Source organism: Danio rerio, chromosome 15 (assembly GCF_049306965.1).
Source record: "Danio rerio strain Tuebingen ecotype United States chromosome 15, GRCz12tu, whole genome shotgun sequence".
In the NCBI taxonomy this organism is placed as follows: Eukaryota; Metazoa; Chordata; class Actinopteri; order Cypriniformes; family Danionidae; genus Danio; species Danio rerio.
In genome coordinates this window covers 22,155,001-22,262,582 of record NC_133190.1, presented here as the reverse complement: position 1 = coordinate 22,262,582, position 107,582 = coordinate 22,155,001, and the positions used below count along the sequence as shown (strand labels likewise).

The 107,582-nt window shown below is 35.8% G+C and overlaps 4 protein-coding genes across 51 annotated transcripts in view; 2 read left to right on the top strand and 2 right to left on the bottom strand.

Moving 5' to 3' along the window:
- Positions 1-1,899: 1,899 nt before the first annotated feature.
- Positions 1,900-9,151, bottom strand: si:ch211-229d2.5. Of its 2 annotated transcripts, none has more exons than XM_687235.10 (10): positions 8,985-9,151; positions 8,683-8,903; positions 8,189-8,373; positions 6,518-6,590; positions 6,330-6,427; positions 6,155-6,235; positions 3,887-4,055; positions 3,696-3,804; positions 3,377-3,397; positions 1,900-3,294 (listed from the first exon to the last, which is right to left on the bottom strand). In XM_687235.10, exons 1-10 carry the CDS (start codon positions 9,097-9,099, stop codon positions 3,155-3,157), a joined length of 1,212 nt encoding a protein of 403 aa, XP_692327.6. In that variant the 5' UTR covers positions 9,100-9,151; the 3' UTR covers positions 1,900-3,154. The 2 variants fall into 2 exon arrangements, with proteins under 2 accessions (XP_692327.6, XP_017206655.1); XM_017351166.3 differs by having other exon boundaries at positions 1,900-3,291.
- Positions 9,152-13,364: 4,213 nt separating this feature from the next.
- On the bottom strand, positions 13,365-54,204 carry zpld1b (zona pellucida-like domain containing 1b). The gene is made up of 13 exons (XM_021466395.3): positions 54,050-54,204; positions 53,769-53,970; positions 23,798-24,315; positions 23,592-23,705; positions 21,845-22,065; positions 19,633-19,814; positions 19,462-19,534; positions 17,911-18,008; positions 17,054-17,134; positions 16,664-16,835; positions 16,483-16,588; positions 14,154-14,183; positions 13,365-13,878 (listed from the first exon to the last, which is right to left on the bottom strand). The coding sequence occupies exons 4-13, from the start codon at positions 23,695-23,697 to the stop codon at positions 13,715-13,717; spliced, it is 1,233 nt and encodes a 410-aa protein (XP_021322070.1). The 5' UTR covers positions 23,698-23,705; positions 23,798-24,315; positions 53,769-53,970; positions 54,050-54,204; the 3' UTR covers positions 13,365-13,714.
- picalmb (phosphatidylinositol binding clathrin assembly protein b) lies at positions 34,700-79,084 on the top strand. Of its 47 annotated transcripts, none has more exons than XM_009291635.5 (24): positions 34,700-35,225; positions 39,713-39,855; positions 39,950-40,025; positions 46,531-46,633; positions 46,962-47,055; positions 47,158-47,269; positions 52,421-52,527; positions 52,613-52,654; positions 53,678-53,689; positions 53,819-53,904; positions 54,087-54,210; positions 56,698-56,831; positions 59,342-59,433; positions 59,555-59,707; positions 60,966-61,049; positions 61,297-61,386; positions 64,064-64,174; positions 64,390-64,497; positions 66,361-66,391; positions 66,481-66,580; positions 69,182-69,241; positions 69,317-69,421; positions 74,825-74,936; positions 77,704-79,084. In XM_009291635.5, the coding sequence occupies exons 1-23, from the start codon at positions 35,096-35,098 to the stop codon at positions 74,915-74,917; spliced, it is 2,190 nt and encodes a 729-aa protein (XP_009289910.1). In that variant the 5' UTR covers positions 34,700-35,095; the 3' UTR covers positions 74,918-74,936; positions 77,704-79,084. The 47 variants fall into 47 exon arrangements, with proteins under 47 accessions (XP_009289910.1, XP_017214722.1, XP_009289911.1 ...); XM_017359233.4 differs by having other exon boundaries at positions 56,695-56,831; XM_009291636.5 differs by lacking the exon at positions 53,678-53,689.
- A 3,047-nt stretch (positions 79,085-82,131) lies between these two features.
- Positions 82,132-107,582, top strand: part of sytl2b (synaptotagmin-like 2b) — a 27,696-nt gene continuing 2,245 nt past the window's right edge. Inside the window, exons 1-18 of the mRNA XM_696185.11 lie at positions 82,132-82,192; positions 83,752-83,953; positions 89,241-89,392; positions 90,344-90,464; positions 90,848-90,914; positions 92,707-92,824; positions 92,908-93,732; positions 94,100-96,589; positions 97,070-97,162; positions 98,767-98,820; positions 98,958-99,052; positions 101,370-101,483; positions 102,209-102,378; positions 103,142-103,244; positions 104,875-105,036; positions 106,017-106,110; positions 106,238-106,337; positions 106,427-106,632. Coding sequence (XP_701277.6) covers positions 83,853-83,953; positions 89,241-89,392; positions 90,344-90,464; positions 90,848-90,914; positions 92,707-92,824; positions 92,908-93,732; positions 94,100-96,589; positions 97,070-97,162; positions 98,767-98,820; positions 98,958-99,052; positions 101,370-101,483; positions 102,209-102,378; positions 103,142-103,244; positions 104,875-105,036; positions 106,017-106,110; positions 106,238-106,337; positions 106,427-106,632 — 5,065 coding nt within the window. The 5' untranslated portion in view covers positions 82,132-82,192; positions 83,752-83,852. The remainder of the gene's footprint in view (positions 82,193-83,751; positions 83,954-89,240; positions 89,393-90,343; positions 90,465-90,847; positions 90,915-92,706; positions 92,825-92,907; positions 93,733-94,099; positions 96,590-97,069; positions 97,163-98,766; positions 98,821-98,957; positions 99,053-101,369; positions 101,484-102,208; positions 102,379-103,141; positions 103,245-104,874; positions 105,037-106,016; positions 106,111-106,237; positions 106,338-106,426; positions 106,633-107,582) is intronic.

Below are 107,582 nucleotides of genomic sequence, written 5' to 3'. Positions count from 1 at the left end.
TCAACAAGATCCTGGAAATATTCCACAGAGATTTTGGTCCATATTGACATGATAGCATCCCACAGTTGCTGCAGATTTGTTGGCTGCACATCCACCACATCCTAAAGGTGCTCTATTGGATTGAGTTCTGGTGACTGTGAAGGTCATTTGAGTAGTGAATTCATTGTCATGCTCAAGAAACCAGTCTGAGATGATTCGCGCTGTATGACATGGTGCGGTATCTTGCTGGATGTAGCCATCCGAAGATGGGTACACTGTGGTCATAAAGGGATGGACATGATTACCAACAATACTCAGGTAGGCTGTGACATTGACACAATACTTAATTGGTACTAATGGGCCCAAAGTGTTTCAAGAAAATACCCCATCACCATTACACCACCACTACCAGCCTGAACCGTTGATACAAGGCAGGATGGATCCATGCTTTCATGTTGCTGATGCTAAATTCTGACCCTACCATCTGAATGTTGTAGCAAAAATCAAGACTCATCAGACCAGGCAACACTTTTCCAATCTTCTATTGACCAATTTTAATGAGCCTGTGTGAATTGTAGCCTGTTTCCTGTTCTTAGCTGACAGAAGTGGCACCCAGTGTGATGTTCTGCTGCTGAGGCCATCCGCATCAAGGTTGGACATGTTGTGGGTTCAGAGATGCTCTTCTGCATACCTTCGTTGTAACGAGTGGTTATTTAAGTTACTGTTGCATTTCTATCAGCTGGAACCACTCTGTCCATTCTCCATTGACGTCTGGCATCAACAAGGCATTTGCACCCACAGAACTGCCGTTCTGGATATTTTCTATTTTTTAGACCATTCTCTGTAAACCCTAGAGATGATTGTGCGTGAAAATCCCAGTAGATCAGCAGTTTCTGAAATACTCAGACCAGCTCGTCTGGCACCAACAAACATGCCAAGTTCAAAGTCTCTTAAATCACCTTTCTTCCCCATTCTGATGCTCGATTTGAACTGCAGCAGATCTTCTTGACCATGTCTACATGCCTAAATGCATTGAGTTGCTGATTGGTTGATTAGAAATTTGCTTTAAGGAGCAGTTGGACAGGTGTACCCAATAAAGTGACCTAATAAAGTGAGTGTCCAACAAATGGCTTTCAGATGATGTATACATGACAAGTTGTCATAAATTTATTGAACAAAATTCATTCTTGTCTCAGGAATGCTTTATTTCCTTCCATTTTTTCATGTTTATTCATTTTAACCTGTTTGTAAGTTCTTATAGATGATGAATAAAAATAACACAAAAGCCATGATTAATAATTCATTCATTCATTTTCTTTTCAGCTTAGTCCCTTTATTAATCAGGGGTCGCCACAGCAGAATTAACTGCCAACTTATGATTAATATTAAAAAAACTAATTATTATTAATAATATATATTTTATACTAATTATAGTTGTTTTCGTAAAATTTAGATCCATAATAACTAACAAAATAAATACGACACTTAACTTGTACTCTACTGTTCTTTGACAGATGCCAATTGTAATTTCTCTACAAAAACATTGCATTTAAACCTAGAAAAACTTACAACAACATTTAAAATAAGCCAGAAAAATATATTTATTTGTTTTTTATATGTTTGTAATAAACGACATAAAAATGAACTGTGATTAACGCGATTTGAAGAGGAATTTTAACATAATAAAAGGCTATAATATAATTTTAATTTCTTTCTTTAGACGAGCAGGTATGACAGTATAAACTCAATGTGTAAAATCTGTTTAAAATGACCAGAAAGAAAGATGCAACATGACCGAAAATGTTTTCTCTTTGTTGAGTGTTTGCGTAGGAAACATGTTGTCTTTTGAGTTTTCTGTCTGAAATAATAGTGAGGCTCCCCCTAGTGGTTTTCTTTAACAGAAGAAGAAATCATTCAGGGTTTTCACATCACATCCCTACAAGCCTTTATTTATGACACTGCATGCAATAAGTGTACAAACTCATCCAGAAATAATGCGATTGCAGAAAACACAAGATCAGAAATTGTAACATAATCCATAAACCCAAGTATCTGAAATAAAACTAAGCATGCACAATCCCAATTTCCAAAACACACAATTTCCTTCCTCATTTCAAAAAAGCATGGCTCGTCATGCAGTAGTTGTCAGCCTATTAAAAAGCATATTGTCTTTAACTAGTTCAATTAAAACTGCCAATCCTAAAGCCCTGATCTGATAAATCACACTGCAATCTGAAACCTTTTAAATGGCTTGCTTGCACCCACTCTTACACCTATGACAGTTTTGGACATGTGCTTTAAAAAGTGTTGAAATATATTACTGTTAATAATGAATAAATTCTGCATTTATTTACTTAAATAATATCTATGATTGCACTATTTGCATTTCAAATGACAACAGTTTGTCTGTTATGGTGACAGTTTTCATTATTCAAAAAATGTGCTGTTAAACGATTTATCACATCCAAAATAAAAGTATATATATGGTCAGAATTATTAACCCCCTTTGATTATTTTTTTATCTTATTAAAAATATTTTCCAAATGATGTTTAACAGAATAGGAACATTTTTAAAGTATGTCTGATAAATTTTTTTTTGTTCAGAATACAGTCTTATTTGTTTTATTTTGGCTAGAATAAAAACTGTTTTTAATTTTTTTAACACCATTTTACAGACAAAATTATTCGCCCCTTTAAGCTATATACTTTCTTAATATTCTACAGAACAAACTATTATGTTTAGAAATATGTTGAAAAAATCTTCTCTCCGTTAAACAGAAATTGGGGAAATAATAAATAAGCGGTCTAAAAATTCAGGGGGGCTAATAATTCTGACTTCAACTGTATAAATGAATACACACACATACATAAATTACACAAATATAAAACTATTTGTATTATATATAAATATGAATATATCATATTACATACAATTTTCTTGAATATTTACATGCATGCTGTGTGCATTTATATATAAAAAATAAATGTATACAATACACACTAACATATTATGTAAACACAAACTTTTACTTAGGATGCGATTAATTGTGATTAATCACTTCACAGCATTATTTTTTAAAAAAAGAATCAGATATTGATAATATTCCGCATTCCCAGTTCGCACCTCCACCAGCGCTGCTGTATTTGTCCTACATGAAACAGGATTATGGGATACTTAACGCTGCATCTTGAGTTTGCGGTAAAACGGCACAGCCACAAGGCCAGCGACTGTTCCCACAGCGATGAGAACAGCCAGACTGACTCCCAAACCCACAGAGGCTGCATTACCACTGCTCTTCTGCGCACTGCTGGCTGCTGGACAACACACAAGGGTAAATGTTGACACCAAATCACTGAATTCATCTTAAAATGAGTCAGACTGATGGAGGAGACTTACCTTCATCTTTGGTGGTGAGAGCTGAAAGAAAGAACAGTTATGAGTTATTAGCCATCACTTTTATATAGTGAAATAAGAGAGGAAAGTAAAAAGTCTCTGCTATATAAATAGACAGAGAAAACAAAAACATTGGATCAACTTAATTACAACAAACGAATTCCATCTAAATTAATGCTTTTTTTTTTTTAAATCTGAAGCAATAGTTCAGCCAAATAAGACAATTCTGCTCGAACCAGCGAACTTTCTGCGCCACTGCGTCAGTTGGCAAACATAAATATGACAATAACTGTGATATGTGAAATTTAAAAGAGAATCATACGGGTGTCTGCTCGAGTTGTGATTGGTCCTGAGGTGATGAATGTGGCGTCTGAAACGCCATCTTTAATTGTTGTGGTCTGGACTTCTCTTCTCTTCCTCTTCCTGCATTGCTGATTGGTTAAGAGGTAATGGAGGTTTAATTAATCACAGATACCTGAACTCTTGTGGTCAGTTTTGGATAGCGTGTGCTACCTTGAACGTGGGGCAGGTGGTGGTTTCACAGAGTCTGGTGATGCAGTGCAGGTAGTAGGTGGAGACTGTCTGGTTCTGCTGCTCGATGAAGCGGAAAGCCGGAAAGCTGAATCGAGCTCTCTGACTCTCTCCATTCTCCAGCATGCTGGTCATTGGGTCCTGATTGCACCTGCAAATCGACAAGAACGTTACAGGGTTAAATATACACTATATATATATATATATATATATATATATATATATATATATATATATATATATATATATATATACACACTCTGAAAAGCAGTTTATTATTACATTTTTTAATTTATTCCAGTGAATTTTATGATGAATTATCAGCTTTATTATCACAGTCTTTGGATGCACATGATCCTTCAGATATCAGATATTATGGTAATAGTAATAAAAACAATAAGGTCTGAAGAAATAATTTAATTTAAAAATACCAACAATAAGAAAACTATATATAATTAAATAATTAAATAATTTAAATAACGCTGCCTTGATAAACAGAATAATTTTCTTAAAAAAAACATGAAAAAATACATATACATTGTAATAGATAAATTGTAATTTACTTATTTACATTATTTATTAAATTGACAGAATTCTAAGAATTGTATTTACATTGTCTTAATGTATGTAACATATATATAGAATTGGTAATATTTCACATGAAATCCCCAAATACAATAAATACATGTTTGGCATTTCACTTATTCTCTAATTATATTTATATAATAGAAATTTCTAGTAATACATATTTTTACTTCTTTGTTTTTATTATAATTAAACAAACTACATTACACTGTAAAAAGTATGATCAATTAGTCCTGAAAGCATATGGTTTTAGTTCATTGTAACATAGTAATCATTGTAAAAGTTGATCATGTTGTAACTTAATTTTGTAAGTTATGCAGGCTGTTTTAAGTAAGTTTAACATAATATAAGTTCAATGGACTCATAAGGTTAATTTGATTTGGTTTAAAATCTTAAAGGAAATCAGGATTTTCTTTAGTAACATTAAATGCTATTACATATTAAAAACTGAATTAATAACATACCAAATTAATTACATTTTTAAAATGAGGGCAAGACTCTGAAGGCCCTATCATACACCCGGCGCAATGTGGCGCAAGGTGCAACGCAGTTGTTGTTTGCTAGTTTAAGCTTGGCGCAAGAGTCGTTTTGACGTTTTGCACCATGCTGTTTAAATAGCAAATGCATTGTGCTCAAATGTGCGCCCATAGGCGTTCTGGTCTAAAAAGGAAGGCGTTCTGAGGCGCTTTGCTGGCATTGCGCATTGCTATTTTGAGAAACTATAACAGCGCAGAGTTGAGCAGAGTTTACACACTGCTTATTACACATAAGATGTAGATCACTGAGCAAATATATTTACAAATCAAAAAGAATTAAAATATTAAGGATATACATAGGATAAATTAAGGATATTTATATGATATACATATAAAGGATTAAAATATTACAAAAAATATTTATTTATTACACAAGCTTAGATTTGCCCACCTGCAGGTTTTAGACCAAATGAGGCATAGCATGTGTATTTGGATATAACTCAGGTTTTTGAACACACTTCGTTATTATTGTTCATTTATTCGTTTGCTGGAAACTAGAACTGACTTTAGAAATAGTTTTGAAACAAATCTTTGTGCTTAACAAGCGAAATTAATTATTTATAGGCTAATTGATGTCTTTGTGTACAAGGTTTCCACAAGAGCGAAAGTGAAAGTAGATTGTGAGATGCCTTGTCTCTCATTCTCGTGCTGCAGATGCTCTGTTTAACTGTTTTCTTGCTAGTGAAATGCTCAGTTTTTCCACTTACAAAGTCTGTCATGTACATAGCAAATGCGCTTGTGGTGCGACGCAACTGACTCTTAAAGGGAATGGGAGATGAGACTGTGATTGGTTTATTCTCAAAACACTAAGGGGCAAAGCAGATTTTTCCGTCCTTATACAAGCAAAAGTGGATTCTGACAAGCCCTGAAAGCATTTGCGCCCTGCGCTTTGCACTTTGCGCATAGACCGTCAAAATAGAGCCCTGAGAGTGGAATAATATATTTCCTCAAACATAGTTCTAGCAAGAAATGTCTTAATGTAAAGTGTTCATGTATTATAATATTTACTAATACATATTTTTTTGTCAGTGTATAACATGATATAAATCATAAAATAATCTACTTTTTACAAGATTGCCCGATATTTCAAGATTTTCCCATTGGAAATTAGAACATTTCTTGGTCTTACGGGACAAAGAGATTGAAATAGGTTGAATTGGAGGGTACAGGAGAGATGGAGGCGTAGCATCGATCCAGCAGAACATAATACCTGTGGAAGACAAACAGATCAGTCAGTTTCTCCTTAAACTAATGAAAGCACATCTAAGAAGAAACATCAGAATTGGATGGAGATGAAAACTCACTGTGAAGTCAAGTTTACTGCAATGACTTGCACAAAGATTCGGGTTCTGAGCTCAATACCCCCATTCGGAAAAACAAGGGGAGTGGTGTAGTTTATATCCTAAAAACACAGTTAAATTTTGAGGTTGCAGAAAGACACATATGACACAATACATAAAAAAGTTACAAATTTTGTAAATTGCAGACGAACTTTGTACAGCTGCATGCTTAAAGTGCTGATGAAGCTACCATTGTTGTCCCTCACTGCAATAGAGGAGGCTGACCTGCAGAGGGAGTGAGAGGTTACGTCTGACATTATCTCCCATTAGCATCAGTGTTAACATCCCATCAGAGAGTTAAATATTCAGTTAAACTGCATTTCAGATGTTTATACTCACTACTACACTACTGTACACTCTTGAAATAAAGTTATCTTAGCGTGAAGAACATTTTAAGGGTTATATAAGAGTGTTCTTTTTCAATCTTTGAGATTCACAGACATAATATGATGAATTTCCCATGAAGTGGACTCCTGTCCTATAATGCAAAATATGTGTGTGTGTGTGTGTGTGTGTGTGTGCGTGTGTGTGCGTGTGTGTGTGTGTGTGTGTGTGTAGAAGCCCTTAACATGTTATTTTATAAAAACCCAATTTAGATATTGTGTAAAAATGCATCAAATTTAATTAGGAAAATATTTAGTTTATGTTGTCTTTTTATTTATTATTTGTACGTGTTGTCAAATTGTTATGTCTGTATTTATTAATCTGCCTCAGTTAATAAATCATTTGATTGCTTAACTGAATTTTTAATCTTTTTTTTAAATTAAGTGTTGCTTAAAGGGGCAAGAAACATTTACACAGTATTTCTTATCATATATTTTCTTCCCTTACTTATTTCTTTTAGTTTTTCTTAATTATTTAAACAATGTTTATGGTCAATATTATATTTTTTCTAAATTGGCTAGAGAACAACAAACCACTGCTATCCAATAACCTGCCTAATTAACCTTAGTCTATACCTAATTAACCTAATTAAGCCTTTAAATGCCACTTTGAGCTGAAAACTAGTATCATGCAAAACATCTAGTAAATTATTATGTCCTGTCAACATGGCAAAGACAAAAGATTTTTTAGAATTTCTTTTTTTTTTTATTATTTATTAAAACTACTTAGAAATGTGTTAAACAGATACTGCTATTTTTGAAAGAATTAAAATTTTACAGGGCTAATAAATTTGACTCAAATTTGATATATATAGACCCCTTAGTCTTACATTCTTTCGAGCCAAAGCAGAATTTTGATCCTACAGAAATCATTCTTAAGACCTCCAGAAGCATTTCTTATAATTATCATCGATATCAAGGCTGATCAACATTGCTGCTTACTATTTTTGTGGAAACCAAGATCTTGTTATGTCATGATTAATTGAGTAAAAATTCTGAAAAGTATAGAAATTTGTTTGAAATTGGGAAATTAGGAATAATAAAAATGCCTTCACTGTCATTTTGAGATTATTTTAATGCTTTTCCTCTAAATAAAACTATCACTTTCTTAATAATTAACTATTAATTAATTTTTCAATAATTATGCTTCAGTAGGCTAATTATCAATTTCCCTGGTTGCAGCTGGAAGGGCATCCGCTGCTTAAAAACGTGCTGGATAAGTTGGCGGTTCATTCTGCTGCAGCGACCCCGGATTAATAAAGGGACTAAGCCAATAGAAAACGAATGAATAAATAATTATCAATACTTCATTAAAATATAAACTTTTATTAGCTTATTAGTAGGCTTAATAAAAAACACTTTCAAAAACTCTTGAATCAATTTGAAAGTTTATTTTTTTCCCAACAGGATTCAGTTATGAAGAAAGTTGAAAAAGCTTACACATCAACTTGTGTGTTGTTGATCAGGTACTCGAGTGGATAAGCACAGGAGTAAATATACTTCAGTTCGGCATTGTAGGTCACTGTTCCCATTGTGGGGTCGAAAGAGCGGACCACCCCACTGATGTACACCGTCTGGATGTTGGAGAAATCCGAGAAGGCCCCGGTGCCTGCAGCGCTGGTGGTCTACAATCACACACAACATAGTAAAATAGAGCTGCAGTTACAGAAAGATAAAACGAAATACGGAGAAACGGGGAACTGTTTATCTTTTCTAACCTTTACATATTGTAACAACACGATGCTCTGTGCGAGACTATAAAACACTGCCCCCTATTGCTAAAGAAAAACTGCGGAATAAAGGTAGGCTTCAGTTCACCTCAATTGCACCTACATTTCACCTGACTTCAAACTGAATTTAGCTTTAGACTTTTTATTATTAATGAATATTTATTAGTGCACATATGGATTATGACTTATATTTATAATACTCACGCGGAAGAAACTGCCACAGGAGTCTAGTTGTCTGATCGGGAAGACGAAGCGCACAACCGGAGGAGTCACGTTCGCATCCAGCGTCCCCTGACACAACGGGTCATTTGCGATTTGATTCAGGATCAGCAGGGTCTCGTTATATCCGCTGTAAACGACCGGGCAAGCCTGAATTGCCAAATTTATAGAATTTGTCCCGCAACTTACGCCAATGTCGGTGATTTCTGCAAGTAAAAGACAAGCTTCCTGAGGCCTTTGCTGTAAGCTAATTATTATAGTTGGTTAAAAAGAAAACAAACACATACCTGGACGCCTGTAATTATTCCCACAGCTAGCAGGAGTAAGACCCAGATAGCCAGGCTGAACCAGCGTACCCAAAATCAAGAGTCTGAGCAGAACCATGTCAACCATGCTCTTCATCAATGTCCAAAAATCTTGATAAGCTCCTGAATGTATCCTTTCCGTTTTAACTAACTCCCACAGGCTTCAGCCTTATATATACATAAATATGTAGGCAAAGTTAGTTAGGGCCCTTCTGCTGGATTGGACCAAAACAAGGTCATTTGCCATTTGGTATGGTTGCTTTTACTTGAGAACAATTAACTTTTGTGGATAAGGTACCAGTACCTTGAGGCAAACCTTGAAACCTTACACATAACCTTTAAAGTTAGTTCTTAAACAATGACCAGCGTCTTTGTCATCTTCTACATCCTGAAACATATAAAGATGTAATTTAATAAACTAAGTTCCAACTCCATTGAAGAGGCACGCAATATATGGGAGGTTTTGGCTTCTCTTTAGGACCTAAACATTTAGAAAGCCGTCTAGGAAGTGTGACCTCTGACCTCTTTGAATGCTTTTTGTGAGTTTCCTAAAGTAAATCTTAATGGTCACTGCATAAAATCATAATTATTTGATGGTTGGGACAATGGTTGTCAATTGGGATGTGCTGAAGGGATTTGTTTAGGATTTTTTACACAATGAAAGGCAGTGCAAAACTCCAAAACTGGATGTCACCTACTTTAATTATACACTAAGAAAGATTTTTGCTGCTTGTCCAATCTACCTATTTACAATGAGCTGAAACAACACAATTCTGATTCTTTTTTGGGTCACCTAACTGTTTTATGTTACATATACAGTTGAAGTCAGAATTATAAGCTCCCCTATGAATTTTTAATTCTTTTAAAAATATTCACCAAACAACATTTAACAGAGCAAGGACATTCTCACAGTATGTCTGATAATATTTTTTTTCCTCTGGAGAAATCCTTATTTGTTTTATTTTGGCTAGAATAAAAGCAGCTTTTAATTTTTAAACACCACTTTAAGGTCAGAATTATTAAATCCTTTCAGCTACAATTTGTTTTGATATTCTACAGAACAAACCATCATTATACATTAACTTGCCTATTAACCTTACCTGCCTAGTTAAGCCTTTAAATGTCACTTTAAGCTGTATAAAAGTGTCTTGAAAAATATCTAGTAATTGTTTTTACTATCATCATGGCAAAGATTAAAATAAATCAGTTATCAGAGATGAGTTATTAAAACCATCATATTTAGAAATGTGTTGAAAAAAAATATTTTTTCCGTTAAACAGAAATTGAGGAAAAATTGAGGGGGGCTAATACTTCTGACTTCAACAATATATATATATATATATATATATATATATATATATATATATATATATATATATATATATATATATATATATATATATAGTTCCAACTAATAAGCAGATCCAACTAATTTGAAGTTTTTCATGTAATACATCATTCATAATAGACTTTCCAAACAGTAAAATCTTGTGTTATAAATTATTACTGCAGCTCTCACCTATCAACGGGTGAGAATATGGAATCTGTGACTGGTAAATCAGTGGTAGATTCTAAATTCAGTGACGTTTATTAGAAAAATGAGGTAAAATTTGTGAAATGCCAACAGAATTGTAATGTGAACCTGTCAGCCGAGCTACCTGGGAAGGACAACACTTAATTGGGGTCAAATTAGAGAGCTGGGTGTTGGCTTTTTTCTATTGTCAAGGACACAAAACCACAGAAAATGTTACAAAGTACAGACCTCACCATAATGTATTGCTTGACATATATTCAGTTAAATTTGTTGATGTCTTTCCTCTTATGTCCTTTACGAAGTAGACGTGTAAATAAAAATGATATAAAGGAATATAATGAAACATCAATATGGATTAATTTTATTATCCTCACATATCAAAATGTTTAAGTGCAGAAGACAAAATCTGTTCAGCAAAAACTTAAGGTTGTACATATTTACAATTTAAAAAAAATCCAAAAAAAGAATGTGAAACAGGATATAATGGCACTTCATTGTAAAGGAATAAAAATGATATACAGTAGGTCTACATCTAACACATTTCAGACATATTTTACACAATATGATTGATTTTTGTTGTATATAAAAACTGTCCAGGTTAATTGTTAATTTAAAGGGGTTATATGTGTAAATTATGTAGTATTAAAACAAGACCTTAAAAATATTATAAAAACTATGTGGTCTAAACAAAGCCTCTGTTTTGCTATATTACAAAAACTAGCTATTTTACTGTTCAAGATAATGCTGCAAAAGCTACTATGATAATTTGTCAAATATAAATTAGACAATTATTAAACGTGTCATTCTAACAACCTCATTTGTCAAAATGATTACAGTGAATTGACATACATATAACTATGATCAGGGGCTTTTTCAACTGCTGTATTCTCACCACTGTATTTTTTTCTTGTGCATTTACTTTGTTATTAAGTGGGAAGAGAGCATATTTCTAAGGGTGCATATTTCTATTTAAAAACACTGTAGAAAGTTAGTGGGTCAATTAATTTGTACCTCCCTTAACACATAAGATTAACAGATTGATGACAAGATGACAGATCACAATAACAAGCCTTCGGCTAATTTGTTACTTCAAACAAGCTTGTGAATCAGATTTAAGTATATTAGATGAAATTTTGCGAGAATAATGTGTATGTTTGAGTTTATTGTAAAGTATTCATGCTCAAAATCTTGATCAACAATGCAGCGATTAACTGGAGGAGACACAACAGTATAATGGCATCATCTAATTGAAAGTCACAAACAACTTGATAAAAAAGGCTTATATCATAGGTCGCAAATTCAATTCCTGGACGGTCGCAACTCTGCACAGTATTGCTCCAACCCTAATCAAACATAGCTGATGCAGCTTATCAAGGTCGTAAAGACTCTTTTAAACACTTTCATTAAGCTGCAGTCTCACTGGACTTTTCTCCCCATAGACTTCTATTCATACGCATGCAAATGTTTCAAGTTTCGCAGTTCGCTGCTTTGCAAGCTTGGTGAACTCTAACCTGCGAAATCGCATTACTTGTCTGCGTGAGACCAATCGAGGATCAAAACATGACCACTCTGGAGAGAAATTTAAAATATAAACTAATTGCTCGCTTATTTAAATGTCTAATCATCTTGTTTAGTCCCACCCCTTTTCGCAGCGCGGTACTTCAAAATTTCGCAAGCTTAAACTCTAGTGTGACCGCAGCTTTATTTGGATTTTCTGTGTTTAATTAGGGTTGGAGCAAAACTGTGCAGAGCTGCGGCCTTCCAGGAATTGAATTTGAGACCTATGATGACTTATACTGTTATGTGTCTAGAGCAGCCCAAACTCAGTTCTGGAGGGTGGGTGTCCTGCAGATTTGAGCTCCAACTTGCCTTAAGACACCTGTAGGGATGTTTCTTGAAGAACTTGATTAGCTAGCCCAGGTGTGTTTGATTGGGGGTTGGAGCTAAACTCTCCAGGAGCGTGTTTGGGCACCCCTGGTCTAGTGTAATGCATTTAGCTATTTATTTAATTTTACCTGTAGAGTGGATTTGCTTTACATAATTGACAGAATTTAAGTTTTTTAATCTCATGGTATAAATCTCTCAATGTGGTACCAAAGCAGGGGAAATGGTGTTTCTTTTTAAAGGTTGCATTTGTACCTAAAGGTCTTTTGGTATATTGTATTAGTAACTGAAGTATACATTTAAATCATTAACATGTACAAATGTGCCCCATTTGTAACCCTTTGAAAAAGTATTGGCCCGTAAGTTTCTGTACCTTTGATTCTGAGGTTGTAGATTACATTTGTTTCAGTGATTTAACTTATTAAAATATTCCTCGGTTCACCTATTGAAAAAACATCAGCAGCTGGTAAAGTCTTTCATTATCAATTTTGCTTGAAATTACACAATCTAATCTAGTTTATGTGGATGGATGTTTGAAGAATGGAACTCTGATCGTGCTAAATTCTCAATAACAACCGAAAAGACAATCTGCATGAATATGTTTGGTCACTGAATTCTGTTCAGTTTTTGTGTGTTTTAAAGTTGGTTGACAGAATATGACAAAACAAATGTTTGATTCATCATCTCATTGACAGTAATTCTGCATCATCTTGCTTTTAATCAAAAATAAACTCATTCCTTTGGGGGAAAAATGAGAATTCTGTCACTTCACCTGTTTGAGTTTCTTTCATCTATTGAGCACAAATGAATAAGATATAAAACCAGTAGCCATTGACTTCCATAGTATTTAATTTTACTACAATGGAAATCAATGGCTATCCAACATTTCTAAAAATATCTTCTTTTTTTGTGTTCAACAGAGAGAAAAAGGGAATTCATAAAGGTTTGTAACTATCCTTTTATTGAAATATATTTTGATATTTTTATACATTTATTCTACTTATTTCACACATATATACATGTATGCACAGTTCAAAAGATCAACGATAATCTACATTCATCTTGTGCTCTGCACTTCAAGACATAAAGGATCACAGACCCTGAAAAGAACAGTATCAAACTGAGGTATTTTTCTTTAAAGACTGTGAAATTCATGTAAATTCAAACAGTGAAAAAGTGTCTGACAAAACAGAATGCCGATTTTGTGAACACAGAGGATCTAATAACAATGCAATGACAGTAATATGAACAAATGTTGTTGACAGACTTGGGTATCCCGGTCAGGGAATGGAGGTCATCTGGAGCTGGGGTTCCAGAGCCCGGTCAGATTAGACGGGCTGGGCTTCCTGAGCAGCCTGAGGGAGAGGATGAAGAGGCCCAGGCTCATCACACCCAGCACAACCACACCCGAAATCAGTGCACTGGTGACCGCATTCAGAGGCTGGGACGAGCTGCTCACTGCAGGGCCACAGACAGGGGTAAGAGGGAAGAACGGGGCAGTGGAGGGTTTTTTGGAGGGTCAATGGGGTTGAATGGGATGGGGATCAAGAAATAGACAAGATAGTTGTGTAAATGGGTACCGGTGTTGTCATGGATCTTATTTGCAGAACATGACACTGGTGTCCATTGTTGCATTGTGAAAACAGAGCTTAATTCTCACAGAAAGGATGCAGGGAGTGGGTGTACACTACTGAAAAACATTTACCAGAGGAGTCACGGTTTTTATACCTTACCGAGTTGTGAGTTGTTGGTTGGAGATTCGTCTGCAGAAAACACACAAGATAAGTTTATCCTTTTTTTGGGGGGAGATAAAGGCATAATTTACTATTCAAATTCTATTTACATTTCATAAAAAATTTTGTCTGAAAGATCAGTTTCTATATATGTCCCACAGATTAATAAATGAAGAAGAATGCATTTTTATTTTATGTGTAAACTATCCCTTTAAGTAAATGCAATCAAAAATAATCATAATTCCAGGAGAACGATCTTAAGGTTTAACTTTTCTAGATAAATAGACAGACAAATAGACAGACTGACAAACTGACTGACTGACAGATGGACTGACAGACAGACAGTTTCTCACGGACAGATTCTTAGAGAAATCAGTCAAGTTTGGTGAAGGAAAAATCATGCTTTGGGGTTATATTGAGTATGGGGCATGCGAGAGTTCTGCAGAGTGGATGGCAACATCAACAGCCTGAGGTATCAAGATATTTGTGCTCCCCATTACATTACAAACCACAGGGGAGGATAGCGGATAGCGCTCCTTCTCATACTTCAGCCTCCACATCTAAAATTCCTGAAAGCAAAGAAGGTCAAGGTGCTCCAGGATTGGCCAGCCCAGTCACCAGAAATGAACATTATTAAGCATGTCTGGGGTAAGATAAAGGAGGAGGCTTTGAAGATGAATCCAAAGAATCTTGATGAACTCTGGGAGTCCTGCAAGAACTCTTTCTTTGTCATTCCAGATGACTTTATTTAATAATAAGTTATCTGAATCATGGCAGAGATATATGGATGCAGTCATCCAAGCTCATGGGAGTCAAACACAATATTTATTCTTTTTTCCACTGCACCATGACTTATATATTCTATACTGTAAATTATTTCTGGTTAGTGACAAGACTTTTGCCTAAGCAAAGTCAGAGCTTACTGTCCTAATTAAATAAGCGTAATCTAGAGGCCTTTGCCTTTTATATAAGCCGCTTTTGATACCAAATAATCAACTAGAAGCCAAGTTATTATTTTCTGTTCCTAAAACTTGGCAACAAGACTTTTGTCAGATAGCGTATAGATAGACAGACAGACAGACAGACAGACAGACAGACAGACAGACAGACAGACAGACAGACAGACAGACAGACAGACAGACAGACAGACAGACAGACAGACAGACAGACAGACAGATTTTTTTAAAGAGCAATATCTAAAATGAATAATTAATCGGGTTGCACTATTTACTGCTTGCATTTTTTTGCTGGAATGTTTAGAAGAAATATTGTATTAATTGATTCCATTACTGTGCCTTGTCCACCAAATTTTTAATTTGACTGATTCACTTGAGGTGATATTATCTTAAAGAAATTAAAAAATACATTATATGACTGATTAAACTACACATAAACATTTTACATAATTAATAAAAAATACAATCAATTTTTTTTGTGGTCTGTAAGATTTACTGATTGAAAATAAATACTTCTCTTCAACAAAGTATTCAAAAATGAAATGTTACAAAATCTGGTTTTAAATAAAAAGAAATATTATTTTAAACGTTATAATGAATTTATTTTGTATATTTACAGTTGAGGTCAGAATTACTAAACCCCCTTTGAATTTTTTTATACCTTTTTTAAATATTTCCCTGTGATGTTTAACAGAGCGAGGAAAATTTCAAAGTATGTCTGATAATATTTTTCTTCTGGAGAAAGTCTTATTTGTTTTATTTCGGCTAGAATAAAAGCAGATTTTAATTTTTTAAAAACAATTTTAAGGCTAATATTATTAGCCCCTTTAAGCTATATATTTTTTTCGATAGTCTACAGAACAAACCATTGTTATACAATAACTTGCCTATTTACCCTAACCTGCCTAGTTAAACTAATTAACCTAGTTAACCCTTTAGCTAGCTAACCCTTAAATGTCACTTTAAGCTGTACAGAAGTGCTTTGAAAAATTTCTAGTAAAATATTATTTTCTGTCATCATGGCAAGGATAAAATAAATCAGCCATAACAAAAATTATTAAAACTATTATGTTTAGAAATGTGTTAAAAAATCTCTCCATTAAACAGAAATTGGGGAAAAATAAACGGGGGCTAAAAATTCAGGGAGTTTAATGATTCTGACTCCAACTGTATTATAATCAGACTAGAGTCTAAACAATAGTACTTTAAAGATAGCTTTATTAATTGTAATATAATGTTGTGGAGTTGGCCAAATTTTTGATACCCTTCATAATCCACTTAAAACAGCAACTTCTAAAATACCAAGCAAACCTCAATTGTCATTGTTTTCAGTGCACTTAACCGACTATAAAGCTGAATATGGAGGCTCTTACCACTCCTGGTGATTATGGGGCCGGCGGTTATGACGGCGTCCCCTGAGGAAGAACCTGACACTGTATGCTCAGCCTCACTGTCTCTCCTCCTGCGTTTTCCACAGATCTGCCATGGCAGATATCACCATCAGGACACTCAAAATACATTATCAACTATAAAAAACTTCAGCTTTACGTTTACCGGCATAAGTATTGCACAGTCATCTGCCCGACACAGCTTTGTGATACAATGCAGAAACACAGTGGACATCTTCTGGTTCTTATGTTTCACAAAACGAAAGACTTCAAACGCAAAACGACCCATCTGACTTTTCCCGTTCTCAAAAACAGTGGTCTGTGGATCCTTGTAGCACCTATTAAACCCCCGTCACAAAAAAAGGGCTTCAAAAAGGCTGATGAAGTGATTATGTTCAGTTATAGTGAAATAGACACACAGTCGCGCACACACATTCATGCACACAAATGATTTCCTCTAAAAGGCCTTTGTGCATTGTATGGTAGTCAGTTAGTTGAGCAGGTAATGAGGACACACCGAGTTAATGCCACATAATTTCAGAAAATACCAAATTACCCAAAGAAAAGGTCATAGCGAATCTCATCTTTTGGGTTCCCAGAGGGGGTGGCGTAACAGTGATCCATCAGGACGTTCCACCTGTGGGACAGAAAACACAGACGCTTCTGCTGTCAAAGGAAATCAAATCTTTAATCTCGAGTTAAAAACAGATTGTTAAAAGGTTCAAGCACTGAATATTTAGCATGCGATATATGTGAAAATGTTTAGAAAAATGTTTTAATGGCATACTTTATAGTTGACATCATATAAAAACAGTGTTATTTTAGAAATATTGTTGTGTTTTAATGAATAGTTTGAATTGGTTTTAATTTTTACATTGTTTTAATTTTTTAAGTAATTTTATTGGTTAAATCAACTGTATATACTTTATATACAATGCTCAGCATAATTGAGTTCACCCCATTTTGAAAGTAAATATTTTTATTTATTTATCAGTAAATACAGGCAATGTATTTTGGTGCATTTAAACAAAACAGATTTATTAAACAGATATATTTTTATTAGAAATAATATTTGAGTCACCAAACATATTTAGAAATTCAAAGATAATACTATTAAATTCAAGCTAAATATTGCAAAAAAAAAATGAAAAACCTACAAAATTACAACTACATTTTTTCCATTTTTTAAAAATTTGTATTTAATATTTTTTCTCTTATATATAAATGTGAATGTACTACATTTTGAACCATTATCATAAGTTATTTTGTTAGATAAGCTCCAGATTTGGCTTCAATACTGACTAATCTAATGTATATGCACAAATATAATATTGTACAGCTTTCTATAAAAATGTATTATATATGCTGAGCACTGTATTTCTATTAAAATGTGTATTTCTCTACATGATGTACCTCCTATCTAGATTCGTAGCTTTAACGGCAGCAAACACACGAGTCTTTAAGGACAGTCCAGACACTGGTATAGAGATCAGCTGATTAAAGGTTGAGTCCTGTAAAATATGACATAAAGAACATTAATAATAGAAATCTGTGTGAAAACATGCCATTTTGACATTGTAGTTTAACAGCTACATATGCATTTCTGTACACAACCACATTTTAAAAATAGTTTACAATCAAACCAAATGTAATTATTATTTTTAAATCAACACATTTTCAAAAATCAATGTAAATATCAATAATATATATTTTAAAGAACTTTCATTCAAATGAAAATGTAAAAAGTTGATCAAAAAGCTATTCTGTTATCACAAACTTTTATTACTACTTTATCTTAATGAAGTTTATTTATAAACAAATTTCGAGAGGATCACGTGCTTATGATTGTTCTCAGCTGTTCAGCATCATGACCAAATATCCAATCAGATGATTCCTAACTCACTATAAATAACCAAAGTTTTCTTAATGACACGGCGGCCAGTGATTAGCACTGTTGCCTCACAGCAAGAATGCCTCTGGTTTAAGTCTCTTCTAAACAAGACAACATTTATGTGCAGAGTTTTGCTTGTTCTCCCTGTGCTCGCCTGGGTTTCCCCGGGTTCTCTGGTTTCCTCCCACAGTCCAAATAACACGCACCCTAAGTAAATTGAACACACAAAATTTATACCATAGTCAAGATCTAAGTGAGTGCACCTCTTCTCAGCCATCTATATCCATCTATATTAGCTAATTATAAGCAGGGGACACATCGAGATCTACCTTAGCTCAAACTCCCCTCTCGCCCTGCAAATGGGAGAAAGCCCAGAGCTCGAGGATCTCATAAACTCAGGGCTCTCTCCTGGGACAGCATGCCAAACAAGCTTTATTATCAATCATCATCTAAGGGTGAACTCTTAAATATATATATACATACATACAGTTGAAGTCAGAATTATTAGCCCCCCTAAATTATTAGACCGCTTGTTTATTTTTTCCACCATTTCTGTTTAATGGAGAGAAGATTTTTTTCAACACATTTCTAAACATAATAATTTTAATAACTCATTTCTAATAACTGATTTATTTTATCTTTATCACGATGACTGTAAATAATATTTTACTAGATTTTTTTCAAGACACTTATATACAGCTTAAAGTGACATTTAAAGGCTTAACAAGGTTAATTAAGTTAACTAGGCAGATTAGGGGAATTAGGGAAGTATTTGTTTAACATTGGTTCGTTCTGTAGATTATCGAGAAAAATATAGCTTAAAGGGGCTAGTAATTTTGTCACTAAAATGGTTAATAAAAAAATTCAAAACTGCTTTTATCCTAGCCAAAATAAAACAAATAAAACTTTCTCCAGAAGATAAAATATTATCAGACATACTGTGAAAATGTCCTTGCTCTGTTAAACATTTGGAAAATATTTTAAAAAGAAGAAAAAAAATCGAAGGGGGCTAATAAATCTGACTTCAACTGTATATATACATAAATAAATAAAAAACTACAGAGATCACTCACATTGTAAAGCACCAAGCTGAGAGTGCTCAGGAACGTGCCATTATTGTCTTTAACTGTTATTGCAGCAGATGAGCTGGCAAAAAAGCAGAATACATTACATGCATAAATTCAGTACAGAACCGGACCAATAGTAGAGAGATGTAGGTTGTTGCTTCAGTGAGGCAGACTCACGATGCCAGCTGGCTGTTGTTGAGCAGGTACTCCAGAGGATAACTACAGCTGAACTTATACACCAGTCCTGGCAGGTAGCTGATAACAGTTGGTGGGTCTGGAGTGTCGATGTAGCCCGAAATATTTCCCATTTGGACCATAGAGATGTTCCCATACGCATTGATGCCTTGAGTTGTAGAAACCTGTACAAAGATACAAAAGAGTCTTTAAGAATTTGAATATTTGTATTTATGTTTATGTACCCTTTATGTAAATCTCAGGAGATTTAATCATTTAATCTTAAAGTCAGCATGAAATGTAAATCTGCGATGCTTTTTTATTACCTATTCTAAACTTGTGTTTCTATCAGGGTATACACATTGGCGCAGCAAGTCGGCGGCTGTCGAAGGCTGTCTGCGGCGCCCAGCCACGACTCAGGACACAATTCATATTTCTGCTGTGACACAGAGTGCCATCTGATTAGTTTTTTTAAAATAGTATGCGAATGTGCGCGTCTGGTGTGCGATACTTTCAACTGTCATGTGCATGCCGGGTCACGGTTCTGAGCGGCGCATCTGGTGTGTGACGCCCCTAAGTGTTTCGAAACACTGCACCAAAGCATGACGCGAAACACCCAGGTCATGTGACTAAAGTGATTTGAAACACACTGGTCATGTCACTAAAGCGATTCATGGCATCGATCATTTCAGAAGCGTTTTGAAACCTATTTTAATAATGTTACTGTTTTATGGTGTAGTCCAGATGGATACAGCTGCGGATACTCCATCAATATAGCATCATTTCTGTAACACTGTATAACAATAATTGATATTTTTACAATACTGTGATGGTTGGGCTTAGTGTTGGGGTAGACGTTAATAAAATACAATAAATATGCAATTTAATGAATAATATAAATAATAATCGTTAACTTCCAGTCGCAATCATATCTGATCTATCAACAATTATGTTTTATGACCAAAACAAGACATATTTATTCACAAAGTGTTCTTTCTGATGTCAGACCAATGTTAAAACAAAACACATTACAAGAACAAAGCATTTCAAGCCTACCATCTGTTATGTAGCTGCATCGCTGCATGCTAGTCAGGAACTCTCACCACTCCACTAAATCATTTGAAGCTTCAACTCTACAACACAGGGTTTAATACCTCTATTTCCTTAACATTCTTTGCAGAAGCTGTTCCGGAGTAATCCATAAAAAATGACGAATAGACGTCACAATAGAGATTGGTTTCGAAACGTTTCGAAGCTTCCACACATTTGCTTTGACTGTTTCATGAAGCCTACTATTGCCCACCACTACATAAAGGTAATCCAATATATACGTAATCAAAAACAGGTAAATGGTCAGGCTAGACGGCAAAGAATTAATACACGGTAAACAAGCAAAAGGTCAAAACACAGGAAGAATAAACAAGGGGAAACGCTTTGTAATGTCCATAGGAAAAACAAGACTCAGCCGTGTGTGTGTGTGTGTGTGTTAAATATAAAGTTCAAGTAATCAGTCCATGATGAGTTACTAGCTCAGTGTGAGGGAATCAGAAACTGGTGTGTGTGAGGTGCATAATGTTATTTGTAGTCCAGTTTAGTGACAGATGTGCAAGCATTAGATTGCTGGTGATCATGACAAAAACATTCTCATAGTGATATTTTGTTATTCAAATCTGAAAATTGATAGGTGTTGTTTTAAATCAACATTCCAAGGAAATATTAAAACAAAAAAAGAATTTCTGTCATGAGACAGGGCACTGATTTCATACAGTACATGCCACCAGCACTAAATGCATGTTTGTAAAGCATTGTAAGAGAGACATGTAAAATAGGAAAATAAATTCGATTTCATTACTCCTATTAACTATAAGTTACTATTATGAATTTTCTGACAATTATTACTCTCATTATTAGATTTCTTTTTTCAGATTTCATTTTGCCACAAGAGTGCATTAATATGCAAAATAGACACAGTGTATAAATGCATTGTATGCAATGAAAAAACGTTGTATAGCCATTTTACACAAAACTAAATGGTTTGTCAAATAATTTTGTTGTTTGTTTCATAACAAAGTTGAAAATAACCATTTTGGAATGAATTTTGGAATAAGAATAACTCTAAAACAATAATTGTACTTCAGTGGACAGTGTCCTAAGGAGATCATGAATATAAACATTTTAAAATGATCACAGTTTTCGTAAATGCCTGTGTCCTGACCTGCAGTGTGTTCCCACAGGCCTCCAGTGAGCTCAGGCTAATGCTGAAGAGCACCGCTGTGGGAAAGGTGTTGTTGTTTATGAAGCCTCTGCACTGCGGTTCTCCATGACGGCTGTTCAGTGCCAGGTCAACATCAGTGTATCCAGAGTACAACACAGGACAGAGGTTGATCTTCAGTGTTATCGTCTGAACACCACAGTAGATGCTGATGTCTCTCTCACCTTGAGGGAAACACAATATCACGAGTGCATGAAAAGGCATCACTTCATAAAACTAGCCTTTTTATATTCATTAGTGTGATGTTTTAAGAGCAAAATTAAACAGAAATGTTACTGTAAGTTAAAAAATGTCTAACTTTCAAATGACAGCAGCACTCAAGTTCCAAAAGATTCAAGTTATTTTTGAGATGCTATTAATATTATTTGGGCGACACGGTGGCGCAGTGGGCACTGTCGCTGGTTTGAGCCCTGGCTTGGTCAGTTGGCATTATTGTGTGGGGTTAGCAAGTTCTCTCCGTGTTGTGTGGGTTTCCTCCAGGTGCTCCGGTTTAAAAAATAGAACACCTTGTAAAAAATAGTTGTTACGAAACACCAACATGGTGCAGCAAAATATCAACTTCGATATAAAAGTAAGTAAGTAAGTATTAATATTATTTGTCTATGTTGCTTCTGCTTTATAGGGGAGTGTGATTTGAATATGTAATAACACACAGTAGTCTAGTAGTTACCTTTTTAACAGCTTAATACAAAAAACTAACACAAAAACAAACAGAAAACACTCTTCTAATAAAATGAAATAATTGTAATAATAAAAATAATAATAAAAATATTTTCTGCTTGTTCAGAAAACTCATTTGAAGTGAGTTGAAGCCACAATTCTTGGGTATTTTTGGGACAACTTAATTGTTTTTGTTCAATCCACTTAAAGTTGGTTAACCAGTTAAATTCACTTAATTTGTGTTGGGACAACATGTCAGAGTTATGTGGAACCCAACTTTTTTATAGTTTATGTTACTTGGTCAAAAACATTATCACTTAAATCCTGCATGACAACAAATGAAATGAAATCACTGTCGGACAACATGTAGGAATTGTGTGGAAGCCTGCATTTTATTTATTTATTTATTTATTTATTTTTTACAGTCAATTTAACTTGGTCAAAAACATCATCACTTCAATCTTGCATCAAAACTAATGAAATGTCTTTTTTATAGTATGTTAAATATTAAAAGTAGTTATTTAAAGAGTTATTTGAAGAGCAAAAACCTCTTAGTGTCATCTAAAATTTTATTCTAAAATTAGCATTTTTCTCAGGCCCCTATGTCTTGATTTAGTAATTTCACTTTTATGGCAAATAATAGGTTATTTTCGTTGATTTTAACATGAAATAACTGAACATAAACATGAGAAGCAGAGAATAATGCTCACTGTTGAAGAAAATTCTAGATGCCACTTTTTTGGCACTTTTTTTTATTTTTTTCAGGTTTTTGCATCTGAACTCTTCATTTATATAATTTAACAGCATTTATTTTTATTTTTGCAAATGATTTAACAATCCTTTTTCTTAATATTTAAAACAGTTCTAAGATTATAAACTTCTTTATTGTTAATTTCCATAATTTTAGTTTCACACAAACAAATTACACAAACAAATTACAAAAACAAAACACTTACTGACCCTTAATGTTTGAGCCTCACTTTATCACCGTTCACATTCTCCAGCATATACAGTAAATGTTGTCTCTTACCAGGAAATCTGCTGTGGTAGTTGGGATCACAGTTGAATCCATTGAATTGTGAAAAAGCTAAATGAATCCCCTTGAAAAGCACAAGAATAACACACATCCACTCCATCTCAACAGCTGGAAACAGAGAACACATCATTTCAACAACAACAAAAAACAATAAATTTGAATAATCTTAATGACAATATCTTAAATGATGTCTCTCTAACCTCAGTCCCCTGATGCAGGTCCGGCCTGCTGCTGATCAGTGAATGTGCAGCCTGGCATCTCAATCGGCCCATCCGCACCACAGGCCCTCCACTGCGGCCCGAAACAATAAGCCATTATCAGAAACCTCAAACAAAAAGAGCTGTCCCGGACAACCTGGGAAAATCCATCACAATCTCAAAGCGCTGAACAAATCTTTTCGGATGAAGCCAGAAACATGAGCAGCTTTTACGATTTCCCACTCGTCTCCTCATGGCTTGATCTGCCTCTGTCATCGCTCAATAATGTCTGAGCTCAGTGTGGGACTGAAGGCAGGAATTATGCTTTCATCGGTGTCTGAAGGGCCTCTTGTGTGTGTTGCTCCATCAGGGCTGATAGTGAGTGTGTGCTGCTATTGTCGCCATGGCCTCCTGCTTCCTCGCACTTAAACACTCACCGAGACACTAGCTGAAGATATGATCGCAAACATGACCAGTTTCTGACATTAAAAAGCACAGCTATTAGATGGGACCTGTCACCCCTGTTGAAAAAAAAGCAGGCTTGTAGGAGCTGGTCTCTCAACCAGTCATATAAGAGGGTTTTTTGACACATTTTTTGGCTGGTGTTTTAAACGACACTACCAGTCTAAAATCTTGTCGCCTATCCAAGTTTTAGGAACAGCAAATAATAACTTGACTTTTAGTTAATCATTTGGTATCAAAAGTGGCTTATTTGAAAGGCCAAGGATTACGCTTATTTTACCAAAATAAAATATGATCATGCCTTGATTTTTTATTATTCACATATAATGATAACAAATAATTATTTGATCAAGCTATATTATAAGGTATTGACCTTATTCTTCAATGTGGAATTGATTTGATTTGATTTGATTGTTTTAGAACTTCCGAATCAGGTGCTCTTGAGAGAAATGGCCAGAAATAAAAAAAAAAAAAAACGGCAGAAAATGGCCAAACCAAATACATAAAAAGTAGAATAATATAATGAGAAAAGATCAGTTTGTAACATGAAGCAGCATAACAAGCCATTTAACACCTAAAAATCAATGGAAGTGAATGAGACAGGAAGTCTCGAGCCAAAAAGAACATAAATATAACATAAAAACATAAATATATAATTTCTTGTTTAATTTTAGCTTATTAAGCCTAAATATCTTTAAAAAAAATAGCTACTTAATGCACATTACTAATTACAAATTGTGTTTCGATAGATTACAGTTGGTAATTTACTACATATCAACATGAAACATGATTTTTATCAACATAGTTTTTGGCATAAAAGAACAATCAATACTTACCAAAAAAATAAATGTGCAACCAAACCAAACAAAACAAAACAAAACACAAAATAGCAGAAAACAAGTCTAAAAAAAAAAGAAAAAACAGCAGAAAACAAGACTAAACAAAACAAAACAACAGAAAACAAGACTAAACAAAACAAAAGAAAAAACAAAACAGAATACAAAACAAAAAACTAAACTTAACAAAACAAAACTAAACACAAAACAAACAACACAACTAAAACACGAAACAAAACTAAACACAAAACAATACAACAGAAAACAAGACTAAACAAAAACAAAAAACACTAAAAGACTAAACAAAATAGAAAACTAAGCAAAAAACAAATGAGCAGAAAGCAAAACTAAACACAAAATAAAAAACTAAACTAAACTAAACTAAACAAAAAACTAAACAAAAAAAAAACACACACACAAACATCTAGACCATAATATTTACAATGCATTCATTAAGTTGGCTTTATTGGCAAAATACCATATAAACTACTCTATTTATGAACATCCATAACAATTCCCAGGGCACAGTTTCAATTGTTGGGATGCTCATGTGCTTCATGAGACCGACAGACTATTGAACTTTTACTTCTTAGGCTGAAATCAAATATGTTGACCTTGTGACAAGGTTACTATTGAGGCTAAATGGGATCAAATGGCTCTGTGCACCTGAAAAGAATCCATAATAAAGGTGAAAACACAACCATGTATATTTACAACACCCATGGAATGACCCAGATGTACAGTAATCAAACAGACATGTGCTCTGATTCATCCTCAAGACTACATGACAGACTGCATTCTCATACTGGAGAAGATTTACATTTAGGAACTTTATATGTAGTGGTTCTCATAGGTAAAATATGAGTTATATTTAGTTATATATAAATTATGAACGACACGGTGGCTCAGTGGTTAGCACTGTTGCCTCACAGCAAGAAGGTTGCTGGTTTGAGTCTCGAGTGTGTCAGTTGGCATTTCTGTGAGGAGTTTGCATGTTCTCCCCGTCTTCGCCTGTGTTTCCTCTGTGTGATTTGGTTTTCCCCACAGCCCAAACACATGCGCTTTAAGTGAATTGGGTGGACTAAATAGGCCGTAGTGTATGAGAATGTGTGTGAATGTGAAAGTGTAAGGGTGTTTTAGGACTTGGTTGTGGCTGGAGAGGCATCCACTGCGTAAAACATATGCTAGAACAGTTGGTGGTTCATTCTGCTGTGGCGACCCCTGAGAAATAAGGGACAAATTTTAATGATAATGAATGAATGAATATATTAATTATATTATACCAATGATCAACTGCAATTTTTACATTTAGGTAAGACTTATTGGGCAAAAACACTGATTTTCATGCCCATTGGTTTTGTTATTTTGGCCTTTTTTGGTGTAATGTAAGGAAAACATCCAAAACACTTATTAGTGTTTATTTTGTCACACTTTATCAGTGGTGTAAAGGAACAAATTATAAGTTCTCAAATGACTGTAATCAAGTAGTTTTTCTAAGGAATTGTAATTTACTAAGTAGTTTTATAAATGTGTACTTTTACTTTCCCTTGCATACCTTTTTACTGCTGTATCAATACTTTTACTCTACTACTTTCCTTCAACCTGCAGTCACTACTTTATTTTTTCTTGTCTATGGGGATTAGAAAAATCTGTCCTGTGATTTCTGTCCAATCAAATCACACATAGAAGGTAAATCACATCATACTGAACTACCTAAAGATATGGGTAATTAATAATTTCAGCAAACTGTTAGGAAGCATTAAAAGTGTACAAAAGAAGATGTCCAAAATCTTTACGCGCATTGACCCAGAGACCCAAGATGACAAATGTTTAATGGATGATGACCAACATGGCCTTAAACACCCAGCAGGCACAAGATGTCAATAAGACATCAGATTGACGTCGTATCCTAATGTTGTGGGAACATTGCATTTTGTTTGGAAATGAAAAACGGGGTTGACGTCAAAACTCAACATCAGATTGACATCAATGTCCAACCTAAAATCAACCAAATATCAACATCTAATGATGTAACAGCTTGACGTTGTGTGGACGTTACCACTATGACGTCTATCAGATGTTGGATTTTGGTTGTCATACCTGACGAATAATTGTCAGTATTTGACCTCAATATGACGTTGGTTTGAGATGTTGGCTCAATGTTAGATTTTGGTCACTTTCTAACAACCTAAAATCAACCAAATATCAAAGTAATTTTGAAATCGTTATGGGACATCAAAATAACAGTGTGCTTAGACGCTGGCTAGACATTGAATTTTGGTCATCTGACATCACAACCTAAATCTAACCTAATATTAATGTCTTATGACGTTTTGTGCCTGCTGGGCAATAACTAAATGCACTACAGAATGTTACGTTTACACACATCAACAAATTAAATGGAAATGCATCAGCTTTTTACAGTTTAATACTCACTACTCATTACTCTTGAGTACTTTTGAAAGGTATACTGTTTACCCATACTTTGAGTAATATTTACAACAGATACTTTTACTGTACTTGCACTACATTTTTATGCAAGTAATGGTACTTTTACTAAAATATAATTATTCAGTACTCTGTCCACCACTGCACTTTATCAATTTACATTCTAATATTTCAATTACAATCTTTTAAAAGCTGCTTCATCAAAATTATTATATTTTTTCTTGCATAAATCTCCACTTTAGCAGCACTTTTACTCAATTAATTAGTTAATTACGAGGTTTTTGTACTATAATATACAACAAATGTTAATAAAAGTCAGTTTTAAGATTTCAGGGTTAAGATTTGTTGGAAGAAAGATCAAGATCCCATAAAGTAATTCAAAACCAAAAGTAAACTGGGAAAAATAAAGACATGAATCACAAAATACGAAAAACTGCTAATTTCTAAATTATTTTTTTACACTGTAGTTCACATCCACTATGTTGTGCAGAGAAAAACAGACATATTATGTACCCTTTCATTTCTCATGAGTAGAACTAGCATAAATTACTGATGCTTATTACGACAGTCATATAAAAACGATTATTACTTATTTTTTGTTGTTTTAATATAACTTGTTTTTATAATGGACAAAGTGTTATATTGAATATAGGTTATACTATATGTGCCCGTTATGACCCACCCATCTAGAGGAAAACTATCCAGAATAACTGACAGCAAGGGACTTTTGGCATACAGGTTTTGTTATTATGAATAATAAACCTTTGAAATGTGACTACAGTTTTCAGAGGAGGACAAGACATGTGAGCTGAGCTAACATTTCACTTACACGATTTGTCAAGCTCAGTTGTATTGGACCCTCCCATTTATTTTCCCTCATGATTTGTGACCCTGGACCACAAAACCAGTTTTATGCTGTACAAGTATATTCCTGGCCATATAGCAAACATTTTACTCAAAAATGTCAAAAAATCTAGACTTTTTTAAAATCATTAGATATACAAAAGTCATGTTTCATGAAGATATCTAGTAAATTTCCTACTGTAAATATATCAAAACTAAATTTTTATTTTACTTCCCTCAGATTCCAGATTTTCCAAATAGTTGTATCTCAGTTAAATATTGTTAACAAATCATACATCAATGGAAAGATTATATATTCCGCTTTCAATTGATGTATAAACATCAATTTCCAAAAACAATGCAAATTTTTTAAAGCAAAATTTGTAATAAATCCATGAAGGCTTTCTTTTGTTAAGGTGCTCAGATGACCAAAACGCTGATTTCTCAACAAGAGTGTAAATAAATTTTAAAAGAGCCTGAATTTAATTTGACTTAAATTTAATTGTATCTAATTTATTCTTTCTCATTTGCTTTTCATATACAGACGGACAGAAAACATCTTGTTCTTTGGGTTTTATAATATAAAAAAAAAACATTGGTTTATATAAAAAAAAAACATTTAATTGGGTTAGTTAAAAAAACTAAACATTCATTAAACATAAGTATGTTTTTATCTCATATACTGTAAAAAGGATGTTAAACGGAGCGCCAGAAGTGCCATCGGCAAAAATGCAACAGCGCCCTCTCGTGTTCACCGTTGCACTCATGTAAGGAACATAGAGGAAGCCAGTGAAATAAAGCAATAGAGAAAGAAAGAAATTGAAATAAAAATAATGAATAACCGAAAAATATTAAAAAATATAAAATACAACAAGAAAAACATATAAAATAAAGCTTACAATAAAAATTAAATATTAGGAGCATAAGTAATTCGAAATGAAGTACTGATGTTAGAGGGGAATTTTAAATAGAGAATGAAAAAATAATGTTTTCCTAGCCTTAGTGTTTCTTTATCCAAAAAGTGTTTCAAAATATTGTTGCAATTCTTTTATGAAAACCTTAAAATACGGTTTATTACTGGAGAATTTCAATTATGGATGTGGTATTTAGCAAGTACAAGTAAAAGATTTATGAAGTACGCTTTCTTATAGTAATATTGTCTGCATCAATAAAATGAAATGACACATTTTCCCAAAACAAAGAAAAATTAGAATATATTAGCTCAATCCCAAATTTGCAAAACTTACCCCAAAATATTTTTGTGTAGATATAAATGTACAGTTGTTTCACTTTGTAAATTACAGAAAGCGCATATTGTGCACTGCACTCATGTCATTTCCAAGCACTTCCACAAAGACTACATCATAATATAATACACTATAAATGGACAAAGTTCTGGGACACCCCAAATCATTGAATTCGGGTGTTCCAATCACTTTCATAGCCACTCTCATTTAGACTGCTTCAACAGACCTTATGAAAGAACAGGTTGTTCTCGTGATCTCAGCACTGTAAGTTAAAGTTGTGCAGTGATTTAGTCCACCAACTGTTCAACAAGTGCTTTCATGAAATAATCCAAAAAATGAATATTCCAAATTTAGTGCTATTATAAAAAAGTGGAACAACAGCACAAAGTGGTATAGGTCATGTAAATTCTCAGAGCTGTGGAAGGCTTTCAGATTAGCTCAAGAAAGTGTTCATGAGCTTCATTGAATGGGTTTTGATGGCTGAGCAGATGCATCCAAGCCTTACAGCACCAAGAGCAATGCACAGTGTCTGATGCAGACACATGTTCTCTGGATTGACCCTCACACTTCTCTTTCTGGCAGTCTGATACACTGAAAAAAGTGTTGCATGCAGAGTTGTTGCAAACAATTTATTTGTGTTAAATTTAAACAAATAAATTTAGTTTAATAATGTTTAACTTAATTTATTTGTTTAAAGTCAACCCAAATAAATTGTTTACAACCACTTAACGTAAAAAAAAATTGAGTGAATCCAAGGAATCATCTTGGAATAAATTTTTTCAGTGTAGATGAGTTTGAGTTTGATGGTTTACAGGAGAATGGTACTGCCTAGCTGCATTGTGCCAAACATACAGTCATGTTTGGGGGGTATTATGCTGTGGGGTTGTTTTTTAGGTGCTTTGGTTAGCTTCTTACTTTCAGTAAAAGGAATTCTTAATGCTTCAGCATATTAATATTCATGCGTGTGTAAAAGGCAGATGTACTAATACTTTTGTATATCAATGAACTCAATGAAAAACAATGAAAGAAAACTGATAGCAACAAAGCAATTAAGTTCAAAACTAATCGTAATGAGTACTGTGAACTAAATCTATTTGAGTAAAAGAAGCAATTTGAGCACAGTAAAAACCAGTAAATGTAGAGAACTCAAACCAACTGAGTACTGTAAAACCCAATAAGTTAAGGCAACTCAAACCGTTTGAGGAAACTAATTGCTGCAAACCAAATGAGTTAAACTAATCTATATGAGTACTGTGAACTTACTCCATTTAAGTTGAAGTAATTCGGTATTTAATTTTTTCAAAACTCTTTTCAAATGAGTAGAATAAACTTTCAGTCGATTTTGAGTTGACTTCACTAATTTCATTTGATAAAGTTGACTGTTGGGTTTTACAGTGTAGTAATTATGAATAATGCAAAGAATTGTTTTAATGATTACATTATCCTTACACAGCATAACTAGACATTCATCATTGTATATTTGACCTGCTGCTGTATGAGATATCTAAAGAATTTAGTCTAACAGAGTTAAAATCAACTCTGAATGAGTGAACATTTTGTCCCAATATTTTCAGAAATAATTTTATGATTTTCTTATTTATTTGGCAACCTCACTGTAAACACAAATAGTTAACTTTACTAGAAAATTGCATTAACTTAATTAAATTTGTACACAAGTTGAAACTAAACAGCCCTAGTTGAATGAACATTCCATAAAGTTAAGTGTCCAAATTATGTCTGATGTCAAGGTGTCCAAATGATGATGAAAAATCTATTATAATCTTATTTGGACTTCAATAACAGCCATAGATTAAATCAACTGAAATAAAACATGCTGAATCTCTCCAAATTTCAGCAGAGGAACATTAAACAACTTTATAAACATCATCAGCAACTTCACGTATTACTACCCTGATTGACTTTATTGAGAATTAAAACTTTTAATTAAGTTTTTTTTTTTAATATATTTGCAGAAGTCACCATTCTGGTGAAGAGTGAATGCTTTACTTGGTTTCTTTGATTCTTCGTTTCTCGTGTTAATTTTGTCTTTGTTGAAGTTCTGTGTTATGACAAGAGACTAAAAGCAAAGTGATTGCCGCATTATATTGAGTAGTTTTGATTCACTGATTGTGTCAGTGGCTTAATTTTGTATTGTGATGATAATGTTATGATAATTTAAGTGAAATACTAATGGAAATCAATTGATTCTGCATGTTAAGCAGTGCATTGATCAGGTTTTATAAACATACTGAACATCTGAACCCTTCAAAACACACAGACATCAAGATTCAGCTTATGAGTCTCAATGATGGTGACACATTTCTTACTACAGTGAATGCTGGGGAAATCATAAAGCACTGATTTATGACTCCCAGCATGCACTGTGGCAAGTATGCTGTCAAACCGATGTTTGCTGTCAAACCGATGAGGAGCTTTTCTTAATTTGCTGGCGTTTTTTGTAATTTCATGTTAGGTCATGGTTTGTTTCTGTTTTTAAAAAAAAATATGTTGATGATGCACACCTGATGAAAACTGAACAAAGTTTCAACCATTAAATGTTAATTCATGTTAATTCAATGAATGTCTGCTATCTGAGTGTAGCTTTCACTAAATCCAAAGCCCTTTAAAATATATATATATGTTTTATTTAGACTCGGTCCCAGTCATTCCCCTCGCTGGCCAGCAGAGGTCACCATCATCGGACTTCTAAACATTACGTCATGCTCGTACACTGATTGCCACACACACCTGCAGCTCATCCCACTGATGATCCACACACACATATAAGCAGTTCACACACACACACTCCGTTGTGAAGACTTCACTTCAGTTCTGCCCTGCCTGACTTTACTGAGCGTTATCTCCTTGCCTGATCTTCCGTGTATTACCTGGACTGTTATAGACCTTGCCTTGCCTACCGCCTGCCTCCAACCTTGCTTGTTACTTGATCCACGCCGCCTGCCCTGAACCCAGCCTGATACCTAGTCTCTGAACCACGCCGCCTGCCTCTAACCCATGCCCAGTATTACACTCCTTGACAGTCAGCCGTCAGCCCTTAGACCCATCACAACTACGTTTGATGTGAGTTTGCACGTAAGTGCGTATTATGTGATTGAACTGTGTTTAATAAATATACTGCAAATGGATCCCTCCGTGTCAGACTCCTTGTTACAGGTATATTTGTAACTATCAGAAATTGGTTTGTTGGACTACTTTTAAATACTGTGTAGCGAGGCAGAGGGAAAACACAAACACCGTAGATAATGTTACAAACAATGCCCCGGAGGGTGCCTTTATTTACAAGTGATATTGGGGTGAATGAGTGCTCTTCTTAAGGGTGCGTGCTCAAGTGCTCCGGGGAGATGGTGAAGGCTGGTGAGAAGTAGAGTGTTGGATCGGTCACGAGCTGGATTCGGCTGTGGGAGAGACAGAGAGAGACAAGCGTTAGCGCAGGGAGTCATGTCAAATGAAGCTCACTTCCTCCTGTGTGGGGCTGGCTTATATCTCTCCCTGGCTGATGAGGTCCAGCTGTGAGCGATCCGAGGTTGATGAGAGATCCAGCTGGTGTGGATTTGTGCCCAGGGCGACGTGGTATTATATGACTCGCTACATTTGTCAAAACTCTAAACATGCAATTAACAGCAGGCCCATGACATTGTACATCAGTAGGCTGTATAGGACAAATAAAAACACAATTCAGGAGTTTAGAATGAAAATGCTTTTAGTTTGACCTGCAGAATCATCTGAAAACAACAATATTAAAGAAACTTATGGATAGAAAGAAAACAAAAAGCCATTATAATTTACGTGCTCATAAATAAATCGCTGTGGTCTTGACCGTGTTATTCTGAAGTGCGGTTGGCTTGACCGCAGTTAAAATAAGTATTATTTGCTCAATAACCCTGCTAAAAACTAAAGAAAACATGACATTCCAACAAACAGCCATACAGTTACCATGTTTTCTATTTTAAACTATAATAAGCTATAGCTTAAAACTATAGACTAAAGTGGGCTGTGCTGCTCCCACCCTCAATAACCCTGGCAACAGGACCCACTATATTGGCCTCCTGTGTTTCTCTGAGGGTCCTCAGAGCCCCGGGTAGCACCCTGTCAAAGCGTGCATGGGCCTCAGGAAGTGCACGAGCTAACCGTTTGCCAGTCCATGCCAGACACCTGGATGTTGCTCGATTTTACAAACATGTAAAATAAGTGCCCAAGCAAATGTCCAAAATCTTCATACTCATTCACCGAAAGACTGTTTAGACTGAATGTTACTGATGAGATGATGGATGTTTCTTGTATAAATGCACTACAGAATGTTACGTTTACACACATGCTTCAGTCATTCATCATACTCAATACTCACTACTTTTGAAAGGGTTCATTTGTTCTCATACTTTGAGTAATACTTACAACAGATACTTTAACTGTACTTGTACTACATTTTTGAGCAAATATTAGTAGGCTACTTTTACTTGGGTATAATTTTTCAGTACTCTTTCCACCCCTGATTAATAATAATTCAACATTTAGCCGTAATTCATTATTAAAATCAAAATTCATGCTAGTTAATGCACTGTGCGAAGAGATTATGAACAACTGTGTTCTCATTAACTAAAATTAACAAAGATGGAAAACATATTGCAAGATATATTGTTGATTGTTTTTTCATGTTATATGAAATACAGTAACTAACCCCAACCAATGCAACCTTAATGTAAAGTGTTATCCTGAAAAAAATAAAAATGAATAAATAAACAAAAAGCATGTGTGTAAATGACCATGCAGAAGACTATTCTCACGTGAGTAAAGAATCAGCAACGTGTTGCATTTTATTGCTATTTAGCTAACAAAGCATTTTATTATTGTAAAAGGTTAACAGTAAATAGGCGATCTAATGTGTTAAAAATATAAATCTTAAAGTAAACTACAAACGTATATTACTATAGTAATAGACTCCAGACTGTCCCTTTATTTCGAACGGCCTGTGCTAATGTTGGAGGCGTCAGCGTCTGATCCAGGATCAGCAGGAGCAGCAGTAGCAGCATCAGCGGCTAGTGTCCTGTCCTATATTCTCCAGCAGTAGCTCTCATGGAAGAGCGCAGGCCCGCCATTTCCCTGAATGCCGTCGCTGCTCCTCAATCCTGCGGGCTCACGCAAATAAGACAGACGGCGTCCGAACGGCGGGATTAGTGTCGGGACACGAGAGATGAGTCACGAGCATTTACAACCCCGTGAAAATGTAAGAATCCGGCAGGAGAAATCGGCTAACATCATTCGTGGATCCATCATCGTCTCGCGCAGCGGATAACCGTGTGTTCTGGGCTGCTCCTCTGCCTCCTGTCGCCCGCACGAGCTTTGTCTCGGTCTCGCTCGACCTGAAGCCGTGAACACTCTTTACTTGCAGCGTGAATTTCAACATTCGTCCATATTATTTGATTGTCGTTGGCTGGAAAGCGTTGAAGATGTCCGGGCAGAGCATTACGGACAGGATAACCGCTGCTCAGCACAGCGTTACCGGATCAGCCGTTTCCAAAACTGTGTGCAAGGCGACAACGCACGAAATCATGGGCCCGAAAAAGAAACACTTGGATTGTGAGTATTGTGCGGTTTGGTGTGGATTTGCGATGACGGACGGGTGTACAGTCGGTGCTGTGATTGTTATGGCTACCGTTTGAGGCTATTCTACAATAGGCAGGCCCGGGTTGTGCTAAGCTAACGTTAATGTGCTCTTAACAATAATATTGGGAATACAGAGCATTTATGACGAGCTGACATGCTGTACTCAATCTACTGTTAAACGATAGGTGTTTGTTTAGAAGCAGGACAAATAACAGTGGATTGTCATTCAGACTAATCTCATAATGCTTTTTTATTGCTCAGATATATTTTAATATAGATTATGACCTCACGTAGACCGTGGTTAAATGTTAATTCTCTGTTATTCTCAATAGGTACAATTCAATCACTGTTATGTTTTGGTCATGCTGTTGTTGAGCTTAAGCAGGCTGTTTTGGTTGCACACAAGTTGATTTGGATGTGATTCTCGTGTCCATTTGGCGAGCTTTGCAGGTGATGTCAGTTGAATGCTGTGCACCTTCTTTAAGAAGTGCTGGTTTGCTGCCAGTCTAGTAAGTCTGTGCTTGAGAATAGATCTCTATTTACGTCTGTCTCTCAGCCAGGCCCCATCATTCTTTCATTATGTTCTTAAAGTGTTATAAGGCGAGCTATGACACGTTGGAAATACTGTGGTAAGGATTTTTAATGAGGAAACATGAAACCTGAAAATTGTCAGCACTGCCTGAACGCCAGTTATTTGCAACATGAACAGATTTTGTGCTTTTAGTTTTTTCATTATTATACAGTAATAACCATACAGCTGGCCAGAATCTGCTGTTTATTAGAAATGTCTTAATTTTCTGCCTTGTTCTGGGAGACTGAATATATAAATATCTATACTTTTCATCAGCATTTGTAATAAAGTCTATGTAAGGCAAAACAACATTTTCAGTGGGATAGTTTACCCTAAAATGAAATGTCATCACTACTCACCCTCATGTTGGCCCACATATTATTTCTTTTGTGGTACACAAAGGGAAGATTGGAGTAACTGTAGTTCAGTGTTTCTCAACCACATTCCTATCTCCTTGACCAAAAGTACCTGATTCAGATCATTATCTTATTAGTAGAGACTGAAAGACCTGAAATGGGTGTGACAGACAAAGGTGACATCCAAAGCATGTAGTGCTGGTGGTCCTCAAAAGAATGTGGTTGAGAAACACTGGTGTATTTAACTAAAATCAAAATGTAATTTTCCATAACAGAAAGGGGTTTCTGTCTTGAAGCTTCGTTAAAAGGTATTTTTATTATTAATAAATCACTGTTTTCTAATTAAAGCTTAAAAAGATAAATTAAATTGGAAAGGCATTGGATTAAATTTTGCATCATGTACATTAAAAATAATATTTGTTTACTAATATCTAAAATAGATCTGCACAATATATTATTTCAGCATTAATATTGCAATGTGTGCATCTGTAATAGTCACATCGCTAGATGTGCAATGCTGAGTCTGAGTTATAGTTGACCTGGAGCTGCAGGACTGTATTTAACTACAGTGTTTATCTTTACTTACTTACTCCCAGGGCCGTTTATATCAAAGTTGATACTTAACTGCACCATGTTGGTGTTTCGTAACATCCAAATTTTATGAGGTGGGTCATTAGCCCAACACTCAACCCCCAACCTGTAGGACCAGGACATACACACATAAACTACGGCCATTTAGCTAACCCAATTCACCTATAGCACATGTCTTTGACTTGTGGGGGATTAACTATACAGCTGGCCAGGAACTGTTCAAAATCTGTTCATGTTGCAAAGGAAACAGGGTGGGAACATGCAGACTCCACACAGAAATGCCAGCACACCCAGCCGGGGCTCAAACCCGGGACCCGCTGCGCCATCGTACATCGATTTTATTTGATTTATGAAAAAAAATAAAACTTTTTTTCTTTATATGAATTTTTGTCTACAGTCCAAATATCTACATTTCAAAGTAAAAACTTATTTTACTTACCTTGCTGGCTGATAATTTAGTTTGTTTTAAGGCAAGATTTTAAATTTTGACATTTTTTTCTGAGGGTGAAAACAAAACATTTTTGTAACTTAATCCAAATTTTCTTTTTTTTAAATATTTTGAATAGAAATTAGAGAAAGAAAATTAAGAAAAGCTTTTTTTTGTGCTTATTTTGTAGTTATTTTGGGGTATTCACATTAAGGCTGCACGATTCTGGCTAATCTGACTCAAATTCTCCAAAACTACTTGCCAAGCTTATGATTACATTACATATTAGGAGTCACTAATAAAATTAAACAACAACTGTCTATTTAGTTTCATTTCTAAATGTTTGTATGACACAAAATCTGTAGAAACTTGTGTCTGGTCCGAGCCCCTCTCCTGGAGAATTGTCATTCTATAGCGATAACTGATTGGCTCCTGTACTAGAAGGTGGGCTATAATTGCCATATAGCGATCGCTAATTGGCAACTGTACTAGAAGGCGGGGCTTCACTCGCCATGTTGACTGTTACTTTCCTCATTCAAAAGTATACGAGTAACATGTCTTGTGTATTCTATAGTCTTTGATTCTGTTTATTAAAGTAGCCATGGCGGGCAACGCTGGTGCGTCCTCTTTGAGGTAAACAAACAGTGCTTCAGCTCACGTGTGATTTCGAGGCTGCGAATACATCATTACTTTAAGACAGAAATGACATTTTAAAGTCAATTCTACCTCATAAATACAGTAAGTGACACTTTAAACACCATTTGCAGGTGTCCATAGCCGTTTTTCCACTATCGCGCCTAAAGCAAGTGAGCCAGGGTGAGCCAAGGCCAGTCACGTTTCCACTGTCACTTCTGGGGCAATATCTGTGGTGTTATATTATGGATGGTGCGCTCCCTGCGCTGGTGAGACGACTCGATGTTCGATGCCGAACAGTCGGTTGGTGAGTAAATGAATATGATGAATGAGAACACACTGGCGTGTGCGTACAGACATTTAATGTACTGCTGTACAGTATCGTGTGATTTGTTTGTTTTGGTTGTCCTAATTTTAATTGTTTCGTGATAATGCGAAGGTTTGCTTTATCTGCCTGATTCCCACTGAAGTGGGCGGGTTGTGTGACGTTTGATTCGGGGGACGTTCTGGGGGCGGGGTTTGCTTGATGCACTGCAAGCTACTAGCCCGACAGTGGAAACGCGACATGATTTCGGGCTCACTGCTTAACCTCCCGGGCGATAAAAGCCCTGGCTCGCACTGGCCAGACAGTGGAAATGCAGCTCATGTTGCCTAGCAGTGTATGTAAAACAATGAAAAGACTTGTGCGTCCGCCTTTATGCTTGTCTCCTGGCCTTAAATATAAAATTGACTGAATCGTAGAAAAGCAGAATTAAGATTGTGTGTAGGTGATCTTTTTCTGATTAATCGTGCAGCCCTAATTCACATTGCAATATTTATTGCAGAAAAAAATGGCAATATCAGATTTTAACAATAGATTTTTACAGCAGATATTTTGCAGGTCTAATCTAAACATCTCTATATTTATTTAAAAAGAAAAGTAAAAATATGGAGACGTAACAAAATGTATTCTGTAAATATCTGTTAATGAAGAATAAAAAATCTCTAAGTAGATTTTTTAGGCTGTTGGTAGCTTTTTATTTTTAACACTCCATATGAATACATTTGATGTCTTATATCATTGTCCTATATCATTTTGCTTTGAATTTTAGACATTCATATGTACTATATGTAACAATAACAGTTATTACCATATTATAGCAGTTTAGAGCAGACACACTGAAGCCTTCATTACTTCTTTTTGTAAAATGAGTAGAATTTTAATCAAAATATCTATTGAAAGTTTAAATTTAGACATGGTATTGCTTACCATTCGTTCAAATTTTCCTTCTCAATAAGTATAAAAGTTCTAGCAGTAATGAAGTTGCAGTATGCCACCTGATTTACTCATGGTTTGTTTCTCACCAACCAAAGATGAACTGCTTTGGCCAAATAGTCTTAAAGTTGAACAACACATAAGATGATCTGTTTCTGAGCATTTGAGGTGACATGTTTTCTGCTGAGGGTTTTGCTTCTCAAGAGGAGGAGTGACATAATTGGACAAATCGTAGTTGGCAGTGTTCTGCAGGCAATCGTTGTACACCAAAACAACAAACCATGCAACTGAAGTCAACCTCGCTCATTCAGAATTCAAGAAACAGAAACTGCTGTGCGTCTTATAACCCCTAAAGCATATTTGCAGTGCATGATCAACATCATCAAGAAAGTCCACCAGCCCTGTGCAATTCCCACGTTACATAATCCAGAATACAGCACATTTTATTATATGTAGATAAGCTTACGTATATTTGGGCTCTCTCTGCAGATTATTTTTTGTTAGAAATGGATGACAATACTTTTATTTATTATATTTTAAGCCTTATTCAGTGCAGTCTGTTTCATTGACTCGATTCTTGAATTTTACCCAGTTAGTAATTCATGGAAGTCTCTGTTTCTGTTGTAGATCTGATACACTGTACCAATGAGATGAATGTGAACATTCCTCAGCTGGCAGACTCTTTGTTCGAGAGGACCACCAATACCAGTTGGGTGGTGGTCTTTAAATCCCTAATCACAACACATCACCTTATGGTATATGGGAACGAGGTACGTAAATGCAGGAGATTGAACCGACTTTATAATCATGTTTCGTCTGCGAATGGATGCATGCATTAATCATCTTCTTTCATTTTGGTTACAGAGGTTTATTCAGTACTTGGCCTCCAGGAACACATTATTCAACCTCAGTAATTTCCTGGACAAAAGTGGTCTGCAAGGTACAGTATAGAATACTACACATTATTTTAGACTCTAGAGATGGTTCGTTACTTTTTAATGCTCCTCTTTGTATGTGTTGTTTGAGTTGTGATGAGCATTCACTCATGGCAATTTATTTTAGGGCCAATTTATGTAACTACTATTTACCAATATGAAAAGGATTCATTGTTATTACGCTTATTTTGTAGGGTATTCAGGAAACTTTTACTTTTGTTAAGGTAAAAACCAATTAAGGTATGGGATGAGTTGGTAGTAGGGCTGGGTATCTAGTTCGATACTTTTTAAGCACTGACCGAATCGTCACGATACTATCGAGTGTCGAAAAAATAATTTTTATTCGGTACCAAATTTCGAAACTCAAGGGTATAATCTTGTCAATGTGCCCGGGTTAAATGCTGGTAATTGGCTGCAGCGAGGCTGTCTTGAAAATCAAAAGATTACGGCGGTTACGCCCACTCGCTCAGAGCTTGGCAAATGTGAGGTTGTAATGTGTACACTACACTTTAAAGCATTTTTGCATTGTTTGACTGCAAGAAGATCACGCCAGCGCAGTCATCATAACAACGTGCCCACCACAAGCGTCGTCCTCCGTGACTGATGTGGATTAAAGCGCGATGGCTGGGGCTCCGAAAGGTAAACAGACATAAGCGCAAGCTGACGGCCCTTTTCCACCTCCTCCGCTTCAAAATCACCTTAAAGTTAGGTGAACTTCGTGTTGTAACTTTTGCTTTTTGTCGCTAATAATACACACACTGCGGGCTACACAGAGCAACTTTATTCTCTCTAACACCAGTGCGCCACATCAGGATTCAGGGCCATACCATTACATAAACTGCATGGGGGTAAATCAGGACTGAACCATTCTCTGCTTAAACAACACTTCGCATATTTCGTAGTGGCTAGAGTGGCACAGATGGCAAAACTCTCCGAACAGATCCGCCACTTTTGACGCTCATAAACAATGATAAAGTCCTCGTGCTGCTGGAATTATGAGGTTGCTGAAAGTGCGCAGCTGTCGTGCAGTGAGGGGTTTGCATCTTTAATAAACTACGACAGTTTGCGTTCACTGAACAGTAAGAATAATTAATAAATCCATATAAAACAGCCCCTTAAAAGTCACGTCTCGCTTTCAGTTTCAGGGTAAGGCGCATTTTGCATTTGCAGTTCCAATTTGTTGCCTATATCAGATTTTTGTCTGTTTACACGTTACAACAAATCGGAATTGGGCATCAAGACCTGACAGTGTAAACAGGGTTTGTGCGGGGTAAATTTATTAATCCTTTTTTTGGACCTAACATAGGCTGTGTAACGTTATGTACTGTTTCGATGGCTTTAAATACCTAGCTGAGTTGATATTAAAATGCTTTAAGGTTAACAGTAAATGATGAAGTTTACATCACATTAAACTTATCTTATTTAAATGTCCTTATCCTTGGCTGCATTAACAGTTTAGCTTTCATGTATTCTTCACATTAATGTGATAGTCTCTGCTCCTGCTGAAAGGTGAATGCCACAGGGCCTTTACAAATTTTATTGTTAAAGGTTTGCTACCTTTTTCTACGGTGGAGAAAGATTAGATTTACTGGTTGTGCATTTTTCAATGCCCAAAAAACAGTCAAAATAAGTCCATGTGATATAAGTGGTTCAATCATAATTATATGAAGCTGCGAGAATACTCCTGTGTGCAAAGTAAACAAAAATATCTTTATTCATTGATTTATCTATGGGAGGATCAGAAAGCTCTTGGAATAAATCCAAAATATCTTCATTTGAAGATAATTAATGACAGAATTTACATTTTTGGGTGAACTAAACCTTCAAGCAGCAGTAAGCCTCACAAATACTTAAAATTGATTGACTTAAAACTGCTTGAACTTTATTAAAACTGTTTGTATTAATATATTGTGTTAACTACACTTTGTTCATTTTGTGCTTTTGTTCCTTTGTTTATTGGTCTTAGAGATAAGCCTGCTGTGAAAAGTGTCCCAAACATCCTGAAAAAAAATAAATAAATAAAAAAAAAAGTTTCTCAGAGTTTATGAGTTATTTAATCTTGTTAAAATATATTTCTTAAAATAAAAGTATCGAAAAAAGTATCGTTCAGAACCGGTATCGAATTCAGGGTATCGGTATCGAAAATTTTGGAACGATACCCAGCCCTAGTTGGTAGTTTTAAAGGTGGGGAAACTGTAGGCTGCACAATGGATGGAAGAAATGATCAATTATTGTGATAATATTTTGATAAAATTTATTTAGTATGACAAGGAGTAATGTGGTTGGCTTGTAGACATATGTTGATTTTTTAATAAAGCAATATGTAATAACGAACATGCAGAATGCTGATATTGTGGGCTACTTTAAAATGCCAACACAGGCTCATTGTGAAAACGTACCTCTTCATACATACACAAATTATGTAGCCAGAGCTAGGTATGGCTGCATTTCATCTTTAAAATGAACACTACAGGCCGGTATGACGCCGCAGACGGCCTTTGTTCTTTTTAGCGTTACCAGCTTACCACTTACCTCCGTGGCTTGCCTCGTACGTCGGTGGACTTGAGACACAGATTGGATATGGGTGTGTGGGGTGATCAGTGAGTCGGTCAGAGAGTCAGTCGACAGCAACCTCTAGGGCAGTGGTCACCAAACTTGTTCCTGGAGGGCCGGTGTCCTGCAGATTTTAGCTCCAACCCTAATCAAACACACCTGAACAAGCTAATCAAGGTCTTACTAGGTATACTTGAAACATCCAGGCAGGTGTGTTGAGGTAAGTTGGAGCTAAATCCTGCAGGGACACCGGCCCTCCAGGACCAGGATTGGTGACCCCTGCTCTAGGGGATTAATAAGTGCAAATGGCACACAGAAAAAACGTACCAGATATGTATGCAGGGGTACATCTGCATAATGAAAATGGGTTACAAAAAGTTTGGCAGTAATTTTGCTACATTTCTCAAATATCTTATTAGGATTATTAGGTTAATTACTGTAATACTAAGTGCTGCTTTGTTTACGCATAGTCTGTGTGGGTTGGAAGCTCATTTCCCTTTGTGGAAAGAGAAAACAGGCTACTGCCCCCTGTAGAGCAGAAAGACATGTTCTCTTGTGCCAATGCAAAACATGACTTTCGTTTAAGATAGCTTTCATCCATTTGGTGTATTCACGCACAGCTTTTTAATCCAGATACAATCCAATGACTTGCTTTGGTGTGCCCAAAGTTAATGCCTAAAAACGTGTTACAAATCGCTGTTGTAATCTGACTACAATTTGTAATCATTTTAATAGGCAAGTTAATAATTAATAAAATTCAGTTGATTATTAAAAAAACTAATCTGATTGTTTTTTTACTGTTAATTTAAATCTATAAACTAACGTCTACTGAGACTTTAAAATAAAGGGCCCTATCATACACCCGGCGCAGGGAGCAACGCAATTGTTGTTTGCTAGTTTCAGCTTGTCGCAAGAGTTGTTTTGACGTTTTGCGCCACACTGTTTAAATAGTGCATTTGGGCTCATATGTACACCCATTCTCTAGTCAAAAAAAGCATGCGTGTTGAGGCGCATTGCTGGCGCATTGCTATTTTGAGAAATGATGAGTGCATTAGTTATGCGCCTCGCTTACACATTGCATAATACAAACAGGATGTACAGCAATACGCAACTATCTTTACATATGAAAAAGAATTAAAATATGAAGGAAATATTGGATATAATACGGATATTGGATATAAATATAAATGATTAAAATATTACAAAACACATTATTTTCTAGCCTACATAAATATAAAAACCTTTTTGCTTTTTCAGTTTATTTATAATAATTTGCTTTTGTATGATGTTATTATTATTAGCAGAATTATTTATTAAATGCATATTTATATTTGTTTTATTAAAAACAAGCTAAGATTTTCCCATCTGTCAGGTTTTAGACCATATGTGGCATAGCATGTGTAATTTTAAATAACTCAGTTTTTTTTAACACACTTCATTATTATTGTTCATTTTTTCGTTTGTTGGAAATTAGAACTGAATTTAGAAATAGTTTTGAAACAAATCTTTGCACTTAACAAACAAAATGAATTATTTATAGGCTAATGGATGTCTGTGCGCACAAGAAGTTTTCTTACCCACGAGAGTGAAAGCAAAAGTAAACAATGAGGAGGCTCATCTCTCATTCTTGTGCTGTAAATGCTCTGTTTAACTGTTTTCTCTCTAGCGAAGGGTTCAGTTTTTCGACTTACAAAGTCAGTCATGTAAATAGCAAATTCGCTATGGCGCGACGCAACTGACTCCTAAAGGGGATGGGAGATGAGACTCTGATTGGTTTGTTCTCAAAACAAACCTACAACTCATTAAGAAAATAAGCTCAAAACGTTTAGACCATGACATGCCCTTAATGCGTTTGCACCCTACACTTTGCACTTTAAGCATGGATCGTCAAAATAGAGCCCAAAGTGTTACCCATTGTACTCTTTAATTCTTTTGCTATGTAATTTGGTTAAAGTATTTGTTTACTCTGAACATGTGTATACAATAAAGCCATACATAAAGTATTTTTTGTTAGTATACCTGTTAAAGTATAATCTTTTGCAGCTTAGGTCAATATTGTGATATACTGTGATAAAAGCTTCATCAATCAACCGCAACAAGAAAATTCAATTCCGTCAAAAGCCTATTTGCATGCTTGGGTTATTTATTCAAATTTGACCAACCAGATGGAGCCTTACTATCTACAGTTGAAACCAGAAGTTTACATACACTGTATAAAAGGCACATAACCATTTAAAGTCAGATTTTAATGTGACTAAACTTTTTCTCTTTTAGGTAAGTTAGGATTATCAAATTTGTTTCTGTTATGCTTATTTGCAGAATAATGAGAGAGATATTTTTGAGAAATTGTTAGAACTTTTCTTGAAAGTCAAGTTTACATACATCACGATTATTGTGCTTCTAAAAAAGCTCAGGTGGTGTCAAGGTTTTGGAAGTTTCTGATTGGCTAATTGACGACATTTGAGTTAATTGGAGGCACAACTGTAGAATAGTATTTATGGAAAACCTCAAACACACGGCTTCCTTGTGTGAAAATCAACAAGCCAGAATCAACAACAACAAAAAAATCCAGATTACAATTTGCTAAATTACACTGGGAAATAGAATAATTTTTCGAGACATGTCCTGTGGTCTGATGGAATCAAGAATGAATTGTCTGGCCATAATGACATGTTTTACATTAGGAGGACAAAGGGGAAAGCTTACAAGCCTAAAAACACCATCCTAACTGTGAAGTATGGGGGCTGCAGCATCATGTTGTGGGGCTTTTTTGCTGCAGGAGGGACTGGTCCACTTCACAGCTTAAATGGCATCATGATGAAAGAACATTATGTAGAAATACTGAAGCAACATCTCAAGACATCAGCCAGGAAATTAAAACTTGGCCACAAATGGGTCTTCCACTTCTATGACCCTAAGCATATGCCAAATTAGTTAAAATGTGCTTTAAGGACAACAGAGTGAAAGTTTTGGAGTAGCCATCACAAAGCCCTGACTCAATACTATAGAAAAGTTGTGAGCAGAGTTAAAAAAGCTTTTGAGAGCAAGAAAGTTCTGAGTTACATCAGTTCTGTCAGCGAAATGGGCCAAAATTCCTGCAAACTATTGTGAGAAACTTGTGAAAGGATATCCAAAACATTTGACCAAAGTTGTAGAGTTTAAAAGTAAAGCTGAAAAAATACAAAGAAAATGTATGTAAACTTTTGACAGTCTAGAAATGAATGAAAATGATCTAAAAATTAATATCTCATTCTGGCATTTAGCAAACGTAAATGATTTAGGTAATCCTAACAAACCTAAAATAGTAAACGTTTAGTATGGTTTACCATCAGACATTTTTTTTAAATGGTTATGTTTTTTTTTTTTTTTATGTTTATACCTGCCTCCCCCCAATAGGTGCATTTATGCTATTGGCTAGACCTAGGGCAAAGGTGAAACTAGTTTCTCAGGACAGAGAGTTTAATATAAATACTAATGGTGGGAGACTAGTGGGGAAAATGTCAACAGCAAATAACAATCAGAATATCTGCCAAGGGTTTCCTTCATTTATAGTGTTTCAAAGTCTACATGTTTACAATTTGACAGTTGTTTTACCCTGACGTTATTTTAAAAAAAGATTTTGTAACATTTTAGAGTACTGTGTGGCACATATCAATCGTAAAATGAAAATGAGGGTGATTTTCTGAAGTCTTTACACAAATAATAAAAAATGTCAATGATAATTTGTAAAGTTTAGCAGAAGTGAGGAGCTCTAGCCAAATCAAAGAATTTAATGAAACAACACGAGCCAATTTCCAAACTAACGACAAATTAAACAATGAAATAAACCAACTTTTGACTTATATGACTCCTGAACTAAACTAATTGTTAAAGAAACAATGTAAATAAATGTATAGAAACAACTAATAAAACAGCACTTCTATATATTTTACACTGTCTTTATTGCTGTCTTTCCAGGTTATGACATGTCGACATTTATTCGGAGGTATAGTCGATATCTGAATGAAAAAGCGGTTTCATATCGACAGGTGGCATTTGACTTCACCAAAGTAAAACGCGGGTAAGACATCATTTAGTCCATTTTATAAAACACCTTTAAATCTAAAGGTGGATTCTAGTTTCTGCTTGGTTTCCTATGCTCAATTTTGCACTAAGTGTATTATATAACTCAAAAAGTGATTCATTTGACCAGCCAATTGTTCACTCGATACAATGACTTTAGCTGTGGTTTTGTTATAATTCATTTGAAGGGGATTTGTGCAGCGCTAGTTTTGAAGTGCTTCCATTAAGTGCTTGAAGTCATTCTGCTGGACCATCCACTAAACCTCCATGCAATGATCCCCCCCTAATGTCATTTGACCTATATTTTAAAATCTTTTTTCCTTAAGGGTGGATGGAGTGATGAGAACCATGAACACAGAGAAGCTCCTTAAAACCATCCCTATTATACAGAACCAGATGGATGCCCTTCTTGACTTCAATGTAAGTTCAAATGAATGTCTTATGAATTCATGCAATGAATATATAAACTACACATATTTGTGTTGCGCATATTAATAAAGATGTATTTTTGGTTTTGTGCAGGTCAATGCCAATGAACTCACCAATGGAGTTATTAACGCAGCCTTCATGCTTCTTTTCAAAGACTCTATCCGACTTTTTGCTGCATACAACGAAGGAATAATAAACTTACTGGGTAGGTGGGAATGCTTTCATAATTTGGCAAATTCTGGATGGATAAATTAAAAAAGCAGTGTTGTATATTTAAGCAAAACACCATAAATATTGTCTGAAATCTGGCACAGAAACCCTAGCAACCAGTTACATCACATTAGCAACTTAGCAACATTGACTTAGCCATTGACATAACATTGGACCAAAATTTGTGAGCTCATAATTCTTTATCAAATAGTCACAGAGACTTTTCAATTGGATCATTTAACTCAGTCTAGAGAGCAGTCTATATATACTGACCGTTTAATTTCACACCCTAGCAACCAGTTACAGCACCCTAGCAACTGCCCTATAGACATCCATTGAAAAAACTGCCATTGACTTAAAATTGGACCAAAATTGTGAGCTCATAACTCTTCATCAAACTGTCACAGAGACTTATCACTTGAATCCTTTAACTCAGTCATTAATAACAATGCACTTAAATAGGAGACAAGTATTAAATAATAAATATCCTCTATTTAATGCCTACAAATACGTATACATGATTGTCATCACGGGAAAGTGTGGAGGAGAGGGAGAGAGAGAGAGAGAGGGAGGGGTGGCGAGTTGCGCACCAAGTGACCTGCAGTTTGGCAGTATTTCCGGTTTCGAAAACGAGAAGGAAGACGTAGTAAATATGAACTATAGGTCTGCATTTCAGCTGCTGTACAGCTGGAGTCGACCAGATTTCTTGCGGTGCTGGAATAAATTGTCAAATAAAGTGTGGGAGCGGTTGGTAATAATTTGAAAGGGAGCGGGCGCGCGGTCTAACAATATCGCTCCCGAGCTAGCGAGCATGCGAGCAATGCTTTCTCTATGTGTGTGTGTGTGTGTGTGTGTGTGTGTGTGAATGAGAGAGAGAGAGAGTGAGAGAGCGGTGCTGTGCATCACTTGGTTCTCTTTCTCTCTGTGTGCGTGTGTGTTTGTGCGTGTGAGAGAGAGCGTCCCGCAGAAGAATACAATAAGACAAACAGGTGACCGCGAAACTAAGGTTGCATATACGGTATTCAGTTTCTGAATGGTTAAAGCACATGCCAACAGTTTGGTGACGCTGTCTGAGCCTTATAATTTTTTTTTATTATGCACGGTAATACTGGATACCGGGGTAAAATGGGGAGGAGGTTTGACGGTATCAAAATTTGGACACCGCCCAAGCCTAATTGGACCATAATTCGTGTGCTCATAACTCTGCATCTGACTGTTGCAGAGACTTGAGGGGAGACTCATTTAACTCTATTTAAGTCTAGCAAGCTGCCAGTGCCAATAAGAGTGAGAGTGATTGTGGTTGAGGTCAAGGGCAGCAAATAAGAAGTCTCTTGAAGAGGGTGGTACATGTCAGATACTATAGTATAGAGCATTTGATTGGTCTGATGATTGATTTGATTGATCATTCATTTGATCCATTTAGGCAGAAATGACAAACTGCAAGCTTTGGATGTTTATATCCTCTAAGTGAATTTTGTCACTGTTTTGGAGCACACAAGCTTAAATAGATATTATAATATAATAATATACATTATTTTATTTTTGCAAACGTTTCTTTATTGTTTTATTATGGAATAATTTATTATATGAACTAGTTTTTACTCAATTATGTGGGCTGCATTGCTAAATTATAGAAGACTTAAATATGTTCCATTGTTGCAATCGACTTGGTATTTTTTTTAATAATAATGAATTTAAGAAAAAACTAAATTATTAGATACTTATAAGATTTTAAGGCAGTGTTTTTTAATTTAGTCAAATGAAAGCATGCAACACTACACAGTAGACTGGAATCCAATGAAAGGATTAAAAATCATTTATTAACTTAATTATGAAAAAAATGAAAAAAATCCAACACTACTTTTTTCCTGACATACACTGATATTGTTGTCATTTGGGACTGTGGTTTCGCTGAGAAATGTATAGGTTTTCACTGAGAAATTTTATAAAATGTGCTTTTTGCTGAGAAATGCTAGAAAGGTTTCGCTAAAATATGTATCAAACAAAGTAAAAACGTAAATATGGTTTGATCAGTTACATTTCAAATATATAACTGTTTGACCCACACTCATACGGACTGAGATGGCAAAAGTACACACATAGTTTACTCAAGTAGAAGCACAGATACTGTTGTTTAAAACGACTGTCGTTATGTAGTGGAGTAAAGTAGTATTTGTACTGCGTTACTTCCCATGTCTGCATACGGATGCCCCTGTAAAATCAGCACCATTGTAACTATCCACATTACTGTGTGTTCAAATGCTATAGAAGCCTTCAGAGCTGAGATTCATGTAGTACGTTTTTGACCAATCAACCTACAGGGCTGCTGGACCAATCAGAGCAGAGTAGGCTCTTTGAAAGGTGGAGTTGAGAAAGACCAGATTCTTGAATGAACCATTTAGGACACGGATAAAAAAAAAAGAGCTTACGCTAAAATGGATTTATATCAAGAAAGGTGTTTTTGACCATGTAAGAAACCATGCAGGGTTTCCTAGGGAATATCTAAAATATTAATGAATTTTAAAAGTTCTATTTCAGTCATTGAAATTGAAATTTTTTGTTCAAGTCATGGACTATCAGGGATTTTTGTTAGCCATTTTGTTTCACAATGTCATCACAATGTATTCCTTTCCCACATCGACTGGCAGTTGCTTAAGTCAATTGCTGTCATCAAGCTTTTCCTGGTTAAATGTGACATTGTTTTGTTTCTGCTAAGTGATTAACACAACAGCTGCTTGTTTTTCTGTTCATTATTCACCTTATTTTGCAATGTGGGAGTGAGTTCTTTTCTGTGCTTCTGTTAAGACTTCTAATTAATTTGTCTATTGGTAAATGACTTAGATTGACTAATGGCAGTAAACGTTCAAACATTTTGTGCTACAAGCCAGTGTGTTTATGACAAAAATATGTTAAAATAAAAATATGATCAAAAAATTATAGTTTTAATAATAAGTAGCATACAGTTGAAGTCAAAATTATGATATTATTATTTTAAAAAAAAATATTTCCCAAATATTGTTTAACAAAGCAAGAATTGTTTTCACATTATTCCCAACAATATTTTTTCTTCTGAAGAAAGTCTTGTTTCTTTTAGTTTGGCTACAAAAAAAAAAAGTAAAAAAAAAAAGTGATGTTTTGAAAAACAAAATCATTTAAAGGTGAAAATTATTAGCCCCCTTAAGCTATTTTTTTTCGATAGTCTACAGAACAAACGATTTTAATACAACGATTTGACTAATTACCGCAACTTCCCTAATTAACATAATTAACCTAGTAAACATTTAAATGGCCAAGAAACCCCCCTGTTTCAGCAGAGTGTTTTCACACCTCTAGTTTGGAAAAAGTCAGGAACGTTGGTGTGTCCATCTTTGTTTAGTTAGGAGTGTTGGAGGAGGGAAAGAGGGAAGGTGCAAAAAAGTAAGTTTTGGAGGAGTTTCAGTTTGGGCACGCTGATTTTCATAGAGGCAAAACAAACACACAGACGCAGGGCAGAGAGACAGTCACTGTGTTTACATGGACATCAGTAATCAAAATATTTGCCAAATTACTAAATGGTGGACTTTAACTGCAGTTTGGCACTTTCATTCAGAAACATTTCGTTCATGCCCCTCGTGACAAACAAGATATTTGATTTAAGGAATTGCTGGAAGCGCGTATTTTTAATGCAATGTTTGATACCGCACAGCGAATAAGAGAAAAAACCCAAACGCCGGCGTATTCTACGGCGCTGACGCATAGCCCTTCGCCGTGGCCTTCGCCACTGACGTGCACCTCTCAAAAAATGTAACTAAACGTCGCAACGACGCGTAGCGCAAGCTCTGTGATTGGTCGGCTTGGTAGCTCTGACGAGTCTGGGCGGGACCGAGAGCCGCGCGAATGGCGCGAGCGATTGTTTACAAGTGTTGAGTATCGTGAAGGAGCTCCGGATGGAAAGTTTTGTTTTGTGTTTACATCATAGTTAAAGTTGTTGCACGTCCGCGGGTTCCTGCCTCAAAATGAGCGAGTTTGAGTCACTTGTACAACCAGGAAGTGTTCAGGAAAAGCAAAACAGAAGTGAAGAAACTCGACACAGAGGAACATTTACACCTCTCTGCCAACTAGCGTTTCGGAAGTGTTAATGCAGACCAACAGAGACAGCGCGCAGAAGTATAAATGCACAGCTGCGTGCGTTGCCTGCGCCGGTCACTTGACGCAGAAGTATAAACCAGGCTTTGGATGCACTTGGTAGGTAGCGTCAGAAAGCCGTGTGTGTGTAGTATATCCTGTCACAAAATGCGGTGAAAATCTTACACGACATTAAGAGTTTGATTACGGTGTTTACATGTTTACACTCGTACAGCAGCATTTACAGTAACAATGTTAACATACTTTAAACTTTAGTAACTTAGAAATCATTTTGATCAAGGTCTGTCTTTAAACACTAAAAGAATACTGCTGACGATATGAACTAACTTTGCCATCTGAATAAACAAAGACCACTGATCGCTCACTTACCAAATCTGTAGAGACAGAACAATCAACACCAACTGAAGCCGCGTCTTTTTAAAAAGGAGACGAGTGGCAAATCTGGATTTTACCATTTTTAGATAAGAAAAGCTCTCGGGTAAAAAAATGTTTCTTAGACACGTGTTTTTGTCGTGCGTCCAGCTACGCTCTCATAGAGGGAAATAAAAACAAAACCTTCAATGCAGCAAATTATGAAAGCAACACTGACAACCTGTGTCTCCAAACAATTCTTCTTCTTCTCTTATTAAAACTATTATGTTAAGAAAGGTGTTGAAAAAATTCTTCTCTCCGTTAAACAGAACTTGGGAAAAATAAAAAAAATACAGTGGGGCTAATTATTCTGACATGAACTGTAAGTTTTTTGTATTGCTAAAAATGAATGGGAGTGAATGTGACCAGACGTCTTGACATACTTAAGTTAGAATAAAAAGATTAAATGCCTAGCTCATGGAAATTCTGCTTTGTAGTCAGTAAAAGTCAGGACATCTGGCTCAGAATGGGAACCCTGCATATTTTAGGAGGCATCAAAAAACAAATAGGAACTATTAAAATAGCATAACAGGGCACTTGAATTCTTACACATGCAGATAACGGTATGATGCTGACTGGTAACACACATTGCTTCATCATCCTCTCACAGAAAAGTACTTTGATATGAAAAAAGTTCAGTGCAAAGAAGGGTTGGACATTTACAAGAAATTCCTCACCCGAATGACCCGGATCTCGGAGTTCCTCAAAGTGGCAGAGGTGAGATTCTCATGTGTCATTTCTGGTTAGCAGGGGACTTCATTAAAAGAGTGCTGTGTAACACATTTGTCCTCTCGCCTCACAGCAGGTGGGAATAGACCGCGGGGACATACCTGACCTGTCTCAGGTAAAAGCGCACTTTTATTCCGACTTTCACAGCTGCTCTCTTTCTGCACTATTAACTATTCTGAGGATTTTCGGAGACTGTTCTGCTTTCTTTCTTACTTACTTGACCTTGCACAAGTGCATTTCTGACTTATAAGATGCATGCAGGTCATTAGAATGCGCATGTCACTAAAGATTTCTCACCTTTTCTGTCTTAACTGATCCCAATCTACAGCAAATAAAGGTGTTACAGGCTCAGTGGAGAAATGCCAGTAGTAATTTGAGAAAAAATGTAAAAATGACTCCCTTGGTTACAGCAAGAATATACAGTAGATGTTGCAACACGTTCTCACTCAAATACAGTCAAATCTTTGTCACGAGGGTCAAAAAGATTTATGGACAATGTGGACGATTTAAAATATTAACAGGCAATCTGCCAATGGAATAAGCAAAATTATCTTGTTTTTCGATTTGTGATAAGATTATTTTGCTTATCCCATTGGCAGATTATTTTGCTTGATTTAAGGAAAAACTCACTTCATTTTGGCAGATTATTTCTTAAAACAAGACAATATGTTTTGCTTGTCTAGAAAATACTTCTTGATTTAAGAATTTGTAGATATTTGGACTAGAAACAAGACAAAAAATCTAAGTAAGAAAAGCATTTTTTGCAGTGTAGCATTTATATATAACTAAAGGACCACATTTGTAATACATGTAGATTCCACCATCACTGCAAACAGTTGGCAAAGTCATGTCCACAAGATGATGAATATATTCTTGAGCGAACAGTTTCATAATTATAGTAATAATGTTGCCTGAGCTGCAGTATTTGATGAGAACGGGTTGTTACATACAATAACATGGCAGGACAAAGCCATAATTGCAAATGTTAAGCTTATATATTCAGCACAAATGATACTATCACACCCATACATCATAGCAAATAGCTGCTTTTTACTCGCTTTAAGCATTATATGTCTGACCAAAACCACCTTTATATTCTGTATTTCCCTTTATCTTTCCACCTTCTGTCCACCTTCAGTTTACAGTCTGTGTAAGTACTTTTCTCACTCTTTTCTGCACTCCTCTGCACTGTTTTAACTCTTATTTCAAATATAAGTTGACATGCTTACTGTTTTTTGGAATTGGTCGGGGTTAAGTAAATGTTTGTGGTTCCTCTCAGGCCCCCAGCAGTCTTTTGGATGCCCTGGAGCAACACTTGGCTTCATTAGAAGGAAAGAAGGTGAAGGACTCCACCGCCGCCAGCAGGTGGGCCATTCATGCGTCTCGCTCACAACTGAATACAATTGATTGACTTCTAAAGGATGCATTTTGCTGAAATGGAATGATAGATTAATGCTTAATGCTTAATGCTCAAGTATTTATGATGTGTAATTTTCTGCTTTATACTCACAGAAGCCCAATATATCTCTCCCTGAATTTTTTTGTAGGGCGAGCACACTCTCCAATGCTGTGTCATCTCTGGCCAACACTGGCATGTCGTTCACCAAAGTGGATGAAAGAGAAAAGCAGGCAGCGCTGGAGGAGGAGCAGGCCAGATTGAAAGCCCTAAAGGTACAGAACAGGACATATTAAAATAATTTCACTCCAGAGAGGGAAGGATTTCTAGCAATTTTCTCTACATTTCATCTCATTATTTGGTTAATTGTATTCCTTTTAAAGGGATATTTCACCCAAATAGGAAATTTGTTATCGTTTGCTCACTCTTGACTTGTTCTAAACTTGTTTGATGTGAACCAGTTTGTTCTGTTCAACACAAGAAAATATAGATAAAGAACCCAAAAATGTCAATAGAAAAAAGTCAAGTTTGAGCAAATGATTAAAGATTTTACATTTTTTGCTGAATTAACTATTTAATTACAGGACAAGCTAGTTATAGACTGATTTCACGGGGCTGCCATTTTAAAAACGAAATCGAGGCTGCGATGGGAAGAAACCTGAAAGTATCGCCTGAGTCACACAGGAACATTGTGTATCTGGCTGTATATCTTATTAGCGAAGAGAAAGCAACACAAATTTATCATTTCACCATCTTCTGAGTAACCCGAAGGTCCATTCTGAATGGATAGTGAAAATAAATAAAGGGATATCAGACCTCATTTCCAGTTAAGTTAAGGGAAATGGCACTAGTGAGCTAATATTTTCTTTCCCAAACAAATGGTTTAGATGCCATTCATCAAACTCAAGTTAAACTGATTCTTTCACTATATTACCCTTGATCACAATACTGAAGTTCGGAACTGAAATAAAAAAAAAAACAAAAACGTCCATTTCCCGCTAACATCTAAGCACTGTTGAGTGCATTCTTAAAACAGCGCTGATTTGCTGTTGTGTTCACCAGTGCTCAACAGAAATGACTGTGATTGGCCGTAAAGGTCATCAAACACAGTAATCGACTGATCTTTGCGGCTTTAAAACGCTCCAGTGTCCCTGTATTTGTGTTTGCACTCTGTAAAAAGTGGTGAACTTACGACCTTCACGGACAATCACTATCATTTCTGTTGAGCAAAAGTCATTTATGTACTATGGCAAATCAGCTGTGTGTTTGCGTAAAATTGACATTTTTTGTTTTTTCTAATTTCAATTTTTTTTATTTTAGTAGCACACTATTACAGACAACTCGAGGGTGTGCTACAAATGACTGCATTGTTATATTACGTACTGTGTTACATAGGCTGAAGCAGGAAAGCGTCCCAATGATGTTTACCTGGTGCTATGAACTGTAGCCTAGGAGGACACTTGAGCGTATTACTCTTAAAGAGATTAAGATTTGTTTGATGCCTAATATGCTTTTAATTGTTTAAATTAAACTTAACTGAATGCTATTAAAGTGATGTTTACACAACATCTGCACTTTGAAATTGCGACAACAGCTGGAGGTTTGTAGTTCACAGCATGTTGTTGCAATGTTTACAGTGCTGATCCTATACTTACGGGTTTCTTCCCACCTCAGCCTTGATTTCACTTTTTAAAATGGCAGCTGCGTGAAATAAACATTTAGGTAGGCATATTTTTACTATACTGTATATGCATTTGCATTATTAATATTATTAGAATTCTAGTATATTTGAGCATTTACTATAAATTTCTGCCACTAGTTGATATACTATTTAAAAAAAAGCTTTGATACTTTGAAAATGATTGCGCCTAAATAGCTTTTATAGTAAAACTGTTTACAGTCCACATAGTTTTCATAACTTAAATATTCAACTAAATAATTTTATTTAATAATTTTATTCATTCTTTTATTTACTTTGGGCTTAGTTCCTGATTAAGCACGGGTCACCACACCAGAGTGAACTGCATAAAAATTTGATATATTATTTTATAATATATAATTTTATATAATAAAATATAAAATAAAATATAATTTTTTACAATAGTACTCTTTTATATAAGTGCATTATAACATTTCAGTTGTTTTCCATTCCTTTATTGTAATTAAATAAAAAATATTGGTGGAAATTTTAAAAAGGTTAAGGTAAACTTTATATAAACATCAGAATTTTGTTACTTTCCACAAAAAAACTCTAAATGACGATATTTGTCTTTGAAACATTGTCTATGAAACATTATCATACTCGAACACAATCATCTGGCTGTTTTTTGCTTTTTGACCTTCGTATTTGTTCTGGTAGACACAAAATTACACTGAGCAATATGGGTTTGTGTTAGAATCTGTTCATAAGAGAATATTCAGCTTTTTGCATTTTTTGCCTTTAAACCAAACTTATAATTTCAGAAGACTAGAATTCTGTCTAAACAAGGTCAGTAGGTGGAGATCAGCTGGTCTGTTGTGGCTGTTTGAATGTTATTAATTAAATCTAGACTGAAAATGGAAAAGCTCAAAATGTTTCAGACCTCACCTACAGCACAGGACCAGTGATAGCAAAAGTTCCCAGACTGCCAAGAAGTTTGCAAAGATTAGATTTATCCACCGCTAAACACTACACTAATGAATGAAAAGTGTCTGTTGGTTACTGTACTTGGCTCCTTCCTGTCTGAAAGGTTTATTGGCTTCTTGTACTGGTTTTTGAGCAGGAGCAAAGGCTGAAGGAGCTCTCCAAGAGGCCCTCGTTTGCTACCACTGACACTTCTCCAGTCTCTACCACAGCCGCCTGCATCAGCACCGCTCCTGCCATTGACCTGTTCTCCACTCCCAGCTGCTCCAACGGGTCAGTTCAACTAATCAGCTATCTATATTAATCAGTGTTTTTGTATGGCTTGAAATAAATAAAACATAGGTGAACTCACTAACCAGTTCACGTACATGGATTTTACAGTGGGGGAAAAAGCATTCAACTCATAATTTTTTTGGGGGAAAATATTCTAAATGAGCTGTTGACATGGAATTAAACCAGATTTTGGTAAAAACCCAAACAATACAAACATAAAAATATAACAAAGCAAAAGTGGTTCTGTATAACAACAATGGAATGACACATAGATAATGTACCGAACTACTGAAGTGTATTGTATTGGTGATGGCAGCTTAAAGACACCTCTCATATAGAGAATAAAGTCACATGACCTGCTCAGGTGTGATTTTTTTCAGACTTTAACAAAGTGTAAAAATCTTGATGGTTCTGTGGGTCTCGTCTGTCAAGTTTGATATTGATTTTCTTTCTCTGAAAGCATTTGAGAGTTTCCTTGGATCATTGTCTTGCTGAAATGTCCACCCTGGTTTCCTCTTCATCATCGTGATAATGTAGATGTTGGACTGAAGCAGCTAATATTATTTATAATGTCAAAGGGCAGAGGGTTTCTGAAGAACTGCTGTGAGATTTCAGTTACTGTCTGGGCTTTCACTGCCTTTCTACACCTCCCTTTCTTCATTTGCTTAATACCTTTTTCCAGTGTCATTTACTTTTATTTCACATAACTTAATTTGATAACTAATTAACAAATTTTGGTTTTTTTTGCATATATGAATTTCTTTGGTTGTTAACAACATCTGGTGAAAATTCAAAGTCAACAGCACCTTTAGAAATATGTTTTAAGACAAAATGACGTGTCGAATACTTTTTTCCTTTAGGTTTTTTTTTTCACTACTAAGTTTTAAAACAAAGGCAATTTTAAATTCGATTTTCAGATTCTGATAATTCAATTTCAGACTTTTATTCTCAGTCTCAAAAAAGTCATAATTTTGAAGTTTTATTTTTTTGTATACTGTGGTGAAAATACCATAATTAAGATGAAAGTTGTTTTTGTAAAAATATGTAAAAATTCAGGATAACACTTTACAATAAGGTGCTATTTATTAATCAGTTTAACATTTACTAATGCATTATTAAAATCCAAATTTGAGCTTGTTTACTTTAATGTACTGTGAGTTTTGATGAACTAATAATGTAACAGATTAGGTTATTGTATATCTCATAATTTTACTTTATTAAATTTCAAGTTCTGATTTTATATTTAGAATTTCTGGCAAATGTATCAAGTATCATTTTTTTAGGTATTCAGACAGCTTTATGTTTTTATTCTCAGTCAGAATTCCAAGACAAACTCAGAAATCTATGTTCATTACACAATTCAAAGTTTTTTATTTTGGTTTCTAAAATTGTGAATATTTCTGTGAACAAATAATATTATGCATTGCTCCAAGTTTTTTCTTAAATTTCTGAAAATTTCTTGCAGTTCTGAAAATACCCCTCAGATTGTAAGATACGTCAATTTTGAATAGCAAGTAAAAAGTTTCAAGTAAATATGTCTAAATGAGTCTCTATCTCACAATTTAAACGTTTAATTATGCTATAGGAATTGCCAGTTTTGTTTTCCCTCTTTAAATCTCACAATTCAGGGCTTACACTACCTGACAAAAGTCTTATCTCACTTGTAAGAGCAGCAAATAATAACTTGATTTCTAGTTTGGAAAAGTGACAGAAGGTAGATTTTTCTTATGAATCATCTGTTGAACTGCATTCCAATTATCACAAATACTGCAGAAGAACTACTGAAACCCACATGGACCCAAGATTCTCATAGAAATCAGTCAAGTTAGGTGAAAAAAAAATCATGGTTTGGGGTTGCATTCAGTATGAGGGTGTTTGAGATATCTACAGAGTGGACGGCAACATCAACAGCCTGAGGTATCAAGACATTTGTGCTCATTTGTTCTGCCCATCACATTACAAACCACAGAACAGGACAAATTCTTCAGCAGGATAGTGCTCCTTTTCATTCTTCAGTCTCCGCATCAAAGTTCCTGAAAGCAAAGAAGTTCAAGGTGCTTTAGGATTGGCAAGCCCAGTCACCAGACATGAACATTATTGAGCATGTCTGGGGTAAGATGAAGGAGGAGGCATTGAAGATGAATACAAAGAATCGTGATGAACTCTGGGAGTCCTGCAAGAAAGCTTTCTTTTCCATTCCAGATGACTTTGTGACAAGAAGTGACAAGACTTTTGTCTTAGCAAAGTCAAACCTTACTGTCCAGATTAAATAATTAAAATCCAATACATGATCATATTTTATTTTGGTAAATTAAGCGTAATCTAGAGGCCTTTGGCTTTATATTAGCCACATCTGATACCAAATGATGAACTACAAGCCACATTATTATTTGTTGTTTCTAATGCTTTAATAGGCGACATGACTTCAGGTAGTGTATATCACATCTACATTTTGTACTGTTGAACGATCATGCAATTGCTAATATTATTTGACATTTTCTGCCCCTTAGAGCTCTGAAGATGGAGAGCGACCTTTTCGACTTGCAGACTAACTTCCAGTCCAGCATGCAGCCGGGACCGTCTGTGGCCACGGCATGGGGAGGTAAACGCTCTCTTGCACGTTTCAGCCACTCAAGCATGCTGTAGTCTTCTCTGTGTTAACTTGAGTCTCGTTCTAACGTCCTCCTGTTCCACTCTTTCTCTTTCTCCTTTTGCCTGCTCAGATCCTTTCTCTTCTTCTGAAGCTGTAGATGACTCCATTCCAAACCTAAACCCTTTCCTAAGCAAACTTGTTGTTGATGGTGCTCATCTACCTGTTATGTCATCAGACGGTGTTAGTTTCTCCTCTAGGACGTCAGGTCATGAGATTTTCAGTGGTAAACACGCTTTAGTCTCTTTCTTCCATCACCACCCATCCATAGTTTTTTATTAGTTTGGAGTTTTTTTATTTGCTTGGTGAAAGTCCCTTGTTGTTTCGCATGCTCAGTAAATCCTGTTCATTCAATCAGGAATCCTCTGATTAAGTTCGGTCATGTCGTTCTTCCAGCTAAACTGAGTAAGAATGCAGTCTGTAATTGGAGACTAAATTAAGGTTTGCTGGCTGAGCTATAGATAACGTGTGAAATAATGTTTGTACACACTGAGCTTTGTTTTGGCTTTGTTCAGATGGGGCCGTTTCATTAATTGTAGGTTTTACTGTGATGTGAAGCTACAATTAAAGCAGTTGTAGGTAGTGCTAGAGTAAAACAACTGACTAGATGCATGGTAAATAGTGTGCACATTCAGATAAAGATGAATTAAAACAAATTGTAGATCACTATTGAATTGAATATATCATTTCAAAGCTAGAAACTGGGGTTGCACAATATATTGTTTCGCATATCCATAATAGTCACATTGCAAGTTATGCAATGTTAAGTCAGAATTGGAGTTGACCAGGGCTGCGTTTCCCAAAACCATCGTTAGCCAACTAAGGTCGCAAGTTCTGTTGTTACAAACATAGTTTGTTGATTTGGTGTTTCCCAAATCCATCATTTCAACAGACATTCGCAAACTGTGTCTCAAACTTGTACACTTGCAACTACACCTCTGGAGCTGTAGTTAGAAACATAGTTCCTGGCTGTCTTCTAATCCCAGTTATCCCCCTATGCCCTATTCATTTAGAACCTTCTAACATTTAAACTTGGAATGATTAAAAAGAACATCTTTATAAACATTTTTGACTAAATTATCCTTGCTGATTAAAAGTAACAATTTATTTCTAAATAAATTAACCTAAACTTGAATGGTAGTCTACAAAGAAAATGTGGGTGATCAAAAGTAATACATGATTGTTGACATATGAAATTAATGTTTCAAAGTCTTTATATAGTGCAAATTATTATTCGTCAAAGGTAAAGATGTAAAATACCACCCATGACTGGGTCAAACAACAACAACAACAAAAAAAACCTTGTATAATCTTGACCGCTCTAATCATCATATATATTATTTTGTGCCGTGGAGATTCTAAAACATTTACAATCAAACTTTTCTCAGATAATCATTTCATTCACCCCTATGCATTGTTAAGCTTTAGTAGATGATCAACTATAGAGCTTTAAGTGAATGATTGTTTTTCCTTTTCCACCATAGATCAGTACAATCCCTTTATTGATTCAAGTTCATCTGTATCAACCAATTACAAACGAACTGTGCGGATAGAGCACTTAATCTCAGGTACCATGATGGCAAAGCATCCCACCTATGTTTCTCTGTACTGGAAACATAGGAGCCCTGAAGCAGTGCACATGGAACTAAAACCTGTGATATTGCCTGCTGGATGCTGTTTGCCTTCTGCACATGGCTGTGTCTTAATATTGCTGTCTAAATACGCTCTTTACTAATCCAGTGTGACTCTGAGATGTCTTTATGTCTGTAATGCTTGCCGTGTTGTTTCTCCTTCTCCTGCCTGCCTGCCTGTCAGACTCGTTTGGTCAACCGTCTATGGTCCAGCATCTCCCAAACCCCTCTCCCTTCCAGTCTGAGCCCTCCACTGTAGCAGGCCTATTCAGAGGTAGGAGCCTGCCTGTGGCTGGAGGTTGCCTTGTGATATATATTTATGTTTCCCTTTGTTTCTTTGTCTGTTTTTACCATTGCTGATCCTTTAAAAGGATAGTTCCTCCAAATATTAAAATTCTGTCATTATTTACTCACTGTTCACTTGTCAAACCTGTTTAACTTTCTTTCTTCTGTTGAACATAGTTTTTCTTACTATGTTATGCTTCGTTTTCACACAGTGGTACAGTATGGTATGGTACGGGTCACCTTTATTAGAATTGTGTCTCCACTGCCAAATGGTAAAAGGCATGGTGTACGACAGAAATTTGCAGTCAACGCCATTCTCACTTCAAGTTCACATATCGAGAAGCAGTTCTTATAAAACAAATGCTTTATATATACACACATAATACTTGTGTATAAATGTTGTATACAAAAAAGAAACATGAATGATTTGAATGTATATCAATGAATGATGCACACCATGTAATGCAAAATTTACATTAGAGTACATGCTTTTAGTCTTTTTCACATGGAACTGAGCTTTGCAGAGCAACAAATGTGTACAACTGGAAAGGGGGCGGTATATGATGCAATGATCATTTATCTCGATTAATGTTTTTTCATAATCGTTAGAAGCTAAAATCAAAATCGAAACCGGATTTTCGATTAATTGCACAGTCCTCCCTGTTCAATCTCTAATATGTTACCAAAAATACCCAAAATATAGGTATTATTCAGGTTAAAAAACAATACGAAATAAATAGTCAGTACAAACCTCTAATTTTTAAGCTTCACCAGCACATGTAACGCTAATATCTTGTTAGAAAGTCATTCCTTCATTCCGAGTTTATAATAGTCAAAAGGCAATGATAATAATAAACATGGCAGTTTGTTCTAGGCTGTTTTAGATTGCTGTCATTTGCTCCTTTGTTTTTGTCTGTTTGCCAATTTCCAAAAGGATGTCAGAAGCACTTCAGTAGTCATGTGCACGTTGTTATCGTGAGCTCAAGTTCGGTATTTCAAATACAGACAAGCGGCGAGTGCAGCAAATAGAGCTCTCTAGAGAAATTGAAACTACTGGCGCTTTTAGATGGCCTCGTAAACAACAACAAATTCTACAAAAACAACAAATTCTGCTCTTTTTCTTGGCCTTGTGGCTGTTTATCAAGACAAGGATGAGGTTTGTTTGAGCTTTGGTCGACCATCTTGTAATATGTATAAATTATTATGTTGCCTCAGCTGTGTTTTCAAAAATGGTGCCTTTTGTGTTTTCATTCTCCTAGCTTGTTGCACGCCCTAGTGGTGTTTCTCTGTTAACCAAGAGTGTTCAGCTGCACATCTAGCTCCGCCATTTGGTACCTTTTTGTTGTACTAGGTACCCTTTGGAAAGGGTACTCAAAAAGTGGTACGGTACAGTTTACTTTTTGGTACCTTTTGACAGTGGAAACAGACATAAAGGCGTACCGAACTAGACTGTCCCGTATCATACCTCTAAGTGGAAATGGGCCAAAAGTAGTATTGTATGGTTTGCCTTTTGGTACCTTTTGGCTGTGTAAATGGACATAAAAATGTACTCAACTGTACCGTATCATACCACTCAGTGGAAACAGGCCAATAGTCAATGGTTACAGGTCTTCAAGAGAAGGAAAAACTTATAAAGCTTTGAAACCCCACAACAAGGGTGGGTAAATAGTGGGCAAATTTTCTTTTTTGGGTAAATCTGAAATCAAAACTGATAACTGAAAACATTTTCTATTTGGAAGCCAATAACCAAAATATAAGCCGACATGTACAAATCTTGATATGAATTTTTATACATTTCTGCAATAGAAGTATTCCGATTATTTTGAACACATCAAAGAGAAAAAGGTAAATGACGGTGTGGGTTATACAGTGCATTGTGAACTGCAGAGATCTTCTATTTAAAAAAGAAAGAAAAAAAAAACTCTAAGTTCTGAAAAAGATCAAGCCTCAGCCTCAAGTAAGAAAAGGTAATGCAGAAGTAACTTGTAAATACTGCATAACTTACCATAAATTGTAAAGCAACTAGTTACATTTTTGGAGAATAACTCAATATTGTAAAGCATAACTTTCAAAATTAACTTTCCCCAACACTGGTTAGGACAAAAACTTGTTTTAACAAGGAAAAGATACCTTTTATCAAGTTCAAGCTTTTATTAAACGATTAGGTTGTTAGAACATGGTGTAAGGCATACACCCCTCATAAATGAGAATTCTCTTATCATTTACTGATCCTCATGATCTCTTTTATTTCATGTTTTGGAGTGTGAAACTCACAAAATTTATTTATCGAAATAACCTGTACAATATGGCACAAATTGATTTTCTACAATGAAGAGGTTGAAGATATGAAGATAGAATGAAGATATACAGTATAATGACATGAGAGGGAATAAATGATGGCACAAGTTAACATTTTTTAGTGAACGTTGCTGCCTTTAACACGGTTCATGTGAGGGTACAGTGGTTCTTGTTGTTTTCAGGGTGTTTTGTGCATGTCTGTGGCTTTCCCAACACTAACTCTCTAACATGACTATGAACATTTAGCAGCAACTGAACTTACTACTGTTGATTTTGGGCATAGTTTTACCTTTGACACTCTTTTAAAACGACTGACTATATTGTGGGTTTTGGAACAGGGTTTAAATGACTTTTTGTGCTTTTTGAAGGATATGGAGCTCCACAAATGCCTCCTCCACAGAACTCAGGGGAGCTGCGTGTTGACTTTGAGTCTGTTTTCGGTACTAAAGCTGCCTCCTCCAATAGCCTGGATACAGACGGTATGCTTATAGCTCCAAATCAAACCAAAAAAAAATAAAAATGATCTTGTGTTTATTCTTACAAAGTATTTAGACGATTCTAATCTGACAATATTATTTTAATGTTTACTTTTAGGTCAATTAGTTTTTTAGGTTTTGTTATGTAAAGCACTAAATGATTATGTATCAAATAAGCTTTATAAATATACATGTCTGTCTCACTTGTAAAATCACAGCAGGAATTTTAAAACCCACTGTGGCCGGTTCAAGTCAGTCCTCCAATCAGCTCCCAGAGAAGCTGGTGTCAGACGACCTGGATTCTTCCTTGGCCAACCTCGTTGGAAGTAAGTATCAATAATTCAGAGGTTTGCATATCTGATGCTAAACTCAAGGTATAATAAATTGTCAGTGGCCATTTACAAAGAATGCATATTTGCATAAGATGCTGCAAAGTCGAATAAAAAAAATGCTAGACAAGTTTATTTATATAGCACATTTCAAACACAATGGTAATTCAAAGTGCTTCACATTAACAAGAATAAAAGAAACAACTATAAGAAATAAAACAAGTAATAAAAAGTGATTAAAACAGATTAAAATGTGTTTTAACAGGTTTTAAATTAATAAAAAAGAAAAGAAAGACATAATAGTGTAATCTGTCGGACGTAGCACAGAGCACATTCATTTGAATGTGCCTAATGTTGGAGCACATCTAATCATTTCTGGAAGTTGATACCACAGTTAGGGGCTGTCTCATTATCTTTTAGGGAAGGCCAGTGAGGAATCCGTTTCAGTAATCCATCCTGTTGGTGATAAAAGCATGAACAAGTTTCTTCAAGTCCTCACTGGAAACAAAGCATCTAATTCTTCAAAGTTTTTAAGACAATAGTATGCTGATTTAGTTAATGCTTTGACATGACTACTGAAACTCAGATCTGACTCCAGAATCACACCAAGATTCTTGACCTTATTTTTTGTTGCTTGAGCCCTAGAGCTCAATGCAAGGTTTAACTTTCAATCAAAACCAAACACAAGATCTAACTTCAACATGAGCAGTTTTAGATGCTTCACAAAAAAACATATTTCCAAACAGGTAAGATTTGCTTATGTTTACAAAGAAAGACAATGGAAAGGCAGCAAAGTGGAAAGCAAAAATCAGGGTTCCCACGGGTCCTTAAAAAGTCTTAAAATGTCTTAAATTAAAATCCGGGAAATTAAGGTTTTAAATTGTCTTAAATTTTACCGTAAAGTGGCTGTAAGTATTAAATTTTCAGCTGGTGTGCTTAATGATGATATGCAAGCACAGTGGCCCACCGTAAAACATCTAAAAGTTGATTAATTTAGCACTCATAAAACAGGAGAGAAATGACAGTCTCCGTGATTTATTAGCTTTTTACGGTAGGTCAGCTAAATAGTACAGACGCTTACGTCAGTCTGCATCTGCGTGCTGTTATTATGCAGTTGTTGATGTGTCAAAATGCAAAGATGGGAAATTGTACATTTAAAGACGTGGCAAAGAAGCAATGTGTAAATTCAGCAAAAAAACTTTTTCGTCAAGTCGCACATGAAGACATGAGGAAAGCAGCACCGGGACGTTGCAGCAGCTTGTCATAGCAGGTCCAGGTTAATCTCTGCATTGTTTGCAGCTCGACCTATCAATGTTACTAGTTACTAATATTAGGCCTGTAGTCTATGTTATGAATAAGTAATGTTAACCCTTATAAACAACTCATTCATGAAAAAAGACAAAAGAGCTGTGTGCATGTGCACATTTGGATAATGTCGGGCTATAAACGGGTTCGGGCTTTTAAAAAGCTGTCAATCAAAATGTACTTGTCGGGTTCGGGCTCTATCGGGCCCAACTTTTATATCATGATTACAGCTCTAGTTAAGATGCCCCCTCACAGTCAGCTATGGCAGTTTCATTTCACCACCAGACACCCAAAAAGCAGGTACTGTGGGTTATCCATACTGTGACAAGGCACAATTTATTTAAATCAAATGAGAACATTAAAATGAGTATCCTATTCCAAGTTTTTATTTGTTGAAGTCTTAAAAAGGTCTTAAAAAGCATTAAATTTTACTTATAAAGTGGTGCAAGAACCCTGAAAATGTTTTTGTGTAAATTGCCTCTTTCAAACTTGGATTCTAAATCAAGCCTTTTAAAGCCTTCTTTGTAAAACTCATACTGTTTATCTTACCTACAGATTTGGGTATTGGAAATGGTACCACTAAAAAGTAAGAATGCAGCTCTTTTTTCACTCAGTATATTATTTCTGATCATTTGTTTCTGGTTTGGTGTTAATATTATTGATTTATTTTCACAGTGATATCCACTGGAGCCAACCAGGAGAGAAGAAATTAACTGGTGGAATGAACTGGCAACCCAAGACTGCTCCGTCAACGACATGGAACCCAGTCTCTATGGTACAATTGGTTCCTCATTTTTTATAAAATAGCTCCGTTCCAAAATCTAGTGAACTGCCTTCTACATACTTAGAATGCTACTTTTTAATTGCTCTGAAGGCTAGAAAGTGTTGCATGCCTTTAAAAATCGAAAGAGATTGAACAACACTAAAATCACACCACACACTTGTTGACTTTGCAAACGGTTCGAGAAGAAAACTGTCAATGAGAACAAACAATACTAGACTTTCCATTCTGTACACAGTAATGCATATTATAGGACAAACAACTGTAAAAATTCACAATTAAGTGAGAATATGTTTCAACAAAATATATGCAGACTGTCTCAGAGTTCTTAAAATAACTATTTTAGTCTTAATTTGTTTTTTTATTACCTGTTAATTATAAACTGAGCTTACGCAAGTGCATTCTGGGAGTTGGCTTTTATTTAGCTTTTATACTGTGCTTTTTAAGTGCGTAGGTTAAGTTTCAGCATGAAAAAGATCTGCAGAGTTATAAAACACAAACTTCCAGTCCAGACAACAAGAGTTATTCTGTATATTAATAAACACTATTTTCTGTCATGCCAATATGTCCTTGCTGCAGTCATTAGCATGATGACGTACTGGACCAGGTCAAATAGGTAGTGGGCAATGGACATAACGCCCATGCTACTATGAGAGTTGGTTTTAGGATTGGGATGGGTGTAGATGTTAATAACTGTGAGGTTTGGTGTAGATGTTAATAACACACAATGTAGAGGGTAATTTAATAATGAATATAAATAATTATCATTTCTAGCAACAGCTGCCTGCGCGTGCACATTCAATTTATTTCATCCTTATTTATATAGCACTTTTACAATGTAGATTGTGTCAAAGCAGCTTAACATAGAAGTTCTAGTAAACTGAAACCATGTCAGTCCAGTTTTTAGAGTTGAAGTTTAGTTTAGTTCAATGAGGTGTAAATTTCACAAAATTTCATGACCTGATTCAATACATCATTGTGCTACACACTGCAGCTAGTAGATAATAGATAAATGCTGCAAAAGAGTTTATGTTCCAGATTAATAAAGGTCACAGACATTATCTCAAATTTAAATAATTGCCACTCAAGGCATGCCAAGTGGGCCTAGATTAGGGCTGGGCAATTAATCGAAAAGTAATTGAAATCAAGATTCAGAACCAATAATCAAAATTTTTCAGGTCCATTTTTTTCTATTACTTTCTCTACTTCCCATGTGGAGTCACGTGACCCCACTTTATACTTCTGCGTGAAACGCACATATGGTCTGGCACAGCCTTTGTTAAAAATGTAACTACACATCGCACGTTTGTATTACATTGACGATGACTGGAAGCTGCGCCAGAGATGCCGTGAGGCGGCATATTTTCCATTACAATAAAATTATTATTTGCATTAAAATATTTGTTTACCGAAAATGCAAGAAATGCACTGTTTAAAATATTATTTACAGGATATACAATAGTTATTTGGTTTAGAAGAGATACTGCTTATTTTCTATTTTTAATATGAAAAATATTGAAAATTATTTATTTTGTTTTCAAAAGTTATTTATTTTCATTTCTTTATAAGAAAAAGGTGACTTGGTTTTAGAAAATGTGTATTTTGATTTCAGTTGTTCAACATTGATGTTTAATAAATAATCATAGATTGTAGATAGTGTGCGTTTCCCTCACTTATAATTAATATTTTTATTATTTGTTTAATTTAATTTTTTATTGTATGCCCACATTCACAACATATTGACATCAAAAGGTAATGTGTTACAGAAAAAAATTATATATATTTTTAAATATAAACAAAAAAATAAATAAATAGATAAAATAAAGTACAATCACACTATTTTAGCGCAGTCTTTAAGTAGAGATTAAACAAAAATTGTTAATAAATTACAAGGATCCTGAGTTAATTTAGGAGAGTTTTATGTATTCCCAAAGGGGAGACCAAATTGACCAAAATCTGTCTGATTTTATTTGTTTGTCATACGTACGTTTTTCTAATGGTAGCCATGTAGCAATTTGTGATATCCACATTTTGAAAGATGAAGCCTGGGATGCAGAAAGAGTAGCAAAATACATTTTAAGCTAAATATACAATAAATAACTGTAATGAGTAATGAATAACTGTAATGAATAACTTTTTCAAACGGATCGTTTGCATGAAGATTCATGCCTCATGAAATATGAAATAAATAAATAAAACAATCGTTCATTAATTGTAGTCGAGTTAAAATGTTTAATTAATCAAGATTTTGATTTTAGGCCAAATCGCCCTGCCCTAGCCTAAATGTATTGTTTAAGTAGATGAGTAGTTTTGTTTGATGTTGCATGCTGTAAATCTGTCCTCTAATTAGGGGGCGGGGAACAGCTGCTCAGTTGCATTTAAATGGACAAACACAAAAAAAGCATGTTTTTGTTTGCTTTCATTTAATGCATAGTATAATAAATGATTTTTGGGGTATTTTGAACTGAAACTTCCCATATGCGTATTAGATAAAACTGAAAAAAACCTACCTCTCTACAGTTTTAAAACAGAGCAAACATATTAAAATGAATTATGTGTAAACTTGCTGTTCTTATTAGTCCTCCTGTTTTACAGCCGCCATCTATCATGGCTTTCCCTGCTACAACACCTACAGGAATGATGGGATATGGCATGGTTAGTACTTCAGTATAAAACAGCTGCCAGAATTAAAATGACTATAATGGTTCCTGATGGATTTGGTCTTTGTAGCCTCCGCAGTTGCCCTCGATGAGCATGATGACCCAGCCCACAATGATGTACACACAGCCGGTCATGAGGCCATCCAATCCATTCGGATCAGTGTCCAGTGCACAGGTACTTTCCCTAGCATCTGCCCCACTGTCCATGTATGTTACATTGTTCTTGTGATTTATGTAGCTTTCTATTAACACTAGGGATGGGCGATATATTACCATACTGGTAAAAATTCTCCTCATGATAAGAATCTTGCCGGGTTCACATCAAACGTGAATCAATTTAACCTTCGCATTGCTATACGTTCTACAATTTAATGTTTTTATCCATGCAGGTGACAGTCAAAACATCCTGCGAGTTTAGACATGGATATAACTACAATCGCTACAATTTACCTGTTGTTGAAGCCCAGTTTGATGACCAGCTAGCTTGGGTCGCTGCCAGGGTTTCTAAGTTGTATAAAAAAAAAATATATATATATATATATAGATTATCCATCTCAGCTGCAGAGTGCCTGACCATCTGCTTTAGGTGCATGCATACACATCCACATACAGGAACAATGATGTGGTTATCCATTCTGATTTAAAAGGATGTTGAACAGATGCGTCAGGCAAATTTTCTGTTTAAGTAAAACTTGTTAGACGCGATCAATGAATTATGTGCATTCATGGCAAATGTATTGTGTACTTTGTATTATTCACGCTGGCTGGTGGAAATTTGCCTCTATTTGTCCATTTGCATTGACTTTGTATGTCACGCATTCACGTGAATACTTAATTTTGTGTTGGTGTGAACCCAGCATAATCATTTGTGGGATGTTTTTCCCCTCAAATGAACCTGCAAGGTAGAACTGATTGAGATGAATTCCACACGTTCACGGCAAATGCATCACGCAATTTGCATTGTTTGTAATAATACTTCTAAAGGAGCTGTTGACATTTGATTGAACCAGATGTTGGTAAAAACCCAAACAATACAAACATAAAAATAAAACAAAACAAAAAAATTAGTTGTGCAATAACAATGAAATGACACAATTAGAAAGTACTGAACTACTGAAACCTATTTAATACTTTATATAAAAGTATTTTTTGGTGACATCAGCTTAAAGACGCCTCTTATATGGAGAATAAAGTCACATGAAATGCTTAGGTGTGAGTTCTTCACAGACTTTAAAGGGTCACGAAACACCAAAACACATTTTTTGAGCTGTTGACAGTCGTATATATGTCCCACACTGCTAAAAACACTATTAGGACACCTATATTTCACTAAAAAGTGTAAATTGGTTGTTTTTGCGTTATTTTAAGCAAATTCGTACTTCCGGTTTGAAACAAATTTTTGAAGCTGCGTCACGGTCATGACATAATAGCGTGTATTCCAGCGTGCAGACTGGGCGTCTGTGCCAGAGTGAGTCTTATTACGTCTTACAGTGTGATGCATTAATGCATGAGTAAAGCTTGGTTCAAACCAATCAGCGCGCCCTATTGTGCAACTTCATTAATATTCATTACTGTTACAGTGTTTAGACGACAAAGACGCCACTTTGTTTTGGCAAAACAAGCGCAAAGTGTTGCTTTTATAGTTTGCTGCAGTTAAGTTTTGTTTTCATTTTCTCTCTGTGAGAGCGCAGCTGGAGCCACGTGTGGATTAACAGTGTATGCGACGCTCGACAACAATAACTTACAAGTCTAATGAGGATTATTGTTTTCCTGAGAGCTGTTCTCATCTGCAAACACTGAGATCCGGATTCGCTTGTAGACTTCTCTTAAAAAAGACGCGGCTCTAGTTGCTGTGGATTGTCCTGCCTCTACAGATTTGTTAAGTGAGCAACCAGTGCTCTTTGTTTATTCAGTTCGTATTTTATTCGTATCGAAAAAACTATTGCACCGAGTGTAAACAAGTTAGCACTACAACCAAACTATAACCTTGTGTAGGATTTTGTGACTGGAATAACACACGCGGCTTTCTAACGCTATCTGCCGTGTGCATCTAAGTTTCCGGGAAATACTAAGTTTTTTTTCTCTCATTCGCCGTGCGGTATCAAACATTGCATGAAAAATACACGCTTAGAGCAGTTCCTCGAATCAAATATCTCGTTTGTCGCGAGGGACATGAATGAATTCCCTGAATGAAAGAGCCAAACTGCAGTTAAAGTCCACCATTTAATAATTTTGCAAATAATTTGACTACAGATGTCCATGTAAACACAGTCACATTGTCCACTGTGGGTGTGTTTTGACTCTGAAATTCAGCGCGCCCAAATAGACACACCCACACCATGCCTTTTTTCTTCCTCCGACACTCCCCCCTAAACAGAGCTGGACACGCCCACTTTTCTGACTCTTTCCAAAGTAGAGGTGTGAAAACACCCTGCTGAAACGAGGGGGTTTCATGGCCCTTTAACAAAGTGTAAAAATCTTGATGGTTCTGTGGGTCTGGTCTGTCAAATCTGATCTTTTTTTTGTATCTCATATTGAATTCAAGTCAGGTGATTGGCTGGAACATTCTACAGCTTGATTTTCTTTCTCTGAAACCATTTGAGAGTTTCCTTTTGGCTGTTTTGGATCATTGTCTTGCTGGAATGTCCACCCTGGTTTCATCTTATGTAATGTAGATAATGTAGATGTTGGACTGAAGCAGCTGATATTAATTTACAATCACAAAAGGCAGAGGGTTGCTGAAGAACTACTGAGAGATTTCAGCTGCTGTCTGGGCTTTCACTGCCTTTCTACACCTCCTTTTCTTCATGTGTTCAATACTTTTTTACTGTGTCATTTCATTTTATTATGCATAACTTTATTTGTAAACTATTTAGATTTGTTTTCTTTGCATATATGAGTTTCTTTGGTTGTTACCAACATCCAGGGAAAATTTCAAGTCATCAGCACCTCTAAAAAAATGTTTTCTGAAAAATGAAAAGTGGTGATGTGTTCAATACTTATTTCTCTGCTGTATGTAATGAACTCATGCGGATTGGTTGTGAAGCCAGCATATGTCTTCTTGAAATAATATCAATAAAACCTACAATCTGGAAACCTACCATTAGCCGCGTTTCCACTATCGCGCCTAAAGCGAGCGAGCCAAGGCCAGTGGGATTTCCACTGTCACTTCCGGGGCCTAATCGGGCCAAAGCGGGGCTTTCTTGGGGCCAGCGGCCGGCCTTTTTCGGCCCGCCGAATACCTTGGGCCAAGGAGGGCCAGCTGGGGCTTCGGGGCGGAGTGAAAGAAGAGGCGGGCACAGTTTTCCGATCGCACATGAGTACATGCGCCAAACAAATAAAGAAATAAGGGAAAGAAAACATCTAGCCTTATAGTCTGGGGTCTTTTTGCGTAGGATCACCCTTATGTTTCCCTTTTAAATGTAAGGCTGCTGCATAAAATAATAAAGTAGTTTTAATTTATAGTGACGTTTTTTGCTGCGTCCTCCTTTATGTTTCAATAACGCATAATAAGCTTTACACCATAAAGACACAGCAGACAGTAAAGGTTTACGAGAGTTTTTTGTCAAGTTTAAAATGTTTGTTTGTGCGCGTTTAATGCCTGTATGTGTGTGAGAGACCGGGGTAAAGCGCTCCTTCACAGCTCTGTTATGCCGCGAGCGGCTTTTTTCTTTATTTATTTTGGAGATAATGCACAATATGAATACAACAGAAGGACATAAAACTTAACAAAATACGTGCCCACTTTCGTAGACTTTAAACAATATAGTGTCATATCTTGATAAAATAGCCTAAGCTTTAATGAAATATAATTTAAAGAATTACAAATATCGGATAAATATAAAATCACATTAAATAAATAAACCAATATAAAATAAACAAAAGCTAGCTATATGTAGGTAGCCTATATACAATACATAAATCGAACCGTTTTAAAGCCACATATAGTATAGCCTATAGCTTACATTTTACAAAGACCTGTCTGAAAAAAAAAAGATTTTCGATATTTTATAAAAACAATTAACACCGGAGAAGGTTTGAAATATTATTTATAAAGTATTTGGATACGATGATATTAATCAAATCGCGCAAACAAAGCATTATCTGGGTGAGTGAAAGCAGAATCTAGCCTATACCTTTTTTTCTGTCACTCAGTCCTGCGCAACGCTCGCTGCTTTAAACGCATTGGGGGAAAGCCCACACACAAAATGTGTTCTATATACTCAAACAACTGTTTATGTTTTAATATGACGTGGTTAAATTTGTAAATGAAACTTTAAATAAAGAGCTTTAGTGAATAGCTGCCGAGCGCAACAAATATGGCTATATTTTATAAGACTACTCGCTCTTATGCTCAAACACTTAACACAACTTCTATCAAAACGAGGATGTTATAAAATACATGCCATATCGAGTCATAAGCCATTTCTGTGGCTTTATATTATGGATGTGTGCGCTCTCTGTGATGGGTCCCTGCGTTCGGCGAGAGCAGTCGATGCACAATGCCAGTTGGTCGGCGAGTAAACAAATGTAATGAATGGAAATACACAGGTCTGTGCGTATAGACATTTCATGTACTGCTGTACAGTAACGTGTCATTTGTTTGTTTCGGTTGTCTTCATTTGAATGGTTTCGTTTCGTGATGATTCCATGGTGTGCTTTATCTGAAGTGGGCGGGTTGTGTGACGTTTGATTCGGGGACGTTCTGTGGGCGGTGTTTGCGTGACGCGCTGTGAGCTATTAGCCCGTCAGTGGAAACGCGACATGATTTCGGCCTCATTTCTCAACCTTCCGGGCTATTGGCCCGGCCCGGCCCGATTAAAGCCCTGGCTCGCACTGGCCCGATAGTGGAAATGCGGCTAGTGTGAGGCGGCGAAAGAGCCAAGCAAGAAACATCCCTGATGTGAGCACCGGAGGCGCAAATTTTATTTATAAATTCAGCCATGATTAGGTCCGGAGTCCCTTGAGGACATTGAAAAAACTGGTGAAAAAAAAAATTGTGGAGGTTCTTGTTATAGATATTTCTAATAATATTTTAGTCAATTAATATTTGTATTTATATACTGTTATATTTACATTTTTGTGAACAAATTAAAAGTAGTTAAGGAGTGTTTTTTATTGTAAAATGTAATAAAAAAGAAAACAGATATGAGAAGCGGATGTTTTTGTTGTTTTCGCTTTCAGATAATACAATAATTGTGACAAACACACAGTAACAGTGGTAAAAGTCAGCATTACATGGTGGTCAGTGTTATTTTCGTGACAAAATGTGTTTACTATTTACCTCACCGTCTAAATTCGCTCGCTAACTTTCATTCTCTCTTTTCTGATCTAGTCCATCAGCTTTCATTCACAATATAGGCTATATTAGTGAATGAGCATTTTTTGATCTAGTATTATGTCCTTATCGCCCATCTCTGATTAACATTTTCACAGTCCTGGTCCATTGAGTTATGTATGATGGACCATGAGACGGATCATTTCTCTCCTTCTCCTCCACGTGTGTTTCTCCCTGTTACTCCAGACTCTTTCCTCTTTCTCTCTGTGTGTTTGTGTGTTGTTGTTTTCTCTGCATTAGCCCTCCGCTGCCTCTAGCCCTTCCAGTCAGAGTCCTCTCAGAGCCCCTGGACAAGACCCCTTTGCACAGCTCTCTCTCAAGGATTTCTTGTAGAGCTTCGTCTTTTGTCTAGGTACCGCATGCGTCTGCTCTTGCATGCACTCGTGCTCGGTTCCAGCTCGTGACTCTTGCTAGACATAGACTGTGATTGTAGATTGCATGATCAACTGCTTAGTGTGTGTAAAAAATGTGGCATGTTTTTTTTTTTTACTGAAAAAAATTATTTATTGGGAAAAATAGGAAGGAATGGGAAACGTTTAAACACACAGGGGGAAATATGTCGATTAAATTTAAATAAAGTTAAACGTAGTTTTTAATAATTCTTTATTAAAGGTCATATTTTGGTTTGGGGGGGGGTCTCCCAACAACAGGCTGATATGCATGCAAGGTCAAAAACACTTTCATTAGCCTCTTTCACACAGTGATGCCATAAATATGCAGAAAATTTCCAGAAAAACTTTACCGGTATATACAAAAAAGTGCTGTTCACACAGGCAACAACGTAAAATTTTTCTGGAAAAAAACATTTACACATCCATTTCAAAATACTGGTAAATTCTGACATCATTAACTAGAAATAAACGACTGCACTTGTATTTGTAAACATTTGACAACATTACAAACTGTGGATGGATAAGTATTGTAAACAACTTCTATGAAAACATACGGAGGAACATGTTTCTATGTATCACGTGTCGACATGTACATAATATGTGTGTGTGCTGGCACTCACCGGCTGCTTCATGTACACACGCATCAGAGTTTGAAGGTAAACAAACAACACTTATAAGCATTTTATCGATAATTTTTTAAACACATTTAAATCTACAAAGGAAGGAGCACGCATCGTGTTTTCAACGTTGTTTTGGACGCGGTATGTGAACAGCCCCATAAAGATTTAACCTGAGAGACACAGTACAAGCACTGATGTATAACAGATACATGATTACAAGCTGCACGGAGCGATAACAAGTTACAACACACTATTAAATACATTTTTTGCGAATTACAGAAAATGAGGCAACAATTTTAATTACACTTGAGGCTGATTTATACTTTTGCTTCAAGCGCATGTGTATGCTGCAGCGCAATTATGCGTGGACGCATAGCCCTCACCGTGGCCGTCGCTGATGTGCACCTTTCAAAAAATGTAACTACATGTAGCAACGACGCATGGTCCAAGCTCTGTGATTGGTCGGCTTGGAATCGCTTACAAGTGTGGGTGGGACTGAGAGCCGCACTACTCTGTTTGAGCGACTGTTTACAAGTGTCAACTGTTTACAAGGAGCTCCAGATGGAGACTGTTGCTTTGTGTTTACCTTATGGTTTTAATTGTTGCATGTCGCTGGTTCCGGCCTTAAAATGAGCGAGTTTGAACCAGTTGTACATTAAGGAAGTGTTCAGAAAAAAACAAAACACCAGCGAAGAAACTCGACACAGAGGAATATAAACACCTCACTGCCAACTAGCATTTCAGAAGTGTTATTGCAGAGCAACAGAAACATGTGCGCAGAAGTATGAATGCACATCTACGAGCGTTGAATATACAGTGGGTCATGCCGATCACTTGCACAGAAGTATAAACCAGGCTTTACATGTTACGATCCGGAGGAAGAAGAAACTGGTCCATATAAACTGTGTAACAGTTACTGACAAAGTCCCATTAGTAGTCTTTACTGATCCTTACTTTGATACCAAACGGCCAGTGAATCCTGGGCTGCAGGATAGGTTATTGTATCAGTCATAAAAAAATCATTCATTACTATCACTAAGAGATGTCTGGCTATCTTTCAGTGATAGTAATCTTCGACGCTTGCAGGCAAAAGATCTGAAAGGAGGAAGGAGGAATCCTTAATTTGACTCTGAATCAACTAAATAAAATCAAGTTTTAAACACTGCACTTTTAGATTTAAGCCTCAGCTGAAAGTTTCCATTCACTTAGAGCTGTGCTACACACTGCATGGATAGTAGTTTTCAAAAACCCATAATAGGGGCACTTTAAATGCTAACATTATTTAAAAATGAAATCTTTTAAATATTAAATTTATTTAGTTGAGTTTATTTTCTGCAATTCAATTATTATTATTAAAAAGAATGGACAATTTCTAAGTTATGTTAAAAAATATTGAGGTTATATTGGGGTCTGAAAATAAAAAGTTCTTTACTGAATATTTATTCTTAATCTATTATTTTACAAATAATAATAATAAAAATAATTTAATAAAAATAATTCATTTCTCAGAGATGGGTTGCGGCTGGTTGTCAGCTGCGTAAAAACGTACTGGATGAGTTGGTGGTTCACTCCGCTGTGGCAATCCCGGAATAATAAATTAACTAAGCCGAAAAGAAAATGAATGAATAAATGAAAAATAATTTACTTATTATTGACCTTACATATTTTACATATACAGAAAAATGTCTTCTTATTTATGTTTTTTTGCAATTTATTTATATGTAAAAAAATATTATAATAACTACAAAGTAATGGAGAACATTTAACATTAATAATAAGAATGATATTGGTGTCAATAGCCTAGTGGTTAGAGTGTCGACACAGCACTAAGGTTCGATTCCCGGCTATTTTCATCTGTAATGATTTGTACGTTTTTTTTTTTTTGTTTTGTTAAGATAAATTTTAAATTTAAGAAATATTTTTATATGCTATATTTGGAGAATCTGTCATAAAGTGGATGGTAAAAATGGTTTTGGTCAAATATGACTTTTTCAGTTTATCAAAAAACAGTTTCACTCAATCTTTCACAGTATGGAAGTGAACAACATTTTTATTAACACGTAAAGCACCTTTATCTAATGATCCTCTTATCTGCTTTTTTCTCCAGATGCAGTTTATGTAACGGAAAAGGAAGTTGCTCCCTGATGTCAAACCATTAAGCTCTGTCCTCTGTGCTGGGATGCTCTTCAGAGGACCAATCCCACAACATACTCCACGTCAAAGATGTAAAGCAAGTGTGTTGAGAGACTGGGAGCAAACCGCAATCATTTCGTCATTCGTTTAAGAAGTCAAGTGATGCTGCTGTTCAGCCCATAAAGGGATTCCTCCTTCATTTTTATAATCCGTTAAGTTAGGTAAGGGCATTGAGAGACTTTATGTGTTCGGAGAAGCTATAGTTTGATTTCCTGCTAGATCGTTTTGTTTTTGTTTGTTTGTTTTCCTTCGACCTTCAGGAGAACGTCGACCTAAATCGGAGTATAACTCGGCATCTTATATAGTACGTGTTATGAAATAGTAACAGTAACTTTGTTTTACATTTGACCTTTTAGTTTGGACTTTACTTGTATTCACCAGTAGACCTTTCTTGCGTGTCGTTTGTATTTATTTATGATTAATGCCTAAAAAAAAAAAAAGCGGAGAGTTTACTGGGGGGTGGGGAAAGTATCAATAATAATAACGACGGTTCAACAGGATTCATGGATGTTGGATTGTTTAATGAAGGTTTAAACTTTTTAAATAGATGATATGTGAAATCTACACCTGTAAGCTAAATGATAGAGCACTAACTATTCTCTAAGTTTTATGTCTAGAACAACTTCCCGTAGATGAAACGTTTGCAGCCTGAGGCTTTTGGGAGGGAGGGTAATCATTAGTGGATGGTTTGTTATACTGTTTAGTCCATGCTGTGCTTAGGGGTTTTGCAATGAGACGTTTGTTGGAGTAGAAAAGCACTTCCTCCGTGACTGTGAAGTGTTTCGCACTTGGGAAAGGGATGTGTTCTGCATTATATGCATGGCATGCCATCATTTTCACTCGGACCGTTAGATATGGCTGCCCCTGATCTGAATGTTAAGAGTTGCCCTCATGTTTCAGACTCGTGCTCAAGGTAGCCACCCTGCTCCTCTGAACGTCCCGAAGGGGGAGCTGGACGCTCCTCTGGCTAATGACCGCCGGCAGGGTTATGGATATCACTGTAAATTTGTTGTGTAAAATAGGAGAACGGCTGACTGGGAGGCAGTTGAGCACTGTTGATCGGTGCTTTTATGTATATAGACATATATCACGTAGGCAGTTTGTCCAGGGGTTTGGCTGAGGACGGTTTGAAATATGAAAGCAATTCAATCAAATCTGAATTTTACTGAAATCGTTTCTGTCGTCCTCACGGATCATCATTTTTTTGTTTTGTCGTTTGTTTGTTTATGTATTTAAAGGATGTAAGAACAATTCGTGAACTCTTTCTTTTTTCAAATAAAGTGCAGCTTCCACAACTCTGATGAATAGTTGTTTCCAGCTCCATGTGAAGTGTTTCTACACTACCTGACAAAAGCCTTGTCGTCAATCAGTTGAAAGAGCAACAAATAATAGCGTGACTTCTAGTTGATCATTTGGAAAAGTGTCAGAAGGTTGATTTTTCTGATGAACCATCTGCTGAACTGCCTCCCAATAATCACAAATACTGGAGAAGACCTATTGGAACCTGCATGGACCCAAGATTTTTATAGAAATCAGTCAAGTTTGGTGAAGAAAATATCATGGTTTGGGGTTACATTCAGTATGGGGAATGCGAGAGATCTGCGTAGGTATCCAGACATTTGTGCTGCCCATTACACTACAAACCACAGGAGAGGGCACATTCTTCAGCAGGATAGCGCTCCTCATACTTCAGCCTCCACATCAAAGTTCCTGAAAGCAAAGAAGGTCAAGAGCTCCAGGATTGGCCAGCCCAGTCACCAGGCATGAACATTATTGAGCATGTCTGGTGTAAGATGGAGAAGGCATTCAAGATGGATCCAAAGAATCTTGATGAACTCTGGGAGTCCTGCAAGAACGCTTTCTTTTCCGTTTTAGATGACTTTATTAATATGTGATTTGAGTCATTGCAGAGATGTACAGATGCAGTCCTCTAAACTCATGGGAGTCATACACAATGTTCATTCTTTTTCCACTGCACCATGACTTGATATTCTAAACTGTACATTGTTTCTGTTAAGTGACAAGAATTTTGTCTAAGCATGGTCAGACCTTACTGTCCTAATTAAATAATTAAAAGTCAAGGCATGATCATATTTTATTTTGATAAATTAAGCGTAATAAAAGCCACCTCTGATACCAAATGATCAACTAGAAGTGAAGTTATTGTTTATTGTTCCTTTAACTTGGATAGGCGACAAGACTTTTGTCAGGTAGTGTACTGCAGCCTAGTGTTTAATCATGTGCCAGTGTTTATGATTTACAAACACACCCAAGACTTGCTGTTTTACACATTTAAGTTTGTTCAGTTTATTAAAATGGTTCGGTTTCTGCTAATGTCAGAAAGATTTAAAGCTTAAGGTATAACATTCAGAAAGATCTGAGAGTTTGTGCTCGCTTCACTCTGTTAAATCTACCCGGTTCATGACCTCACTCCTACTTGTTAAACAAACCAGGTTAAGCTTGTTCTAATATAAACTTACTTGGGGAATCAAAATGAGTGTTTCAATCTTTTTTTTTTTTCCTGGAACGTACAAAGATGATGACAAATATTTTGTTTGAGGGATAGTTCACCCAGAAATGAAATTGTTTACTTATCATTTGACTTTTTTCTGTTGAACACAAAAGAAGATATTTTGAAGAATGTTGAAAACCTGTAACCATTGAATTCCTTGGTAGTTGCTATTCCTACTACGGATACAGGTTTACAACTTATTTTGTGTTTAGAAAAAAAGGTTTTGAACAAATTAAGGGGAATTGATGAATGAATTTTTATTTGTAAATGAGCTTTCCCTTTAGCCACATAGTGCAAGGTGCAGTTAGTATTATTATTAATATGGAATAGTCTGCATTCATGGATGGACAGATTAAACACTAGTGGAACTAGTAGAAAAGCATTTGAAATATATGCCTATTGTTCAAAAAATTAGGACCACCTGCCTAAAAAGTGGTGGGTACTGGCAAAATGCCACTCAACTGCCAAAACCTGGAGGTGTGCTGTTAGGTCTGGAACCAAAATTGTCTAAGCAGATCCTTCAAGTAGGTTTTAGGGTGAAGCCACCAAAGATCAAACTTGTGTAATTATTACCATGGGAATTCGGAGGCCAAAGCAAAACCTACAACTATTCAACCTTTCCAAAACAACATGTACTGTATATTGTGGCAGACCACACTATCCTGAAAGAGGCCACATCCACCAGAGAACACCACTGTCCTGAAGGGGGTTTACCTGGTCTGAAACCATGCTTAGGTAAGTAGCATAAATATGATGAGCCGACCAGGGTTTGCCGCAGGACACTGCCATCACCAGGCTCCCTCTATTGGCTTGCCATTGTCCCACAGTGTATAATGGTGCCATCACTTCTCCTGGTAAATGGTGCAGATGTGCATGGCTATCTGAAGTAAAAGACTTATTACGTGACAATCTTCCACTGCTCCAAAGTTAATTTCAAACTACGCTGTATCATTGTTGGTGTGAATTATTAATAGTGAATTGAATTCTGAGTGACTTAAACAATTTTTTTTTCTGAGAGGTTAAAAAAGTGGTCACTGCAATAGGAACACTCAGTTTTGTTGTATATCAGAATTCAGCAAAAAAAAAATAAACTAAATAAACTTGCATAAGTTGCATAACAGCAGTAGGCTTACACATTAATCTGAGCACTATAAATTACACAGAATTAAATAGATTATTAAGGTGAAAAAAAGTATCTCCGTTTTACATGAGGTGCCTATTATGTTGTGGAATATTAAACAAACATAATAAATGTAACAAGAATGTATAATTTTCTTACTTAAATGTAAAAACAGAATAGTTATCCATTCATAAAACAAATATATAACTCATATAGTTTACCACCCGCAAGTAGTTCCAAACCTGTGAGTTTCTTCTTTATTCTGTTGAGCACAAAAGAAGACTTTCCTATTTTCCTCCCCAAGCAGGAAAAACAAATCCTATAGAAGTCTACGATTACATGTTTTCCCAGCTTTCTTCGAAATAACTTCTTTTGTGTTTAACAAGAATGCAGCCAAGTCAGACATGTTTAGAAGAGTGAAGGGTGAGCAAATTTTGACAGGTATTTTACCTCAGTTTTAAAAGAACAATATATTTAACAAGACTGAGCACTTTAAATGGCTTATAAATTACGTAATAATTGGCTTTATTATTCTATATGGCTTACATTATACTTTCGGGCAACACAATGCGTTTTCTTTGCGCAAGGTGCTGAGGCGCACTACGCACATCACGCGTCGCGTCGAACGCACAAACTTAGTCTCTGATTGGTCGACAGGTATTCAACGTCAAGACTGCGTTCAACCCTTCGGGACGGTTCGCTCAACGGGTGAAGATGTGCTCTGAGCTGCGCGTCAGTGAAGCGCTCCAGAAGTTCTGCCACGGAAACAAGGTAAGCTAACGCCTTTCTAATGGATATACACCTGTCGTTAAGCTTGAATCGACTTTACTTTTTAAGTTAAGTGTGTGAATATAAATTATCCAACGCTGTCGTTGTGCTATTGGGTCTTGCGTAAAATATATGACGTGTCTTGATCGATAGACTGAGATAAAGCTACAAAAGTAGCCTATATATTTACATAGTTTTTAATGTGAGAGAAGTACTCTCTGGTTGATTTTGAGGGATTACCGAAACTATTTTCAAATGAATGGTGGAACACAATTTAACTTAATTAACTAAAGTTAGTTAATGTATAGGTTCATTAAGATACTTATGGTTCCATTGCGTTTATAATGTTAATGCATTATAACAGTACAATTCAACAAAAAACAAACTGAAAGCACATGAATCCCGAGACAGCTGTGCTTTTACCATCGCAAACAGGACTACACCACATTATCCTGTTTATTAAATTCAATTACAAGTTCAAGAAGTCAACTGATAAACTCTTGAAGCTCTAAAGGGCTCATTGTGGTTAAATTGGCATGAACAGAAGAAACAAATGGCCAAAAGTGCGACTTAAAGTTGATATGTAAAATATAGGCCTGCTGCTTTTCAAAAACTGCAGTTTGCCTCTTAAGAACTTATTAAATTTAATTCACCCTAATGCAATTTGCAATGAAGAGCTTCATTTGATGAGCCAAAACGTCTTCAGTCAGACACAGGATTCAGGATGTGGAATTACAGCAACAAATATTGCCAATCAATCAGCATGTTAAACCCTTTACTGATGAGCTAAATATGTTTTATTTTCTCTCATTCTACCAAATGCTTAATCATAATTGCAGACTTCACATTAAAGAACTTGCATTTCAGTTACCCATGCTTATTAAGCTCCTAACCAGTGTAAAGTATTTAAATCTCATTGCTATTTCATTGTCATGGCTGTTTGTATAATGTTATTAGGCTGCCTTTGTCATTTCTTTAAGGCTTGTTTTGATCAAGGTGTAACCCAGAGTAAATAGTGTCTCAGTGAGCTGTTTTCAAATATTTGCAGAGCTAACTTGACATGCTGGTGTCTTAAGCAATAAATACAGTCATATGGTCTTGTAAGGAACTTTTTTAAAGACAAATGCACACAGTGTGTGTGTGTGTTTGTAGCTACATAGATATAATCTTATAATGTTAATAGAACATATTAAGTCCATTTTCCTGACATTACCCCTAAGTGGGATCAGCATTATGCAATTTCAGTTCAATAGCAAACTTAATAATTTTCCATAAATGTGCTCGATCTAAAGGTCTGCCCCTTCTCATGGTCAACTGACAGTGCCGTCACATGTTTTGTCTAATCTCAGCGCTCTCAAAACAGGCCCACACTAAACCTCATTGTGCACATATTTGATTCGAAATTACAGCAAATTCAGTGTACAAATTAGGTTACATCTGTCCTTTCCATTAAAGAAATGAGTGAGTTATGGCCTAATGATTATTTTGTGCCTTATAGAAAAGTCACTTGATTTGAAAGAGATTAATGAAGAATCTAAGAGGTTTTAATGTGCTGGTTGCAGGTGCCATAAATGCGCATGATGATTATTCAGGAGTGGCATTAGAAAGCAGTGCGGAGTTTAAGTATTAGAGTCTCGAACTGTGAGAGAAACAAACAGCCATCATGATTGACCTGAGTCATCTGTCCGAGGAGGAGCAGGAGATGATCATGAAGGTTTTAAAGAGGGATGCAGAGCTGAAGAAAGCTGAGGAGGATCGAATCAAGTAAGACACCAGTAGCTCTTCAGCATTTTTGCAGTGACATTTACATTACACTAAACTCAACTCACTCAGTTTCAATTTACTAGAACTTCATCTCTGTTATGCTGCTTTGACACAATGGACATTAAAAATGCTATGGAAATAAAGATGAATTGAACTGAACCAGCAGATCCAAAACAAGCTACTATTTGTAGCCTAAATTGATCTCCTTTGTACTGTGGATGGCTAATTGATATGAAATAAATCATGCAGTAACAGCAGTGTGATATATTTTATCTAATTGAATCAGTTTTAGGTATGATCCAGGCATCAAATTAAAGGGATAGTTCACCCAAAAATGGAAATTTACCCACTATTTACTCTCCCTCAAGTGTTTTTAAACCGCTTACTTGTTTCAAACACAAAATATATTCGGAATAAATCTGTAAAACTTGTAAGCACTGACTTATACAAAAAACAACCACTATAATAGTTAATGGTTGGTTTCCAGCTTTCTTTAAAGTATCTTATTTTGGGCTTAACAGATGAAAGAAACTCTTAGGTTTTGAAACATGTAAATGATGACAAAATTATGACATAATTTTTTTTTTTTTATTAAACTATCCTAACTTGGATGATTAAAAAAAGAATAATAAAAAAAATTACAATACGATACAAATTTAAATACAATATTAATACATAAGAAAAATATTAAATACAAAAAAAAGGAAAAATCAAGAAAAGCAAAATTTCTAAACATTTTGTAGAATTTTTGTTCGTTGTATTTTTATTATGTTTTATTAAATTAAATTTTATATATATATATATATATATATATATATATATATATATATATATATATATATATATATAATTTTTTTATTATTTTTTTCATATATATGTTTTTTACATACATATATATGTATAAATAAATGCTTCTTCAAAATATTTTTACTCTAAAACACGGCTTTAAATGAACTCATATAAGCTAAATTGTCATTAAAGGATACGTTCATTTAGTCAAACGTGACAGAACAGATATTTAGTATTACAAAAATTCTTTCTTGAGCAATAATAATATGTCAAATTATTATCGTTTCTCCTGATTATGTGCAACCTTGGGTAGAATAACGTTCAAACTACAAAATATCTGGCTATTACAACAATCAATTCAGATTATTATGTGTTTGACTATGACACAACATCTCAGAACATGTTGCCTCCCAATTAATCATCACTTGGCATCTTTAATAACATGAGGGATGTCATTGAGAATGTGAAACTAGTGACTGACTTCAGGAAGCAAGAGTAAAAACAAAAAATAGCTACTCTTATTTTTTGAAATAATAGGAATATTAAAAGTGAACGTTACACATCAGACCAGTGTCATCATCTTCTGCATCGTATACACAGCTTTATTAAAAGCGGTGTATAGCAGAGCTTCAGTGGTCCTATTCAGTGATGTGATGGAGCTTGTCATGGAGGACTGAAAAAAAGTAAAGAAAGAAACATTCTAGATTTTCTGTTGTGAAGAGTCCCTAATGTGGCATCGGCACACTATAAAAAGGTAAAGCAATTGGTTCTTGTATCACAAAGGCTATTGTCACTCACAGTTAGGCATGGGACGAAGGTATACCGCGGTTAGGAAAAGTCAAGATTTTAAAACCAGCAACATTTTTTGCTATACCGTTCATATGTACAATTTTTTATTTACATTTTTTGTTTTGTTTTTTAGGACAACAGTATCTCCAGCAGAAAAGATATCCAAAATTGCCATTTTAAATGGTAAAGAAATCTGTGTTTTTGAAACTAATGAAGACAGCGGAAGTCAATAATTCATTCGCTTCAAAATTAAAGATTTCTTCACCATTAAAAATGGCATTTTTGGATATCTTTTCTGCTGGAGATATTGTACTGGAGATAATGAAAATATATTGTGTTCAAAGGGGAAAGTTTTTTTTTAACCACACATTTAAAAAGCACATATTTTAGAGCAGTAATCACAATATGTGAAACCTAATCTTTTTTTCCAAGATTATCATACTGTCAGAATCCTATACCGGCCCATGCCTACTCACAGATCATCACAATACATCTTTACTAAACAAATGGCCAAAATTAGGCTGATACCATGTAGTAACTTCTCAAACTCATTTAAAAACTTCAACCAAGCTCAGACTTTTGCACATGCACATAACAACGCACATTTTTACTCGTACCCAATAAAATTCACCAAAACACAACATTAAAAACAGGAAACACGAACGCCTTCTCCACCAAATTATTTGTTCTCGTGTTTAATGCTTTGAAAGGAGACTGGAAGTCTACATGAAAGGAAGAATGCAGAATCTGGCCATGTCTGCGTGATTTCCCTGTGTTCAGTCTCAACCCTACTCAACCTTCTATAAAAGGATTAAGTCTACCCTTGTGGAATAATTGTCTTGGCCTTTTCACATGACCAACATAGTTTCCCCTCCTTCAAAAGCAAAGATGTGTTCCAGCGGTTGTTTCCAAACCCATGATTTTAATCAAACCATTTTGAAAGTCACTGCAAACGCTCACATTGTCTTTATTAAGGTTGTTTTGAAATTTGAAGTATTTGAACAGCTCTCAAACAAGTCACAGTATAATTATTAGCTTCGTCCTCTTGTTTTTTCTTTAATCATTAGTAACCTTATCACTTTACAGGCTACAGCTACTGGGAATATTAAGACCCTGCTAACACCTAGTAGTAGAATTTTAAGAAGAAGGTTCTTTCGGTTTAATCACAATTGAATAACGCTTAAAATAACTGCACATGGTGGGGCTGCATGATATTGGAAGAATTGAAAAAAAAAAAGTATATTATATAAAAGATTTCTAATCAGCCAATTACAAGGCAGCAACTCAATGCATTTTAGACATGTAGACATGGTCAAAAAGATCTGCTGCAGCTTAAACCGAGCATCAGAACTGGGAAAATTGTAATTTAAGTGACTTTGATTGTGGCATGGTTATTGGTGCCTGATGGGCTGGTCTGAGTGTTTCAGAAACTTTTGATCTACTGGGATTTTCATGCACAACCATCTCTAGGCTAAATAGTAAATATCCAGTGAGCGGCAGTTCTGTGAGCGCAAATATCTTGTTGATGCCAAAGGTAAGAGGAGAATGGCCAGACTGGTTCCAGCTGCGATAGAAAGGCATCAGTAACTCAAATAACCACTTATTACAATGGAGGTATGCAGAAGAGCATCTCTGAACGCAAAACACGTCAAACCTTGAGGCAGATGGGCTACAGCAGCCGAAGACCACACCTGGTCCCACTGCTGTCAGCTAGGAACAGGAAATTGAGGCTACAGCAAAATTAGCCAATACAAGATTGGAAAAGTGTTGCCTGGTCTTGATGAGTCTTGATTTCTGCTGCAACATTTGGATAGTAGTGTCAGAATTTGTCAACAACATGAAAGCATGGATCCATTCTGCCTTGTATCAATGATTCAGGCTGGTGGTGATGGTGTGATGGTGTGGGCAATATATTCTTGGCACACTTTGGGCCCATTAGTAGCAATTGAGCATAATGTAAACGCCACAGCCTACTGAGTATTGTTGCTGACCATGTCCATCTCTTTATGACCATCTTCTGCTGACTACTTTCAGCAGGATTAAAGACACAACTTGTTAGGTAGACACATGTGTTATGAACTCCATGTCATTCGCACCGTGCAGCGATAATTACCCTAGATTTGTGCGTTTGCTTTGATTTTCTGTAATTTACTTAATATTGTGTTTGGTGTGAAACCAGCATTAAAAATGAATTATTTGCTTTCACCTGGCTCAGATGATTTTTATCTATAGTTGACACAGCATATTCAGGGTGTCTGAAGGGTCTTAAAGTCTTAAACGGTATTGAATTTCAAGAAAAAATAATGGGCCTCAAAAAGTCTAAAATTCACTAAATTTGGTCTTGTAGATCTTAAATAATTATAAACAGATCTTAATTTTCCTACGTCAATGGACACATATACAATCACCAACATCTCATTAGAACTTTTAACAAAACTCAATACAATAACTCTATTTACCAATATGGTTTAGTTATCATGCTTATAATAATATTTGTTTAAAAGTTCTCTGTGTATTTATAGGCCATATACAGTATGGTAAGGACAGATTTTTTTAGATAAGTGGTGTTGAAAATGCATACAGCTAGGAGTTGCTTGTTTTGACTATTTATTTACATAACTAATTATAATATAATATCCTGTATAAGTCTGAAATTTAATTCACAATGGTCTTAAAAAAGGTCTTTAAATTTAACTTTGTAATACCTGCAGAAACCCTGATATTTTACGATGTTTTTCAGATCAGAATTTCACACCGTGAGATATACATAGAGCAGACAGTAAATAAGATAAACAACAAAAGACTCTTTTGTTTGTTTAATAAAAGAACAAAGTATAGACCTGTTCTGAAGGAAAGAACTTTAAATGCTTTTTGATCTGGTGCTATATAAAGCAAATAAAATTAAATAACTTGACTTTCAGGGGGGCTGAGGCACCCTCCTCATACAACAGTAGAGAAAACACTAAGATATGGTTTAAGACTGGCATCTAAAATAGTTCAGTTGGTTTGAAGCTGTAATAAAAATAAGTATTAAGCAAAGCACACTCTAACCATTACTTACAGTAAAAAAGCAAACCTACAGCAATCATTCAAAGTATTAGTTTCTGCTCTGATATCTGATAAAACACCAAACATTGTATTTCTGTATCATTTTATAATGTTTTTATCATATACATGCACCCACAGATCCCTAAAGATTATTAAAGAGATTAAAACATCAGGTATTAATGGAAGTGCATCTCCCTAATCTACTTGTAATCCAGTTGACTAAAACACACCTTAATTGCAGGATTACATATGAAGCAACCGTTATGGGATTTGGTATTGGCAAAGCAAACATAGTAAGCAATGCTCTGTACAAGCCAATGAAAGAAGAGCTTGTCTCCACTCTTTGGTCATAAGGCATGCTATTGATTTAAGGGGCTCTAACAAAAGCAGTGTAACATAATAAAGCAATAAAGTGCAATGAGGTACAGACAGTTGGAAAGCTCAGTTTATGATCGTAACACTGTACGCTGACACATTTGTACATAAAGACTTCTGTGAGCAAACAACTAATGCAGTGGATGTTCTTGACTACAGATAATAAACTCATTTGTGGCATATGGAATGCTTGGTATTTGTATAGTTCAGGTGAGACTATATTAGGTTAGATGCATTTTGCAACTACACTTCTTTCTTCTTTTTGAAACTCTCACTTGATTCCCAGACATCTGCAGAAAGCCATCCCAGAGGAAGACAGACGAAAGTACATGTCAGGAGAATGGTTTTACGAGGTGAAGTCACAAAGACACCAGGACAGGATCCATGGCTCTGATATCATCATGGCATCGATGAAGCAAAGAAAACCCTCAGTTGTTGGTGAGACTGTGTGCAATTCTTGGGCTATTTAGATTATAGGATTTGACAACAAAAAAAAAAAGGATCTGACACAAAACACAAAAACCAGAACCAGGTCAGATTGTTTTTCATATCCATTCTGAGCCACTTCCAAATATGCAATTATATTTAATGCATATCAGATAACCATACATCCAACTTGGCTGTAAACATTCGGTAGAGCTACACATCGATGAATTTGCTCTTCAGTGTTTGGACTCTCAGTAATGACTTTAAACCACACTGAACTGAGCTAAACTGAACTGAACTTAAACACTAAAAACTGAACTACCCTGATCCAGTTACTATGACCATTTATGTGAAGCTGCTTTGACACAATCTACATTGTAAAAGTGCTATACAAATAAAGCTGAACTGAATTGAATTGAATAAACAATTCAGTTTCATATTCAATTTACCTTGGTTTTGGTGATTAAAGAAATGGTAAATCTCAAAATGGATGAAATTTGGTAAATGGATGATCACACCTGTAGCAAACACATGCCAGAAAGTGAAATGTGCTATTAGAAAGAAATGTTGTACCCACTCCTTCTCAACAAACTAGTGGACTAGTGCACTCTTGCCTTCCAGATCGGATCACAGATCTGAAAACTTTAAAGATATAATCATGATTATTAAAAAATATTTTGTTTTGTCTACTTAATTAAAATTTGTTGCACTTTCACCAACTTTTGAGAAGATTAATTAACGAAAGTCCATCTAGAAGGGTCAATCTTTGGGTGGGAGATTCTTATAAACACAGACATCGGATGGTTAAGTGGTTAAGTGTAAACAGGAGTGGAGCAAAAATTGGATGTGGTTGAAAGATCAGATGTATTCATTATTAATATTTGCAGTGTAAACAAAGCCTTCAATGCAATTAAATGCAAGAATATAAACAGCACGACTTATCAGTGAACATCTCTTATGTAGAGTATTTAACCAAGTCGTGGGGCGGCAGATCAAGGAGCATCAGCAGGAAGGACAGTGAAGGCATCATGACGTCACCTAAAATAACACGGACTGCTGAGTCCTCAGAGCACCTTAAGGAGAGGTAATGCTAAAATATGGTAATTATACACATTATATGTGAACAAATGTGATATATTCATCCAGTAGCTTTGTATTAACAACTTAGAACAGCAAGATTAATATCTGTACACGCTTGCCAGAACTCTTTGGTTTGCACTGTGTGTGCAACCTCCACCTCTCTCAGGTGCTTGTGTGTTTAATAGGCGTGGTGTCACATGATTTCAAGATCTTTATGACTCCACAAGGGTCAACATAGGAGTTTGTATGTCATACCTTTAAAGTCTGTGAAGGTTTAATTGATCCTGTTCGTTGCAGGATGTCTGTTAGAACTTAATTTCAAGAAATGTTGACTGTGTTTGTTAAAAATGCACAAAATTAGAATGCTTCTGTTTGTTTTAAAATCAGGGAAAATGGTGACACATTAGAGGTCCAGCAGGAAAAACTAAACATAGGAATGCGATCGCCATCCAAGGTAAGGTGCTCATAAAAACATACAATTGTATCTCAGGCCCCATCCACAGAACAATAGTTGATTTAGGTTAATCTGCAAAAGTGTGTACTGTTTCACCCTTTTGTTTATATGCCACTTCAATTGTCTTTGCACACAAAGAAACTTTTTGGACAACAATCTATAGTTTGGAAAAAACACTGCTCATGTGTAGCCATGTAGATAGGCACAACAGTACTTTTTGGAAACACAGACGTTCCACTTATCCAAAAGAGGAAAGAAGAACCCTGCAAGTTAAACTAATCTTACCAAAAGGATGTCGGATTACAGAGCTGTGTTTGTGCTGCTAAGTTTACTAACACTATTCAGATGCCCTAGTTTTCAAGATTTTTTTGTGATTTATTTGCAATAAAAATGACTGATTTTATGGTGGTAATTCCCAGAAATTTGCGGTCAATTTTGCGATTTAAAAAAGGAAAAGAAAATACATTTAAAAAATAAAAAAATATATATATACAGTTGAAGTCAGAATTGTTAGCCCCCCTGTTTAATTTTTTCCCCAATTTCTGTTTAACAGAGAATTTTTTTTTTAAATTAAAAACTGCTTTTATTCTAGTTGAAATAAAACAAATAAGACTTTCTTCAGAAGAAAAAATATTATCAGACATACTGTGACACTAATAATAAGTCTGACTTTAACTGTGTGTGTGTGTGTATATATTTATAATTTACCATATTAGGTAGCCTATTATGTTAGGTGTGCAATCTGACGCAATGGCAATGATCCATCTTAAACGGTAGGGATTAAGCCAAAGGAAGGTTGTATAACTTTTATATTTATTCACAATCTTACGTTCTCTCAAATTTCACTCCTCGGAGCATCTGACATGTACTTTGCTCTGGACATGCATTAGGACTTCCCCTACAGTAATGCACCTAAAACACAGATTGCTGTAAAAATCGTCAAAAGCAGGGAAGCATTTTCATTTGTCAATGGCAGGGAAAGCCTAAAATGACATCATATATTGATTTTATGTAAACCATAATACCAGCCATACATGTACAAATAATACATACAAAGCACAAATAATGCCATTCAATTGGGTCTCGTCTACCGTCCGTGATTCTTGAACCATTCTCCATCATTGCAAGCTGCTTGCTGTTCTGTCTGTTCCATTGCTCTGTTTGTTAGAGGTTTCCCACTTTCTTTTGCAGTATGAAGCATGTCAAACACACAAAACGCCCAATTCATGCCACAGGATGTCTAATCGCATCTTTGCATTGACTTCACATGTAAATTATTTGCGGTTCATCTGCATCTGTTTACAGCCTGCAAAACAGCCCCCCACCCCATGTAATGTAATGGACTGTAAGGGCACAAGTGATACTAATTTTAAATATAATTTGATTAAATGGTTTGCAATTGGAGGTTTGATGAGATCATTTATTTTTGCAATTCTTTTGCATTTAATTAAGGATTAAGTAAGGACTAGGGGGTCTGAATATTACAACAAAACTTGGTAAAACTTTATCAACTAGATGATTAACATAGATGCATTAATAGCTACCTGCATCAAATATTTTTTGATATGTGTGTGTTCGGGATCACCTTGTTGATGTGAGTTTTTATAATCTGCAAAAGAAAAAAAACACAAACTTTGCTATGTGGATGTAGAGAAATTCTAGCAAAATATAGCAAACAAACTGGTGAAATGTCATTTCCAAGGCCAATTAAGGACAAATAAAATTTTGATTGTAGTGTACATGATCAGTAAATTTCTTTATGTTTAACTTTGCCTTTTTTACCTGGTTCCAGCCAAGACACAACCCGTTCAACAGTGTTCCAATAGAGCTTGATTTTGAGGAGACTGATCTCCACTATACCTCACGTCCTGGACTCAGGAAATCTTTAGACAGGGGCTCTGATTCACAAGGTTATTGTGGCAACTTGTTCACTTGTGTTCAGAAATTTGGTATGTTTTGTGTTCTCCCATGCTTACAGTTCTCTCATTTGCAGATAATCATCAGAAAGCAAGTCACAGTCAAGTGAACAGTGAGGTTTCTAATGCAGTACACAACAAACCTCCGGGTCAAAAGCCCGTACCCAAGAAGAGGACCAAAATCAACAAACCCCAGAGCTCTGTCTCAGACACTGCCAGCTCGGTGTCCACCCAGAGCATATCCAGCCAGAATATATTTGCCACAGCAGACTCCAGTATCAGGTCTCCACCACCAAGAGGTATCCCAAAACACAGCTTCAATGAGCCCACTCTTAAGAGCCAACTGCGACAACCAGTTGTTTCCCTCAGCAATGTTCACAAAAACAGCATTCAAGAAAAGGATTCAGAAGAATCTAAACTTGCTCTGGGACGTACAGAAGAATCAAGCCACAAAACTGAAAACAAAGAGAAATGTAGTACCTCTTCACCAATAAAGTTGCCCAAGTCACGTTTACCAGTGAGAGCCTCATCACAACTGATAAACATGCCACAAGGGTTACAAGAGAAGCCAAAGATACAACCACGTCTCAGTTTGAACTCAATCACAAGACCAGATGATAGCAGGAAAGTGGAAGAAGTTATAAAACAAAGAGGAGAATCAAACAGTTGCCTTCCACAGTCACCAAGTATGGAAGTAGAGAGACAAAACATTTCTGTTGAAATGCATCATCCTGTTGAGAATGCAGTGTTTGCATTCAGTGACAACTCTAAAAAGCCACTCAATGAGATTACTACCCCTCAACTCACACATCACATGTCTGAGAATGTGGAAAATCAGATGGCTCCATTTCCAAAATTGGAGACAATGAAAACGGAAGAGAAAATTAAGAAAACTACCACTGGTATGATCTATATTTTTCTGAAAATTGTAAGATTTGTTAAAAGATTAATTCATCCAAAAATGACAATTATGTAATTTACTTACAGAATGACTTTGTCATTAAAACCTATAAGACAAATTCGTTTGCAGAAAACTAACATTACAAACAACCGGCTTGAAATCTGAGTCAATTCAGTGATAAATACAAGTACACTGGGACTCAAAGGAACGTTAACACTTAAAGCCATGATCAACCCCCCAATTTTTTTTTTTACAGTATTTACTCTCCTTCAAATTAAACTAAATTTAGGATTAAATTACTGTTTAAAATTTTTCATGCTTAGATTTGTCTTTGGTCATTGTCAAATGCTATACTATCTGTTTCACAGATGAACACTTCCCCAGAGCCCTCAACATAACAGAAACATTCAACATGACAAATGCCTCAACTGACTATGAGACTGAAAGCAGCCCTCTTGCTTTCAATATCAAGCAAAAGACTAGTAGCCAAGAAGATCCCAAATCAGAAGTCATGACAGATGAACATATCACTACACCTACTGATGAACAAGGTGATTCCATTGCCAAAGTTCTTGAATGGTTCAGCAGGAGCTCAGACAGCAGTGATAGGCTGGATATAGACAGCAATGTTCAGGACATGGAGGAGGACTCAAAGTTTGAAGACTTGGACTTTGATGATGGCGTTGACCACACAGTCAAACCAAGAAGTAACGTGTACTTAATCATGCCACGACAAAGTGAAGGTCCTTCAGAAGTCAATACAATATTTTTAGAACAGGCAGATTGGAGAAAGGAACAGAGTGTTGATGAACCTTCCCAAAATCCTCGAAAAGAAAGGAAAACATCTGAATCTACATTTTATAAAGAATCTCTAATCAAAAAGCCTTCTGTTGACTCTGCTCTTACTGCTAACATTGTCAATCCAGAGGTCCCAGTGGTGAATATTTCTGTAAGCAGAAAAGTTCAAAATGAGAACAAAGTAGAGGCTTTGATCAAGAAAGAGGACAAGAGTGAAGTCAAACTGGCTGACATCAGTCAGCAAAAAGAAAGATCAGATGCCGAAGAGAACCAGCGACCAAAAATTGCTAATTTGAAATCATTCTGGGAGAAAGAAAATATTGGTCCAAAGATTCTGATTGGCAAATCTGGTGCACCTGCTAAAAATGAAGAAATCATCCCTAGTGACTTAGCCAAAAGGTCCACTGAAGAAATAGAGGACCATTGGAGAAGTGAACCAAACTTGAAAGTAATGTCTCCAGGTCTTCAGAAAATAGAGACGGTTTGGAAAAATGTAGACATTGAGGATGTAGGGACTGCAACCCAAGTACCCATTATAATCAATGAATCAAAACCATTGATATATGCTAATCAGAAGACTGACAAGATAGTTGCAAACTCCACTTTAGATAAAAAATGTACTACTTCATGTTTGAAATCATCTTCACCAGCGCTTGACAGTGGGTCCCTGGAAGGAAGTCATGATGATGATAGTGCTGGAGGCACCGTTAGCATCAACAGTAGTGATGCAGACCACTCAGCTCAAAAAGAATTAGAAACAAAATCAAAAACTGCTCAAAAGACAAGTCAAGGTCCTTCTGTTAAGCAGAATTCCCAGCAAGAGAACATGGCAGAAAGGATCAAGCAACTAAGGTCCTTCTGGGAGAAAGAATCTAGAACATCAGTAGCAGCTAAAAATAGATCAACCACTACTACTACTCGACTGAACCAAAGATTTACAAAATCAGAGTTTGATCTCAGAACAATTGGCACTGAGTTTGATGATGGTGATGAAGATGATGTTGAGGACATTACTTCTGCCAGAGGTAGACTGTCTCCCAATTTCTCTGGGCATCTACTACGGAAGGATAAGACAGTTGTGATGGATGGTATGACCACTTCACAGTTTAAGAACCTCCGTGATTTCTGGGGAGGATCCCCTGTAAAAACTGGAGAAAGGTCACCAGTCCTTGATAGTGGAAACCATAGATCTTCGAGTCCACAAAGTCCAAATGAGAGAGCCAATGTCAAAGATTTTGTAAATGAAAGCCAGAATAGCAAAACATCATCGTCAGCAAAAATGAAAGCATTCCAGTCTCCCTCAAAAAAGAAGATTATGTCAAGACAAGAATCAGGACCAAAACCTGATCAGTCACAAGGGGTCTCAGGTGAAACAATCACTCATGGACTATCTCATTCTCTTCAGCCACAGAAAGGCTCAAAAACCACAATGGTACCTAAATCTCAGACTGGTCAAGAGTCACGATCTCAGCAGGGTAGAAGAAGTATCAAAGGTAATTTAAATGGAAAAGCAAATGCCATGCGGCGTGCAACCAGCATGTTTTCAGTGAATGCTACGGGAGAGGAACAAAACCAGGACTTGCATTTTCAATCTAAGAAGGTTCAGAGTCCCAACCTGCAGCAAGTAAAAAAGGCACCAGATACTAGTCTTACACAATCCAGGAAAGTTCAGGAAGCTAGCTATACCCTGCCAAAAACATCCCCAGAAATATCTTGGAGAGACAGAGACAAAAACAGTCAAAGAAGAACATCTCGTACCTCAGAAGATTCTGACTCTCAACCACTTGCAAGATCCTACATTCCACGGGACTACCAGCATTACCTTGGAATCTCAGAGGACAAGAGTATGTACACTCCACCTCCAGTTGCAGAGCAGGTTGATGATTTTATCTGCACGTCATTCACATCCTCTCCAGAGACAAACCACAGCTGTAAGTGTCCCCCAGTGAAAACCAGTACTCCAGTACATGGCTCCCCTGACCTCCAGACCAGGAGTGGGAGTCTGGGACACCACTTAACCACACAAACAGATGGAAATATTATTAAGGGGATTCAAAACCGTGAGTTTGAGGCTTTTCTTATCATATCCTCCAGTTCTTTTTGTAATTGTGATTGCTTAGAAAAATAATACAGCTCTACGCTTTAAAACACAGATTTCAAAAAAGGTCCAAATAAGGAATACACATGCATTTTGTGAACTGCTAACATGGCTTAAAAGAATTTAACCAGAGGTGTTCAAACTTGGTTCTGGAGGGTCGGCATAGTTTTGCTACACATTCCTTCAGTACACCTGCATGGAAGTTTCTAGTATACCTAGAAAGAGCTTGATTAGCTGGTTAAAGAGACCAAAAAATCCCAATGCTAATTTACTGGCATTTTAGGCATGTGTAATTTAATTAGTGCTGTAATAGAATTTTCCCTTTCACATGTGTCCAATCAAATAAATGTAAGTGCTCACATTGCACAATGTCTCACGAAAAGGGAAAACAAAGCCAGCAACACTTCTTGCATTTTGTAACTGCCACTTTCCAATCTTGTAGGTGAAAATGAAAGTCTCATTCAGAAAGCTTTGAAAAGAGCCTCATCTAGACCTGTATACCATAAGAGCATGGAAGACATCAGCAGTATTGCAAGTGAGCATCAATCCTCTACACCATGACACTTAAAATTATATTGTTTCTATTGATTTTCAGTTTAAATTATGATACGCATACAGTCTCTGTCTAAAGGCCAATCCATACTGCACTAAGAGATCACTAGTAGAGATGGGTCATTCTTGAACGATTAGTTTATTTTTAACCAATCTTTTGTATGACTCGAGAACGATGAGTCCTCTCAGGGAGTGATTCATTTATTTGTGCATACACAAATTTGTTCCGGTGGAGTAGAAGATAAGCTTCTTTTTGAGTCTTCTACCGGGTTCGAGTCATTCGTTTTATCACATGAAAGACAGAAGTCAATCAAGTGCAGTCAGAGCCAGAAAAAGATTTGTTTGTTCATTTCTCGAGTCCTCTGTTTGAGTCGTTTATTCATCACGTGAAAGACAGAAGCCAATCATATGCATTTAGAGCCGGAAAAAGATTTGATCTGTTCATTTCTCGAGTCCTTGGGTTTGAGTCATCTGTTTACATGCTGTCATATGATGAACGAACGACTCAAAAACCAGAAGACTTGAAAGTAATCATGGCTTCTTTCGGCACAGGCTGTGTGCATTGGTTAAGTTTATATAGAACGGTCAGTGTGACGTGAGCAAACTACTCAAATTTGCAGACCTGTAAGAACAGGTGATCGGACATAACCAAAGACAAAAGAGCAAGTAAACAATAAATGATTATTTTCACTTTCTTATGGCATTTTAGTTATGATTTGTTTGTAGTGTAATCAACGTTTGGTGTAATTGTAAATGAGTTTGAAAGCAACTCGTCATATTTAATACATTTTAATATTTTGGCAAATTGAACGAAATGACTCGAAAAAGATCTGTTCATCTCAATAAATGAGACTCAAAGGTCAGAGTCAGTAAAATGATCCAAACCTCCCATCACTAATCACTAGTAGGGCTGCACAATATAATGAAATAATTGAAAAATCTCAAATGTTGATGTCTTGATTTACATATCGCAATGGTTAGCAATAAATGTATGATTTAATACAGGGATCTTTGTGTGCCTGCCTCTAGCACACCATCTGAATGACTTTTCAAGACCTAGCAAACAATAAGACATGTGACTCTACTCTGTTTGAAATGTTGTTTGAAAGGTTGTAGTGGTGATATTCATTTAATTTATTTCGTTTGTTTACAATGTTAAAATCATTGGTTTCTTTTAACCAACAGTTGTAGTGATGGTTTTTCTCCAACCTGAAATACTATAAAACATACCAGCTTTTAAAATATCGTATTGCATATCGAATATCACATTATTTAGCATGCTATCGCTTATCGCATTTTTCTTTAATATTGTTTAGCCCTACTTTTCAGTAATTATAGAACCTGACAACTGCCAACTTAGCATATTCAAACAGTAAACAGTCCAACAAACACTGGCATGGCTAATACACTTATCTGGCAACATCTAACCAAGTGCTGCTATTGCTGTGTGATGTGGCCTATGGCATGTTCATCACAATGGTTCTTCGAGAGTAAAGCACCTTATTGTTTTGGTCCATGGAGAGTTCAGGTGACAAAAGCATCTGTCCTACTTTCCCCATGTGTTGTCATTGTATTCTCTTCCCTAAGGACAAGACCAAAAACTAAAGCAAACAGACGACTACATGCATGACAACTATGATGGCAAGTCTCAAACTGAATATGTTCATATGTTCATATGTCTCATATGTTTATATGCTGCTTTAGTTACATTTTAAGACATTATTCTGGTAATCTGGCAACAGATTTGCACATGAATCCCTCTTGTTTTCTTATTTAAGCCTCTAGCACACATCTCCAGACTTCCTTCTCCACCGCAGATCCAGAGCACATGAAGAAACTCAGCAAATCAGTGCCCTCATTCCTGGAAAAAGAAGTTAGTTGATTTGTCATGTTGGGCCTGTTTACATCTGGACACATCATGCATTTTCTCTGATCGGATTACTGTTTGATATGTGAAAGTGGTTTAATTTACATTTGGCCGTATAAATGCGTCTCCACTAAATGTATATAAAATCAATTTTGTTTGCTATATGCAAGTTTAAATAGGTTGAATAAAACAGTGTTTCTCAACCACGTTCCTGGAGGACCAGCAGCACTGCATGTTTTGGATGTCTCCTTTATGGTCACACCCATCACAGGTCTTTCAGTCTGCTAATGAGCTGAATCTGATGATCTGAATCAGGCGTGTTTGGTGAAGGAGACATGTGCTGCATCCCAATTTGCATACTATACGTCCTAAATAGTATTCAAAAATAGAATTAGTATATGTTAAATCGTAGTATGTTGAAAAGCGTATGCCATGGTACAGTATATATGGTTTATGGTTTACTGTTTCCGGTAAAAATTAGAAGTGTAGAACCATCCATACTCTAACCACTGATATTGCCCACAATACATTGCGTGTTGGATGTAAATTTCATTAGAACTACAAAACTGGGTGAAAAGTGTAAATAAACTACAAACAAAGCGTATGTGTGAGACCAACCATTAAGTAGAGAGGCTTCAGTAAAGATGTTTGTATGCCTGTTAATGTAGTGGCAATTTTCTTTAAGGAGGCTCTCTCAGTGCTAAAGAAGACAAAGTCTTACCTAAAGTGTCTTTTAAAGTTTAATTCTATGCAAAGAAGGTCACACGATCATACATCAACGACAGTTTCTGCAGAGAGTGAGACACAGAAACAGAGTGCGTTCTCTCTTTATCTAGTTTTTAATACCCACAAGGTCATCAGTGACATACAGGATGAATCACAGTTACATCAGTACTCAACTTCATTTTTGACTATCTACATTTCAGCCTTACATCCCGTCAGAACATGTAGCTTGTTAAATCACCATGTACTAATCCAGATCTTGTCTGGTGATAAACAAATGTTAAAGTGGTCACACTTGGTCTAACTTAAACAGCACATTCATGTAAGAATAAAAGAACAGATATTTTATAATGGATATAAAATGAATTTCCACCTCAGGTAACTAATATCTGGCCAACTGGAACATGTTTCAATTATATTTCATCTGCAACAACAATACTGACCTTATACAAAGACATTGTTGGACATTAAAGTCTGAATGCATAATTATCCATAGACCTGAGGAGATTTCTCTACAGGAAAGACTCATGAATGGCAGATTATCTGCTGCTTCTTCAATCAGGTAGGAAATTAAATATGACAGAAATGTAATTGATGTGTATATTGATGATTGACAGGGCTCATAACTAAGCAACATAACAATCTTTTAACGAGGAATTAGTATCTCCCAAAGCTAGCATACTCTTCTGTTACACACGCAAAAGTGTATACTTTCCTTGACAAAAAATTACATACTTTTAGGGCATAGTATAAGTTTGCGAATTGAGATGCAGCAATGTAAAATGTGCAGAGCTGGTGGTCGTCCAGGAAAGTGGTTGAGAAACACTGGACTAAAGAATCATTTGTTCTTTGTACTAATTTTCAGTAAAACTAGAAAAAGGTACCTATGTGGTTTCGGATGATTTTTTTTCTGTTTTATCTGGAATGCATCCTTGACCACCTAATTTGAGCTTTCATATTTCATTTTCATATTTCATTAGTCTATAATGCTTTCAGAAGGCATTTACACCTACCATCTTCCAAATCGGACAACTATCCACTCAAAGAAAACACATGAAAGCACCAAGTGTGAAAAGCCCCTTAATCTTTTAACTGCCTTCTCTAATAAATGGTTGACCATATTTTGACTGTTTTAAATAATGACTGTTAAAGTCGTTTAAAGAATGACACTGCATTGTTGGTTTACAAAAGAAATCAACCAAACATAATCCTGGTGCACTACTACACTTGATTTTGTTTTTTTTTGTAAAAAAAAACAACAACAACAAGAAAACATGTTAAATAAGAATCTTAAATATTTTATGGCATAGTTCAAAAAATAAAGATGGTTTAGCATTCAAAGATGTTTTATTTTGATTATGTTTTTAAATAATTTAGATTTTTCATAGTATATGTGTTAATTCTGGTACTTTTCCCGTAAACCAACATATTTGGTAGAGGTTGATAGTTTATACATGATGAGATGTGTTTAATAAAAAATGCATTGAGTGTGTTAACTCACAACATTAGGGGTTAAGAAATGCAATCCAAACATTGTTTTCTTGGTAGGGCAGTTGAAATCAATGGGTTGATTTACAATAAACAGTCCTTTTTTTTTTAGAGTGATGGAGGAGAGAGTGACTCGGAGAGCAGTTCTCGTGGCAGTGTTCCAAAGTGGAATAACAGACAGTTCACTAACCTCAGCAACTACTCTGGCTCCACATCTCTGTCATCCGTATGTTCATATACTCTATATGTTACATAGTGACTATATACCAAGTCCATGCAAAATACCATCAGAAAAAATAGTACAGCAGTTGTCAACCCTACTACTGGGGACCCAATGTTATGAAGAGGTTCACTTCAACTCTAGCCAAACACACAAGTGCATTACATTGTGACTGTTGAATCAGTTTTTTTATGAATATGGGTTTATAATAAGGCTTTTATGACAGAAATTATTACACTACTACGTCTGGCATATGTTCATGTGTACAACCAACTGATTCGTTGCCATTCACATAACTTCTCTCTAGGCATTAATGGAATAGTGAAGTGCCCATTTAATGAGATTTTAGACATACAACGTGGCTGAAATAATGTTTTTACCTACTATATAGTATAGAAGTAGACATATAAGGATGCAGGGTGGGTCTCCATAAGCACGGTTGAGTAGTTCTTATATAGTCTACACTTCATACTCGTGTACAAATATAACCTGTCAGCTATTTCACCTCTTTTTAAATCATCATGACTCACATTCACAAACATTCACATTTTATTTCCGTAATCAGACAAATCCATGGTAATACAGGATATTGAATGAGGAAAGAAGTAGAGAGATCTTATATTTAATCTCGATTGAAGATAAGCATGTTTTTCTTACGCGGATGAAATGTTCGCAACTAAGCACACAGGTGTACTGGGAGTGGTTCAATACTGTATTTTCATCACTTTCAGGTTAGCGGGAGTGTTGCGAGTGTGTACACCAGTGACTACAACAGTGTCGACGTTCAAGGGAGCATCCAGTTTTCACTAAACTACGTGCACAAGTTGCGGGAGTTCCACATCTTTGTTGTACAGTGCCAGAATCTGGCTGCGGTAGACGCAAAGAGGAACAGATCTGATCCGTAAGACTTAAAACTAACTACCACCCACCTGTCGTGGACAGTATTTTTAATTCATTACTGAACTCATTCATTCATTCATTCATTCATTCATTCATTTTCCTTTCGGCTTAGTCCCTTCATTAATCTGGGGTCACCACAGCGGAATAAACTGCCAACGTATCCAGCATATGTTTTATGCAGCGGATTTTACTACTGTACTAAAGTACATATTTTTATCAGAGTATATTTAATTCTAGGACACTTTTACTTCACTAAAATCCAAAATTAAATAGTGTCTTTCAGTTTCTAAAATGTAGCTGAATAAAAAGCTATTATTAAGCATAGTAATTGAAGTTGAGAGATGAGATAATGATGTTTAATTTGTGAACAATCTTAACTTTATCCATTTACCTGTTAAATCAGTTCACAAATTGCTTTGTGTTTATTAATTAATTCGTGAATTGAACTGACATTTGTTCAGAAGTCAACAATACACTGATTCAAGTGATCCATTCAGAATCTCAGGTGAAAGATTTACTTATTTTACAAATTGATCTTAGGTCAGTGTTTGAATGTGTGCAAAATAAACATTCATCAGTAAGTAATTTTACTTTAATTAAGTCAATTAAAAAATCCAATACTTTTTGTGTGAAAGTAATATTGAAAAGGAGAACGTTACGCTTCTATTAGAGTAATAATTTATTGGAGTATCTCTACTTTTACTCCAGTGCCTGATTTGTATACTTCTTCCACCAGCATTTTTACAAAGTGCTTTGTTTTGTAGGTATGTGAAGAGTTACCTCATACCTGATCCTGCTAATTTGGGAAAAAGAAAAACTGCAGTGAAGAAGAAAACACTGAATCCTACATACAATGAGATTCTTAGGGTAAGGAAACCACTGACGGAATAAGTTTTCTATTTATTTTTTCACACTGTGCAAAATCCCGGGTTGTGATCGTTCTAAACCCCTACCTTTAACACCAGGTAATGGAACCAGGCCCACAGCCAGCCTAGTGAAAGGGGGTTCTTTTTCTCTAAAAGTGGACCTTTTTTGCATGTTTTCCCCCACATTTTATACTTGATTAAGCAGTTTAAAAACAGCATTTTGGTGATATTTTATTAAATATTTTGTGCTGGATTAGCTTGTCCTCTAGAATCATGTGCATGCTTTTTAAAGTACCAAACTAATGAGTGTTTTGTCAAATGGCTTACTAAGATCATGTGCACATTTTACTTCCACCACATACAACTTCCCCAAGAGGTAGATATATGGTGAAATTCAATAATGCAATATGCTGTGATAATTATTATGCACAATATTGATAACAATTAAAGTTTTAGAGTGCTTTTTAAACATATTCAGATTGTATTAGTGGTTGTTCATCACAGTACCACATGCTTAAATATTTAATAGGTGATTTATATTCAAACACACATTATTATTCAAATATTTTTATATTACATGGCATGCAAAACTCTTACTTAGGCTTTTTGTTCGTTAACACGTGTTTTATGCTTAAAAAATGTGTTTTAAAATAAGTTTGCACTTTACCTGTGCTTGATTTTCTCAAGGTCAGAATTTATTTTATTTAAATTAATTTTGTCTTAAAACTAATAAATAGACCCGCCCTGTTTCATCTGGAATGCATCCCAGACCACCAGACCAAGTTGTCAGAGCGATCTGATTTATATCCGAATAAAACGAATGAAGTTACCAATGTAAACAGCCTCACAAACACAGACGTGACAGGATTAGCGCCTTTTGCTGTGAAGTGACCAGCTGACGGCTGAGGGCTCTGCTTGGTATTAAAGCCTCCATTGGAGTTATTAAAAAAAATTAAGGCAAAAATAGGGAATGGGAGGTCATGGGACAAATCAATAATGTCTAATATGCTGGACGTCCTGGCTAAGTTAGTGGCCAGTTAGTCTAGAACCTCATGGTAGCAACAGATTCTCATCTTTTAGGAAGTAAGTAACATTAGCCTTAACTGTTTGGCAGTCTTTCTAACATATGTTCAATACTTTGTGACAATGACGCTGCTACATGCTTTCTCTTCCATTTCTTCTTTTCGTTTCGATCCATATCGTTACTCAGTATAGATGACAATGTCGCAATCAAATGTTACCGCTCAGTGGGTTGTCATGTCACTTGCATTACATTATTGTGGCCTTGTGGCTCTATGGGATTGGACTGGCCATAGTGATTTAAAATGACAGTTTATTATCACCACCCGAACTTACTGGACCTAATTTAAAATTTGTCTTAAAGTAATGAGTTACACTGAGTTTCTACAACTGACCCTTGGCAATTTATGAACAGTGTGAAATGTGAAAATAAATGTAAAAAGCCCTATACTGTATGTATAGTGTACTTTCAGCCTTTGCTATAATGGTGGAATACTAAGCTTTAATACGTAACCTGAGAAATGTTCACTTGATGAATAAATATGACTATTGTAGCTATATCGATCATGAAAAGTTCGTAATAATCTCATTTTACCATTTAATGCATACAGTACAGAGTCCGCATGGAGTATCTGACATCCCAGGTTCTCAACCTTTCAGCGTGGCACAATGACATGTTTGGTCGTAACAGCTTCCTGGGTGAGATAGAACTTGACCTCTCTACGTGGGATTTTAATGACACAGAGAGGAAGCTTTTGCCCCTTAAACCAAGGGTACAGTATTGATTTGTTTATAATTTCTATTACATGGCACTTGTGATGCATAACATTTCCAAACTGATTGCTTGATCTGACAGTGATTGTTGTCCATTGTAGAATATAGTAGTCAAAATTGCATATGACAGAATTATTTGAGAGAGAAATATTATGTAGTTTAAACCTGCCATAACTCTAATGCTACTTCCTGATTTGCAAACTCAAACATTTAAATAACAGTTATGTTTGGGGGGATAATGTTTAGTCTATTTATGCAGACAAGACACAAATATGTAATAATACAAGTAAAGTGTCTCTCATTATTGACTTTATGTGGAGAAAGAAAGATTATACATGGCTTAAAGGCACAATATGTAAGATTGTTTTTCATTAAAATACACAAAACCCAAAACAGTGTTTTATATTTTGCTGACTTACGTACTTAAATTGTCCCAAATATTTTGACGAATGTTCAAATATAGAAAAAAAGTGCAATTTTAACTAGTGACACAGAATATGTTGTAAGTTGTCATGCTACTGAGCATCATACACCCTCAATGTCCAGTTTAGTTTTACAGAAAACAGGGAAACACCAAAGACACTTGAATATGTCATGCATTTTAATAGACTACACAGAGCCCTATAAAATATTAATACTGTATGTAAAACAGGGCTGCTTTTTTACTCCAAGAACCCAAAGTGGTTTAGTTTTGAATAATTTAGCTCATCCATGAAGTGCTGTAGGATGTAATGAAGACCACAACCCCCATGATTCCACACTCTGCAAACTACACCTTTGTTTGTTGTGAATACACTCCCTCTAGTGGCGGAAATTACATACTGTGCCTTTAAACAACTCCAGTAAAGGCTGGAATTTACCAGGACATCAATAAATCTGTCAGTCCAACTGAAATTATCTGTAGACTTGCCATGATTTTCAGCTATGATTTTCATTTTTGGTTTGATTATTCCAATAAGCCATTTTGTTTTGATTCCAGAACCTCTTTATTCAGACCACAAACAGCCTCCAACCATCAGACTTAAAAGGCCAGATGAGATTGGCCATACGTTTCCTGCCTCAGATCTCCCACTGTAAGTCTACACCCTTTTACAGTCACTTACAGTACAGTTGACATATATACTGAAAGATTAGGTTACAGATAAAGCCAAACATCAAAGATCTGTCAGTTGATCTGTGTGAACTTTTCTTTTGAAACAGCAAAGAACGTCCCTGGCTCTGGCGAAGTGCATATCTGGGTCAAAGATTGCAAGAATCTCCCTCTTATCAGAAGCCCAACTATTGACCCCTATGTAAAATGGTAATAATAAAAACAACATTGTGTTACATTATGATTGTATTGTGTTTCTTGTTAAAACAGCTCACTAAATAATTGTTTATTTTGCACAGTTTTGTACTCCCCGACACCAGCAAAAAGAGCCGCCAGAAGACTCGGGTGCTGAAGAGGACAACCAATCCGATATTTAATCACACTATGGTTTATGATGGCTTCAGGGCAGAGGACCTGAAAGAGGCCTGTGTGGAACTTACCGTTTGGGACCGGGATCGTCTAGCCAGTCACTCACTCGGAGGCCTGAGACTCGGCATGGGCACAGGTGCAGTCCAGTGTTAGGGTCTTCATCTGTTCAGAAAAACACATGGATAGTTGACAAATAGGCAGTAATTTTTTTGGTAAAACACATATATGCGTAGTTTGAAATCTGATGTTTGACAAAATGTAAAACAACACAAGTCACTAACTTTATCAATTCTTTTCCAGTTTTTTTTTATTTCTTTTTTTAACTGTACTTTTAATACATAGTATGGTGTGACTGTAAAAATTAATACAAAACTTATAAATAATCATTACTGATAACTCATTAATAATATACAAATAGCTTGAGAGCAATTTATCTTCATTGTTGGACACTTATCTTCATATAGTGCTATTTATTTTATATGAATCATGTATAGTATTTTTTTTCCCATAACTTGTGGGACTTATTGGACATTTTCAATAAATAGGGGTGTCATGTCAAAAGACAACAAAATTTAATTTTACAGTGGTTACTAAAAAGTTAAATATGTAAAACATTCTGAGACAAAAACTTAACATGCACATCATTGACTTCATTTAGTCAAAGGATCTTAAAGGTCTGGTAAAGTGCTTTAAACTATGCATTTTTATTCGATGTTTGACGTAATGTCAACCGAAACATGAGGGTGGGACATAACCTGCGTCCCAAACAGCACACTATGCAGTCATGTACTATGTACTTGTGCACTTACACACTCAACAGCATATGATATGTATGTAGTGTCGTCCTAAATGGAACACTAATGTTTTTTTACTAAGTGGAAATTCAAACGTTTCCCTGATGATGTTTAATGGTTGCCAAATCAGTGAAATAAAATGACCAAACTGTCAAATAATACCTGCCATGAATATAACCGCATTCACCATTGAGAGGCACTATAATCACTCTCGTAGGAGAATTTCGCTTTCACCATCCAAAATAAATTAAGTTATCCAACATGTACGCTCGATAGCTACACCCGTTCCGCT

What these genes read in the sequence shown, in the direction of transcription:
- si:ch211-229d2.5 (XM_687235.10), bottom strand. Translation starts at nt 9,099, where the DNA reads ATGAAGAGCATGGTTGACATGGTTCTGCTCAGACTCTTGATTTTGGGT. An exon ending in AACAACACACAAGTTGATGT is followed by an intron (nt 6,591 to 8,188) that starts GTAAGCTTTTTC and finishes CTCCCTCTGCAG; the next exon opens with GTCAGCCTCCTCTATTGCAG. An exon ending in TCTCACCACCAAAGATGAAG is followed by an intron (nt 3,295 to 3,376) that starts GTAAGTCTCCTC and finishes TGTGTTGTCCAG; the next exon opens with CAGCCAGCAGTGCGCAGAAG.
- picalmb (XM_017359233.4), top strand. Translation starts at nt 35,096, where the DNA reads ATGTCCGGGCAGAGCATTACGGACAGGATAACCGCTGCTCAGCACAGC. An exon ending in TTATGGTATATGGGAACGAG is followed by an intron (nt 39,856 to 39,949) that starts GTACGTAAATGC and finishes TTTTGGTTACAG; the next exon opens with AGGTTTATTCAGTACTTGGC. An exon ending in GATAGAGCACTTAATCTCAG is followed by an intron (nt 61,050 to 61,296) that starts GTACCATGATGG and finishes CCTGCCTGTCAG; the next exon opens with ACTCGTTTGGTCAACCGTCT.
- zpld1b (XM_021466395.3), bottom strand. Translation starts at nt 23,697, where the DNA reads ATGGAGTGGATGTGTGTTATTCTTGTGCTTTTCAAGGGGATTCATTTA. An exon ending in TCAGCTTGGTGCTTTACAAT is followed by an intron (nt 18,009 to 19,461) that starts GTGAGTGATCTC and finishes CATATTTTACAG; the next exon opens with GACTCAACCTTTAATCAGCT. An exon ending in CCCCATAATCACCAGGAGTG is followed by an intron (nt 14,184 to 16,482) that starts GTAAGAGCCTCC and finishes TGTTTTCTGCAG; the next exon opens with ACGAATCTCCAACCAACAAC.